This window comes from Rhineura floridana, chromosome 4, assembly GCF_030035675.1.
Source record: "Rhineura floridana isolate rRhiFlo1 chromosome 4, rRhiFlo1.hap2, whole genome shotgun sequence".
Lineage (NCBI taxonomy): Eukaryota > Metazoa > Chordata > Lepidosauria > Squamata > Rhineuridae > Rhineura > Rhineura floridana.
In genome coordinates, this window is record NC_084483.1 from 42,770,499 (window position 1) to 42,914,677 (window position 144,179).

Consider the following 144,179-nt stretch of genomic DNA (forward strand, 5'->3'; position numbering starts at 1 on the left):
TCTTGTGTATCACTTCAATCAAAAAGGGCCAGTGAACATAATCAAATGCTTTATAAATATCTTAACTTGAAAATACCAATGGACATTTATTATTTTTCCTATAATGAATTAAATTTAAAATACGTCTAATTGGGTCTACAGTTTATCTTCAGGGAACAAAACCTGTTTAATCTGGATGAATTAATTTTTTTATAACTGATTTTAATCTACATGCAATAATCGAAGTAAAAATGTTATAATCAGTATTTAATAATGCCCCCCCTCTAGGATGCACACCTTAATGTGGTGAGGGGGGTTGAGAGTGTTGAAGAAGCTGAGAGCAATGCCATCAGGAGTCTAGACCAAGAGACTAGACTCTTAGCAGGGGCACCCAAGGTGGAATGGTCAAAGCTGGGACACCAGACTAAGATGCATCCAAACTCAGAGGAAGACAATGGTAAACTACCTCTGAATACCTCTTAACATGAAAACCCTATGAACAGAGTATCCAAAATGTCCAGAGTTGTACGATGTAAACATTAAGAACAAGGAATGTGAGAAGCATGAACCAGGGAAAGTTAGAAATTGTCAAGCAAGAAATGGAATGCATCAACATTACAATAATTGGCGTGAGTGAATTAAAATTGATGGGAATAGGACATTTTCAATCAGGCAACTACAAAATATTTTATGCAGGAAATGAGAAATTAAGAAGAAACAGGGTTGCTTTAATAGAAGTGATGTAGCAAAAGCAATTAGGAGCTATAACGCAAGGTCTGAGAGAGTAATATCAATACTATTAAACAGGAAACCTATTAACCTAACCATCATCCAACTCTATGTTCCAACGGCAAACACAGAAGAAGAGGAATTGGAAAGATTTTACGCAGAAGTACAGGAAGAAATTGATCACACGCCAAAACAAGATGTGCTGATAATCATGAGGGACTGGAATGCAGAAGCAGGGAACAGAGAAGAACTAGGAATTGTGGGGAAATGGGGCTTAGGAGTCAGGAATGAAGCAGGAGAAAGACTTATTGAATTATGTGAGCCAATAATTTGTTTCTTGCAAACACATTTTTTGAGCAACCGAAAAGATGACTGTACATGTGGACATCACCAAATGGTCAATATAGGAATCAAATTGATTATATAATTGATAGCAGAAGATGGAGACTTTCCATACTTTCTGTGAAAACAGGGCCAGGAGCAGACTGCGGTACAGATCATGAACTGGTAATATCGAAAATCAGAGTAAAGCTAAAGAACCACAAAGCAATCATAATGCCAAAATACAATTTAAACAACATCCCAGAAAAAAATAAAGATCAAATAAGGAACAGATTTGAGGCTTTAAACTTAGTTGATAGAGAACCAGAAAAACTATGGACTGAAGTGAGAGACATTATCAGGGAAGAATGCAAAAAGACAATACCTCTAGTTAAAAAGAGAGAAAGACCTCAATGGAAGACTGAAGAAACTCTTCAAATAGTTAAATAGAGAAGGAAAGCAAAAGCAAAAGGAGATAGAAGCACGGTCAGAACCCTAAATGCAACAAGACAGCGACTAGTACACAGAGACAAGGAGAACGATTACAATAGTTATTGTATAGAAATAGAAGAGGACAGCAAAAAGGGTAGAACAAGGGCCCTATTCCAAAAGATTAGAGAAATTAAAGGGAAATTTAAACCAAGAGTAGGGTTGTTGAATAATCAACAGGGGAACACACTGACTGACCAAGATGAAATAAAAGGAAGATGGAAGCAATACACTGAAGAACTCTATAAAGGAGATGCAAGGATGACAGATTAATTCATGGAGGAACCGTATGATGAAGAACCAGAAATGTTAGAATGTGAGGTGAAACCTGCTCTTAAAGTGCTTGGAAGAAACAACTCACCAGGAACAGATGGCATACCAACAAAGTTGTTAGAAGCTACTGACCTTTGACAAAAAATTGTCAATAAATATGGAAAGAAAACAATGGCCCACAGACTGGATGAGTTCAATATACATCCCAATTCCAAAGAAAGGGGATCCCAGGGAATGCAGTAATTATCGAACTATTGCCTTAATATCCCCTGCAAGAAAGTAATGCTCAAGATTCTACAACAAAGGCTCTTACCATATACGGAGCGAGAAATGCCAGATATCCAAGCTGGATTTAGAACGTTGGATAATGGAAAGGACCTAGGAATTTCAGAAGAAAATCACCCTGTGCTTTATAGATTACAGCAAAGCCTTTGACTATGTAGATCATGAAAAACTATGGAATGCATAGGGCTATTATCAATTTAACATTGCAGAATGTGAAAAATTCATGCTGGCTATAGCATAAAGCCACTCTTGCGGCTGTATAATTTTAAAGATGTTTTAATTTCCAAATTATTAATTTTGTTTAACAGTATTCTTCATGCAGATCCTTTGCCTCAAACATTGTCCACTTCCAGATTTGCAGTTATCCCCAAATCATTCAGAGATCCTTCCTTAGTTGATTCATATAGACCTATAGCATTATTAAATTGTTGTTGTTTTTATATGCCTTCAAGTCAATTCTGATTTATGGCGACCCTATGAATCAGTGACCTCTGTTATAAACCACCCTCTTCAGATCTTGTAAGTTCAGGTGTGTGGCTTCCATTATGGAATCAATCCATCTCTTGTTTGGCCTTCCTCTTTTTCTATTCCCTTTTGTCTTTCCCAGCATTATTGTCTTTTCTAATGAATCATGTCTTGTATGATAACCTCAGTTTCATCATTTAAGCTTCCAGTGATAGTTCTGGTTTAATTTGTTCTAACATCCAATTATTTGTCTTTTTTGCAGTCCATGGTATGCGCAAAGCTCTCCTCCAACACCACATATCAAATGAGTTGATTTTTCTCTTATCTGCTTTTTTCACTGTCCAATGTTTACATCCATACATAGAGATCGGAAATACTATGGTCTGAATGATCCTGACTTTAGTGTTCAGTGATACATCTTTGCATTTGAGGACCTTTTCTAGTTCTCTCACAGCTGCCCTCCCCAGTCCTAGCCTTCTTCTGATTTCTTCATTTTCTTTTGCTTCTGTGAATATGTGAAGTACAGCAACACTTTGCAGTACTAAAAAAAACCTCCAAAAACAATTGTGGAATAATGGCACTGACTTTTCTGCAAAATAGTTTCCAATGGACATGAGGAGTGTCCCAGTCTGCACAAGATAAAACAGTGGGAGGTGAGATATATTCTAGCAAAATTCTAGGTGTGCCCTGTTTTTAATTGACCATGCCCATCTTTCCTTAAGTGGAGTGGTTTAAGCACAGCACACTGAAAACATGCATCTTGGGCAGGCCAAGTTTGTTTTTCCCAACAGCTAGGGTCATTGCTGAAGCAGCAACATAATGTAATCAGTCTGATTTTACATCAAACTGCGATTTCAGATTCAATTGTTAATGCACCCAAAACAGAAATAGAACATAACCTCCATTTTGAAACACAAAAGGCTGTCTTCACCATCATATGACATTGAACAATAAAAACACTTTGAAAGTAATAAAAATAAAATTGACACAGATTTCTAGGATGAATAAGGAGAGAAATATAATGTTCTAGGTTTTATTCTCTGTAGAAACAATAGTAACACTGAAAAGAAGCAAAGTAAGAAGAACACCAACATACAAAAATGTAATTCTCCATATTTGGAGATGGCAGGTGTTGCCACCACTCACCATATGCTCAGAGGCACATGTTACCAAATTCTTCCAAGCTACACAGGAAGTGAATTGGACTGTGAAAGACCAACCCAAATGGTGTTTGCATTCTGACCTATTTGTAGGGCAGTACAATATCTCAGAGAGGAGGTCAGGTGTCCTGCTCCCCTGGTGCATTCACTATAGCTGCCCAATTTCCCTGCTTTTTAAAGTTTGAGAGAAATATATGTTGGCTATATTCTTAAACCGCAAGGTTTTTTTGCCTATTAGTGAATATTTATAGAATTCATCAGTAAAGCCATCTATGCCAGGAGATTTATTGGATTTCATTGAATTAATAACTGATTTAATTTCCTCTGAAGTGATATCCCCAAAATTTCTTCTTTCTCTTTCTCCTCCAGCTGTTCAAAACACAAGCCATCTATATATTTGGTTATCCTATCTTGTGGTACTTGATGTTCCTGATATAAATCCTTTTAAAAAGATGCAAATGCATTCCCTATATCTTCTGGTGTCCAAGCCCTAGAGCCATCCAACTTCTACACAGTGAATACCCTAGAAATTCTACATTTCTGTTTGAGTCTGCTTGCCAAAAGTCTGCAACCTTTACTACCATGTTCAAAATAATTTTGTTTTGTATACAACATATTGACCAAGATTTTATTTCTGGCAAGAAGATCCAGTTCTTTCATTTTAGTTCCACTTTTTGGAGACTCCTGGGTGAACCAGTTTCTTCATATATTTTCAGTAAAGTCTCCAAGGTTTCCATTTGTATGCTATCATGCCACCTAATATTGTCAAGTTCTTTAATGGAAATTCCCCTAATTACCGCCTTCTTTGCTTCCCACTGAATACCAACTGGCATTCCTGGAGTGTTGTTCTCCTGAAAATAGTCAATCAAAGCTTCCTTCAGTGTGTCCTTACAGGGTGATGAAGTGAGCAGCCAAAGATGCAGCCGCTAAATAGGGGTAGCATGCACATGCTGTTTCATCTCAATCACTGCTGTTACAGGAGTGTGGTCTGTTATTCTAATTTACCCTATTGAGGTGTCTACAGTTGGAGAAAGAAGTGTGTCTGATAAAAGGAACCCATCCAGGCGTGAATGTTTATGATAGACCAAAGAAAAAAAGGTGAACCTGTGGTCATTAGGATATATTTCTGACCACACCACTTTAAACTATGGTAACGCAGTAAATCAAAAAAATATATTTTAACCACATTGGACATAGAATATTTTTTATCTTCCCGGAAGATTTGTGTAGTTTTAGAATTCTGATTTGATTTATCTGCATCCACTCCCTTCATATTAATATTGAAGTCACCTCCCATAACTAGCTGACCAAGTTGCAACTTAGGAAGTTTTCTAAAAATTATTTTGAAAAACTTTATCTGCCCTTTATTTGGGGCATACACTGTACCCAAAGTCAAATGTTCTTTGCCCTCAAACAATCCTGCTATAAAAAGAAAACGTTCCTCTGGGTCCCTCCAAACCTTCTGAAGCATAAAAGGAAAACTGTGCTTAAAAATTATGGCAACTCCCTGTCTTTTTGATGTACGAGCAGCCAGTTGATCACCAAAGTGTCCATGTTTTAACAATGCCTCCTTCGGTTTTGGATTATGAATTTCTTGTAAAAAAAAAAAGTACTAAAAAGTGTAAAAAGGACATGTATACATCAGATCTGCAGCATTAAATATACTAAAGTTTCTGCTTCAGAGTTCGTGCGTGTGTGTGTGTGTGTGTGTAGTGCCTAGGGTTACACATACCCATTTCCCTCCTCTACATAGTAACAGCTTTGCCTGAACTAAACTATCTCTGACAAGTGTTTAGCCAGCCTTTCCTTAAAACCTTCAGAGAAAGAAATTTCACAGCTTGGGCAAATTGTGGCATTGCCTAATTCTTATTAGCATTTATTTCCTTCACACCCTTAAGATGTGTCCACACAGCATATTCACATGATGCTAGTACTGTGCATTAGCAGAGCAGGGTAAGAACCAGCCCTAATAGTAACTGGACTTTGCTCACATTTTTCCATACAAAATCAGGTCCAGTCTTGTCATGAAGCAGTGTGAAGGTGGGAGGAGGCAGATGAAGGGAGACATTTTCTTGTCTCCTTTTTGTGTACAGGCTTTTTTCAATGATGAGTTTCATTCATGAAGTGAAGAGTGTCATCTTTCCCACCTATTCACGTTTCTTTTTTCTTTCTTTTCTTTTTTGCTTCACGTGCAAACATGTCTAAAGGACTGCACTACCCATGTTACACTACAGCAGAGCTTGGAAAAGTTACTTTTTTGAACTACAACTCCCAGCAGCCCCAGCCAGCATGGCTACTGGATTGGGCTGATGGGAGTTGTAGTTCAAAAAAGTAACTTTTCCAAGCTCTGCACTACAGTCCTTCTGGTCATCAGGATAGCTGAAATGGTTCACTGGAAAGGTCACTCTAGCCTTGATATGTGTGTTGGAATCTTTAACAGGTCCTCAGAAGATCTCAAGTGCCAGCGGGAGGATGTGTTCCCTGAGATAATTGGGATTTAGGCTGTTTAGGGGTTTAAAGGTCAAAAGTAGCCTCTTAAATTAGGTCCAGAAATTAGTGGACAATAAATATAGTTGTCTTCTGATTGCCAATGCATAAGGATATCGGCTTGAGCATGTCAAAACAGGTGTGTAATAACATTCTGCACCAACAGAAGTATTCAAAACCTCTACAAGAGCAGCCTCACATAGAATGCATTACAGTATCTAGGGTCATTTTATAAAAATCAAGTCATGCTTAGTCGTTTTACCTCTCTCTCTCTCTCTCTCTCTCTCTCTCTCTCTTTTCTACTTGTAACTTCTATTTCCATGGTTCAAACTGCCCTTGTGATGCAAGGGTATGTGAAAATAATCATGCTGGTGAAATGTTTGTGCTTAATCTGCAAGGCTATTTTGCAGACACATCATTTGAACATCACTGACAGGATCATCAAAATTGTTAAAGCACTTCCCCAAAATTGGAAATCTGAAATCTGGCTCACACATAGTCCAAGAAACCCCGATTAGGCAGTTCTGAAAACATGACATTTTTATGTCTACAAGCACATAAATGTACAACAGTTTTTAGCTCATAATAACAGCTGGCACTCCAACATAAAGCAAGTCAAGCCATACATGGGGTTGAATGTTAGGCTGTGGGAGTTCCAAAACAGCCTAGGATTGGGGGAAAATAAATTTGCAGTGGCAGGCAGGAATGCAGATCTGAAAATGGGACAAGCCATGCATGTGATATAATCGAATGGTGTGGCACGTACCCCTTCACTTGCTTTAACAATCTTGGCATTGAAAAAGAGGTAATTCCCAGGGAGAGCCAGGAATATATCTATGTGTGCCGAAAGCAAACTGTATTAGTACAGATGTGCATCTATTCTACAGACTGATGACACAAAACAGGAAAATGTGTTGTTTGAATTAGACATATAGCCCTGATTTTATTGTGTAGATGAGAATGTGTTTTGATATATAATCATATCTAACTGTGTACAATGTGTCAGTTTGCTAACTTGGAAAAACCATCACTAACAAGAATACAAAAATATTTGTCTCCATGTCTGCGAAGTTTCCAGAGAACTGAGCTGGAACCAGAATATCATGGCTATGAGCAACATATCTCTATTGGTACTTTCAAGTTTTGTACAAGATTAAGTGCAGGAGTTGGAATTGAAGCCCAGGAGAGGATTCAATGGCTTGCTGCTTCCTGAAAGGAGACACACTGGACTAAGCACTGCTTCCTTTTCCCTCCTCTCTACTTCCTTTTCCTTGCTCATCACAGTAAATGGTGCCAAGACAGAGGCACTTGCCTAGATCTCAGCAACAACACCACTATGGGTCGCTGCTCTCTTTATCTGGATAGGGTGCTTCTGAATATTTTGTCTTTTGCACCTGAAACATTATTTGCATGCATAAGTACTTTGATGGTTTACCTAAGTGAACCAGAGTGCATCTCTATTATCTCTACCACTTCTTCCCCCTCCCTATCCATTTCATGCAGGTTGGGAAAGGGTCACAGTGTCTGATCCAACTTTCTGTTTACTTTATTAGCAGAAAAGGGAGAGGTTTTATATACACACCATTAGAGCAAATAGAGTTGTTCTGCTGGATCCTGTTTCAGTAGCATTTAGTCACATATTATATTGCTTAGGAGGCACCTTAAAGGAAATATTTTTTCCTGCAGGAAAATAAATGTATATTGTGGAGACAGCATTTTTTTTAAAACAAAAAATCATACAAATCCTTCCTTTGTTCATTATTATAATAATTATTAAACATTTGTAAATGCTTTGAGCACAACGGGCTTTAATAATCCTAGATTTCCACAACGATCATGGGGGGGGGGAGAGAAATACCTACGATTCCATTTTACAGATGGCAAATGAGCCTGGAAATGAATGACTTGATTAAAAGAATCCAAGGAGTCCATATTGTTGCTATTTCATTTCATGAAATATCTGTGATCTTGTGTGAAGTTTTGGCTGTAATGGTAGAGGTGAATAAACTGTTCATGTGAGTTGTTTAACAACAACAATTTTTAAACTGTGTTTTAAATTGTTTTTAAAAGATGTGTTTTTAAATTTGTATATTTGTTTTAATGTTTTTAGTTACTGTAAACCGCCCAGAGAGCTTTGGCTATGGGGTGGTATTTAAGTACAATAAATAAATAAATAAATAAGTCAGCCCCAAGTGACTCTAAGCTAGCTCTTGAACACAAGATTTGCAGTCCACTTCAGCCATTACTAGCTGGGAGTGTTTACACAGAGCAATGGCTGTAATTGTCCAATACAAACTACAACTGTTATGAAATAGGATGAGGACCGGGAAGACCTAGGTTCAAATCCCACTCAGCCCAGGACAACAAACAACAAGCAATAAAACACTACAATTTTTAAAAAATATATTAAAAACATTTTTTTTAAAAAAAAAAAATCAGTATGAGCCGCCAACTATGGGATGCTAGTTTTTCCAGATAAACAGTGCATCTTGTGTCTGTGATGCCAATATGACAAAGCATTGGACTTTAACCCTAGAGATAGTGCTTAATTTTTTTTTAACTAAGCATATGTCTCAGGTCTCAAAGTCCTGTGAGCCCTTGTCTTTCATCTTAGATGTGTGGAGTCAGGATGTGGTTCAGAGACAATGTAAAATATTCTGGTACCTCAGGCAAAACAATGTAAATACATCCCACGGGGATGTGGAAGCACAATTAAATAATCAGCATGTTAAATCTGCTGTCTGAGGATTACTTGATGAGGGAAAGGCACTTTGCACATGCTCAGAATCACTCATCACTGCTTCTTCTTCTTCTTCTTCTTCTTATTATTATTAAGCCACCTTGGGTTTCTATGATGAAAATAAAGGCGGGTATAAATGTAATAAATAAATAAATAAATACTTCACTTGTTTCTGGATTATTGCCATGTGTTATAAACAGCTTCCAGTCGCTGAGCCTTGGCACAAATTAAGCTCTACCTGAATAGGAGTGCTGGTGTTCTGTTTGTGTGTGTGTTTGTATGCTTGTGACAGAGAGCGAGCGAGAGCGCTGTTGCCTTCATGCCCTGTTCGTGGGGTTCTCTTAGAATGAAGCCTTTGATAGCCCACTTCTGAGAACAGGCTAGCGAACAAGAGAGGTCCCTTGATGAGCTCCAGCCAGGACTGTCTTCTTGCGGTCCTGCGATATTAGAACTGGCAAGCAAAAGTTTGTCCTCTGCGCTTGGGTTCACCGTCCCGTGCGGCGACTGAGGGACCAATCCCATGGCTGCTCGTGTTACAACTCCTGCCACAAGAGCCTCTTTCCATCCCACCGGCAGCCAGCAACGAGTGAGAATAGCATCGCTGCTTCTCGCTCCGGAAGATTAGATAATCTTACCACCCATGTTCCCAATCTTCACACCCCGCCCTTTCCCGCCCCATTAAAAAAAAAAAAAAAAAGCACCAGCGGCGAGCAACCAAGCCAAGTCCTGCTGGTAACAATCCTCTCAGCTGGCGGGCAGTGATGCCAGAAAGATGCAGCCCTGGCGGGCACAGACGAGAAATGTGTGAGGAGAAGTTGGAGGTTGGGCGTCCAAAGCAAACGGCGGGAAGAGAGCGGCTCGGGGTAGGGGAAATGAATATTTCAGGCTGAGTTTCTAATTAAAGAAACTTGGGCTGTTGCCCCCCTCCCCCCTTCTCTCTCTCTTCCTCACTCCCCACTCCAGCTGGGACAGGTCTTTTTACGTCGGCGGGGAGGCAGCATAAGAAGGGACTAGGGCGGGGGAGTTGGGAGGGAAGAACTTCAGTGGCAGTGGCGAGCAGACAGGCGGGCGAAGCAGCAAGCGAGAGAAGCGCTGGCGGGGTTACCAAGCGGGACTTGGAGAGCCGGTTGTCCACCCACTTGCACGTCGATACTATCTGGCGGCGGCGGCCTCATGGACACCTTATAACCCTATATAAAGGGTGGCCATGGAGTAGGTGGGGGAGACCAGACGGCGTGAGCGCCCAGGAAAGGAGAGAGCACGGGAGAAACGAGCCGGGGCAGCAGCCGTGCAAAGCAAGGCTCCTCATCTCACCACCGCTGCGGCCAGCATATCTCCAACGAGGAGAAGGGATTCCGCCCGTGCAAAGGGGGACTGAAGCAACTGGAGGCAGGTAATGCTCCCAAGCACATGTGCACAGCCGCGCCGCACTCAAGAAGCAGGCAACAGGGCTAAAGCGTCAGGATTGCTAGATAACTAGAGGAGGAGGAGCTGCGCCTCGCGCGCCTCCCGCCAAATCCAGCCGCTTCAGTCATTCTCAGGACAGGGTCGAGGGAGACGTACGCGCGGTCGGGCACCTCCGGGGGTGTCGCTCAGCTGTTTCCCCCAGGCAAAGCCCGTCGATTAATGTGCCCCGCGATTGAAGCAAAGGGGGGGGAGGAGAGAGACGCACGCTGCCCCTCCACCGGTGTCAGCAGGCCTGACTTCGAGGAGTGCAGAGAAGGGTGTGGCGTCGTCCTCCCGAATGCAAAGGAGACCGTCCCTACTTAATCTCATGCCCTCGGAGGTGGCGCGCCGTTTTATTGAGGAGGGAGAAGGAATATTAGAAACCGAGGGCAGCAGTGCGGCACACCTCAGGGGCAATGCTGTGACTGCGTGGATAAAGGCCGGTGGTGAATGGATTGCCTTCGGAAGAGAAAGGAAGATCCAAGCCAAAGTTAAACACTTTAAAAAAATCATCTCGATAGATGACATCTCAAGTCTTCTACTCCTGAAATCAATGGAGCTGAAAAGTGGAGAACTTTGGCTGGAATGGGCCTTCCAGATGTGGAGGTTGGGGCTGATAGGAGTTGAGGTCCAATACATCTGGAAGGCACCAGGTTGCGGAAGACTGCTCTACCCCAAGGATGGAGAACCTGTGGGCTTCCAGATGATGCTGAACTGCAACTCCCATCATTCCTAGCCATTGGCCAGGCTTGCTGGGGCTGATGGGAGTTGTAGTCCAGCAGCTGGAGCCCCACCGGCTTCCCCCATCCCTGCCCTACACGGAGCATCCTTAGGCACGTGTAATAGTAAGTAACTTCTGTCTTGCTACGATCAAATTGGCAGGCGCTTCCCGGCCGGAAGGGTGGGTTAAGGTAGAGACACCGCCAAGTGCTGCCAGGAAGCTGGCCCTGGCAATCTGCCTGCAGTGGATCTGACAATGCTTCCTCCATATGGTTTCATTCACGGAGAAGACTCCGTGGAGAGGGTTTTAGACCACGGGGTGGGGAACCTGTGGCCTTCCTGATGTTGCTGGACATCAGCTTCCATGCCCGAGCCAGCATTATGAAGGATGATGGGAGTTGTATTCAAGGAGCATCTGGAAGGCCACAAGTTCCCAACCTCTGGACTAGAGCATCTGAGCCAGTTCACGTCACTGCGGATCATATTTCACAGAGAGTAACATACCGGTGTATGCGTATAGCGATGAGGAAAACCTCCCCATATTTCCTCTCTCCCGATCAGAAATCAGGGTCAAGCAAAGGAGTGGTCAAGTTTCTCTCAGATAAAGACAGACCACCAGCTCCTCAAGCGTTGACACCCGCACCCTAGTGACTTACCAGATGCTAAATGGCCGTCACTCTACATCCACCCACAAATGCTATGTAAAGCTTGCAAAACTTTTCCAGGCAAGGAAAGGAGGGGGGGGACTTCACCTGGCGTGTTGCTCTCGTTTTTGTTTTATTTCCTTTTTTGCCTGCCTCGCCATGCGGAAACACAGGCTTCCAAAAGAAAGCAGGGGGGGGGAGGCAGAAAATTCCACAGCACGTTTGCTTTCCTGCATCCAAGCCGCAGGGTTTGTTTTCATATAAACCAATGCCAATCTCTCCGTCTCTACAGGCAGAAGCAAAGAGGCAAACAAGGCTGTGGCATGTCATCATAGGACATAGGCTAAACCGGTCGAGTGTTATGCAGCTGACTTGGGGCGGAGGTATTGGTTTTGGTGGGGATCTTGTCTGTGTGGATCTTCCAGAAGTTGCTGGACTGCAACTCCCATCTCCGCTGACCATTGGCCACGCTGCCTGAGGCTGAAGGAAGTCGGAGCCCAACAACCTCTGGAGGGTCAGAAGTTCCCCACTCCTGGTGTAAGGACTCCGGAGTCAGGTGGAATCAAGTGGAGTCCCAATATGCCCCTTAACCACTAGGTGGCACTGCTTGTTGGATGACTCCAGAAGAAACATTGATTCCCGCTGTTGGGGCTTCCTAGTGTACCATTGGGGGGGGGAGTAAGTACAGCGAAGGGCGCTGCAGTTCAAGTCTCCCATGTGTGCCAGATAAATAGAGGCGAGTTTCTTCGCGTGCGCTCAGTGACTCACAAGCTTTGCTGCTGAAGCCGCGCGGGACGGTCCGGGTTTTTTTCCTGCCACATCTGGCTGGTCTGACACCTTAAAAGCCAGCTCCTCGGCACACTTCTTCTAGCCCTCCAAGAATGGCAATTATTGGCTCAGTAGAGAAGATAGGACTGTGTTTCTTATTTGTTTTCCGTTAAAATTTTATTTAATAATTTATATTTGTGGGACACTATCCCCTCTCTCTCTTTTAAAAGACGTGTGTAAAAATAGCTGATATTCATCTTCTGCCCTTAAAAAAGTTCTGTTCCTCCACTCCGTGGAACTTCCGAATACCGAGAGTAGCGGGTCGGGCTCCGAGTTTGGGGGGAACGGGCGAATGCCGCTGGAAAGTCTAATTGCCTTATTCTTGCTACTAGCTGCTACTTGGCTAAAGAGCAGACAGCTGGACACCTCTGTAGGGCAGCTGAGGAGCTGGGTCTTCTTTTGTACTGGAAGGAGAGGAAGAGAAGGCAGCGGTTAGAAACCTCGGTACTTTAAACCTGAAGGGAGAATATTTTCATTTAACTCGCCTCAGTTTGAGTTGATGTTAGCCTCGCCGTGACCCTTGCCTTGCCTTCTGCCCTCACACCTCCTCCCGATTTCCTCTCTTTCTCCCCCCTCCACTTTTCAGGGAGTAAACTAGGAAGGTGGCTCCATTTTCCTCCGTCCACTCGTTTATCCTCCGAAGTGCAATGTGCTGCAGACTCATAAGGTCTCCCGCGCTGGTGGGGTTGGTGCTGGTGATGCTTTCGGCGGGACATTGCAAAGAGAGATCCAAATCCAGCGCAGGGCTGAAGGAAAGGCAAAACCTCTTAAACTTGATCATGGAGATCATTCAGGAACTGAGAAAGTACCACCTGGAGGACGACGAGGAGAACGGAGTTCAGTACAAGCAAGACTTTCTTTTGGACCGAAGGGAAGTACCCGATTATGGAACGTACTCAGAAGAACAGAGAGTTGGTAAGTCTACTACTAGGTTCCGTTGTCCTAAAGGAGACATTGTTGCCCGTTGTGTTCCGTTTCTTTATCCGTTAAACATCAGTCATCACTCTGCTAGTTTACATTTAAGAAGTCCCGAGTGACCTTACAAATTGCTTCAGTCCTCCTTGCTATACAGTATAGGAGTTCCCTCTACAATCGCTGCGATGGAAAATGCCAGAGACGCTCCACTCGCGTTGAACAAGAAATAGCAGCGATGATCTCACTTGCTAAGCTTTTCTTCAGCATTGGATGGCGCTGGAGAGCAAAACGAATAGATTGAAATCCGAGAAGCATCTCCTGAAGGAGATCACTTTGTAGCAGGCCTGCGTGTTCCATGGGTCCTAATAGTCCTCAACTATTCCTCGAGCCTAGTCAGTTTCAAGTCTGAAATTCCTCCCGGTTTGAAAGACCCTTTCAGAAGTTTCCTTTAAAAACTCTCCCCATAAGTCAAGAGGTTTTTACAATAGGCCACTTGTTCTGTTTTTATCTCCAATGTGCCTTTAGCTCTAAGAACACACAGTTTCAAATACCTGTGGGCTGTTTTCTCTATATATCTCCCATATCGTTTATTAATCTATATGCTTAGCAAACCACGATTTGACGAGCTTACCCTGTTGAAAATGATTGGAATTTTGCTGCCATTGGCTTTTAGAGGTGCAAGAGAGTAGTGCATAGCTTGTCTTTCAAACAATTCTCCTTTCCCATACTATAACAAATTCATCTCTGGCCTCCTTTCAGGTTTTCAGTGCAATTTTTGTGATACAACATAGTCTCTCTCTTCAGCTGTTTTAGGGTAAATGTCCAACATTACTCAGAGTAGATCTATTAATTTATTTCATTTCACTCCATATGACTAACAGTTGGATATCACCTATAATTTGTGCCTGGCAGATTACTTCTGTGCATGCAGACTCTAAATTTGTCTTTGTGCCAACACGAAATTGGGGAGACGGTTGCAACTCTGTGGTTAGATTAGCTGCTTCTGATACAGAAGGTCTCATTCAATCCCTGACATCTCTAGGTAGGGCTGGGAGACACTCCTGTTAGAAACATTGGTGATTCACTGCCGGTCAGTGTAGGCAATACTGAGCTAGATGGACCAGTGATCTGCCTCGCTATAGGGCACTGTCTTATGTTCCTATGAAAATCCATATGACTACTGCCTGTAACTCCTTCAGAGATCTGTCTGGTTTTCTGCTTCTCTAATGTTTAATTTTTCTAGAGTTTAGGATTAAGATTAAGCAACTTTAAATCCCATTGGTTTTAATAGAAAAGTTATGCAGGTGCTTAAGACTACTAACAGACATACCTCTACCTTTATTTTTTTATTTTCCCGTGTGTCTACCTTGTTTATTTGCTGTGGTTGCACACTGTTAAACTTTGAAATCTACTGGGGTAGGGGAGATAGCTTTGTGAGCGACGCAAGAGCCAACCAATTGGAGCTGTGCACAGTCCCACTCTTAAAGGGGAGGAGAGAGCCCATCAGTGCTTTCCAAAACTGGTTTCTGCTCTAAACTAGAACAGGCATCCCATCCCAGTTCTCCAAACAAGACTGTACACATGTAAGGTATGCAGGAAATATGCTTCTTTAGCAGACTCATTGCCAAAATGTAAGCAGCCCCCCCCTAAAATCATTGGGATTTGAAAGTGCTTGCATTGGCTGGGTTTGTGTCTGCTGTGTATTGTGAAATGCTATATAATTTTATTTCCACACCTATGTTTTGGCACCATAAGCATGTTTCTGGTAAAAGTCTCACCAGATAAAATTTCATTTTAAGAACTGCGTATTGCCAAGAACAGAAATCAGGACCAGTTGCAGAGTTTAAAGAATAGCCAATTTTAGTCTTATTTATCTCACTGGAACTGTAAATGCTTAAAATCAGACCATTTAGCTGAATTGATTGTTAGTTACTCTGAAACAGCATTTCTTTGACGTTAGTAGCAAATTCTTTCAGGAATTCAGGTTTAGACATTTAGGCCACAATTCTATATGTACTTTCCTGTGAGTAAGTGCCATTGAATTCAGTGGGACCTCTGAGTATTGCACTGTTATAAATCTGCCTGTGGTAAAAACATTAACAGACTGCGCAACAATGTCCCATGAAAATGGGGATTTGGTCTTATTCTAAATACTAATTAAGATATAAGCCAGTTTCTAGGTTTCATTATACCTTAGCAAGGTCATGAAATGTTAACTAGTATAGATCTATGAAGATGAAACAACAAGGACTTTGCAGACTGAACACTGAGACAGCACCTATGGTCCCATTGAGGACTACAGCACAGAGTAACGTTTTTATTATTGCGTTTACATCCCACATTTCCTCTAAAGAGCTCAAGATGGCATACATGGATCTCCCCCTTCCCTTATTAACCTCAAAATCACCCTGTGGGGTAGGTTAGGCAGAGAGTTGGTGCCTGGCCCAGTGTCAGCCAGTGAGCTACATGGGTGAGTGGGGAACTGAACTGTGGTCTCCCAGGTCCTAATCGAACACCGAAAGCACTACAACACACTGGTATACATCACAGTTGAGTAATCTAATCTAATCTAATCTAATCTAATCTAATCTAATCTAATCTATATATTTATTTATTTATTTATTAAATTTATATACCGCCCGACTAGCAATAGCTGTCTGGGCGGTGAACATAAATATATATATATATCCCTCTCCATAGATGCTAGAGACAACAAGGGCAAAGATTTAGAACCCACCCATGCTGGCACTGAATACACTCCTTTATTGGCCCCCATGTAAGAAATGGCTATAAAGCACAACAGAAAAAAGACAAGGGAAAATTCCGAAATGGTGTAAGCCATTACTGAAAAACACCAAGAGTCCTGACACATCTAGAACTCAGGTTTTTCTTAAAAGAGTAGTTTTTGTTGACAAAGCTATGTTGGTAGATTGCTAGGGAGAGAGCTCTCACTAAGCACTGGCTACGTTATTGCTAGGAGAAAAACCACACATTACACCTCATGCTAAAAGATTCTGAAAGCAAAATTCCACCTGCAAGGGTTGCAGATGTCTGTGTGGATTCATTGTATCTATACTTATTACTGCAAAATGCAGACTCACCCTCCCTATGGATATGGTATGTCTTAATGTCAGTCAGTTTAATAAGCTAATGTCAGCTGGTGTTTCATAAGTTTTATATCCAAATATAAACATGTCTATTAGGAAGTAAGTTCTACTGATCGTAGTAAGATTGCTTAGGATTGCAGTACTTGGCTGTATACAGAACCATGCATAATCTGCATTAAAAGTAGTAATAAATTAATTAAAATTCTACACTCAGGCAATTCAAATCATGCACCAAAATGCTGAATTGTTATACAAATTTCCATAATTTTGCATAATATGAACAATTCAGCTAGTACCAGGAAAGGCAAGGAGCCAAGCAAGATCTTAAAGTCCATGGCAAGCACCAGGCTTGAGTGAGCCATTGACACAGTGCTGCTGATGGACAACCATGGTGCTGGGTATAGATTCCCCATCCGGTGTCACTGACTGGGTCTCTCCAGCACTGATGAATGGCAGTGCTGCTGCCAATCAGCCCACCCTGTGGGCTTACCCAACAGCACCAGCACTCTTCCCATGGGAGCTAAAGTGGCTACTGGTTTCAATTGGTGCCAGGTGATCACCATTTTAAATTTCCCACATTGCAGTACCTCAGAGCATTTTGCATACTCTACACCATTACATTCTGAGGAATTTAAAATGGCGGCTGCCCCGTATTGAGCAGAATCAAGAAAATATCCAACTCTCATAAGCAGCCCACCACTATGCAACCATTTAGGGTACATTGGTTCCAATCAGCTATGGCCTGCCCAATGCAACCTAACTGGTGGTACTTACTGCAGGAGGTGAAGGCAAAGTAAACATCAGCACTACTAGTCTCTGCTAGGGTGTATAGTTGCCCAAGCGTGCTAGATTCTGGTACTTGACCTGCTGAAGTCTTTTCTCCAAATGCTAGAAATCTTTTTCATTGTTATTACTGACTTTCAAAGTTATCTTCACAGTCACAAAATCTAGAAACCTGCCTTTTTAAAAAAGAAAAAAAGCTAAGATACTCAAAGCTGAATTCTACATCGAATACAGTATTAGTATAGATCCATTCTGCACATTACGTAGAATAAGGCTGTAGCATTCTAGAACTTATTGTGCAGGACACAGGTCAGAGTGTTGGTCTGTTCTCTTACATGAAAAGCACTCTGCAGACAACAAACTGACACATCAAGGAATGTCATTTTCTAACTTTCTCCCTGATACACTAATTTTTTTTAATAAAGATGCATTATTTTTTATAGAGGAGCATTAAAAAATGTAACTGCATATGTACACCAGTCTACATCAGCTTTCCCCAACTTGGTGCCATCTAGATGTTTTGGATTACAAGAATGTGTTAAAAGCAGCTTTTAAGATTGGTGAAAATCTGCTTAACCAATGGATTGACCTTGATGTATAACTATTCTGCAGCACTTAACTGGAACACAACAGTTGAGATACACTGGTGAACTTGTTCTAATAAAAATAAACTGCACTGAAACAGGCTTGCCAACTTCTGAAAGGTTTTTCCCAGCAGTCTTGCTGTCATTGAAGGAACTACTTGCTAGAGCTCCCCCTATCAATCTTCTAACGTGCCTGACTGTCCCCTGGGGGACTTTTGAGGGAAACATCTAAGCATTTAATGTGGTGCATGACATAATTAGGTCAAATATTATAAGGTCATTTCAACTGAGCCTGACTATACTTCGAAGTAAATAAAGGTAGATTTCAAGAATGTTTGTACTCACCAGTGAATCAGATGTGGTTGGAAGTGTTCTAGTTTTAAATGCGATAAAGAGATTCCAAGGGAATTCAAAGACCACTAATCCATTCGTTTATGGTAAAATAAATAAAGTAGTTTTTCATGTGCAATCAACACTAATGTAAGTAACAAAAAGCAATAAAAGATGACACTAAATCAAGGAGACAGTGTCAAGCAACTAAAGAGGATTTCAATAAACTAGTTACATTCTCCTCCATTTAATACAAGATGTGGGAAAGCAAACCACAGGAGTAAGAACAAAGTAGTTTATGGGGTATGATTTTCTCCCCTTATAATGCTGTGGTTACATTTCCCGAAAAGACACTTATATTCAGGAAGTTTCTCAGATAGCACTGATGCACATTTGGCTATCCTAGATAAAGTTATACAATTAGTTGTGAGGAACTTTATTGCAGAACCCAGTCAAAAGTCAATCAAAAGATTCCGTTAAGCCACACTCTAGGTTGTCTTTATTATGAGCATCTATACTTCTGAGTAAGTAAGGTTGTGTAGAAGCATGTAATGCAAAACTCTTCCTGAACATGGAACAACAGCTGGTCTCTGAGATGAAAGCAGATTTGCATGTTTCACTGACACTCCCGTTAATCACCACATACCTAACCAGTAGCATCTGTGTTTCCATTGAAACAAAAGTCAATGGGATGTAGCAATTAGAGTGTCAGACTAGGACTAGGGAGAGTCAGGTTCATAGGCTCACTCAACAATGACACTCAGTGGGAAATCTTAGACCAACACTATCTCTAAGCCCAGGCTACCTCATACAGTTGATGTGAGGATAAAACAGAGGGACCACAAGGATAAAATGTACACCACCTTGATATCCTTGTTATAAATGTGGGATATAAATTTAAAAAACAGAAAAGAGTGGTCAAGGGGATAAGGTTCCAAAGTTATTCAAATGTGTACGCTCTTTGATTTTTCAGTCTGCTGCCATGCATATCTCTGAATGCAGATTATTACTCCTGGCTGATAAATTCTGGTTATGTGACAGATTATTATAAGGCTAACTGGTGAATGTGACTCAAATGTTTTGCTAGAGCTCCATGTTGTGTATCACTTTGTATTTGTATGATCTCATCCACATTCACTAGTGATAACATTGATTACAATCATTGTATTTTGGTAAAGGACCCCTAATTAAAATCTGGACATAGAAATTCAGTGGGTGGTCTTGAGCAACCCCTGTATAATAAGGGCCTAACTCACAGATTTGTAAAAAGGAATACTGAAAATATATGTAAAGTTGAATACTTAGGGAAAGCAAGCTATTAAAATTAAATGAAGATATGAGATGTGGGTGAGTGTCAAGCTAAAAAAACCCTAATGCTTCAATAATAAGTTACTAGTTATTTTATTACAACATTCAGTATCCCATGCTTTCAGTTCCAGGGTAGCCTCATGGCAGATAGGGTCCCCTAAATATTAACATTTTTACCTCCAAATATGCATGCTTAGTGAAGTGGTCCAGAACACAGTTCACTGAACACTATGGATACAAAATTTGCACACAATTAAAAACAGTTCTGAAGCAAAAATCAAACTAACTTTTTTTTAGTTGCTGCACACGTATAGCATGAATCGTCTCAAAAGAGGAGAGGTCTTTTCTGAAATAGTGGCTGCCACACAAACTTTTTATATTTGTATTCCTCCTGGACTGCCTTCAAGTCACTCCCGACTCATGGTGACCCTATGAACAGGGTTTTCATGGTAAGTGGTATTCAGAGGGGGTTTACCATTGCCTTCCTCTGAGGCTGAGAGGCAGTGACTGGCCCAAGGTCACCCAGTGAGCTTCATGGCTGTGTGGGGATTCAAACCCTGGTCTCCCAGGTCATAGTCCAACACCTTAACCACTACACTACACTGGGTCTCTATATTTGTATTAAAAGTACTTTAAAAAAACTCCTGCCTGCTTACTTAAGACACCTTTAGCTGATCACAAGTTTTTTAAATCACTCTTCTTTAAAAAAATGTATCTGTTAATTTTAATCTTTGCTTAATTGTTTTAATCAAGTAAGTCACAGTCCTATTATCCACTATTGCAAATGGGGCTTGCCTATGGGCACCATTCATGGTCAAGATAACATTTGAACTAGCAGTCTCATGGCTCACAGTCTTAGCCACAGCACCAGCTCTTACTAGTATCTAGGTCATTATCCTGCCTCTAATAATGGCCCGAGCCAGATAAAATACCCAAGTGCAAGAGCTGCCTAAAAGTGAAATACATTTACTCCTGCAGTAGGCAGAAACTTGACTGCTGTTATGCTAGCCCACTTAATTTCAGTGGCACCTTTCTGAGAATTACAAAAAAGATTAAGCCCAGTCCCATCCATCTTTACTCAAAATCTTACTGATTTCAGTGGGAGTTAAATACTATAAACACTTGCTTAAGTGTATCTTAAATTTCCTAGAATGGGAACTTTTATTCCAATTTTACAAAGGGCAAATAATGAGATTACACTTGGATTTTAAGATCCATGAAAATACCATCGCCCTTTTCAACGAGCTTTAACATTTTATCTTTAATTAAAAACCTCTGGAAACTAAATGTACTGAACATGAATGATGATTCTAGTAGTGTCCTTCATTCTTTTTAACAGAAATAGTTCCTAGAGATCTGAGAATGAAAGACAAGTTTTTAAACCACTTAACAGGTAAGCAGAATTTAATATTCTAATCTGTTACTTTTATCTGTTGTTATCCTCTTTTGATACTAATTCAATTAAACCATTTTTTCTTTTCTTCTCCCCAGGTCATCTTTATTTTGGTCCAAAATGCACTAAACACTTTCATAGACTCTACCACCATACAAGAGACTGCACCATCCCTGCATGTAAGTAATGCTTCCATTCAAGAATAAAGTGCCAGACATTTGATTTAGTTTTTAAGTTATCTCCATTATGCAATTGTTATTCAGTTATGTAAGGAGCTTGCAGAATTACAGTAATTAATCAGACTACTGCTAGGTATAGCAAGACTCAGACATAAATATGGAGGGTTGTATCTAATGCTGCACTAGCAGGTTCCACTAGAGCAATGGGATTTCTATTTCTTCTTCTTCTCCCCCTGTGCACCTCCAAAACCTGCACCAAAACCAGTCCTCCAGAGCTGATAATGAAAGGGGGGGGGAGATGGAAGTGACAGGAGAGGAAGAGGAAGCTTTGTTGTGTGCATAGAAGTCCACTGCACCAGTGGACCTGCAGCACTGGATATGGTCCACAGTATCTATGAGTTTCATCTCATATTTGCTAATCACAAGGCAACATCCAAATACATGTGAGCAGAATTTTGCTCACACAATAGGCCTTCCTCTTCCCCTGGGCCCTACATATCTGCTTTGCTTCCAATACTCCCCCCCCCCCCGAGAAGATGTTGGAGGAGCACAGGGGGCTTCAGAGGAGGAGGAAGAATCCATTCCACCAACAGTGTTCATTTTGTTGACAGATGGACTTTGGATTTCACCCACAGAGTGGCATGTCATGGGAAGATATTTTAGATGCCATTGCTGTGACTCCTCTGAGAGGTCTCATGGTTTTAACTTCTTAAACTGTCACTTAAAATGTAGTTTCTGCAGTCAGCACAAATTTGTACTCCAAACATATGTCAACTCCTTTGCCTTAGGTTTGCAATGGAACTTACAGATACATCAGATAACACACATTAATGATTCAATTCTGCTTTGGCTTTGCAGCATTAGGATATATATATAGTTAAAAAAGCAAAGACAAATGACAAATTGATTTCCAGTAGTACAACTGGCAGGAGTCACAACTAACACTAAAGCCATGCTTATTAAAATGATACATTCCTTCATTCTTCAGAGCAAAATCATAATCTAAGAGCCTAAGAATGTTGATAACTCTTTAACTATTGTGTTGATAGATCATAAATATGAGGCATCACTAGTGGAACAGTTCCCATCCAGCTTGTTAATACATCAAAGGAACAATGAAATGGCAAAAAAATATTTGAAGCAGTTTCATTCAGAGGAACCAAAGCACAAAGTACTGAGTTGGGTCTAGAGTTCCTGTGAATAAAACTCTGCTCTCATAGGACACTCCCACTGAAGGAAAGAGGCAAGGTGATTTTTGTCAATTTGCCTCCTTGCAGTCCTTTGTACCTCTCAAAAATCTCCTTTGGAGGGTTGGGTAGGATGGGAGGTGTTATGGGGGCAGGGCTACAAGGGAAAGGGGTAAAAATTATTTTACCCCTTCCTTCTTGCTTCTGGCAAGAGTCTCCACTAGAACTCAGTCTCCTCTGAACAGAAGAATTACCGTATATTCCGGCGTATAAGACGACTGGGCGTATAAGACGACCCCCAACTTTTCCAGTTAAAATATAGAGTTTGGGATATACTCGCCGTATAAGACTACCCCTGCTTATGACATGCAGGTACTTAGCAGGAAAACTGTCACTTATAAACATAAGGCTGTTTGTCATCAAACATGTAAACATAAAAGCCACCCCTTTGCCTCTCTTCGCCCTGTTCCACGTGCAGGCTTGTCGTAGCTGAAAAGCGTCAACGAGGCGCAATCCCCTCAACTTTTGTCTGGGCCCTTCCATGCACCAGATCAGATCATCTCCGCCGCCAGGTCCTTTAACGAGCTCCCTGCCCCGCTTTGTCCTCTAAGCTATCCCGCCGGCTTTTGTTTTCCCCTCTTCTCCCATCCCCAATCCAACCTCTGCCCAAGCCACACTCGCGCAGCAAAAACCAACAGGGAAGGTCCAAGAGCACATCTTTTCCCCCCGAGAGAAAGCTCTGCTGCAGCTGTCCCGGACGAGGACAAATTGCCGCCATTCATCAAGCCCGGGAGGGCAAGCCCACGAGCATCATCCCCATGACAACTACAAGCAGAGGAAAGAAAGCGCCACTGGCCGAGATCGAGAGAGCAGGCTGCACAGAACAGCCCACATCCCCAAGGCTGGCGCTTCAAGTGGCGAGTTCAATTCTGATCGGCCGCTTTCCTCTTTACTACCGCGAAGACGGAGCGTTTTGTTCCCTGCCCGGATTTGCCGTGACCAAAAGTGACCCAAACTTTGCCCAAGTGTCTCCCCGCCACCTCCATCCCCTGTTGCAGCAGCACCTCATTCATGTCCCCATCCCTGTCGGTTGTAACTGAAGGAGGCTCCTGAGTGCGCGCTTGCTCTCCCTCTCCCTCCACGCCGCGCGTCATTTATGCGAGAGGAGCTGTAGAGGCCTCTTCATACAGCGGCTGGAATGCGAGACGTCAATAGTGATGCCATGGGAGCCTGACGCTACTGACCCCCGCCCCCTGCCCTCCCCGCCAGGTGTCTGTGCGTGTATACACACATATGTGTGTGTGTATACACACCAGCCCTAGCCTGCACATTTGTTTGCGGAAAGGCACGCCGGCAATAGTCCAGCAATGCCCACTCTTGCGAAATAACTACCGTATATTCCGGCGTATAAGATGACTGGGCGTATAAGACAACCCCCAACTTTTGAGAAGATTTTCCTGGGTTAAAAAGTCGTCTTATACGCCGGAATATATGGTAAGTCTAGTTCCAACCCATAGAAGAGACCAGCAAAAAAGAAAGACTTCTTTTGAAATACTACACACATGCACAATTGATGCAACATATGTATTTTGTACATAGGTGTCTATTAAAGTACAGATAGTTGCATACGAAGTTTCCCAAACAGTGGTAGAAAATGTTCCACATTATGGATTGGGAAGCAAAATAAATACTATTATGATGTATGCAGGTGCAAAATGGCACACTGCAGATTATAAATTCTGGAAGTTGATCAATTTTCCAACTGGAAAGTATGTTTCACTCTGTTGCGCAGCACTGGTTGGGCTGCTAATTAGTTTCTTACAATGTCAGTCCTCCCAAATGATAACTGATAGGCTATGTTAGTGTCATATTTCGCAGAGCACTTAATGACGCTTCTTTAAATTCTGTTCCCCCAGTAGTCTTAGCTTGACTTGGCAGCCATTTAAATACCTTGGCTCACATTTTTATTTCAGGTTGTTTTATTTATTCATTCTTGGCAACTGTTCATAAAATTAATACTTGCATGTGCAAGTCAGACTGATGTCATTTGCTGTATTAGAAAAAATGACTAATTCTGCTGCCAATTACAGAATAATTCATTCCCTTACTAGATTAACTTTGTCTCTGTATTATCCAAAGGTCTTAAAAAATCTGGGCTTTACATACATATGAATGTTTGGCATTTAAACCAGGTTGCAGAAGGTCTCAATTCCTAAACCAGTTTTACAAGTATGGATCTTCTGTAAGCTTGGTTGGAGGCTACTTATCAAAGTTCATAGCTTATCTACAAAGCCTAGAAGCCTAGAGGTTTCACACATTAGCCATCTTCAGATAATCACATGAACAAGTCTTTTCCCTGCACATGATATATCTGCATGCAAGCCCCTAACTAACCATAGTTTTCTATTTCACCTGGACCAGGAAACTATAGTTACAAACTCTGGAACAAGCCAGGATAATAAGCCATGGTTTGAAGTTCAGGATATGAAATGAGAAACTGTAGTTAAATGAAGACTTTGATTTGCTTGCTCACACAACAAAGGGAGGAGCAAAGGGGCTGCATTCACAGACCAAAATCTTGGCTTATTAATCTGATACAATTGTCCAAATGTGGGGCTTTCTACCAAGTGTACATTTGATAGAAGGTGGAACCAATCCCAACTCCCTTAGTGTACTTATATGATATACACATTAGCAGATATAAATTGCTGATATTCACATTATATTTTTGTGCACATCACTGAAATGTAATCTGTGATATGGCTCATATAAACAGCAGGAAACCTTCACAAACTGACAGTGAACAGGGTACCAATTTTCTTTCCTTCTAATATTCAGTTTCAGATTATTTCTCCTCTTAGTTTTTTCTAGTTCATTATTAATAGTAAAAGAGAACTCTCATTTTATAGGCTGAATATCAAAAATTTATGCTTACTACCCTATTTACCTAACTTGTCTATGCATGCATGCATGGCAACTCTTTCTGCTGCATGTGGTCACAGTCATGGCAGGTTACATGCCTAGTCAACTGTTTACATGGGCACGCTGGTTCTTTCATGCACACAGTATTTCTTTTACTAAATATTAAAGATGTGTCCCATGTTTTTATGCATTTCCACTCAGAAATAAGTCATAAGAAATATATTCAAGGGTGCTTTCTACCAGGTCAGTCTGCATAGGATTATACATGTTACTGCAAATAAATACCCCTTTTTTAAAAAAGAAAAATCTTTTTTTTTAAAAAAAAATTTATACAGCCAGCTTCCCAAGTATACATTTCAAACTTATAATTTAAAAAATAAATGGTTTCAAAATGAATTGCAATGGGTTTGCAGTTCCCTGTACGAACTGTACATTAACAAATAAAAAAACCCAACAACCTCAAGGTATGCTGGGTTATTTGTTAACTTCTATTTATGATCTTTTCATTATAGACTATAAAAGATGTGCCAGGCTTCTTACTCGGTTGGCAGTAAGTCCAATGTGCATGGAAGGATAAGGTAAATGTTTTGAAAGAACCAATTGCACTTTGCCTGTATATATATATAGAACATCACCACTGTAGATATGATACAATTCATGAACGTTGACACAATAGTTTTTTGGCTAAGGTATTCCCCTTTTAGAGAGAGTGACGCAACACCCTTCATTTGGCAAATTACTGGCCATAAATAAAAGGATACCCCCTACTGGAAAGCAACATAAAGACTCTCAGACATCAAGCGTGAATTATTCATAGCTGTATGCAGTTAGTAGATAGTGAATTTGCTTTTTTAAAACAAAGCACGAGTACCAGCTGATTTTCAGGGGTTGAGTCAGCATCCATTTCTATGTATTGAAACTGGGTCTCTATTTGCAGTTGCAGATTATGCATATTTTAATACAGCTTAAAATATACATGTAGAAACAATTAAAGTATCTATGATTCATTTATAATATAGTCAAATTATGAGCAAACATTACGCACGTTCAGTTGCATGTGTCTTCTAAACTGTACATTAGTATTTCACTGAAATACCACATTACCCACAGTAAGAAGCAGTATCAGGAATCAAAGACAAGATACTCAGTTAATTCCTCTTGGAATCAAACCAGAGGTTAATACCCTTCTTTTCAGTCCATGTGAGAAAACAGAAATATAGCAACTGAATATAACATAACAGGAAAAAAATGTACTTCAGGCTTGAGGCTCAATATTCTTTGCTTTATGTGTTTTTTCTTACTTTTTAAGATAGTCATTTTTAAAAATTGTTGTAGTTAGTCCTTAAAAATGGGAACCACTCGCTTAATTCATTCATAGCAATGAAAGCCACTAGTAGGGAAATCAGTGAATTTCAAAAGAAGTAAAACCTTCATCTAATCCTTGGACCACATAAGGGCTGGGTTCATAAACTATAAAGGGTTTTTCTTGCTTGCCTGAATCACCATCCCGATAAAAACTGATAACCATTTTATAATATGTTAGATTGTGTAGCAAAACCAAGAGAAATTTCATGAAAATTAGAAACTAATTTTGGTGTTTGTGTGTGTTTTGTTTTTTTGCTTCAGATGCTACTACTATCAAGAGAAAAAACTGTAATCAAGAACCAAGAGAAGTGCCTTGGAAACCAACAGGGAAATTGAACTTACCATCTTTGTAACATATTCCATTATGAACAAGAGATTTATTTTTGCAAATTGATACGGGACTACTTCCCATAAATCTTTAAAACATGTGTTTTCTATACTGTCCCACTATTTACAAACACACATTCTTTTTGGTAGTTTTTCTACCATAACAACTTAGAAGGTTTCATACTTTAAAGCTGCCCTATATCAGAAGTGTTGCATTGCCAAAAAAATTCAGTGGGTACCCACTTTCCAAGTAAAAACATGTTTCATTTAGAAACACCATGAAACACTTTCAAGGAAACCTTCCCGTGCAGAAGGTTATCACTTGATCTCTTTCTTGCTTATGCAATTCAAAGTGTTTGGTTACAAATTTTTCATAAATCCGTTATGGTGGGCTCTTATCGAGTGCAAACTGCATGCCATGTGCAAGAGAAAAACATGTTTACATAAAACTTGGATTCTGCATCCACTAAAAAATGCCATCTGTTTTCTGTACAATAGAGGTATAAATATTCCAGCTAAATGTGCAATATGTAAATACTGTAAATAACATACATAATAAAAGTGTTTTGTTTATGACTTGTTCTTCATCACTATTCTTCATACTTCCTAGCTGTAGAACTGAAGATAGGAAAGTATTGCACTAGACCAGATACATTAAATTTCTTTTTAAAAGGGATGGTGGTGATGTCTGATAAGATAGCCCATGTGAAGCTTACCTGAGGACATGTTCCACAAGCATCCTTGCAAACAGTTCTTTGAGAATGGCAACCCACCCACTACTCTATTTGCCAGTGCCACCACCGTTCCCATCCTGTCAGTTATCATGATGTTTAATGTAGATATTTTTCCATCACAAAGTGCTACAGCTTTGAGGCTAATGGAGATAGCAATGTTTAAGCTAAGGATTGTTGTCATGTGCACAGATGGTTCTGCTTCTCCTTCTTCAAGGTGGTAAGGACAGACTCCTACAATTACACATGAAAAACAATGCAAAAGAGTGCACACCTCTGCTTGATCATTTAGCTGGGAAAGTCTGCTGCTCCTCTGAAGCTCAAAAAAAGATGTTCCATATAGTATAACATCCTGCTTCCCATAGTGCCAGTCAGGTATTTTTGGGAAGCCAATTAACAGGGAATGCAGGCAACATCCCTTGCTGAAATTCAGTGTCATACTGCCTTTGAACCTATAAGTTCTTAGTTGTCATGGACAATAGCTGCTATTGCTAGATCTATCCTCTTACGATTTTGCCTAATCCCCTTTAAAAGCTATCTAGGTTAGAGGGCAACATCACATCTTGTGGTAACAAATTCCACAAATTAATATGCATTCTATGAAGTAGTGTTTTCTTTTTATCTGTCCTGAATCTACTGTAAATCAATTTAATTGTGTGACTCCCAAGTTCTGGTGGTGGTGGTGGTGGTGTTGAATTCAAATTAAACAGCACTGATCCCAACAGAAATCTTACTTCCCTTTGTTGTGAACCTGCCTGTTTACTGCTGTACTCTGCAGTTACTGATGGGACCTGTTTTATTCCATGACTGCTAAGCATACTCATGAGCCTTTGGTAAAAGACTTTGCCAAGCCCCTTCTGGAAGTTAAACTGTGGGAGTCCATAGTTTAGGAGTATGATTGTACTCCTAAAGAATTATAAGCTATTGGTGAGACACAACTTCCCTTTGCTGAAGCCAAGATCACTCTTGATTACTTGTACATTCAAGTCACAAGCCTGACAGTTAATTAGTATGGCTGTAAATTTATGGAAATAAAATCTGGCATATTTATTTAAACAAAAATAGTTTCCTAGGGTATCCTTGCGCAGTACTTTTGTATACATCTTATTAAAACAAACTACCGCAATTTACTTCTGAATTTTCTATAACATTTAAAAAGTCAATAGCTATGGACTTTTGCATGTAACAAAATTTAACTCTTGATGCATTTCAAATCCAACAGGGTTATTACTTGAGAGAAATGGAAAGATAAAAAATGGATCTAATTTCTAAGACGAATATTCCTGCTTTCCAGAAAGTTTGCCCTCATCCTGACTAAAAGTGTATTATTGTTAGCTAGTAGCACCATTAAGCCCTTTCCCCCCTCTCATGCTAGTCCTTAACTGGCCATACTGCAACACGCCAGTCCATCAGTGTCAACAGGAAGTTCATCCATGCTGCTCAGAGATTCACCAGCCTCACTCCTTTCAAGGGTCCTAACATGTACACACAGTGCAGAATACTTGCATAAATGCTGTTTATAACTATGCTCAGCCAGAGGGATTATTATGACAACTTCATATTTTCTTGTCCGCAGCTTGCATTTATTAATTCTGCTAAGTAGAAGATACAGATCTTGGCAAGCATTTTTATAATAGACTGTCTTATCTTTTAAACAACCAGCCACGCAGTATTACACTGCATGGTTTGACACAAATCAGTAGGCTAGGAATAGCTCACACACTCATTATTTACAAACAGACATTTATTCATGTCAACATCCTTCAGCATATGCTATATGTCATGCTGAGCTATTTATTACTCAGAGGACACTTTTTGTGTTCAACAGTATTCTTTACTAGAAAGCAATAATGGACATTTATAGTACATTATGGACTTTGCTGCTTGCTTCTGTGTAGAAGCTTTTCTTTGGCTCAGTTTTGAAGCAGAAATAATGAAACGCTCTTTCGAGGAAGGGGAGGGGAGGAGACAAGCTAAGTAATGTTAACTAGGAGACATGCATCATCTTAATGCCCAGACACTTTAAAAAACAGGCTTGGATCAAGGGTAGTTAAACTATGGCATTTGCTCCCACAAAAGGCAGTGACGGCCACCAACTTGGATGGCTTTAAAAGAGGATTAGACAAATCCATGGAGGATAATGCTATCAATGGTTACTAGCCATGATGGCTATGCTCTGCCTCCATGGTCAGAGGCGTTATGTTTCTGAAAACCAGATGCTGAAAACTGCAGGAGGGGAGAGCGCTCTTGCACTCAGGTCCTGCTTGCAGCCTTCTTATAGGAATCTAGTTGGCTAGAGTGAGACTAGGATATTGGCCTGATCCAGCAGGCTCTTTTTATGTTCTTATGTTATGCTAATATCTTATCAAAACCATATTTTATCTAGCTCTTCTAAGCCAAGTTGTATCAATGAAGGCTAAGGAGTGGCACGCCATAGAAAGATTCTACTCATACGTTCTACGCCATGAGAAACTGAACTTCAAAGGGGTGACAAGAAGGACACAGTCCTGACAGACAGCTTATTTAAAAGAAAAAAGGCTGGAGAAGAGTATTAAAAACACTCTACAACCAATCTAGGAAGAAAAGCTCTGAAGAGTATCAATAACTGGTGAAGCTATTTTAACTCATTTGGATGTGAACCAGCAACAAGGATGGGAAAGAACAGCATAGAAGCTCATAAAGGTTTCTGCATTGAGAATATTCAGGAAAGGCATCACAGCAATAAGAGAGAGCAGGATGCAGGCACAAACATATAAAAAATAAAAAGTGGTCAGTGTGGGTGTTACGACATGTGGGTGAAAACGACATAAAAACATTTCACAGGGTTATCCAGATTCTATTCTTTTCTAAGTAAGAGAATGTCCATGAAGCACAAGTCACGGGTTCTTAGTGAGGCAACTCCTATCCTTTAACTCTTCTCTTCAGACATTTTGAGCTATAGCCAGGGTTGTGTATTCTCATAATAATAAAAAAGCAACACTGAAGTTCTGCGCCATGGAAACTAACATTTTGTAGTTTGCATATGCTATGCAACTTAAGCATATTTAAGTAATTTACTCTGCTTCTATTAGTACCGGACACAAGCAAGCCACATACCCCTCCAAGACTTCATAAGACAGTGCTCATCTTCTTTCCATTAGGGCTAGATTTTTGATTTAATAAAGAGAAAAGAAAAGAAGAGACAAATATTCTAGGAAACTGAACTATGTACCAAAATGCCACATTTTGAACCTTTTCTGTGATGCATCCTTGTGAAATTCACACAAGAAATGTATACGGCTGAAAGTCTCCCTCTATAACTTTTGTATTGTAAACAATACTGAATGAAAAATGACACCAACTCATCAGCTTTCAGTCCTTAATCAAGTGGCAAAACATCCAAAACCTATGGAGGGAAAATGTAGTTTTAAGACAGATGTTTAGCACTAAAAAGTTCCATGTTTAAACCATAGAAACAGAAAACAGACATGGGTGTGCTATATTTAGAGCATGTATACAGGAATTCTTTTATATACTATGCAGAGTGTACTAGGAATCACACACATTTATTCTGTTAGCATTGGACTTTCCCCCCCTTACATGGAAGCCTGATCAAGATCAATACTAATGTAAAACGTACTATTTCTTAAGTGGGGTATATACAGTTTCAGTGCAAATCATGAAATTAAGGATGTTCAAATGGATCTATTTTAGAGGCACCACAATTTAATATCAATTCAGATTCTGGATTAATATTTTTACAGAACAGCTAAATATTATTTGCTTTTATCAACACTTGCTTCTGTTAATGAGGTTTCTCCAAAAATGCTTTACAGCATCTATGGCACTGTTGATAAACAGTTTCAAAATCTTCATCGTTCCCCTAAGGCAAAAAGCAGAGACAAAATATAAAAAACACCAATTTAAGTTAAACAGATTTGTGAATTATAGACTACAATGTTGATTTTGAGCTGGAAAGGACTAATAGTCTAGGATACTTACATAGTATGGATCTTCAATAATAAGCTGTTTCTGTGGATCATAGCTCCCAAGCAGCTCAATCTGAGCTTTGCAGTTTTTAACTTGATTGCTTTTTCTTTTCAGATCTCTACAATACAAAGGATTAGACAACTTTTTATCATTAAGTGTGTTTTTTTTGTTTTCATTTGATATCACGATGTCTTTAGCGTTTGCAGTATATACAGGAAACAAAAATCACTGTCTATAAAGGAAAACACACACCTTTGACAAAGTCATATGCTCTCGCTAATACATATGTATAAAAAATATGTATAAAAATAATCAAATCTAGTTAATATCACATAAATATGTATCAGGATACTTGCAATAAGGCTACATGGCTTTTGTCAGTGAAAAGAATTCACAATGTGTTTTCTTCAATCCAATTATATTGTTTATCTTTAGCTGTTACATACAAGATCTATCTGAAATATTTATTTATTATTAGAAGATTCAGGAAAGAACACTTGCATGCCTTCAGTGAACAATACCGCCTTGGATTATGATACTTTTTAATGTTTCAGTTTGCTTAAAACGCAACATATGACATCCAATTGCATCTGTCTGTCAGTAGAACAGATTCCCACACACTCAACAGGGCTTCCCCTTGCTCTCCTCCCTCCTGGAGCCCCATTTGCCATGATAGTCTGCTCTGAAAGGTTGGGAGATCCTTTGGAGCAGCTTTTAGGTAAGGCTGCAGGGGTAAGAAGAAGCCCAGTTATAGAAGTGGACTTCTGTTCCTGTGACACTGGCTCTGAGAAACGTTGCTGAACTGCTGGATAATACGCAGGCTCTCGGAAAGGCGATTGTGGCCACTTTGCTGCTCCTCCGGTCCTGCTGCTGTGTTACTGTGAGCAAAGCCATGATTTGGATTAGCATGTTGTCCAAATCATGACTTGTTGTTTGTCTTGCTCCAGACAAACCACAAACGGTAACAAAGGTTGTTCTTGGTTTACATTTCATGGTTTGTCTGGAGTGAGAAAAGCCACACACCTTGGTTTAGATGACATGCAAGAAAAACGATGGCTTAGCTCTCCATAACACAGCAGACTGGGGGAGGAACAACGTGGCTGTGATCTCTCTAGGATACCACTCGCTAAAGCTAAGCTATGATTTGGCCTAGCGTTGTGTGCAAATGGAGTCTGAGTCAGACAGCTGTCCTATCAACTTCAGTAGCAACTATGATGATAGGCTGTGGCAATCCAGGGTTTCAAACAGGGGACATTCTCAAAACTACATAGAGATGGTCTTTGATGTCTGTATACTAATGCCCAGAGTATGAGAAACAAACAGGACGAACCTGAACTCTTAATACAGGAGGGTAAATATTACTTAATAGGTATAACTGAAACTTGGTGGGATGACTCCCGTGACTGGAATACAGCAATTGAAGGATATAACTTGTTCAAAAAGAATAGAAAGGGAGGAGTTGCGCTGTATGTTAAAAACAAATGGCTTTAAAAGAAGATTAGACAAATTCATGGAGGACAGGGCTATCAATGGCTACTAGCCATGATGGCTGTGCTCTGCCACCCTAGTCAGAGGCAGTATGCTTCTGAAAACCAGTTGCCGGAAGCGTCAGGAGGGGAGAGTGTTCTTGCACTCAGGTCCTGCTTGCGGGCTTCCCCCAGGCACCTGGTTGGCCACTGTGAGAACAGGATGCTGGACTAGATGGGCCACTGGCCTGATCCAGCAGGCTCTTCTTATGTTCTTATCCCTGCACAGAAATACAGGAGGATAAGCTTTGTAGCTCTTCCGAGAGTATCTGGATTAAAATAAATGGGGCAAGGAATAAAAAGAACATGGTGAATGGAGTCTACTACTGACCACCCAAACAAGCAAAAGACGAGGATGAAACTTTTGAAAAGCAAATTGCCAATGTTTTGAGGAGGCATGATGTAGTAATAATGGGGGACTTCAATTACCCCGATATCTGTTGGGAGTCAAATTCTGCTAAACACAGCCTCTCCAAAAAATTCCTGACTTGTGTAGGAGATAACCTTTTCCTACAGAAAGTGGAGGCAGCAACTAGAGGATCAGCTATCCTTGACTTGATTCTAATCAATAGAGATGACTTGGTGGATAAAGTGGCAGTTACGGGAACTCTGGGGTAAAGTGACCATCCTACACTTGAGTTCTTGATTTTAAAGGGAGCAAAAGCTGTGAGCAGCCATTCTGGGCTTCAGGAGAGCAGATTTTAATAAACACAGAACAATGGTAAGTAAGGTTCCATGGCAAGTTACCCTAATAAGAAAAGGAGTCCAAGATGGGTGGGAGTTTCTAAAACTGGAAATTCTAAAGGCAAAATGGCAAACATTTCCATCAAGGAAAAAAGGGGGAAGACAGCAGAACAAGGCAATGTGGCTTCACAAAAAGCTTAGAGATTACCTGAAAACAAAAAAGGACACATACAGGAAGTGGAAGAAATGCCAGACCACAAGGAAGAGTACAGGCAGGTAGCACAGAATTGCAGGGATGGTGTCGGGGATGCTAAAGTTGAGAATGAGCTGAGGTTAGCAAGAGATGCCAAAAACAACAAAAATGCTTCAGGTACATCTATAGTCAAAAACAGAAGAGAAACGGTGGTACAACTACTCAGTGAGGATGGCAAAATGATAACAGATGACAAAGAAAAGACAGAAGTGCTCAATTCCTACTTTGGCTCAGTCTTCTCCCATAACAAGGTCTATGACCCTCCTGGCAAACATGAAGTTGAAGGGACAGTTTGAAATTGATAGATGAATGCCTAACTACTTTGAACGAGTTCAACTCTGCAAGGCCCGATGAACTGCATCCTACAATATTGAAGGAACTGGCTGAAGAACTCTCAGAAACACTGTCTATTATCTTGCAAAATTGTGGAGGATGGGTGCACTGCCAGATGACTGGAGAAGGGCTAATGTTGTCTCTGTCTTCAAAAAGGGCAAAAAAGAGGAACAGGCCAGTTAGCCAGACATCAATCCCTGGGAAAATTCTGAAGGAGATTATAAAACAGTTACTTTGTAAGCATCTTGAAAATAATGCAGTGATTCCTACAAGCCAACATGGATTTATCAAGAACAAATCCTGCCAGACTAATCTTATCTCATTTTTTGATGAGGTAACCTCCCTTGTAGACTGTGGGAATGCTGTGGACACAATATATCTTGACTTCAGCAAAGCTTTTGACAAAGTGTCCCATGACATTCTGATTAGCAAACTGGCTGAATGTGGGCTGGATGGAACAACTATTAGGTGGACCCACAGTTAGCTACAGAATCATACTCAAAGAATGCTCATCAGTGGTTCCTTCTCAAACTGGGGGGAGGTAATGAACGGGGTACCACAGGGCTCGGTCCTGGGCCCAGAGCTCTTCAATATTTTTATTAATGACTTGGATGACGAGGTGCAGGGAATGCTTATCAAATTTGAAGATGATACAAAATTGGGAGGGATGGCTAATACCTTGGAAGTCAGAAACAAAATTCACAGTGATCTTGATAGGCTGAAGCACTGGGCTGAAAACAACAGAATGAAATTTAACAGGGATAAGTGCAAAGTTTTACACCTAGGAAAAAGAAACCAAATACACAGTTATAAGATGGGGGATACTTGGCTCAGCAATACTACATGGGAAAAGGATCTTGGGACTGTTGTTGATCACAAGATGAATATGAGCCAACAGTGTGATGCACCTGCTATTTTAGGCTGCATTAACAGAAGTATAGTTTCCAAATCACGTGAAGTATTAGTTCCCCTCTATTCGGCAATGGTTAGGTCTCTTCTTGAGTACTGTGTCCAGTTCTTTAAGAAGCACTTCAAGAAGGATGCAGACAAATTGGAACTGGTTTAGAGGAGGGCAAAAAGGATGATCGGGGACTCGAAACAAAGCCCTATGAGGAGAGACTGAAAGAACTGAGCATGTTTAGCATTGAGAAGACTGATGGAAGATATGATTGCACTCTTCAAGTGCTTGAAAGGCTGTCACACAGAGGAGGGCCAGGATCTCTTCTCGATCATCCCAGAGTGCAGTACAAGGAATATCGGACTAAAATTGCAGGAAGCCAGGTTTCAACTGAACATCAGGAAAAACTTCCTATTAGAGTGGTGGAACAATGGAACCAATTACCCAGGGAGGTGGTGGGTCTCCAATGCTGGAAGCCTTCAAGAGGCAGCTGGACAGCCACCTATCGGGTATGCTTTAAGTTGGATTTCTGCATTGAGCAAGGGGGTTGACTCGATGGCCTTAAAGGTCCCTTCCAACTCTACAATTCTATGAAATTGAATTTGGGGCCTTCTGCATGCAGATCAGATGCTCTGCCATTGAGCTTCAGCCCTCTCCCCCAATGCTGGCCAATCCAGCTATGCAGAGATAATGTTACCCAATCCCTGGTGAAGCAATAACATTTTAAATTGGAGTATTGTTAAGTATGCCTCCAGTTTGCTTGTAGGGAAAATGACAGTATTTTCATGTTTTATGAAAAAGATATTCCATACTATAAACCAGTAGCTCAGAACCCACCCACCCCAGACCACTTGAAAATTGCTGAGGGTCTTGGCCGACCGCTTAATGATTTTCCTCCCTGTTGTAGCAATTGTAATGCACTGTGCTAGATGCTACATAATTGTCTTTTATTGTTTGTTTTATTTTCTATATTGCCTTGCAAAAGTAATCAGACCCCTGACCAATGCTCTCATATCACTAAATTACAAATGGTACATTGTAATTTTGTTCTGTATGGTATTTTATTTTGAAACACTGAAACTCAAAATCAGTTATTGTAAGGTGACATTGCTTTTAAGTTGGGAAATGTTCCCAGAATCCTGGGAAGTGTAGTTTGTGAAGGGTGCTGAGAGGAGACTCCTATTCCCTGACAGAACTCCAGTTGCCAGAGTGATTTAACAGTCAGCCACTCTGATTGAAGCTCTGTGAGGGGAATACAGCGTCTCATAGCAACTCTCAGCACCCTTCACTAACTACACTTCCCAGGATTCTTTGGGAGAAGCCATGACTGTCTAAAGTGAAATAAAGGCCTGGTGTGGATGTGGCCACTGACAGCTTTGGTTTAAATTTGAGTGGGAGACTACATGTGCCTGCTATAGAATGAAAAGGTGGGGAAAACACTGAAAAACAATGATACTGTTCGCAATGTTTTCGTTTTGGAAAGGGGTTTTCCTCTGCCCAGTGCCTGCCCACCCACCCAATCTCCTCTCCTCCCCTCCCCCAGGTCAGTTTCACTTATCCTAAGTATGGTTGCAAGGTTGTAAATCCCACTGAACTCAAAGAGCATGCAAATGATCCAACCTGCCCTCCCCTTCTCCTCCCTCTCATCACCTCCCTTTTGCCCCTTCCCTCCCCCTTCCTTCGCCCCTCCCCTTCCAATCTCCTCCTTCCACTCCCCTCTTCCCTCCCCATGGTCAGTTTTATTTATCCTAACCATGATGGCATGGGAGTAAATCCCATTGAACTCAATAAGCATGCAAATGATCAGACCTGCCTTTCCCCTCCTTCCCCTCTCCTCTCCCTTCCTCCTCCCCTCCCCTTTCTTCCTCCTTCCCTGCCCATTCCATCCCTCCTCCCCTCCCCATGGTACTTTTACTTATCCTAAGCAGGATTGCACAGGAGTAAATCCCACTGAATTCAATAAACAAATGATCAATCCATTCTTAGCAAACTTGCACAGGATCTCATTTCTTACCTCTTGAATTAAAAAGCAGAGGAATTCACTAATAGGCAAAAAAAAAAACCCTTGCAGTTTAAGAATGTACAGATAGCCAACAGATACTTCTATTAAATTTTAGAAAGCAGGGAAATTGGGCAGCTATAAATTTGTAGAGCAGTCCAATATGTCAGAGAGGAGGTCAGGTCTCCTGCTCCCATGGTGCATTCACAACAGCTGCCAAATTTCCCTGCTTTTTAAAGTTTGATAGAAATATCTGTTGGCTGTAGGTACGTTCTTAAATTGCAAGGTTTTTTTGCCTATTAGTGAATACAGCTATAATGCAGGAAGTTCCCTGACTATCCTTGTTTTAGAAGAAGAGTGTTGTAGGGAGACCCTTCAAGGGCTTAGCTTCTATTATGAGGCACTATATGCAATAAATCACATGAGGCTGGAATTGTAAGAAACATCATCATCTATAAGCAAAAAACATTTTTTTACAACTTACTGTAGGTTGCTTTCATCCATACAAAGCATATAATCAAATGTCAGGAAATCATCTTTTGTAACCTAAAATTCAACAAATATGTTTACACATTGTTAGTAGAGATCCATAATATCTGCCTAATACAACAATTCCTCTAATGCCAAACAATAGATATCTGTAATAATTGTTTAGTGGCCAAGAGGTCCATCTTAGAAAAGTAAAACTGGAGAAAGAAGAAAGTGTTTTAGCAGACATCCAGGAAGATGAGAAATGCCTCCAAGAAATGTGGAAAAATGTTTATTTATAATTACTGGATATATTTATTTAAATTTAAAGAGACAGAAACTGTCTTGCTTTACTGCCTATCTACAGTGAATGTCAACGCTTTAACTTTTTCTCCACTTAGATGTTTCTTCATTTAAGGAACTAACTAGAAATGTGAGATGCATGTGAAGTTTTGATTTTTACTTGAGTGTAGTCATGGGAGAGTCCATATTTTTGACTAGAACAGCTGGTACTTTTCCCTCTCAAAACTGAGGAAGATTTGGTTTCAAATTGATGGGGCAGTGGGAAAGATATACAAAGTGCATGTATATTTTCTGCAGGTTAGAAAGCATAACTGGAAGGGCAAAGCACTCAATTTTGATAGCAAAAATCTGTTCCATGGCCATTTATTCAGAGAACATTTGTACAAGTCATTGTTCAGATTATCTCTCATACTAAACACTATCCAGATATTGTGAGATAAAGCCAGAAGGATTATGGCATAAAAGTATTTTTTAGGATGTGCTCACTTGTCATTGGTTTATCCTCTGAATTATGTTAATGGAAATATTCAGAGAAGATTTTGATATATTAAAAAAAACAAGTGTGTGTTGTATCTTTTTATTAAATATTTTAAAGATTGAGAAAAATCAAAATGTCAAAAGAGATGGAAGACAAAACAAAAGGTAGATAGTATTGTTTAAGTGCTGAAATGATCAAACCTATTTGAGTTCGGTCAGCTTTATATGAAGTGGGCTAGAGGGAGCTTAAGGTCAAAAATGGGCATCAATGTAGCTAAAGAAACATCATTAAAAAGATTGTTGGGTTTCTTTGTAAATAGAATAAAACTAAAGCATGACTTCACTAAGGCAAAACAAAAGTCAGAACAGGTGACATATCCTTTGTCTAACAGAAATGCTGCAGTTTTGAACCCATCTAAAGAAGGTCAGGCCTTATAGGAATTTTGATAAATTATGCATTTATTTTTTTACAACTGAAACATTTAAATCAATTATCATTTAGCATCCCTCATATCCTACAGTTGTCTACTGGAGCAGAGCTGTAGCTGTTGTTTAAGCTCTGAACTAGGAACAGTTTTCATAGTGGAGGGAGCATGCCAGTGGCATCACTCATGGGTCTCTATTGGGACTGGTGCAATTTAACTGGTGCCAGGGATGAAAACCCAAACCAGCAATTACGCCAAATTCTTTAGCACAGTGGAAAGCCAGAGTATGACCCAAATGTCGGAGGAACGAGCAATAAAAACAAGCAATATTCATTATAAGTGTGAAGTGATTCACCGCGACAGCACAAAAATCCGAAGTCATCTGAGTCAGGGTACAGCACTAACAGGTACTGGAACATGGTTTCATCCAACTCCTTACAAAGATGCTGTTGAAGTTTCCATTGCTCTAACCACTATGACATATTTTATTTTAACATTTAATACTTTGTCAATCTACACACCGACACATAGCTGTTACCGAGACTGGGAAATAATTACAGCACAACACACTCCAAGGTTTCTGGAAAACAACAGACTCCTTCTACCTGTCGTGCTTTATGGGCCATCTGAATGCCATGATTTCTTAGACAGCTTAAAGCCCTTGCATCTGGGGAGCGTCCCACATTCCAGTCAGAAACAGCACCGCTGTCTATTATCCACTGCAAACAACAAGAGCATACGCATACATACATTTAAAGCAATATGGGTACAGTACCTGCCTGGCAATATGATTCATGGCAATGCCATGCTTCCTCATGCAATCCTGGCCCCGATAATCTGGAGGATTTCCTATTTCATATGTAGATGTGGCTGCACTGTCTATCCTCCACTACAGAAAAACAAGTCAAAATATTTATAATCGTACTAACAGAAATATGACTTCAGTGACTAAAACAAAGCTTACCTGGTTTTCAATGTTTTCCTCAGCTACAAGTTTTCTAAAAACAGCTTCAGCTATGGGAGAGCGGCAAATATTTCCTGTGGAAAGAAAGATTCCATCCAGTGAGCCTGAAATATTTTCTCACATACATGTTGCTCTTATGGTGAAACATTTCAAATGGCCACAGAACCTGTGTAGGTAGATGTGAAGAAGGGGGGGGGCAAGCCTTGGCCTTCTTTGGCTTCAGCCAGAGGGAAGGAGTTGCTTGTATCTTCGGCCTTCTCTTCTGATGGAGAGAGCCACAGAGCTCCTTGGTTCCCCCTTCTGTGCAATTTTTCAGCCATGCTCACTTCCTGCCCTCCTCATCTTGCTTGTGAGAAGCCCATTATCAGTCACAAGTAGTGGCCGAGTTCTGACAAAGGTGGACTGTTACAAGTCAGTACATATCAATGGACTGCCTTCAAGTCGATTCTGACTTATGGCAACCCTATGAATAGGGTTTTCATGGTAAGTGGTATTCAGAGGGGGTTTATTATTGCCTTCCTCTGAGGCTGAGAGGCAGTGACCAGCCCAAGCAATGTACTAGAGGCTTTATTGGTTTCCAGTAGCATTTCTGACAATGCCAAGTGACTGATGGATTGATTTATGACATAAGACAAGTTGAATCCTAGTTTCACAAAAGACAATTTCACCAACACATCCTACTGTAACTACCAACACCCAAAGCCCAAGCATTTTCCAGTTTTTAAAACTAATTCCTAACCACCTAGTGAAATCACAGCCTATGAACTGCTAAGATTTCTACTGTCTCAGAATCACCTGTTTTGACTCAGGCTACAAGTACATTTGTACTACCGCAAGAAAACCAAACTGCTCTTCTAAGTCCACACTAGTAAAATACAGCTGGGCCTCAACAAGGAGTTGCAAGTAATTACATGGGAGAGGTATAAACTCCTTCCTGACCCATCTCCTCTCCCTACAAATTAGCCTGAATTCTTATAGTTGGGCATTACTTGGGAGTAAGTCCAACTGTATTTAATATGACTTATTTCTGTGTAGATTTGTAGACCAAATTCTTCCAAGCTACACAGGAAGTGGACTGGACTGTGAAAAACCAACCCAAATTGTCTTTGCATTTTGACCAATTTGTAGGGCAGTACAATATCTCAGAGAGGAGGTCAGGTCTCCTGCTCCCCTGGTGCATTCACTATAGCTGCCCAATTTCCCTGCTTTTTAGAGTTTGAAAGAAATATGTGTGGGCTATAGGTACATTCTTAAACCGCAAGGTTTTTTGACTATTAGTGAATATAACAACTGTCTGCTGGGATCATAATATAAGAGCCCAGCTGAATCAGACCAAGAGTCTATCTAGTACAGCATCTTGCTTCAACACAGCGGCCAACCAAAGGTTTCCAAAAAGTCCATAAGCAGTATGGTAACATCCCTCCCCTGTATGCACCCCCCCCAGCTACTAGTATTCAGAAGTATACTAACTGTGATCCAAACCCCAATCTGTTGGAAGGGGTTTGGATGAGATGGACGTGTATTTTGCCTAGCCCTGCCAGATTCAGCCAGCGGGGATATTCCTGCCAGTTAGGAATGCCCCATCCAAATGGCAGGCAGATGCTGCAGTCAGCAGTAGTCAGCAGAATCTCCCAAAATTTAGTGTTTTGGAGGTGGGGCTGGGCCACACAGGATCCACTGGATTCTGAGCTGCCCCTGCTGCTATCACATGATGGCAACAAGTCCGATCTGGGACTCTTCACTGCACCAGTCAGGTTGCTGGTGCATCAAACAGGCATTCCTCATGCCTGTCCTTGCAAGCATGAGCAGCAGAGCTTTGGATGTGATGGTGGTGACTGCACCACTCCATCAGTTCCCACTACTGCCAGCCAGGGGTTTGGATTCAGCTAGATGGAGCTTTCAGGTTCAGCCATGGCTAAAGCCAGTGATGGACAAATCTTCCGTTAATGTGTCTAATTTCCTTTTAAGGTTAACCAAGTCCACTGGCCAAAACTACATACTGTGGCAGAAAATCCTGCAAATTAATTATAATTTGTGAGAATGAGTAATTTCTTCTGTCTATATTCAGTCTACTGCCAACCAATGTAATTGGGTAACCTCCACTTCCTAGTGATGAGAGACCAAATCTACTTTCTCCACACCAAACTGACTGACCTCAGTATAATCCTAGTTCAGCATTCTTTCCAACAGCAACCAGACAGATACCACTGGGTGCTCAAAAGTAGGATTTCTAATTTTCAAGTGTAGACAGAGAAAAATTGTTTTGCCATAATGTGTTAAGAGATGTCACTAGCATTCTCAGCTACAGCACCACCAGAACCACATTTAATCAAGCTGCAAATGTCTTATAAAGTGGTATCTTATTCCTGCTGAATATGTTGGGAAAGGAATTAAATGCATCGGGCAAAATCTAATGAATTACTATTATGCATTCCCATTGTAATGCATGGGAGTTTCCAGACTGTACAACAATGGACTGGGCCCATGCTTAGATGTAGCTCTTGGATTTTTATCAATTGATACATTTTTCAAGATAAGAGTTATTTCATGGGTTTTCCCCCCAAAAAAGGGATTCAGGCTGGGCGGAGAAGCAGCATTCCAATAAACAGGCTGTGGCTTCTCTTAAATTCCAGTCCTGCTTTCATTTTGCAGGGCAGTTTCAGAGCTGGCTGTCAGAGGAATGTTCATCTATTTCTTCCAGGGTTCATTTTGGCTATATTCCAGGAGTGGCCAACCTGGGGCACCCTGGCTGAATACTCCCCCACAACAATTTCTGGTGACGCCTGAAGGCCCCCCTACACACACACACAGTTTGGCTTTTTAAAAAAGTATTATTATTAAAATATTTTTGCCCAGCAGGCAACACCGTTGAGCCCCAGCACTACACTGGTGAGAACAGAGATATGAAGGCCTGGATAAAAAACAGAAAAATTGAACAAAACAAACATGTTTTCCCCAATTTTTTCTGAGTAGCCATTCTCCCTCTGGCGCGGCACCATTTTTACGGATGAAGGAAACAGAAAGAAGCACTCCTTCCTGTTTTTTCTCTAACAATGACACCACACCAGAGGGAGAATCTTTTGTAAAGATGAAGAGATGCTTCATTTTTGCTCCCCAGGGCAGTGCTGGGACAGCAGCAGACCCTCCGATCCCACTGCTGCTCTAGGGAGCAACAGGAATATTAAAGCAAACAATGAGCCAGCTGGTCTTATGCTTCAAGCCTATGCATTTTGGAGTAAACCCTATAACTCAGTGTTACTTCAGAGTAAACATGCACAGGACAAGCTGCACGTACAAGGGCTAAAGAGACAAGTGAATGCAGCCGTATGAACTATTCAGGAGTCATTAACCTGCCACATCTAAAACAGGAGAAAGGGACAGGACCACCAAAATGTGTTAGCATACACACTCCGCCATCAATGGGAAAAAGGGCTCCTACATCAGCCACCGCCACGCTCACGCAGAGGAAGAAGCTCTCTGCACAGACTGGATGCGGGTGTCTGTGTCCAATCCTGGCATGCAATGATGTGGGGGAACAGGAACTTAGAAAGCCGCCTAATACTGAGTCAGACTATTGGCCCATCCAGCTCAGTATTGTCTACACTGACTGGCAGCAGCTCTCCAGGATCCCAGACTGGGTATATTCCCAGCCCTAGCTGGAGATGCCAGCGATTGAACTTGGGACCTCCGGCATGCAAAGCAAATGCTCTCCCACTGAGCTATGGCCCTTCCTCAAAGGCATGTTCAATGAAGAAGAGAGGCTGCGCAGTGCAAACAGGAACTGAGCAGGAAGGCCAAACAATCTCTTGTGCATTGTAAGGGGATATTTACCAAGACTTCTTGTAGGTGCCATAGGAGGTAGTAACAAGCACACTGGTGCCCAGGGATGCCACGTTGGCAACCCCTGAACTATATCGTCTCAGACTGCAGTCTCAAGAATGTATACTTGGAAGCAAATTCCACCAAAATCAGTGACTTTGACCTTCCGTAAGAATGTGTGTAGATTAAGGAGAATAATAATTAAAGGCCGGACAATTATTATTTTAGAAAGCCATCTCATCACACTGTGGATCTCTATAAAACTTCCTATCAGAACATACTCCATATTAGCCCATAAGCTGCTAAATTCTTGTATGTTGCAGAAGATACTGGTATGTGATAGCAGTACTGAAGCTTGCTTGACCTTGTTGTCATGCTGTGTGAATCACGACTCTTGCTTAACTAACCCAATACTTCCCTGCAGTTGTAGATCAGTAATGGTGTGTGCCTGCCATTACTGATAACGTTTTCATGGAACACCTGAAAAGCTTCTGCCGAATAGCACAGTTCCTCAAATGAATTTGAAAACTAGGACAGCGTATAGCCTTCTTTTCTGTTCAGAGATTTTGCCTAGGGATTGGAATCCTTTCCTGAAGCAGGACAGTTCCACTTTCCTTACTGTTGTTAGTCTTTCCCCATTTCTCCTTCACATGTACTGTGCACCCTTTATTGTTAACAACACAACAGACTGATTCAGAGACATGTAACTCTTCAAGTATTAAATGGCTTATAGTTGGCTATGTAAAGAATATCCGCTACTCCTATTACAAACTGAAAGCAGAGGATAAGTGATATTTGACCAGTTTTATATTTTGAAACCAATGTAAAGGGAAGCCATGTGTGAAAGTGAGCACATACCCTATAATCTTTCACAGATGAAAAAGAAAAATGCTTCTGCAACCAGGGCTGTGGAGTCAGTACGCCAAACCTTCGACTCCGACTCCGACTCCTCTGTTTTCCCACTGTCCGACTCTGACTCCAACTCCTCTATTTTTCTACTGTCTGACTCCGACTCCACCCAAAATTGCTTCTTGTCAATCAAAATTTATTTAGAAGTCAGAGTCGGTACATTTCTACCGACTCCGACTCCACCCAAAATTGCTCCCGACTCCGACTCCATGACTCCAACTCCACAGCCCTGTCTGCAACCCCCATCCCATCTGCAAACCAAGAATCACAACCCAAGTCAAGCCACTGTATGCTGCATTCATTTTACTCTGTAGTAATCTATCTTGCATGGGATTCAGAAGTAGAGTGTGTTATAAATTGACCACAACAGTTTACTTTTAGAATGTTTAGTTTCAGTAGCAGTAATGTAGTGGCAAATGCTGAAGTACAGGGTCCCTTCATGAGAGTCAAGCCACACCCCATTACAGTCACGTTCCCTTTTCCATTTTCCCTCGTCTCCCTTGCTCTCCTTGTCGTCTTGCGAGTACACTCTTCATTACAACAGATGTCCCTACGAGCCAATCAGCATGAAAGAGAAGCTGTTTGTTAGCTACTGAGAGGAGTCTTCTCAGTGCTGACTCACCTTCTTTCACTCTGATTGGCTCCAATCAGCACAAAACGGCAAAGACTCTTTCATGCTGATTGGCTCATATATAGGCACCTGGCTGAGACCATGCTCCCCACAAAGTACCAGGTCTATCACCCCCGCGACCCTGGATGAGTACACCCACTCAGTAGACTTGGTTGTACTTGTTAAAGAGCAGTTGCAACTCAAACACACTGATCAACGTTTACCACCTGGATAGGTGACTATGAGGAAAATGACAGGAAGCAGATCGCTGATGGTTTGTGTCCAGGTGCAGAGAATGAGAGAGAACGGAATGCCGGAGAGACAGAGAGAATGTATGCACACTTGCACACATGTTGGATGCACTAAAATGAATCCTTTTCAAATTGCATAATTTTTTATTGGGTGGCTCCCCCACCTCAAATCGCTGTAAGGTCACATTTGTCTCCATTGACTGAACCATAAAAAGCATGGATCAGGTGCTTGCCAATACTGCTATGGAGTAAAAGCATAGATCTGAGCCATGGAATCCTTATGGATCCTCAGAATTTTTACAAGCCACCTCCATGTCCACAGCTGTGTCCTGTTATTTGTTGGTGGTTTTGTTATCCTATGTAAAAATCATGAAGAGGATCTGTTCCTTGGTACATTTTTGTATCTAAGGGAGGTGAAAATGGCTCCCTCCCCGCTGTCCTTCCGTCAGCAGGTGAAGAATTTTCTGTTCTGACAGACTTTTGGGAACTGACTGCAAGAGCTATTAAATAGGGTGATGTTTCTACTGATTTGTATTTTGTGGGGCTTTTTATCACTATGTTTTAAATGGTTTTAATTTTATAGTTAAACTACATTTTAATTATAACTTCTGTATGTTTTATTTATATGTTTTTTAACTATTTGTTTTAATTTTGTATGCCACCTTGAGTCCTAGTTCTGGGGAAAAGGTGGGATATAAATGAATAAAATAATAGCTTTTAATTTGATGGGGAATTCTTGGGAACCCCCTGTAAAACCATACAAATTCAAGAGGATCCATTTTAATTCTACTGCAACTGAGTTCTGCCCAGACCCAATGGAAAAGCAAACTTTGTTTATGTGTGTGAATGTTTATTTGGTGGTAGGGAGAAGAGAAGCAACTAGAGGGAATGGTGCCCAGGGCACTCTCCATGGGTCCAAAAGGGCTAGCAACCCCTAGGGGGCATACAAGGAGGTGGCCGTTTCAAGTCTTGTTCTGATCCTCAACAAGTACCATGACTTAACTGAAAAGAGGTGAGGAGAGAAGATATTTTTTAAGCAACTAAAACTTTAATTGCAAATCACAATGATTAATTAGGAAGTAGTGGGGAAGGGGGAATACTAAGCATTTCTATCTCACTGGCCTACCAAAGTGAGCAAAAGCTTTCCAAAGGCTTCTCTGCAGTCAGAAACAGTAATTCAGAACAGACCTCCAAGGATCTTTATTGGGGACAGTGCTTTTTCACTGGTTTGTAAATGATCTAAAGCTGTCTTCTGGTGCAACCTGGTGCCCTCCAGATATTTTGCACTACAAAACTCATCAGTCCCAAGCATCACATGGACACAAAATGCTGAGCTGGTTGAGGCTGATTGGAGACGAGTCCAAAATATCTAGAGGGTACCAGGTTGGGGAAGGCTGCTCTAGAGTTAGGGGTGAACAGTGAGGTGGCCAAGTTTTCTGAGGACACCAAATTATTCAGGGTGATAAAAGGGATCACAAGAAGCTCCAAAAAGGTTGACCCAAACTAGATGAAAGGGCATTAAAATGGCAAATGCAGTCCAGTCTAAGCAAGCATAAAGTAGTGCACACTAGTGCAATGTACTAACTTCACTTATACACTAATTGGGCCTGAACTGGCAGGATCTCATCAAGAAATAGATTTCTGGGTCAACCCAGCATGGGCCAGCTGTGAAAACAGCAAATCCCATGTTCGAGATCATTAGGAAAGTGATCAAAAATAAAACTACCAATATTACACCTTTCTACAAATCTATGGTGCATGTACAGTTCTGGTCACTCCCCCAAAAGTATATATAAGGCTGGAAAAGGTGCAGAAAGGAGCAACCAAAAGGATCAAGAGGCTGGAGCAACTCCCCTATGAGCAAATTACAAAGTTTGGGGCTTTTCCGTTTAGAAAAGAGGCAAGCAAGTGGAACATGAAAAAGGTATATAAAAGTATACATGTGGGAAAAGTGGACAGTGAAGTTTTTCTCCCCCATATTAGTACTTGCAATAATCCAATAAAGCTGAATGGGGGAAGACTTTGCCACTTCTCCGCACAGCACATACCACAATGGCCACCAACTTGGCCAGCTTTTAAAGGGAATTAAACAAACTGATAAGGCTACTCATCATAATAGCTATATTTATTCCTGCACTGCCAGAAATCACGAGTGGGGAGAGTGCTCTTGCACTCAGGTTCTGCTTGCGGGCATTCCATAGGCATCAGGTTAGCCACTATGAGAACAGGATGCTGGACCATATGAACCTTCAGTCTGATGCAGCAGGGCTTGTCTTATGCTCTCAGCAACATATTATCTCTCTCTACTGATGTATACTTGCCAGATAAACAGTTTCCTCCCTTTCGAACCTCGTCACTTGGGGGAAGGCGCCGCTAAACAAAACTCATCAGATAACGCTCGCCCTGTTCCCGTTACTAGTGCCACCGAGGAAGGTGGAGGACATCATCCAGGAATATTCCAAAATTATTAACAACAGCGTGGGAAATAGCGGTTTAAATAATGGATGTTATGTAATTAAAAAAGTAGCAGTCTCCCTCTACCACCATAGAGAGAGCAGCCATCGGCTACCCTTTTTAATCCATCAACTCCTGTTCCCCTTTCTTCCCCCCACCTTCCATCTCCACTCACCCAGACACACAAATAAAACGGATCTGACTTCACCGGCCGCCATCATCGCTTCAAAACAAAAAACAAAAAACAATAAAACACGAGCAAGAAGGATCAACCGACGAAGCGAAAGGAAGTTCAGCACCCCTCGCTCTCAAACTGTCGCGAAATTGCTTTCGTCGCTTTACGGCAGCAAAAGTCCGTCTATGTATAATGCCTGTCTAGAAAGGGTGTTTTATTTAGTTTTTAATATGAAGGGTAAGAAATAAAGTTGCACGAATGCAAAAAAAAAATTGCCGTTCAGGAGATGATGCTAACACATTTTTCTCCTCGCACATTTTTCTTTCGTGAATTCATCCCCTTTTTTAAAAGAAATCAGGCATATGGGTAACCGACTATTTCGCTACCAAGTGCACCTGCTCCAGGTGAACACCCACCTCTCCGAGGAGGGGGGGTGTCTTTAGAATGGAACGCAGTAATAATTTCTTGCTCGCTCACTCACTTCCAGCGGTGGGAGAGGCTTTTCCAGCGAGGGCTTTAGTGTGGGTGTATCTTAGCGTCCTGGAAGCAGTAAGTATACTGGTCTTAGTTAAGGTGTTGGACTACGACCTGGGAGACCAGGGTTCAAATCTCCACATAGCCATGAAGCTCACTGAGTGACCTTGGGCCAGTCACTGCCTCTCAGCCTCATGAAAACCCTATTCATAGGGTCGCCATAAGTCGGAATCGACTTGAAGGCAGTACATTTACATTTTTAATCTGAGGGGAAGGAATTTGGGGGTGAGAAAAAAATTGGAAATTTTGAAGAAGTGTATTAGGGTGTGTGTCAGGATGTCTTTCTCAAGCACTGCTTACCTAATTCTTTCAAGTCTAGTTCTCAATTCTATGTTTAGAAAAAGGGGCTTGCAAATCTTAAAAAAAATCTTAGTCTGAAACAACCCTACTGATTGATTAATAAACCTGACCTAGTAAGTGACTTTTAGAATTATGGACTTGTGGTCCAGTTCTCTGAGAGTTTGTTTATTTTATGTTTACTTTAGTTAGATTACTAAATGAAAATAGGTGCAAACCAGCCAAGAGTAGTTTTAATCCCCTGTTTTAGTTTTATTCTTATTAACATAATTTGTACTATGCTTCATAATTTTCTTGCTATTTTAATGATGATAAAATATGCTATGCTGTTTTCAATTGAACCCAAGGGAGCTTAAGCGTGCCTAACTTTGGTTGAATTATTCCCCAACATTTTATGTGATAGGAAACAGGAAACTAATAAGAAACAAATGGTTCCAATAGGCATGGCCATCTAATGAAACAGTACATTTGATGGACTGTCATAATAATAGCAGTTAGAGTTTAGATAGGGCATGTTTTCAGGAGTTCACATAGATTTCTAAAAATCTTTACAGCAGTTCTGTAAACTAGGCTGGTACAGTAGGGCCCCCGCTGCACATCGATTTGCTTTACAGCGATTTGCTAATGCAGCAGTCTCAATTAGACGCAATGAGACTAAAGCCCCACTCATACGGCGCTTGTTCCACTTTACAACGGTTTTTGCTTTACAGCAGGGGTCTGGAACGTAACCCACCGTATGAGTGGGGCCCTACTGTATAATTATCCCCAAATTACAGACGAGGAGCTAAACCTGAGAGAACAATGGCTTGCTGAAGGCTACCTGATGAGTCTGTGGCTAAAATGAGGCTTGAACTGAGGACTTCTTGGCACATGGCATTAACAATTAATGCCCCCATAATTCTTAACTGGAAAAATATTCAGAAGGTGACATGGAATTATTAGCATGTTTATCCTGATCTTCAGTTAAAACAGGTTCCCAGAGGGTCTTACAAATTTCAGTTAAAAGATAATCCCTGCTCCCAGACTCTCAAGCAGGCAGACTTTAGGAAGCTAGTGTAATTTATGCTGAGGTAAACTATGCTGCTGTAATTTACCCCTATTCCAAACTCTGTTCAGGAGCAGGGTTACTTTCAGGTGAAGTGGACTGAGCCTGGCAGAAGGAAGACAAACCTTTAAAAGCCTTTAAAATAGAGGATAACTTGCTTGCACCAACCTTTTTGCAGTGTAAGCTCTGCAGGGTTGCTAGGTCACATGGCCAAGCTGAACAGTGTTTAGGGTAGAGCTAAGTCTTTCCCTTCCCTGTGCAACTACAGCCCCTTTTGGGGGACTTATGCTGGCCTTGCTTGACTCAGCTGGCTTTGGCTGAACGGGTATGAAGTACTTACGTCAGTATATCTCCAGCAGACCCAGGATGAGGGACTTCAAGGGTGTAGTCCTGGCCTAGTCCAGGCTCAGTCAGAGATCTGCCTATTCCAAACCCTGTTCATCCCGGTGGATCTTGGGTTTGGATTGCTCCCTAAGAGACAGAACACGAAAGGAAGAAGGGAATGAATAATGTTCATTCCATTGTGTAAACTGAAATGCATGTATTCATATTGTAATGCAAATAAGTGGTGGTTGTATGTGTGTGTTTTAAATCTTGGCAACACTTGCATCAATTGTCCTGCCAAAGTATAAAGTGTATGGCAGCTGTTATGCAGCCTGCAAGGCTAAGAGAGCTACTCTGATATGACATTTGTCATGTTCTTGCTTGCTGAGTGTAGGATCGAGTGTAGGATCATAGATAACTTAATTTCTTGCTAAAATGCCTTGGATCTATTTACAGAAAATGTTCTCTTTGAGTTGGTATTATGCCAATCTCTGTTCTGAGGCCCTTGTTTCACTTCTCCTTCCTTCCCATTTGCTGCCAGCAGAGGAAAAATACTGCCTGGGCTTTTTAAATGGAAGCCAGCTGTTCTAAAAACTTAATGTGGTTTGGGTACCAATTTTGTTTCTGCCATGGCAATTCCCTGAGGGGTGGGTCTGGAGGACAGTGGTGGACTTGTGAAGTCCGGAGAGCCGGATGACACTAAATACCACCAGAAATCAGACTAAGATCCCCAAGTTCCTCATTGCCCCTGTAGATCAAGTCAGGTTTGCAGGTGAACAACCTGGTTTTTTTACTTGATGCTCATGTGATGTAGTTAGGAATACATTTTCTCTTTTGCTGCATCCCTTTCTGTCAGATGCAGGGCTTGTTATCACCATTCATGCTTTAGTAATCTGTTTGGATTACTGCTGCATGAGGCTGCCCTTGAAGATGGTTCAGAAGCTGCAGGGTGTAGAATTCTGTGGCTTCTTTTTTGTGGCGTAGGCTGCAAAGAGCATCTTATTATTATTCTTGCTTAACTGCAGTGACTGCCAATTTGCTCTTGGGCCCAATTCCTGGTGCTAGTTTTAAGCTTTGAGGCACAGCTTGGGAACCCGTGGACCTCCTGATGATGATGGACTATAACCGGCCTGGCCAATAGTCTAGGTCCTTTGTTACCTGTAAGCCCTTCTTCCACATGTTCTTCCTCAGCTGTTGTGGTTGATTGGGAAGGCTCTGCTTCTGTTCCATTCTTATGCTTCCAAGAGAGCTGTCTGGCTACTTCCATCCTGTTGTTTTCTATTAAAAGTTTTTATTGAATTTATTGTGTAGGTACAGTCACAGTGCAATTTTAATCCTGTTTCTTTCTGTGCCTATCTCTCTTCCCTGGGTCTACGATATGTAACAGAATTGCAAACTGCACCCATTAGAGTACACATAGATGACAAAAGCATTGCTAACGCAAACAAACGAAGCGAGAGAACGGGAAAAGGAGAAAATGAAAGAGGGAGAAGGTGGATGGTGAGCCAGCTGTTGTAATCCAAGCCTGGCCCTAGGATAAATAGCACCTTTGGCAAGGAATGCCTTCAGCAGTACACACCCACCCTTGTGGTCTGCATTGCAAGGCCACCCAGTTTATGGGGCCTGGTGCAGGTGTGATGTTGGGGGCCCTGCCGCTGCCCCATTCAAAGCTGGGTACAAAGCTGTGGGCCACATGCGAGGATTATTGCATGCATAGTCTACATGTAAGAATTCTTGCTGGCAGCTCCCCCCTTGCCTGGGGATCAAGCAGAATGATAGATGTGCTTCATTTTTTTTTCTTTCATGGGGATAAGGGAACAGGGATCAGGTTGTGCTTCTCCTGAGTACCTCCTCCAATTCCAAACCCGTTCTAGATAGATTCTTTCTGCTTCATAGGCTCAGTCTCACAAGTCTTCTGGTTCTGGCCTGCTGCTGGCCTTCACAGCTCATTCAGGAAGAATTCCTCCCTGAAGGCCTGCCCTAACACCACTCCTATGCCCTTCCCTGTGTTAACTGCCACAGAAGATTACTCTCCAGTGGCACCTTCCCTGGAAATCTTAGGTGGCGTTCACTCACTCCTTGAATTCTTTCCACAGTGCATCTGGAGTTATGTCTGTGACAAGAACAGACTACCTACTCTGCCACAGAATCATTCCTTTAGGCCCTCCCTGTTTGTTCTCTCCTTATAACAAACTCTGTGACTGGGGCTACTTGGCCTGAGGCAATCATAAGACTGCCTGAGCAATCTTCTCTGTTGCTGCCCAAACATAAAAAAATTTCCTTACCATGACTGGTGTAGACTCTTAAGTTGGGTTGCAGGCCTAGCTAATAAGCATGCCTCTCCCTTCCAGCCTCCCAAGGATACAGATTGTTGGACTACAGCCTGGGAAACCAGGGTTCGAATCCCCACACAGCCATGAAGGTCACTGGGTGACCTTGGGCCAGTCACTGCCTCTCAGCCTCAGAGGAAGGCAATGGTAAACCCCCTCTGAATACCGTTTACCATGAAAACCCTATTTAAAAATGAAATAAATAAATAAATAAAAGGGTCACCATAAGTCAGGATTGACTTGAAGGCAGGCTATTTCCATTTAAGCCTCAAATTAACTTCTATTCTGTTTCATACACAACTGTTTGAAGTAACATATTTACTTCATCAGTGGCTGGGGAGAAGTCCCATTATGTCACAATTACATTTTGAGATTCATTGTCATCTTACACTCTCAATATACCATTTCTTTTTATGAAAGCTTTAAACAAAATACCAAGAATTCTCTTGAGCAATGTGGCAGGGTCAGGGCAGAAGCCTTTGTGGGGACAAATTGCCCAGTTGTCTCCCTTCCCCCACGGCTCTCGTGCAGCTTTGCAGTGTTACCAAGTTGTATGCATTGTGCAGAGTTGCAAAACGTAGCAGTGTAACAGACCCTGCTCCTCCCATGCTTTGAAAAGGGCCCAAAGCAAGCTACCTCTTATTTCATCTCAAGTGTTAACTATGAATTGTTTTCCTCTGAGAAATTTTAATGTTTGATTGGTGCTGGTTTACAGATTGTTGTCCAGCTTCATTTGAGTATACTATTATTTTAAAAATAATCTTTATAAATAACTTTTAATTTAATAACTTGTAATGCTGTCCTGGCAACTGCGGAGGAGGCTGCTCTCTGAGACCCAATCCCAGTTTTGCTTTCCATAGGAAAACATTCACAGAGGGTTCAGGGCAGGGAATCACATCAATATAAGCAGAGGGGGAAAGACATGGTGGAGTGATGGTATTGCTTTGGCTGCAGCAGGAGGAACTAACCTCTGCCTCTCAAGGTATGGTTGGACTACAGCTCCTTTCACCATTGGCCATGCTGGCTGAGGTTGATGGTGAAATAGTATATGTTCTTTCTGTTGCCCTTGGAGGAGGGATTACCTCCATCTCTGTTGTTTGTCTTTGCACCTATTTGATTACTAAAATGTTTTGATTTTATGGCTACTTTCCAGTTTTGTATCTTGTTGTTTTGAGAGGCAAGATCAAGTAAGAACTAAGAAAACTGGAAGTACCAGCATGGTGTTATACAAACTGTTATTAAAGAAACATGATTGGGATGTTAGCAAACAACCTATTTGTTTGGACAGTTACAGTTTAGCGCCTTCACATCAGAAATGCATGAGTGCCAAGATTTCTAGAATTAAGCTTGGTAACGACCGAGCTTACAGAAAGTCTGATTTAAAAAAAAGTTGTTCACCTTGTGGAATCACTGTGCTTGCTTTGCTTTATAATATTCAATGGTGATTTGGAGGGTAGATATGAGCTAATTCCTTTAGCCAGGTTTTTCTCCCATTCAGTCAGCAGTTGCTAGGGGTCGGGGAGCACTAGTGATGTGTTGAAGGACAGAGCTCTACATGTGTAATAAGGTAGACTTCTGCCTTCAAGTGTGGTGAAGGACACTATCCAATCTCCATTGCTGAAGTAAGATGGAATTGGTGGGGGGGGGGGCATCTTGTTCTTTGCCCCAGGCAGCAAAATGTCTTGGGTTGGCCCTGCCTTCATTCTGATGTCGTCTTCTAGAAGGTAAAGGTGATTGAATTGTCTTAGACATCTTCAGCCTTGAAGTTGTTCCACTTGCATCTGAATACATAGGAAGATGCCTTGTACCAAGTCAGGCTGTTTGGGTCCTTCCTTCCTTCATTCCTTCATTCATTTATTGCATTTGTATACCGCCCCATAGCTGAAGCTCTCTGGGCGGTTTACAACAATTAAAAACATTAAAAACAAATATGCACATTTAAAAACACATTTTTAAAAAGCAATTTAAAAACACATGCTAAAATGCCTGGGAGAAGAGGAAAGTCTTGACCTGTTGCCAAAAAGATAACAGTGTTGGTGTCAGGCGCACCTCATCAGGGAGATCATTCCATAATTTGGGGGCCACCACTGAGCAGGCCCTCTCCCTTGTTTCCATCCTCCCAGCTTCCCTCCAAGTAGGCACCCGGAGGAGGGCCTTTGATGTTGAGCGTAGTGTACGGGTGGGTTCGTGTCGGGAGAGGCATTCCATCAGGAATTGTGGTCCCAAGCCGTGTAAGGCTTTATAGGTTAGAAATCATGCTCGGAAACATACAGGCAGCCAATGCAAGCGGGCCAGAATCGGTTTTATATGTTCAAACCGTCTGGTCCCTATTACCAATCTGTCTGCTGCATTTTGCACTAGCTGCAGTTTCCGAACCGTCTTCAAAGGCAGCCCCACGTAGAGCACATTGCAGTAATCTAACTTGGAGGTTACCAGAGCATGGACAGCTGAAGCCAGGTTATCCCTGTCCACATAGGGGCATAGCTGGGCCACCAACCGAAGTTGGTAGAAGGCACTCCGTGCCACCGAGGCTACCTGAGCCTCAAGTCACAGAGATGGTTCTAGGAGAAACCCCCAAGCTACAAACCTGCTCCTTCAGGGGGAGTGCAACACCATCCTTTTTGTTTGTATGCCGCCTTTCCACAAAAAATGTGCTCAAAGTGGTTCACAACAAAGTAAACAGCATTTACGAAAACAATTCATAATAACAAAAATAAAACAGCAGTAATAAAATGGTAACATAACCACAGGTATCACAGCAAACACAAAAACCCTTTCAACGCTCTAAGTATAACATTACATCTGTTAGCAGGCAACATTACACTTCTTGGCAACATAGCAAAAATAAAAGGAAATTAGACAATTTCAACTTTGCTCCTAGAAACACCCCACCCATGATGTTACTCACCATCAGGCTCAGCCTTGTCTACACTGGCTGGCAGTGGTTCCCCAGGGTTTCAGACAGGTGTCTTTTCCTCAGCCTTACCTGGAGGTGCTGGGGATTGAAGCTGGGACTTTCTGCATGCAAAGTAAATGCTTTATGACTAAGCTGGACCTATAATTGTAACTGTCCTCTGTTGCACAGATTTAGACAGGTGGCTGTTACAAAAAAAGAGTTGTGCTTCTGTGAAAGCCTGAATGACATGATTCTCTAGCATTGCTTTTTGTTTAATTCAGTTTTGCTCCCCAAAAATATTGCAGATATCTACTATCTGTGTCTCTGCAGCCTCGTAAAAAGGGGTAAATTCACACATAAATGATCATTCTCCTCTTCTGCTCAGCTGTTGTCATATTATTTTACTCTTTTAATATATTTTAGCTGTCATTCAGCAAGATTATCCTGCTTAGGAGGAGGATGGGAAGTTTAGTCTGTGTATGTTTAGAGGCTCATTTCAAGCAGTTTGAAATATAAAAGTTATTTGCCGTGAGATTCATAAAATCCTCCTGATAATGTTTTGTCATTAGGCTGCAATCCTTTACCTACTTACCTGGGAATAAGCCCCACTGAACTTAATAGGGTTTTTTTCTGAATAGAGAGAAGTAGGATTGTGCTGGTAATTAGGTTTCCTACAAATTTCCCTGAAAGAGATTCAGTGTTGTATTTTATTATAGCTTCTATACTGTTGGTGAATTTCATATCTAGGCTTAACATTTTGGGCACTCAGTGACTAGGCAAAGCTATTCTCAGAACAAAATTTAAAACAACGTTTAAAAACTGAATAAAATTGTGCCTTTTGTGTACCTTATGTTGTATCTTAAAATGGCATGTTTACTCAGTACTATGACTGTGATAGTACTGAGTAAACACAGTACTATGACTGAACTGAACCCATAATGTACAGTCAACTTTTGAACATACCATCTTGATAGCTTTAAAAAAGGTCCTCGTTGATATCAAATGTTTTGCAACTCAGGCTTATTGCACTGGCACAGGGGTCACCAGCCTTTTGAATGTTGAGGTATTGCTATGGGTGCGAGTCACAAAATGGCTGCAATGGGGGTGTGGCATAACAACAAAATAGCTGTCACGGGGGTGTGGCATAACACAAAATTAAAGAGTGTACAGTCATTGTTGGTCCTCCCCACCTTCATCTCCCCAGACAAATAATCCTGTAAACTCTGTTTTTACCCTCAGAGCTACAAACTCCCAGCACCCTTAACAAACCACAGTTGCCATGATTCTTTGGTGGAACTAGCATGCTTTAAATGTGTGTTGGATGTACTTTAAATGTATGGTGTGGACTTGGCCTTTGCTACAGCCCCCTAATTCTCATGCTCTAGTTACTAAAACTAAGCCTAAGTGCATGCAACTGAATAACAGCACATTTTCCCCTGTTCTCATCTCCCCTGCGTATCTTGTTAGACTGTAAGGTCCTCCAAGACAGATTTTTGTCCTCTTGCATCCTGTAAGCATCATGCATAGCAATTGCACTGCATAAATGAATGTTTCTGCAACATTTCCTTTCATAAAAGTATTTCAAGGCATTGCACCACCAAGCTATGCACATATTTACTTTTACTCAGATACTTTTAACACATCTATAATATTGATGTTATCACTCTTATAACTCAGTCAGACATGACAGCCTGCATTAACTTAACTTAATATTTCAATGATATTTTCAGATGGAATGTGTACTGCTACTTTGGCTACTAATGATGTATTTTGTGGTTGGTAGGCATTGCAGATTAAATTTTTATTCCTTTTTTTAAAAAAGTTACATCAGCTGTGAAGCAGAGCTATTTGCACATTATTTTACCAGGACCAAAAATATTGTGCGTGTTTTACTTGGGCCATTGAATATTAAAGTGAAAGCTAATTTATTCAGTCCAGCTGAAAATGTAATGAAAGATGAGCATCTTCTTTCGGGAGATACTCAGCCAACACAGCACTGTTAGTCAGAATGCTAATTATGGACTGACAGCTTCTCTTAGAAACCTACACATTTCCCTGCTCTGTGGTATGTTTGACTCATGTAAGGTTCCATAACATCGTTCTTGAATTAAATCAATCAATTGTAAGCTAGTGAGTCTTCGGCTATGGGGCGGTATACAAGTTTAATAAATAAATAAATTGCTGGAGCATAAACTATTTTTATATTTCCTGCGATGTCTCTTTCTTGCTCTCTTGATCATTGGTAAGAATGGAATTACAACAATACTTTATTTAGCTTGACACACTTCAGTTGCTGGTGAAACAATGTGTCATTTGCTCATAGGGTCACTACTCAAAAATAGTAAATTGTACTGTGGAATGATCCTCAGAGTCATTCCATTATGCTGATGATGGAGGAAATTGTTCTAGTATCATACGGTGTTACTAAGTAAGACATTTGTGCCAGATTTTTATGGTTGAAACATAAGCTGGTTCAAACAAATGCTACAGGCTCTTAGAACTAACAGATGTTTCTTACTCCTTTTGAAATATTCAGGTTTTGGTTATAATATCCTCCTTTTTACCCCTCTTCAGTGAATAATCCTATACCCTCCAATTTGAAGTCGGAAGCAAAAAAGGCAGCTAAGATTTTGAGAGAATTTACAGAAATAACATCTAGAAGTGGTCCTGACAAGATCATACCTGGTTAGTAAAATGGAGCTTTTGTTTTTGTTAATCAAAGCCTCTATTTGTTTGTCCTTCCTTGAGCTAAGCTTCCTTTAGTCTTGACTTCCTTTGTGAGTTCATCTGATGGAAGGCATGGACTCAGTATTTGTAACATGAAATGGATTATATGATTATTTAAAAAAATACTTGATATTTTTTGTGATCCCAGCTTTCTATAAACTGTATCCAGGAGAGCACCTGGTATCACACTCTAGGAAACAGCAGTGCTCCATGACCTACTCAGCTACTTCATTCACAATGTCCTACTTTTTAACTGACTCGTAAGAGTCTAGTTAAATGGTAGTCTTAAGAAACAGATATTCCTTTCTTGCCCCATCTGTCTTTAGTAATGAACATCACACACAAAGGGGCAAGCTTCAGAACTAAGTTTCCCATTGTTCAGCCCCAAATTTGCAAGTGATGCTAAGAACTGGTCCCCAGATCTCATTGATCAAGAGTATCATAGCAAAATTTTGCTTCAAAGTGTTATGTCTTTGGTAATAGCATTTATTTAAAAAACAATCTCCCCCTACACACACAATTGTTGTTCTTTTGTCTCCATAATATGTAACTTTAATTTTACTGTTTACAGCCCATGTAATTGCCAAAGCAAAAGGCCTTGCCATCTTGTCTGTTATCAAGGCTGGATTTTTGGTAACTGCTCGAGGAGGCAGTGGAATTGTATTGGCTCGCCTGCCTAATGGAAGTAAGTTTGTCCTTTTCTCATTTTAAAACAATCAACCAAAACCTTTGAGGGTATGCTCCTATGTGCACAAAGGTGTGTGCAGAGTATTTCAAGCTTTAGTAGGGCCTGCATGTTGATCGGGATAAAACGGTGATTATAAATTGGGCATATCTACCAACTTATCCTCCCACCTGAACATGGGGGATGTCCACCACATTATTGACCCAGAGTAAAATATCAGGCCCCATCACAAGTTTCGATGCGTAAAGTGTGTGTTTGTGTTCGTATGTTTGATTATATGAGTAAGTATGTATGTGTAATATAAAAGTAAAAAAATACGGTGGGTGCTGGGCAGAGGAAGTAGAATCATTCCATCAGGGTTCAGTTGTACAAAAACATCTCATGGGTTTTTTAAATTAAAAATTGTGTCAGTGAAAGTAACAGTGGACTAAAAGTACAGAACTGTGTTATTTCTCTGGACCAGTCTTTCCCAACCTTGTGCCCTCCAGATATTGTTGGAATCTTAACTTCCATCTGTTTCAGCCCTTGGCCAATTTTCAGTGATGACGAGTATTGGATGTCTTTCCTCTTTCAATAAGCCTTTTAAGTAGGGACCTTATTCCAGTCTGTGTCTGTGTTGGAATTACTGTTTAAGATATTTTAAGCTGGTTTTTTTAAAAAAAAAAATTAGATGTAGAGTGTGTTTAGTGTTTTTGTTTGCTGCTGTGGGCTCCTTCTGGGAGGAAAATGTAAATGTACTGCCTTCAAGTCAATTCCGACTTATGGCGACCCTATGAATAAGGTTTTCATGAGTCTGAGAGGCAGTGACTGGCTCAAGGTCATCCAGTGCGCTTCATGGCTATGTGGGAATTCGAACCCTGGTCTCCCAGGTCGTAGTCCAACACCTTAACCGCTACACCACACTGGCTCTCTTCTGGGAAGAAGGGCAGGGTATAAATTTAATAAATAATAAAATAGTCCAACATCTGAATGGCACCAGGTTGAGGAATGCTTCTCTGGATGATAAACACCTTGACACCCATTAATACACCTCTCTTAGTAACAAGATAAGAAACCTGAAGTTCCCCTCCCTCTGGTGGTACTTTTCTGTGAAGGACCTAATTGAAAACAAAGTCCTAAATATGAGACAGAGTTGTCTTACCGGTGCAGCCGCATGTTTCAAAAGCTATCTGAGTGTTCTTTTGCTGGCAGGCACTAATAGCTAGCTTCCGTAATTCCTGAAGAATAGTTTGCAAAGAAATGTTCCCTTTGTCTTGAATTTGTACTTGATGTGAAATTGGGGACAAACTGCCATATAAAACAGCTCGCTATATGCTGTTTTGAAAGCATCTTGAATTACATCATGGGAACACTTCTGTAGGCAAGAGTTCTGTTCATTTAGCTCTCGTGATTAAAGTCTGTTTACTCCTGTGGCCCTTCAAATGCTAGGCTTCAGCTCCCATCAGCCCCAGACAGCGTGGGCAATGGTGAGGGATGATGGTCGTTGTAGTCTAACAACATCTAGGGGGCTACAGGTTCCCTCTCCGTTTAATAGATTCATAGTGGCATACTTGGAACAGGCTTGAGAACATAGGAAGAGCTTGCTGGATCAGGCCAGTGGCCCATCTAAGCCCATCCAGCAGCCTGTTCTCACAGTGACCAACCCTAAATGGTCTTCTATAAGGCAGAGGTGCGGAGCAAGGCCAGCGCCAAAGGGCAGCTGGGTTGGGCCCTGCCCAGGGCCCCTGAAGGGCCCCTCGTATGGGTTGGAGAGTAGCACTCCCTGCCGTGATCGAGCTTCTAGGCCGTCCACCTGTTCGCTCGCTCCACCTCTCTCTCTCTCTCTTGTCTTCTGCTGCTGTGTGTGCTACACATGCAGGGCTGCCCACAACTAAGATGACGGCGGAGGCTTCTTTAAGGGGCTGATGTCCCTGTCGCCATCTTGGTTGATGGCAGGCATGTGTGCATGCATGTAGTGTACTGCACCACTCATGTGTGCCATCAACCAAAATGACGGTGGGGGCATTAGCCCCATAGAGAAATCTCCACTGCCATCTTGGTTGATGGCACGCATGCGCACGCAGTGCACACAGCAGTAAGAGACCGGAGAGAGATAGGTAGAACAGGCAGGAGTCATGCACCCAGGCAGGCTGGTGCCCAAGGGCCCAGTAATGCCTGGTGCAGGCCCTGGTGCAGTGCTTCTGTCTAAAAACCTGACACATTTTATAACATAGAGCATTTATTTAATATTTGGATGGGTGAGACATTAGTGTCTTCTCCCTTCTGTGAAGATATCAGTGTTACAGACAATATGGCAATTAGCGGTTGGCAGAGGCTATTAAATGGGGAATTACCTTACTAATGTATGGAGGGTTTGAAAGGGATTTACACTCTGTTAAAATTTGCAAGCAATAGTAGTTATCTTTCTGTACTGACTTCCCTTACTTGAGCTGTCTTTGACTTGTGAAAACATCAACTGTCCAGATTTTGTAGTTTCTACAGCTGTACATCAGATTTGATATTGGGCACAGACTAAAACATTTGGAAGAACTCATTTCCTTTTTTTTTTTTTTAAGCATGCATTTATTTGTGGCCTACTGAAATCTCAAAAGGCAAGTGGGAACTGCAACTGGAAATCCAATGTTCAGGTCCTGGAGTTTCATTGTCCTATGTAGTTGTTTACCCCCACCTCATAGCCAGCACAAACAAAATAAACTGTAAAATTATGCATATTGGAGCAAAAAATCTGAATTTCACATATACGCTCATGGGGTCTGAACTGGCGGTGATCGACCAGGAGAGAGACCTCGGGGTTGTAGTGGACAGCACGATGAAAAAGTCGACCCAGTGTGCGGCAGCTGTGAAAAAGGCAAATTCCATGCTAGCGATAATTAGGAAAGGTATTGAAAATAAAACAGCCGATATCATAATGCCGTTGTATAAATCTATGGTGCGGCCGCATTTGGAATACTGTGTACAGTTCTGGTCGCCTCATCTCAAAAAGGATATTATAGAGTTGGAAAAGGTTCAGAAGAGGGCAACCAGAATGATCAAGGGGATGGAGCGACTCCCTTACGAGGAAAGGTTGCAGCATTTGGGGCTTTTTAGTTTAGAGAAAAGGCGGGTCAGAGGAGACATGATAGAAGTGTATAAAATTATGCATGGCATTGAGAAAGTGGATAGAGAAAAGTTCTTCTCCCGCTCTCATAATACTAGAACTCGTGGACATTCAAAGAAGCTGAATGTTGGAAGATTCAGGACAGACAAAAGGAAGTACTTCTTTACTCAGCGCATAGTTAAACTATGGAATTTGCTCCCACAAGATACAGTAATGGCCACCAGCTTGGATGGCTTTAAAAGAAGATTAGACAAATTCATGGAGGACAGGGCTATCAATGGCTACTAGCGGTGATGGCTGTGCTCTGCCACCCTAGTCAGAGGCAGCATGCTTCTGAAAACCAGTTGCCGGAAGCCTCAGGAGGGGAGAGTGTTCTTGCACTCGGGTCCTGCTTGCGGGCTTCCCCCAGGCACCTGGTTGGCCACTGTGAGAACAGGATGCTGGACTAGATGGGCCACTGGCCTGATCCAGCAGGCTCTTCTTATGTTCTTATAAACTGTGCAAAAGAGGTGCATTTGTTTAGCTTCTACAATTTATAAATGTTGCAGAAGCCAGATTTTTTTGACACAGAATATGGTCACTTTGGCACACACATTTGTATTGTGCTTTTCAAAACAACCTTCATGTTGTTATACATTTTGCATGAAGAAGCAGTCTTTCATAGTTTGCAATCAATATTGGAATAAAATTTTAAGTGCTAAATAAATGTCAACTATATGAATATAGTTAATATCGACACTTTTCTTCTTTTAAAGCTCTTTTTCTTTGCAAATATAGTTTGCAAAATGGCACAATTTGTAACTGAAAAAGTTTAATATAGTGGCTACCTCTTATCACGTTACGCTACCATATCTCTTAATAGTGCTAAAGTAAGTAGTCCGCATGGTCACAATGTGTTTACGTTTGTTTTTAGACTGGTCAGCTCCATCTGCCATAGGGATAGCTGGCCTTGGTGGTGGATTTGAAATCGGAATTGAGGTAAGCTCAAGCTGCAACATTTCATTGCTTGATTTTTTAAAAATGATTGACTAAAAAGATGCCCCCAATTAATTGGTCAGTGGTTTTAAATATTTGGTGATATATGTTGTAAAACTGTAGAAGAAAGCAATGTAGGGATGGTTCTCTTCTAACGTAATGCCTGATGCAATACATGTATTGTATACATCATCTAATGACAAAGAAAATATGTCTTCTATCTTCAGACCTATTTTTTCCTCATAAGCAAACTTATGCAGAAATGATTAAGTACTGACTAAAACTTACATAATTAAATAAGATGTCTTTATTTGGGTGACAGCATTCATGTTGTGTGTGCGTTCACCATTATGATGCTTAATCAGTAGGTTGTGGGATGAATGATGACCTTAAGAGGCTCTATTGTAATCGGGGATGGGAAACCTGTGTTCCTCCCGATGTTGCTGGACTCCAGCTCCCATCAGCTTCGGTTAGCGTAACTAATGCTTAGGCATGATGGGGGAGTTGTAATCCAACAACATATGGAGGATCACAGGTTCCCTGACCTTGTGATATGGTGGTGTGAATCCTTACCTCCTATCCTGAGTCTTTAAAGTGTCAATGTTAATAATGGGGGGGGGAACTTGCTGGCTATCATGCAAATTCATTTGCCAAATCAAAGCACAGCTATAATGCTTTTCCTTGAGAATTTCTTCCAAAGAGGAAACTTGAACAAGAAACATGCCGTTTATGGAAAACAAAGTAAGTCAAGAGCTGCCTGCTCATGATGAAGGATGGCTGGCATGGCTATAGAATCTCCTGAGATGGTGCCAGAGACCGTTGTGTAACCCAGATCTCTTCTGTACATGCTTGTCACCTGCTAACTGTCCAAACAAGTAAAAAACGAAAGCATTGTCTCTGTTAGCCAATTAACTGGGGGGGGGGAGGCCCTGGTGAGGTTAGTGCAGCTATTCCCTACCTGCAGCTCCTCTGCCATCTCTTGTTATGCAGCCTGTCACTGTCACATCCTTCACCTTGGAAGGTAGTGGGAACTAGCTGCCATGTTAGAGGGCCACCACAGAAGCCAAGCTCGCAAGCCAGCTTTCTTCATTCCAGCCTACTTGCACTAAGTTAAGGAACACTGCCCGTGCTGGACAGCAGACAGAATTTGGTGTAAACAAATGTCACTTGAGTCTCCCATCATACCCCACCAAAGACTGTCTCCATGACACTCTCAAACATACAGACACATTGTCGTGAGCCAGGCAGATGGGAGGAGGCTGGTCGAAGGCGAGTCAGAAGATCAGGACTTGGACTGGGAGCCCAGGGTGCGGGAAGATGGCGGGGTGAACTTGCAGGATGCCCCAACCCCCATCTCAGATGGCACAGTTCCCCCCACTCCCGACTTCCCTGCAGAATTACAGCCTAGCTCATTGGACACTCTCCAGCGGGACTTGCCCCCGCTGCCCAGCTTTCCACGCACAAACTGACTGTTAGAAGCCCCCCTCTGTCAGAGGGGGAGCTGGGGATCAAACCACCTTCACCCTGTGCTCGGAGGCTCCAGAGGCAGGAAGTTCAACAGTCGGAGCTGAAGAGGAGCCTTCGTGTGTGCACGCGATCCAAGCCTACTTAAGACGACTTGGGGGGGGACCCACTTGCTGAGTCAAAGTCTTAGTGCCGCATTAGCATGCTTACTCAGTGTTCGCTTAGGGCCAAAGTTCCTAGCAAACATAGTTAGGTTAATGAGGCCCACAGCTTTTGATGTGTCTATAACTTTAATAAGATAAAAACCCTCTGCGACTGAGTCCTTTGATGACAGGCAGGACACACATAAATGTTGATTGGTTTTAATCTTTTTAGCTTGTAGCTGTTTAAATCTTTTCAAGTGTGCTTTTAATTACTTGTTTTTCACTGTTTTAATGGTGATCTTTTAAAAAAAAAATTGTAAACCATTTAGAGGTTTTTACATTCAAGTGGTATAAACAGTTTTGTTAAATTAAATAAATAAATAAATAAAAATACATGCAGTTGTTGCCAGGATTCTGACATCTCTTATTAGCGGCTCTGTAACTCCCACCTGTGGTGTATATTGCCAATGCTCCTTCCCAAATAGTCTGAAATAACTGGACTTCAGGAACACTGTGGGAAGAGTTTTCTCAGTGTAATATTCTCCTTCCCCTACCCCATCCCCAAAGGTTTTTATATCTTGATTGTCTTTCTTTCCGTATAGCAAGTCAGCCTGGTTGCTTCCCTTCACTCAAACAAATGCTACATTTCTGAGGCATTGTTTGGAAACTGTGCACTTAATTCTATTCTGGTTGTGCTGATGCAAGTAAAGGTGACAAAGGGATGTGTTCAGAATGAACATCTGTATTCCAGTTCTTAATTACACTGTTTACATTTTCACTTATTCTGAGATGACGGCTACTTAACTTGCTTCACTCTCTTGTATGATCAAAGGGTTTATTGAGCTAAATGAGGGAAAGAGCACATAAAGACTTGCACATAGTCACTAAATCAGGAGTGTTTAACCCCAGTTTGGGGTCCTGAAGTGGACCCACAAGCAAACTTTTCGAGACCGCACCAATTTTCTTTGTGGCAGCAGAAAAAAGAGGAGAGAAGTGTACACACAGTGCTGGGGTGGACCAAGACCAGCACCCTGGAAGGAATGCAAATCTCTCCCTTCCGTTTGAGCAGAGAGGGCACAATAACTCGCTCCTCATTTGTTGATCTGTATGAATAGCTTGGAGGGTGTATCAAGTGTGCATTTGACATTGTGGGGTGACCACACCCACTCCTGGCATGTGAACCCCAGAGAGTGGGCCAAGGTTGAATGTGGCCCTTGGGCCAAAAAAAGGTAGCTGTCCCTGCTCTAAATGGAGTGTGGGCTGCCATGTCTTCTTCAACACTTCCTCTGTGCTGACTACTCTTTTCAGTTTCCCCCCGGTATCTTGCATGTTTTTGTTCAGAGCTTTATCTTGTTTTAAAGTTTAACACTGACTTCACACAGTCTTCTTAATTCTGGGGAAAAAAAACTGATTCAAGGAGGAGGGTGGATGGGACTTCGTCACTGACAAAAGGGCCAGCCAATCAGCACCTAACGCTTCAATACTGAGATGTTTTCACTATGTGCCTCTAGAATTAGCTAGTTCTTTTTACAGTTTTGTAATTTTTTAAGTGCCACCTGTTCTTTGAACAATCAAAGAAAAAAATAGCAGTATTCAGTTCCTGGGTTGTTCCCATTAGCAGGATAATAATTCACTAGTAGTACTAGATTTATTTCTTCAGCTTGTTCTCAGGAAAGAAGTATTTTGGTAGTACCTGCTTCTGTTATTCTGCTTTTAGGCAAATGAAACTATTTGAATAACTGTGTACTTTCCTTCTAGAAATAGATTGAAATTCAATTTTTTTCTTTTAATTTTTTCTTCTTCTCTGTATACGCCTCCTCCCCCCCTCCCCCCCGCTCCAGGTATCAGATCTTGTGGTAATACTGAACCATGAAAGAGCAGTAGAAGCTTTTGCAAAAGGTGGCAATCTTACTTTGGGAGGAAACTTTACAGTCGCAATTGGGCCTTTAGGGAGGTGAGTGTCACTGAAATGCTAAAGCAGGTGTTGGGAATCTTGGGTCCTCCAAATGTCGTTGAACTATAACTCTCATCATCCCTGCTCATTGGCCAGGCTTGCCAGGGTTGATGGCCGTTGTAGTTCAGAACATCTGGTGGGCCAAAGGTTCCCCACGCCTGTTGTGATAAAGGATCGGAACTGCTGAATACTGTGTTGCTGCTCTTTCTATGAGAGTAGAATTAAGGCAAAGCATGTAATAGAATTCTCCAGGGACTTGTACCAGTTCACAGTGCCTTGAGGAGTCTACTAACTGAATGTTTCCTCATATCAAAACCAGTTGCTGCAGAAAGTGTTGGGTGGGAGGATTTTAGCATGGCTTTCTCCAGGACAGTTAACACAGAAGGTCAGCGTGTCAGGAACAGTACTAGTGCTCATGTACAGTGCCATTTTTTATAAGGCAGCTGCGACAAAGCAGCCTTTGGGCCAGATCCCCTAGGCTGATGTTGTCCGTCCACTTGTGTGGCTAATGTATTCGTTCTCTATCCTTTCTCTCCTTTTAGCTCCAAGAAATGAGGATTTGAAGTTATACATGGACATGATTTCCCTGGGATTTAGAAACGCAATGAGCAGTCACTAGACAACAGTTTATTCTTTAGGTCTTTCTTCCCTGGTTACCAAGCAAGGAGAGGGGTCATTCTTTTTTACAAGGGTTGTTTTATGTGGATTGTGATATTTTACGCCATCCCTGAAGATCCTAATAAAACTCCTGGCATGCAAGTAACTTGCAATGTAAGGTTTCTTTGGTGCATTTAGCGTACACTATAGGTTGAACAAAACTTGACCTTAGGCAGAAGGTCTCTCTTAAAAATAACAGTGTCAGTAGACAGAGAGCTACTTACAACTGAACAGGTTTTTATTTTTTGCACAATTGGGTTTTCAGTTGTGTATTCTTATGATAAGCCAACTACTCTGGCTGCATATAACTACTAAGGGAGCTCATTGACAAGTTACTGCACTGTTCCACCAGCTTAATTCATAAAGGGGGAAATGTGGAAATTATCACAACCTGAAAGCTGATTGTAATGCTTTTCCCTCTCCCTTAGAAATCTAGAAGGTGATGTAGCCTTGAGAAGCTCTGCTGCTGTCTATACTTACTGCAAATCTAGAGGGCTATTTGCAGGCGTGTCTTTAGAAGGAAGTTGCTTAATTGAAAGGAAAGAAACTAACAGCAAGTAAGTCATTGGACAATTCAGAATGATCCACCAGAATATTGTTAAGAGAGAGAGAGAGAGAGGTAGTGTGTGTGTGTGTGTTCTCGTTATAAATGCTTGAAGGTTCTGCTTAAGTGCATTCTTTTACCATTTTGTGTGCCAGCTAGGACAGAGTATGGATAATGCTACTTTATTTTAAGGAAATGAGAACCATTCACTCTCTTTCTCCTTTATACTGATAGCAACTCAATCCTCCAAATGCCTATCCTTATGTAGCTGAAACAGCAATACCTATGCACAAGAGGGAGGTATTGGCATGCTTGGGGAAATTCCATGGTTTGCAAAAGTACAAAAATACTGATGGGAAAAACCCTAAGGTGGGTTGCTTTTTTTGGGCGGGGGTCCCCACTTTCCCAATGAGAACTATGCATATTCATTAGGTACAGAATGCTGACCCGACAGTTGGAGGGAGGAAAAGAAAGAACAGAGGGTAGGGAATATGGAATGCCATATCCTGGAAGAGGGCATAGATGCCTGATTGTAACCCAGAACAGGAGCACTCTACAGCGCAACACTTTTTACTAGGTCCCCCTTATCTTGCATACTGTGCAGCTATGCAGATTTCTTCATTAGCAAGCTATGAAGAGAATCAAATGTACATTGTTTTCAAGGCATAGAAATGTGTTGATATGTAGGTCACAGGTGGGCAACCTGAAGGCCACCTGCGACTTTTTACTTCAGTGCATCTCTTGCCCCTTGCTGCCCTTGCCACAGCTGATGAATAAAACATTTCTTCAGGCAGGCACACATTTCTGTGCACCTGTCACCCAGACAGAGAGAGTGGGGGCCAGAGTGGCCCTTCAGAATACCCCTCAAGGCCCACTCTGTGGTTTCGCCTCTGGCCTAGCACCTGGTGGAGAAACAGAAGAGTGCACAGATCAGCCACACAGTGTGGCAGCTGGAACACTTGGCTGTTGATCTCTATTCATGTTCTCCTTGTGGCAACAAGGTATGCGATCACTGTTGCAACAAAAGGAAGATGTCAGGTGAATTTTTTGTTTATGTACTTTAAGTGCATGGATAGGGTTGTGGATTAGCAGAGATTTATGTACTTATTTTTAAATTTATATCGCACCTTTTCTCCAAGGAGCTGGTTCATACACGCTTCTACGTTTTATCCTCGCAACAACCCTGTGAGGTAGCTTAGACTGAAACACTGTGTCTGGTCCAAGCACCCAGTGAACTTTACAGCTGAGTGGAGATGTGAACCCTGGTCTCCCAGGTCCGAGTCCAACACTTTAACCACTGCACCATGTTGGCTTGCATTGTGCAGAGCACAGGAAAATCCACCAGAGTAATGAGAAGAAGGCAGGGGGGGCACAAAAAATAACCTTGGAGTATAAAATAATTGTGGTGATAGCAGAGATATAGAGCAAAGAATAGAGTGTGTGGTTATGTGTACATATGGATGGGGGTGTGAGAAAGGGAGAAATGATGGATGAATGTAGTACGTGTGTGTCTGTGGGAAAGAGAACTAATGGATTATGGGGCACGCAGAGAGGAAAAAGGAGTGCCCTGCCCACTTTTGGCTTTGGCCTCACTTACTGCCAGTAGGTGGCACTCATCTTCATGCAAGTTGTCTGCCCCTCGTGAGAGTACTGCATGAAAACTCTGTTCTCCACCTTGTGGGCTAACATGAAATATTTTCTTTTCTAGGTTCTACTGTCAGGATATTCGAGCTAGTGCCATTTTGTATGGTGATATACCTCCTCCTCTTCAAGCGCAGGACCTTTATGATATCCTTGAGTCTTTTACCCTGCAGTACGAAACTCAGGAGGGGAGAAGCTATGCTTGGACGGCAGTAACAAGGGAACCCAAAAAGGTGTGGAGCATACTCATGCAAACCTGTTTAGCTCTATTTCTAAAGAGTCAAGGACACCCTTGCCCTCTGTCAATGATGCCATGGCATAGGCCTTGACCAATGATTTGTAGCGTTATAACCAGAAAGATAAGGAAAAGGAAGTCTCTGCAAGTAACAATGCCTGCTCACTCTGTCTTGTTCATAGCCACTGCACCCTGTTTTATTGGCTGGATTGCTTCTGGTCTACTCAGTTTCATTCACCAAGAGAAAAAATGAAAAGGAGAAGCATTAATGAAAGGATGGGATAGGCTATGTTCATCCATCATGATGAAACCATTGTTCATCAAGATGAGCATAAGCCTTTCCTCTCCTTCCCTCACTAGGCCAAGACAACAACTTTGGAAACTTTTCCTTAATGGCAGTCATGGTTTTAGTACTTAATTATCATCAGTTTCAAAGCAAACCTACTTCAAGCTATGGTTTCTGAAGCTGGGTTGCTCAGACCAACTATAGTTAGTGTTTGTTGTTATGTGCCTCCAAGTCGACTACGACTTATGACGACCCTATAAATCAGCGACCTCCAATAGCATCTGTCGTGAACCACCCTCTTCAGATCTTGTACGTTCAGGTCTGTGGCTTCCTTCATGGAATCAATCCATCTCTTGTTTGGCCTTCCTCTTTTTCTATTCCCTTCTGTTTTTCCCAGCATTATTATCTTTTCTAATGAATCATGTCTTCTCATTATGTGTCCAAACTATGATAACCTCAGTTTTATCATTTTACCTTCTAGTGATAGTTCTGGTTTAATTTGTTCCAACACCCAATTATTTGTCTTTTTCGCGGTCCATGGTATCCGCAAAGCTCTCCTCCAACACCACATTTCAAATGAGTTGATTTTTCTCTTATCCGCTTTTTTCACTGTCCAACTTTCACATCCATACATAGAGATCAGAAATACCATGGTCTGAATGATCCTGACTTTAGTGTTCAGTGATACATCTTTGCATTTGAGGACCTTTTCTAGTTCTCTCATAGCTGCCCTCCCAAGTCCTAGCCTTCTTCTGATTTCTTGACTATTGTCTCCATTTTGGTTAATGACTGTGCCAAGGTATTGATAATCCTTGACAAGTTCAATGTCCTCATTGTCAACTTTAAAGTTACATAAATCTTCTGTTGTCATTACTTTAGTCTTTTTGATGTTCAGCTGTAGTCCTGCTTTTGTGCTTTCCTCTTTAACTTTCATCAGCATTCGTTTCAAATCATTACTGGTTTCTGCTAGTAGTATGGTATCATCTACATATCTTAAATTATTGATATTTCTCCCTCCAGTTTTCACACCTCCTTCATCTTGGTCCAATCCTGCTTTCTGTATGATATGTTCTGCGCAGGGCTGTGGAGTCGGTACGCCAGACCTTCGACTCCAACTCCTCTATTTTTCTACTGTCCGACTCCGACTCCTTCATAAATGGCAAATGTATATTAACTAGTAATAACAAATTTACTGTAGTAAAATGGTAGCACAAGGCATTTCATCACCACCACGTGGATCCAGAGCTTGGAAAAGTTACTTTTTTGAACTACAACTCCCACGAGCCCAATCCCTGGGACTGATGGGAGTTGTAGTTCAAAAAAGTAACTTTTCCAAGGTCTGGATCCACGTGGTGGTGATGAAATGGCTTGTGCTACCATTTTACTACTGTAAATTTGTTATTACTAGTTAATATACATTTGCCATTTATGAAGGAGTCGGAATCGGTACATTTCTACTGACTCCGACTCCACCCAAAATTGCTCCCGACTCCGACTCCACAGCCCTGGTTTTGCGTATAGATTAAATAAATAGGGTGATAAAATACACCCCTGTCTCACACCCTTTCCAATAGGGAACCAATCAGTTTCTCCATATTCTGTCCTTACAGTAGCCTCTTGTGCAGAGTATAGGTTGCGCATCAGGACAATCAGATGCTGTCGCACCCCCATTCTTTTAAAGCATCCCATAGTTTTTCATGATCTACACAATCAAAGCCTTTGCTGTAATCTATAAAGCACAGGGTGATTTTCTTCTGAAATTCCTTGGTCCGTTCCATTATCCAACATATATTTGCGATATGATCTCTGGTGCCTCTTCCCTTTCTAAATCCAGCTTGGACATCTGGCATTTCTTGCTCCATATATGGTAAGAGCCTTTGTTGTAGAATATTGAGCCTTACTTTACTTGCATGGGATATTAAGTCAATAGTTTGATAATTACTGCATTCCCTGGGATCCCCTTTCTTTGGAATTGGGATGTATATGGAACACTTCAAGTCTGTGGGCCATTGTTTAGTTTTACATATTTCTTGACAGATTTTTGTCAATTTGGACACATTCAGTCTCAGTAGCTTGTAGCAACTCTATTGGTATGCCATCTGTTCCTGGTGATTTGTTTCTTCCAAGTATTTTAAGAGCAGCTTTCATCTCACATTCTAACATTTCTGGTTCTTCATCATACGGTTCCTCCATGAATGAATCTGTCATCCTGGCATCTCTTTTATAGAGTTCTTCAGTGTATTGCTTCCATCTTCCTTTTATTTCATCTTGGTCAGTCAGTGTGTTCCCCTGTGGATTATTCAACATCCCTACTCTTGGTTTATATTTCCCTTTCATTTCTCTAATCTTTTGGAATAGGGCTCTTGTTCTTCCCTTTTTGTTGTCCTCTTCTGTTTCTACAAAATAACTATTGTAATAGTTCTCTTTGTCCCTATGTACTAGTCGCTGTATTGTGGCATTTAGGGTTCTGACTGTGTTTCTATCTCCTTTTGCTTTTGCTTTCCTTCTCTCTTTAACCATTTGAAGTTTCTTCAGTCATCCATTGAGGTCTTTCTCTCTTTTTAACTAGAGGTATTGTCTTTTTGCATTCTTCCCTGATTACATCTCTGACTTCAATCCATAGTTCTTCTGGTTCTCTGTCAATTAAGTTTAAAGCCTCAAACCTGTTCCTTATTTGGTCTTTATATGCTTCTGGGATGTTATTTGAATTGTATTTCAGCATTATGATTGCTTTGTTAGTGTAAATTGTGTTTTTCCCCTGTTCAGATAATGTAGGAAGCCATGGGATTCTTGGTCACATGGGAGGGCAAAAAGGAAGCAGGAAGCCTGCAGCTCTTGCATGTCACAAGAAAACATGGAATTTCACAAAGGTGGGGAACCTTTTTTGGCCAAAGGGGCACATTCCATCATGGAGAGGCTTCCAGGAGGCATATGCCATTGGTGGCTGTGACCAGAGACAAGAGGTGGGCAGAGTGCTGGATATGACTCTTACAATTGTACAGTAGGTTACATTCCAGCTGTGCACAAGGTATTGGTTTCTTTATCTATCCACCCACACATCTCTCCCTCCAGATAAGCTAGAGGATTTATTTATTATTTTATTTATATCCCAGCCTTCCTCCCAGCAGCAGCCCAGGGCAGCAATTATCACAGTTCAAGAATGCATTCCAGCCAGGCACAAGCATTTGAGGAGTGATTAACAGTAATTATGGCACTGTGTTGTATGGCTTGATACATAATTGCTTCAGTAGACTTAGAAGTTTATGATACTTTTTTTAATTATGTCACAGCTTTTGTGTTCCTGCACTATGACTGAAGATAAAAAATTCTTGTCGAATCTCTCCCCCTCTCTCATAGGTCAACGAGCCTTTCTCAAAGCGACAGTTATGCAGGACTCCAGCAAACTCTGCAACAGAAGGTATTGTATAACTAGCAGTGTCCTCTTTTTATAATTAAAAAAAATTACCATAATTTTATATGCCTTAAATTCTAATTTCCTCCATTATAAAGTAAATTTATCATGAAGGGGGGGGATTTTTTTTTACATATATTCACAAGCCCTATAAAGCAAGCATTTTACCTTGTTCTCTGGATGTTACCTTGGTGCATCACCTGTATCTATGAAAACTAAGAAGTGCATGCAGAGCTCTTCTGCCCACTATGGCTTCCCCATTTACTTCAGGGAAGGGAGGTGTTGGGCTACATAGCTGTATACAAAGGTGGGGGGGAGGGAGAGGGAGAGACTGCAACAGTGATGGCACAATCCTATGCATGTCTTTTCAGAAGTAAGTGTCATTAATCACACTAATACTTATATCCATGTAAGTGGGGATATTACTGTAGCCGTACTTGATCAGCTTGGATTCCTCCACTGAGCAGAGAATTGGACTCAATGGCCTTATAGTCCCCTTCCAAGTTGACTCTTCCATGATTCTATGAAATAACTCAATGTCTTTTTTTCATTGTTTTCAAAATGCTGCCATCAATTTTAATTAGGTCTCAATTGAAATGACTTTAATACAAATATTTGCAAAAACCTGCAGATGGTAAGCATAATCTTCGGAGAGGCATTCTCCTTTCTTTTGCATATACTCTCTGCTTTGATATGTGTATGATTGTCTTAAACACAGAAGTGTCCTTTTAACTACTATTATATTTGTGCAGATTTATTAAATTAATACAGTAAGTGTTGTATCCAACAAAGCAACTACACTTGCAGAATGACTCCCCTTGCCCCAAATTTGCTCTGGGGATTCCCCCAACTTGTTGGAGCAGATTTGAGGGTGGGGTGGTAGAATTCCACTGTGGAAACCGAAGTCATTGAAGTGTTGGATACTACCCTAAGGCTACAGTCGTAAGTGCAATGTCTTGGGAGTAAATTTTATGTTGAACAGTGCAATCAAGTACATGCCTAGTCAGAAGAAAGTCCCATTAAATTCAGTGTGACTTACTCACAGGTAATTGTGGGTAGCATTATGACAAAGATTTAATTGTGGTATCACTAACATGTTACCCTGCTGCTGAAAGAATTGATCCATTTTTAAACTTTTTTAAAAAACAACAATGTTTTAACCTTTTTAAAGATGTCTTGAAAGCTTTTTAAAAATGTTTTTAAAGATGTTTTGTTTTAATGTGTTTTTAGTGCTTTTGTTTGCCGCCCTGGGCTCCTGCTGGGAGGAGGGGCGGGATATAAATAAAATTAATAAATAAATAGAACTCTCTCGCTTTGTGCAGATAGTTCAGGGCCCAATATGCCCAACTCATCAGAAAAGCAAACCTGCTGAGCTCTTTCTTCTACTGCTTTCTGAACTCCTCCCCCCTTCTCCATGGCTTCCCTTGCTCTGCTTAATTTTTACTGTCAATTCTGGAGTAGCAATTATAGCTTCATGATACCAAACTGAGACTATTAAAGAAGATTAAATGGGCATATTAATTAATAAAATATGTTCTGAATTCTTCTACAGCTGTAAGAAAACCAAACAGACTTTACCCTGAGCTTCCCAGTTACTCTGCCGCCATGGGTGAGTTATTATTTATTATTGCTTGCATTTATATCCCACCCTTCCTCTGAAAGGATCCCAGGGTGGCAAACTACAATCAGTAGAACAATAAAAATACATTAAAAAAAAAAAAAAAACGTACACAATTGCAACACAGATGGGTGCTATAATGTTTATAACATTGTCATTCATCAAAATCAAAGCATCATTTGAGAATTCTGGAAATCATTTGAAAGGACTGAATCTTGACATCAAAATCAGGCCATTACTGCACACGTAGTCATTCTAACCTACAACTGTAAGTGCACACAAGTTTCCATCTCTGTATTGTGGTTAAGATACTTAGGGGGAAAGCTATTTACCATGTCCCTAACATGGTTGAATAAAACACGCAGCATTTAGTTTTAGGAGGCTCAATCCAAGGACCAGGCTAATTGAATGTTGCATGCATCCACTGTTATTGTTGGCAAAGAGCTAGCGTCCAAAGGAGATTGATTGATTTTACTGAGTTCCATTACATCATGGATCAAGCCACATAGAATTAAGAAACCACAGAACTTCTTAGGAAGATGCTTGAATGCAATTCCAGGCGGTCTACAGCTAGTTTTTTAAAAAATGTGTTAAAGCTGGGAAATCTCACAATGGATATGCCTCATTGTGTTTGCCCCAAGAACTTTAAAATTCAAAGTGACTGTTTGTCCAATTTCACCAACCAAGATCCTCTTATCATTTCCATTCAGAACAGTGCCATATAATTCCTTAAAGTGTAAATCTGACCATTAAATGATTATTTACAAACCACAGTATTTTTTTACCATTTTATTCTTACAACCAGGCTTAGCATCTTTGTTGCACTCTATACATTTTGCATATTTTCCTTTATCTACCTATAGAAGGAATGTCTTTAAAATATTCTCATATAATATCTTACAATCAACAAACATGAATGCTATGAATGCTTCCCTGGCAGTAAGCCAATTCATTTAATTCAATGGGACTTAACTATGCAATCTTATGCACATGTACTTGGAAGCAAGTAAGAGAATAAAGGAACTTGCACACTGGACAACTTTGTCTTTTGTTCCCTTCTTCATTCTGCCTTGGCCTGGCTCCACCTTCACAAAAACAAAACAAAATGTCCTTGACTGACGGATTGAAGGAAGCTCTGAAAGTTGCTGCACAACCTAGTGCAGTTTTATTTTCATCAGGTGAAAATGAAATGTCTGTCAGTTGGGTACAGTGTAAATATTCATATTTTGAGAAATGGTGAACTTGATTCTTCATTTAGATAGAGAAGCCTCCTTTAACTCAATGTGCATGGGAGAGGCATTGATACTGTTTAGAGACTTCCTGTACAGTTAACATGGTTTTATATGTATATATTGTTCAGATTATTTAATACTAAACTAGTTACTATTCAAGAAAAACTTCATATTTACACTTTTAAAAGTATCTTTAAAAATAATAATTGATTGTAATCCACCATGTTGAGTTCTCTGTTTACATGCCCTGCCTCTTCTGAATTAAGGCCTACTGAGGCTATCTTGGCCAAAGGCCCCCAATCCTGGAGCAGCATTATACTGTGCCCTGCTGTTCTAGTAGTAGTCTGGAGGCAGAGATTCTTCTGTACCTTCTGGTTCTTTGTTTTACAGCCCAAAGTCCAACCTCTCATTGATTTATTAAAATGTTGTTGTTATGTGCCTTCAAGTTGATTATAACTTATGGCGACCCCATGAATCTCTGACCTCCAGTCGCATCTGTCATAAACCACCCTGTTCAGATCTTGTAAGTTCAGGTCTGTGGCTTCCTTTATGGAATCGATCTATCTCTTGTTTGGCCGTCCCTGACATTACATATGAGGCACTACAGATGTGTGTTGAAACCTGAATAACTCAAGGTTTTAGTGCAACTTAGAGGGCTTTGCCATTGTAAAAAATCATAGCTTGGCTACTTGCTACACTTGCCACATGAAAAGTGGCTAGGGTCTGACTGTTGAGAACCTGACTGCCTAAGAAAGCTGGCATTTAGTAGACTGGATGCTAGCTAATAATGGAATGACTCCTTAGTTGTTGGAACAACTGGTTGTACTTTACTAAAGAGCTTTATAAGAATAACAAGCATTTTTTGTGTGTGTTTGTGTTCATTTTATAGTGCATCCAGAGTTTGGATGAATTATCCCATTAATATTAACACTGTAAGGGTGATGAGAAGTATTATCCCCATTTTTAAAGATGCGAGTGATGAATGGCTGGGGGGCGGGCTGGTTTCTGCATCTAGATGTTACAGATACACAATTCGATTTGACAGTGCAATGGTAATTTGTTTTAAACTGTTTTTAATGTATTTTAAATTGTTCTGTCCTGCTCTGGGACTTTAGGGTGAAGGGCAGGTAATCAAATTATTGTTATTATTCTGCAGCATTTGCCCTAAAGCCATTTAGACTGCCATGACATATGGATTTACTAGGATAGGATGTACATCCCTCTGAATACAGTGGGGCTTACTTATGAGTAAGCATGCATAGGATCGCATGCATAACATGGTATATCTAGGATGAAAATTCTGACAGGGATTTTTTTTCTTGAAGAGATGAGAAGAGATTATTAGAGGGAAAGATAATACTACTTGGTAGCAAAGTGAATATTCTAGTACATTATAGTATAGTAGAATAAGGATTTCTTCAGTAATAGAAATAAAGCTGAACATTCATGTGAACAGATGTATATGTAATGGCTGGCTGTTCAAGACTAATTCAAGAGTTGGGCTGCAATCCAATACACACTTTCCTGGGAGTAAGTCCAATTGAACCCAATGGAGCTTACTTCTGAGTAGACATGTGTTGGATTGTAGCCTTAGAGTATTTTTCTTTTAAGTAGGAGAGAGGTCTTCTTACAATGGCAATAAAACCCTATATACTGGGTTGCAATATGTAATAGTTTCTCAAGGACAACTTTTAGCAGCTTATAAACTGTAAAAGCAGCAAGCCAGATCAGGGTGAACAAACGGACATTTGTATCAGAAGATCCTTAAGTAGAGGGATAATGTGTTTGTATATGTTCGTAAGCCACGGTGATGTATGTAACTTTAGTAAATATTAAACAGTTAATTCTCTTCCTCCTTTTAAAGAGGTTTATGACAACATACTCTATTTTTGTGGTTCGGTTTCTTCAGTCAAGCTTGTAGCTTACATTCAACTAAAATAAACCTCCATCTAGTAGCTTCTCCCCCTCTGTTGTTATAAACTGTCCTAATGCTTATCATAAAGCAGGAAATCCCAGGAAATAATTTCTAGTTTTGAAATTGCTCTGCTATTATAATATTATTTCTGGCACTTACGTGCCGTCATTTTAAATCAAGCATCTTTTTTTGGCTTATGCTGTCATGAAATAAGAAAAAATATGCACTATGTTGAATTCTGATTGTACTGGGGGGGGACCTTGAAAATCCACCCTGCTGCTAAGCCAGCTGATTACAAAGGCACATAGAGATTGAGGTCAGTGCATGCTAGGACTAGAAAATTGAGGTCTTTGTTTTATGTGTGTTTTGGGTCAATGCCATTCTGTTAAAAACGTACTGAGTAATAGGCAGCCACTAAGAATGTCTATCTTTTTAGTATCCTTAACTTGGCAACAGTGCAGTTTTCTTAGAGAAAACAAATAATATTTAGTGTACAATGGTGGTTTTCAGTGGTAATTAAAGGGTACCATAAAAAAGACTTCTCCATCCAGTAGCAACTTAGAGCAAGAAACCGAAGAGCCATATAATATCTTTTTTTTTAAAGAATTGTAACAATAATCAATCTTAAACAAATCCTATTCTATTCAGTTTCTCCAGACTATTGTAGGCCACATAATTTTAAAATAGAGCATGTTGGAGGAATAAAGAGAACTGGGTTTTACAGAGCCACAGGCATAGCCAAACATATTCTGCAACAGTGGAAAGCCACCAGATTTCCTGATGTGGATCACTGGTTGATAGACTAGAGATGTGAAGGCCCGAGGAAAAATGGGAGGGGAAATGGGGGGAGCGGAAAAAATGGGGAAAAGCTGTTTTTTAATTTTTCCAGTTTTTTTTTCTGGGTCTTCTCGCATCTCTATAAAAAACCTCTTTTTGCAAAACCTCTTGGAGCTCATGAACAAGTAGCTGATATTAAAAAAAAATAGGGGTGGAAGATGAATTTCAAAGTATTTGGCAGACTTTCTTAGAACTCTATGCAGACTGAGTAGAAGACAGATTTCTCCACTTTCATTGCCCTCTCCTCTGTATTACCAACACAATGGGTGATACCAAACTATCTCTTTCCATTGGTGCAAAGATTTCTGCTTGTGCAATGGAATTTCCCTCTCTTCCTCCCTCCCTCATTCCCTTAAAACTGTTGTGGGGATTCCCCCAACCCTGCAGAGCAGATTTGGGGGAGGGTGCAAGGTGCTGGAGGGGAAGGGGGAGTTCTGATGTGCAAACAGAAATCCTTGGAATGATTTAGCGGGATTTTGCCCTCTATGTGGGTTTTCTTTTGCTAAATTTTATTTTTCCAAGTCAAAAATTAACATATTAGCATAATCAGTATATGCAGAAATGATAACCGTGTGTGTTATGTGCCTTCAAGCCGATTATGACTTATGGCAACCCTATGAATCGGCAACCTCCAATAGCATCTGTCATGAACCACCCTGTTCAGGTCTGTGGCTTCCTTTATGGAATCAATCCATCTCTTGTTTGGTCTTCCTCTTTTTCTACTCCCTTCTGTTTTTCCCAGCATTATTATCTTTTCTAGTGAATCATGTCTTCTCATTACGTGTCCAAGTATGATAACCTCAGTTTCATCATTTTAGCTTCTACTGATAGTTATGGTTTAATTTGTTCTAACACCCAATTATTTGTCATTTCTGCAGTCCATGGTATCCACAAAGTTCTCCTCCAACACCACATTTCAGATGAGCTGATTTTTCCCTTGTCCACTTTTTTCACTGTCCAGCTTTCACATCCATACATAGAGATCAGGAATACCATGCTCTGAATGATCCTGACTTTAGTGTTCAATGATACATCTTTGCATTTGAGGATCTTTTCTAGTTCTCTCATAGCTGCCCTCCCCAGTCCTAGAAATGGATCATAGAAAGATGCATTATACCAAATCAGACCACTGACTTTCACCGTTGCATCCAAGTTTGGGACTATGTTGTTGCAGCCATATTTTAAGCAGGCATCTTCTGTGCATCCTTTTGGTCCTTTAAGGTAACTTCACCCATACAAGCGAAGGCACTGTGCAAACAGTGTAACCACAGCTATTTTTGGTAATGCATCCTTAAATAATGCACCATTGAAAAGCAGACTCAAAGTAGATGCAGTGTCACCTTTTTATGTGGTAGAGCACACTGTGTTGAAAATTGGAGTCCAAAATAACACTCGCATCCCAATCACTGTCACCTCCCTTAACATGTCAGTTTTCTTCTTCTGCCTTTCCGAGAAACAGCCCTAATTTTATTTCCAAACTCAATTCTTGTTTGGATTTTAACAGAGTGCTGGATAGTCAGCTGTTCAAAAGGAACTTTAGAAATCTGGAATAGTTGGTCCATAGCATTTTGTTGCAGGCTATCAAAGAACAAATATCCTGTGGGAGATGATCTGATCATTATGTTACCACCACACTCCCCCTGGTCCTCTGGCAGGAGGAGCGTGATTAGAGATTATGACAGATCGGTTATGGCAGAAGCTATAAGACTTTTCAAGTACAAACAGCAAAAATAAAAATGATACTTTTGTATATGAATTGGATTAATAGCCATGGAGATGTCAGGTCACTGTTGCTGGCTGTTTAAATCTCTCCCAACATCTGTTCCATGAGAGTGTAAAAGAAAAGAAATGTGGTCTGAAGCTTTGTCTATGTTATGGGTTTACTATAGGTCACTTCTCAATGGAAATGGGCCTAATCAGCCTCTGCACTGCGGCATGCCAAACTGAAAATGTCAACAGTGTGCATAGGAGCCACTGGGCACTATTTCCCTGAGTCATGTTGCCTTGCTGGGAGGAGAAGCAAAATATTCCTACCAGATGTTAACAAGTAATAGAATACACACAAGAGCTTGACTCTCATAATCATTTGTTCATAAATAAATAAATGACAATTTATTTGGCTGAGGTGGCCCATAGTGTGGAACAGGCTATGTAAAAATTCAGGCACATCTCCTTAATAAAACAACCGAATGGTAAGTGGCAATGTTGATATTGTGAGACTCTTAATTCTTAATGTCCCTTTTCCCAGTTGGTTAGTTAGAATTTTGCTTCTTTTGATCCGTGCAGTTCTGTACCTTCTCTGCAACGCTTCTCTGAGTCATATTCAGTCTCACCCTAAGACTTCTTCAGAGCTACCTTAAAAAGAGCAATCTGTAAGAGTGGCAGGCAAGCAAATTATCTGATGTAGAAGAAGTGGGATCTGATGGGAGAGTTGTGATGATGCCCAGGGAACAGCATTGCTTTGTAAGTGCAGGACTTTCTTAGCATTCAGCAATAGCTGGAAAAGCCTGAAAATGAGCACCACGCATGATAAAACAGAAGTCAAACAAACACCCCCTTCCTTGTGTTATCTTATGAAGGGATCTTAATGAGCACCTGTGGGGCAAGTGCAGCTGGTTCATCCCCTATACATGTATATAGAAATGGTTGAGGAGTAGCTGCCATATGACATCAGGGCCAGGGCTACTGGCAGAGCCCTGCAGCCCCTTGTCTTCATGGAGACCCCTTCACATGATTAACTGCCTATACCTCAGCCCTCCTCTACACCCAGATAATCTCAAGAGCCAGTTTGATGTAGTTGGTTAGGTTGGCAGACTAATACTGGGGAGATCCAGGGTCGAATCCCGACTTGGGCATGGAGCTTAGGTCACTAGTCCCTATGAGGAAAGAGAGCCATGTAAGTTGTCCTTTGGAACTGGAATGTAAATGTATTGGGATGTAAATGTAATATACTGCTGTAGGAAAATTAAATCTGGGACTATCAGCATTTACCTTCATTGTACCAGATTCTCTGGGTTGACTCCAGACTAAGCTAGTTCTCCTTAATGGCCCCATTGAAGTTAACAGAACATGTCAGGGATGACTTGCAGTGTATGGCTTACACTGCTATGGTATGGGTTAGGAATGCAGCCTACATTACTTGCATTTATAGTGGAAACCATGGCTGAAATCCTAGCCCCACTTATCTGGGAGTAAGCCCTGCTGAATTCAGTACAGTAAGGCCCCGCTTACCGGCGCTTCGCTTACCGGCGTTCCGCTAATGCGGCGGCTTTCATTTTCCATTTTAAAGCCGATTTTTGCTCTTTTGCGACGTTTTCGCATCGTTTTCACGCGATGGCCCATTATAGTCTATGGATTCTGCTTGACGGCGATTTCCGCTTTACAGCGGGGGCCTGGTCCCTAACCCGCCATATAAGCGGGACCCTACTGTAGCACTTTTTTCTGAGTAGACATGGTTAAGATTGTGCTATTAGTCTGGATCCAACCCAATCCAACGAAGTGCACAAGACAGCTCACAATCCAACAATAATTCAGGAAATGCCATTTTAAAGTCCCCTCCCCTGCCTCACAGCTCTTCATCTAACACAACAAGCTGTTCCTCCTGGGATTTCCACTCCTACAAAACCAAATTACAAGAACCCTAATGTTGGAAGGGTTGGCCATTCTTGAGCTAGCACCTAGGCTAGTCTCCCAAGATAAAAATAGATGTGTTGAAGGTCTGTTTCCCCCACCACCAAACATCTTATCCTATTCTAAATGGCTATAGCATAACAAAAACAGAAGCCAAGAATGGCATCAAATTCTTGGTCTGTGAGTTGCCTAATAACAGATCATCAGGACTCAATGGGATTTTATTACTTAAATGTAGCACTGTAGCACCATCTTGTGTGGGCTGAGTATTTCCTAGTTTATCTTTTTGAAATATGAATAAAGATTGTTACAACATAACCACTTATGTAGCAATTCTATGACCTTTTGTTCCAGAAACCTATCTTAAAATATTCTAAAAGCAAACAAATTATTCCCATAGATTTTCAGATGATAATGCTGTGAACATCTTTTTTAAGACCTATGGCTTTGTAAACCATGAGACTTCCCCCTCCCCCCCAAAAAAATGTTAATTTTCTTGAGTATAAACAAATGCCACACAAACCCATTTGCAGGTTGCTGACTCTGGTTTTGAATGGAAGTCATACAATACTTAGGCTAATCTAACCACCACCACCCCATTTTGCTGGTATTTTATTTAGCTTAAAGTCAACTGTCTGTGAGGGCTCAGATGAGTGACAACAGTTAAATATCTGCTCCGCTGTGAAAACCTTACAACTTGACTTGTACATTAAATAAAAATAATTTGGTTCTCATTGGGCTTATAGATAGTTCAGACCCTTCAAGCACAGTCTAGATTTCAACTTTTTAGCAGCTCAAGTTTTTAACTGTTTAGCTCCTTTTGGCTTCAGCCCAAGTAGGAACAGCCGAAATCATTTTCCTCTGTAAACTCTAATGTTTCCATTTACTATTTAGCCTTTACAGCATGACATCCTTACAGCAAGATACGAAGCATCTTGATTTTGTTCATAGCAAACATGTTGAGATCCAAATATTGCCAGATCTTGAGAATGCAAGAAAACCCTTGCAGTGTTGGCTCAGACAGAAGTTATCTTGTCCAGCATCCTATTCCAGCAGTTTGCAGCCAAGCACTTCTGGAGACGCCCACAAACACAGCATGAGGCAAACAGGCCTCCTCCATCCTGTAACTGTTGTTCAGATAGGCAGCTGTTGTTCAGGTAGAACACCAATCTAAAACATTATGTAGTGTTCGTGGTCTCTGATTTCTCTCCCCTCCCCCATTCCTTTTAACACTGCATTTGTATATTGCTTTATGCAAAGCATATTGGAATTTTGGGGAAATCTTGCATGTGTACCTCTGACCAACATAATAAAATCAGTGCAGATCCCTCCTGCTCATCTTACTCCATGCCCCATCTCCTTTTTCTCCCTCCCCCAGTTGCTCTGTCTCCAGCATATTGCAAACTGTGTAGACCTTTCTTTGTACAGTGAAGTTGGGGAAAAAAGGCATTCAGTACAATTTTGCATAAAACTGCTTGACTCTCAGTAGCATGTGGTCTCCATTCTTAAGTTCCCTTTGGGATGATTCGTGTGTACTTGGTGGTTGTTCACTTGTTACATAGGCAGGTTAGACTTCAGCACTCTGTGAAATTTACCATTCGTGATAAAGTATGAAGCTCGAGTCCTGAACTGGATTTTCTTTCTCTCTTTAGGAAACTCGAAGACCAATCCTGCAGTCGTTACAGCAATATACGCATTTGAAGGACAGCAGCCAGGCGACTTGACTTTCAGTGCTGGAGACAAAATCAAGGTCACAGTGAAAACAGATTCACAGTTTGATTGGTGGGAGGGAAGCTTACAAGGCAGGACTGGCATTTTTCCCGCTAATTATGTCGACATGAACTAAAGCACATTAACTGACCTTTTCCTTTTGTCTAAACACTTTATTTTAAATATGCAAAAGATTATTAATAATTTGTATTTGGCTTGATCCAGTAGAGTTTTGGCCAATGCAAAGCAATCCCATAGGGAGCTCTGTTTTCCTGACCTTACCTCGCCCACCCGCAGCAAGTATACGGGTGTACATGCAGGCAGCCCATGAGGGCATTGCTGAGAATGGGAGGATTGTATGTGCCACCTAAACCACCAATTTGTGAACCCTGGAAGGCCTAGGCTGTTGATGTGAGAGATGCACATGGGGTTTTGTTCCTTTCAGTGCTCCCCTGTGCTGTCTTGCACTCAGGTTCTGTTGAGACTTGTTAGGCTACTCAGTGTGAGGTCCTATGCCCTTGGTCTACTGGATCAAGACCTATATTTTTACAGATTGTTTTTTAATTAAAATAATACTTTCAGAATTTTTTGTGTTTAATATTTTTCATATAACTTAATTGGTATTATGGAAACTAATCAGAATGAGCCGCAGCAGAGATGCTAAATTTAATGTCATATGTCTTTGTACATAATATTTTCCACTAATGATGTCTAATAAAATCTATAAAATGTTTGTCTTGCAAATTGGATTTCTTCTATATTGTCTTAAAATCACTGAATGTTTACAATGTGTGCAGTGTTTACAAATACATTACCTTTTTTATTTTGTCTTACTGCTGTTTGTTTGTTTTTTCTTGTATCTGGCTTGCTCCAGAAGTGTCATGGTGAGTAAAAAATGAGCAGGTTTATTTTATCATGTGTGATGAACTGGCCCTGCAGTTAGCAGTTCCTTAGCAAACTGGACATCCAGGCACCTAGCCTTCATGAAAATAGCTGGCTTCTTGATCTCCAGGGGTTTGATGCTCCTCTGGAAGCCATAGCACACAGCTGAAAATCCATGAGTGAAGGTGTTCTGGTAAAGTCATAATGTGCCTCCTATTTTCCCCTCTCTCTCTTACTGTCCAAAGATGACCTTAACCAATAATGAGAAAAATCTATGAGGAAAAGTGTGTCCATTATGCCACATACAAAAGACATAAATAATTAAACTTAGCTTTTTCTGTCCAGAGAACTGACCACCCTTTGTATTTGACTAATGCTAATTTGTTCCGTTCAATGTGGTTCCTTTCGGTCTCCTCTGGTATATCTGGTATATTTTCAGTTTGCCATTTTGAAACAAGTGTTAATCATACTTTATTTTTGCTAAGAAATTCTCAGAGGAGGATGCTAGGAATTCTACATTCTTTTTAGTATGTATGTTCAGAATCAATCTGTCAATTGTAGTTTATTTTGCCATTCATTGTTTCAGTTTTTCCTTAAAAATATGATGGCAACCAAAGTTTTAACTTTTTCTTGGTAAAGCTGTAACATCTGAGTAAATCCTATCTGTAGGGCTGGTTGTCTGGTTCTGTGTATTGCCATGCAGCATATTATCACACTGATGTATGTTAGCTGCAAAGAATTTGTACAAGGGTTAAGACATTACAAATAGTTGTCTTAAGCTGCCTGATGAAGGTTTTATTTAACACTAGCTGAGCAAAGAGGCTAGTCAATGGCAGGAGGAATATTCAGGGGGGGAAACTGCTGTATGTGTTGTATAATATACATTTGCACATGTTATCATTGGATAGATAAGGAATTTTTCTTTTTATGCATCTCCCCATGTATATGACTGGATCCCACTCACTAACTGACAGTTATATTGAAATTTTATATATTTATTACATACATAAGAACATAAGAAGAAGAGCCTGCTGGATCAGGCCAGTGGCCCATCTAGTCCAGCATCCTGTTCTCACAGTGGCCAACCAGGTGCCTGGGGGAAGCCCGCAAGCAGGACCCAAGTGCAAGAACACTCTCCCCTCCTGAGGCTTCCAGCAACTGGTTTTCAGAAGCATGCTGCCTCTGACTAGGGTGGCAGAGCACAGCCATCACAGCTAGTAGCCATTGATAGCCCTGTCCTCCATGAATTTGTCTAATCTTCTTTTAAAGCCATCCAAGCTGGTGGCCATTACTGCATCTTGTGGGAGCAAATTCCATAGTTTAACTATGCGCTGAGTAAAGAAGTACTTCCTTTTGTCTGTCCTGAATCTTCCAACATTCAGCTTCGTTGAATGTCCACGAGTTCTAGTATTATGAGCGAGGGAGAAGAACTTTTCTCTATCCACTTTCTCAATGCCATGCATAATTTTATACACTTCTATCATGTCTCCTCTGACCCGCCTTTTCTCTAAACTAAAAAGCCCCAAATGCTGCAACCTTTCCTCGTAAAGGAGTCGCTCCATCCCCTTGATCATTCTGGTTGCCCTCTTCTGAACCTTTTCCAACTCTATAATATCCTTTCTGAGATGAGGCGACCAGAACTGTACACAGTATTCCAAATGCGGCCGCACCATAGATTTATACAACGGCATTATGATATCGGCTGTTTTATTTTCAATACCTTTCCTAATTATTGCTAGCATGGAATTTGCCTTTTTCACAGCTGCCGCACACTGGGTCGACATTTTCATCGTGCTGTACACCACAACCCCGAGGTCTCTCTTCTGGTCGGTCACCGCCAGTTCAGACCCCATGAGTGTATATGTGAAATTCAGATTTTTTGCTCCAATATGCATAATTTTACACTTGTTTATATTGAATTGCATTTGCCATTTTTCCGCCCATTCACTCAGTTTGGAGAGATCTTTTTGGAGCTCTTCGCAATCCCTTTTTGTTTTAACAACCCTGAACAATTTAGTGTCGTCAGCAAACTTGGCCACTTCACTGCTCACTCCTAATTCCAGGTCATTAATGAACAAGTTGAAAAGTACAGGTCCCAATACCGATCCTTGAGGGACTCCACTTTCTACAGCCCTCCATTGGGAGAACTGTCAGTTTATTCCTACTCTCTGCTTTCTGCTTCTTAACCAATTCCTTATCCACAAGAGGACATATTCCTCCAATACACTCAAGGTGGCGTATATGGTGTCCCCCTCCCCATTTGATCCTTGCAACATCCCCATGAGGTAGGTTAGGCTGAGAGACACTAGCTGGCCCAAGGTCACCCTATTAGTTTCATGGTTGAGTGAGGATTCAAACCCTGGTCTCTCAGGTCACAATCCAACACCCTAACCATTACACCACTCTGGCTCTCTAAAATTGTTAAGAGTACATTCCAATAAACTAGAGCCCCAAAATTTTGTTTCACAACGTAATTACTAGGAAAATGGGTCTCTTATATACGTCTCCCTCATAATAGGGCATCCAAAATTTATCCCCCAAATGGTTAAGCTATCCAAAGCCACTAGGGAAGCTGAAATTCATCACACGATGAGCCCAATTAGAATTATTAGAAAAATTTGTAATTGGAAACTTTTAGACAGTGAAACATACGAATTTTTGTAACTTCCATAATAGGGGTGAGCAAATGAAGCTGTGCATGAGACAGAATGTTATGTTGTGGGAATTTGGTTCTATTCAATGCTGGATTTTGAGGAAAGAGTAGATCTGCTAGCATCCCATAGATACGTATATTCCTGTAGAATGAAGCCTAGAGCCGGCGTGTTATGGTGATTAGTGTGTTGGACTAGGAGCTGGGAGACCAGGGTTGGAATCCCCCCTCAGCCTTGGGCCAGTCTCTGCCTCTCAGCCTAACCTACCTCACAGGGGTGTAGTGAGGATACAATGGAGAGGGGAAGAACCATGTACACTACCTTGAGCTCCTTGGAGAAAAGGTGGAATATAAATGCAGTAAATAAATAAATGTTTTTACATTATTTATTAAAGCATTTTAATCTTGGTCTTCAGCCAGAAAAGAGACCCAGAGCAACTTACAAATGTCTTTAATGTCCCTGCACACAGGCTTAACCATCTAAAAGACACAACATGAAAGAAAAGGGGGATTGAAAGGAAGGAGGAAAAAAGCAAACTCAGGCAGTTTCTTCTTAAAGGATTCTTGTAGTGACCAGCAGCAACTGGAAATTTCAAGTAGAAGAAGAGCCAAGAGTTGCTGGTTTTTCCACAGAGCTGATGGAAAGACTAGCCCCATGTCTCTGTTGGTGCCAAGGAACCTTTTGGGACTGCAATTTTAGGGGGTATATACTTTCAAGGAGGGGAAAATGGATATTTGATTACTTGCGGCAGCTGCTCCATGTGGGGTGAGGGAATGTACTGTAGGCAACAAAAGGTTGTGTGTACTTGTCCAGTCCTGAATATTTGTGTTGCATGTCTGCATGTGTGGGTCTGAGTCTGCTTGCTTTTCTACGTGTGTGTATGTACATAAATATGAGCGAGCAAAGTGGCAGATTTTTTTGTCTTCTACAAAGAGCATATTGTGAAAAGTTAGGAGAAGTTCGAAGTTGGTGCTGTAGTATTTAAAGTACAGTCTTAAAGTCTCTGCTTTGAAAATGGCCCCTAATGCCCCACCTTGGGGCAAATCTTTTGGTAAATGTTGGGTTTTCTGGACAATATAAGTGATTTATTGGAAATACAATAATACAAAATTGTGTTTTGAAGGCGGGGGGAATAACGTACCATTTTTCTGTTGCCAATTATACTTGTGTCATCCTTATCCATTGTCATTGTAATGATAACCAGCTGGAGTTTACCATTTTTTATTTTGTAAGTTTGGTCAACTAGTTCTTCATCCAGAACATTTGCCGCCCTGAGCTTCTGCTGGGAGGAAGGGCAGGATATAAATCTAATAATAATAACTAGAACCTGTTCTAGTTATGGGGTGATAATGCTTGGTTCAGGATGATCCTCCTGTAAAACAAAACAAAACTGGATGCATGCACTTCATCAGATTATTCTCTTAATATAGAATGAAATATAGTCCATAGCCCATTTCATCTGTTTTTTGTTTTTGTTTGTATCTTGTGTTACATGTAGCCTGATTTCTTTAGCACATCCTTTGTGTATTGGTGCACCTATTCTGTCTCCTTTATTCTTGATTTTTAAAACTAACTCCCCCACTGAATTACAACCCAAGCCATCATTTTTTACTTTAATTGGTTGCTCACCATCCATCAGGCTCTGACAAACATGCATATAAAGCTTGACAAAAGTGTTGTGGGTCACTTAGTTAAGTGTTGTGGGTCATCTACTTTGTATATGTGTGCTTAATTAACTTCAAATCTGGGCCAGCAAATATCCCATGTATTACAATTAGAAGAGTTTGCCTTGGGCTATAAACAGGATGCCATGGATCCACTAACCTTAGGGGACCTTTTGAAGTCTTTCTGTTGGCTTCATTATGTCGGGCTAACATCAAATAATGTGCCTTCATGCATCTAAATCAATGGTGTTTCCATTCGCTTTAATAGTAACAGGATCTTTCTCATGAGGTATGCCCATGTAACTGACCCCTTGTCAAATTTAGCTGGGTGTTTAAATTTCTCACATTCTGAACACTTCATCTTTGCCAGCACATTTCAGCTCCATAATAACCCCATGTTCATTTCCCAGCATTTTGTATTTCTGATCTAATTCTTTGCCTTGTACTTGGCTGACAACTTGTAGCTTTCCAGTTAGAAGTCATCGTTTTGATGTTGTTTGTAGCTCGGACTGATTACTGGTATCCTTGACCCCTTTTAAAATAAGGCCTGAGATCTGTTCATTTTTGAATGAGAGGTATATCATACTCTTTCCTCGCCCCCAGCCTGTCTTCCATCTTCCTTTCTCTGCCCCAAACTCTAACCAAATATAAGCACATCTAAATCCCATTGATTTCAATTATTTATTGCATTTATATCCTACTTTTCTTACAAGAAGCAGAAGGTGGCATACATGCATCTCCCCCCTCTCCTATTCTATCTTCACAGCTCTGTGAGGTAAGCGAGGCTTGGAGATAACGACTGGCCCAAGATCACCAAGTGAGCTTCATGGCTGAACTGGCAACTTTTAACCTAAGATTCCCCATTCCTAGTTTGACACCCTAACCATTCTACTGCACTGGCTTTCTTAAAGAGGCCTAGGCACAGGCTAAAATGTGCTTCACTTTAGCTGGATTGTGCCTCTTGGGGGGGGGGGGTTGGTGGTCGTTTAGTTGTTACACATTTTATCACATCAGAGGTTTGCTGTGAAAAGGGCATCTGGAAAGTTTATACTTCAGTGCGTGCCTTGCTTTCTCAACCAAGTATTTCTTTTGAACAAGTGTGGTATATAAGTGACTGATGTTGCAATCCAAAATGTGTTGTCCTTTATCTGCAGCCGCAGAGGCAGCATTGAAAATAATATTTAAGTAAGCAAGACTGTCTTCTGAAGGATCTTCATCATCATCATTCTATTTGTATGCTGCCTTTCCGCAAAAGATTATGCTCAAAGTGGCTTACAACAAGAGAACAGCAATACATTTCAAAATTAGTAACTGCAAGAACAATTTCATAAATATAACAAACCAACAAAATAACAGCAGACAAAAATGTTTTAATGCTATAAATGTAATAACATTACATCTCCTGGCATTAGCAAAAATAATTTCACTTTGGTTCTAGAAGCACCCTTCCTATGATGTTGCTCGCAGTCCCGCTGCTGCAGCAACTGCTTACAAGGCTTCCCAAGGTGGTGGAGTAGTTGGATACACCCCACCCATGATAAAACATGCTTTCTTTCATCTGCCTGAATTTTTACAGCTGGTATTGTTTGCACATCACGGTAAGTTGCACCCGATTTGCTCCTCCACAGTCCTTTTAGTGGAGACACCATGGGTATATTTGATTGTAATAGGAAGTAGCTGGTTGTATTCATGCACATGCTGGAATGAAATCATGCCTTGAAGGACATAACTCTTTCCTTCCCTCTGTCCAATGTGGCACATTCTTCCTGAGCAAAGCAGCTCCTTAACTGCGAAGTCCTTACTTACTTTTAAGGACCCGACTTCATGGTAGAACCTCACCAGCCATGGAGGTTGTGCAGCAAAGTACTATTCCAGTCCCTCAGTTTCTGCCTGAAGGAGAAAGAGGCTTCTGTGAGTAAGCAAACTGGGTTGGATCCAGATTAGCTGCCCGCTCCTATACATGTTTACTCAGAAGCAAATCCCTCTGTATTTACTGGGGTGCATTCCACAAAACGGAGCTCAGGAGGAGACTTCCACATGACTTCTTTAGTGCCATTGATTTCAAGGGGATTAAAGTGTCAGTAACTTAGTCCAGTTACAGCCCAAGCCGTTTTGCTGCTTTAAGCAAAGAACAGGATAGTGCCTCCCTCCATTCCATGTATAAAAGCTGCACACACAGGCAATGGGACAGTGTCCTCCGCAGCCCTTGAGAGCACCAGTCTAGCTTTAGGACTCAGTTAGGCAGTGCGGCTCTGCCCTCCAGCCCCTTGCACACTCTTTCCACTCACCCAACATCTGCAGCCCGAGTCGAGGTAGTTGCCTCACGGTATCTAATGGGAGAGCTGGCCATGTTTGGGTCCAACCGGTTGGCCGCACCTTCTCTAGTGTGTATGAAGTAAAGACACCATTCTCATGGCAACTACTGGCATGTCCAGTTTTATAGGTGATGTGCTGGGGAAAGGGATACTTCCACACCTTTAAGCTGCATTGATTTTAAAATATTTCTATTCCACCTTCTAAGACAAAGCCCTTTTGTAAGATGGCTTACAAAACAAATTGCAAACAATAAATACACAACAATCCAATATAAAACAGCAGGAATTAGAACAAATTAGCTACCCTAATATGAATCAGGAGGGTGAAGGGGTGTTTAGCTGTGTGCACTGCAGTCCCTACTGATCCTAGGCTCAGCATTCTGCAGACGCACATAAGCAAAAACTCCCTTTCCCTCTCTGTACAGCAGAGGCCAAAAGGAGCCAGATGGTACACCTGATCCCTGAAATAAGAGCCAGGTAGTACCCCTTGAATTAATACAAATGTAAGCTACATCTTTAAAAGCTACCAGCACTCATGCATATGCTGTCCTACCAGCACCACCCCCATCATGCAAAAGATGATTCCATTAATGGGCTCTCGGGCCTCTTAAGTGAACAAAATGTTTAATGTGAGCCTCAAGAGTGTGATATTAATAGCTCTTGCTTGACAACATGACATATACACATTATTGATTACACTCCCAGCACATTGCACTAACTGTAATATAGCATTCAAGGAGCATGTGCAGGCAAGCCAGATGCAAAACTGTAACGCTATCTAAACAGAGTTGACTTTGAAAGTAAATAATCCAGCCGGGTGGTCCTCAAAATTGTCAGCAGTCGTTATTTCCTGCAACATAAACAGGGTCGTCAAACAGGATTTTTTGTCACAATGCTAAAAATCTCATTCTTCACCCAAGACCTCTAGGCTGTTTCTTCTCAGGAAGAAGAGATTCTGTCATTTAAGAGAGGATGAAAGTTGCTTCCCGCTGTACTGCAACATTCTATCCGCAGAAACCTGATTGCTGGGGAAGAATAATGGCAGGTTAACTTTGACTGCAAGCAGGAATGAAATAAGCCATTTGGATAGCAAAAGCTTTTTGCAAGTTACAAGCTGGTGATTTTTTATTCTAGTAAGTAATTTATTTTGTCACCAATATCAAGAGTCAGTGTCCTGGATTGTGAGGGCCAGGCACAACATTTTGCACGTGTAAGGAAGCTTTAAATTTCAGAGAAGCCCTTCCTTCCAGACCACCTCATGTTGCCACTCCTGAATAACCACTTTTTCTCAAGCATCTTACCCAGTAAGGGGAAAGGTGTGCGGCTGCCTGATGCTGTTGCAGCCCTCAAGGTCCAAAGGAGGTTTCTTTCTGGAGCAGTCTCCCTCTCTATCATGGTGGCATTGATAACCTCCTAGACAATCACCCTGTCCTGCTAGATACTGTAAGCAAAGAGGGCCAAAGGTCAGTCAAGGGAAAACAGCCCACATAACTCCAAGCACCTTGTCCTTATTCACAGGCTGCAACAACTCAAAATTCATTCAATGACCCAGGACCAGCCAATCCCCTGGATGCATCAAACTGAAGTACTAGTGGCACCTAGTAGATGTGAGCAACTTTATCCTTCAAATACTAAGCAAGTGCTTTAACACTGGCAATATGGAGCAGCATCCTCCACTGCACCCAAGGGCAGCAGACTGTATGGCACTCACAGCTCTCTTCTTCACTGTCTTGTGGCTGCTCTCCGTCCCCAGCAGCTGCTCTCAGAGGGGGATGCCTCACTCTGCCAAATGGTGGAGCTGGCCATGACCGTGGTGGTGGTGGAAGCAAGCTGGTGTAACCTAAAAAGGGAAACCTGTGTTGTGTTGTGTTTTGCAGACTAATCCTAAGCACGTTTACTTCCAGGTACATAGGAAAACAAGTAGCTGCACTGTACTAGGTCAAGCCCTTGGTCTATCTAGCTCAGGGTTGTCCATACTGGCTGGATGCAGCCTGCCAGGGCTTCAAACAAAGGTCTTTCCCAGCCCTGCCTGGAGACCCCAGGGATTGAACCTTTTTGCATAAACCTTTTGCATGCAAAGCATGCAGTCTGCCACTGCACTACGGTAACTGCGCATAGCAGCCTTTCCCAACCAGTGTGCCTCCAGATGTTGTTGGACCACAACTCCCATCTTCCTGACCATTGGCAATGCTGGCTGAGGCTGATGGGAGTTGTGGTCCAACAGCATCTGGAGGCACACTGGTTGGGAAAGGCTGGTGCATAGGATTAAAGTTATAAGCTGGTTTGCATAATTAAAATGAAACTAATACATTAAGCCAGGTAAAGATCTGTTCATTTGGCTAGAACATCAGTTCCCAATCATTTTTTTCTTGCAGACCACCTGAAAATTGCGGAAGTTCTTGGCAGACCACTTAATGATCATTCTGCCTGTTGTAGCAGTTGTAATGCACTGGGCTAGATGCTGTGTGACATTTAATTGCATTTTTACGGACACACCATGGACCATAGTTTGGGAATCCCTGGACTAGAGAAGTGGCAGTTGCCAAGGGTTGAGCTGAGGACATTCATACGGATGTGTCCTATTTGGGCATGGCCACATCTGTCAATCATGTGATATCATTATGACATCACATTATTGGCAGGCGGGGGACTACTTTGCCATGTAACTTATATGTGAACGATCTGTTAACCATTACAGTAACTTTTTTTAAGGGCTTGTCAATGGCTTGTTAAATTGTACTGCTGTCAAGGAAAGTTGAAATACCTTTGGCCTCTTATGGCATTTTGTGTATATACAGCCTCTCTGTGTGCTTTTACATTAAAATATGATGCCCAGTTTAGGAGCTGCAAAAGGGCAGAGAGGCTACTGTAAAAACTGGAGTCCCTGAAAGGCCTTTATCACATAGCTGCAAGCCTCAATTTCACAGAATAACACAGCAGCACTACATTCCCACAAAAAGAGAATTACTATTTCTTGCAAACGCCAGCTGTCCAGAACACCCATCACTCTCAAAGCAATCCCTTGGCCCTGTTTTATTTTCATAATTAAATGTATGTTAAAAAAAAAATGAGAACGTGGGAACAGAAAATGTTTTTTCAAGCAGGAATGGTGGGAATCCAAGCAACGGGAAACTTTGGTGCAACAATACTAAATTCTACAAAGGCCCAATTGTTTATATCTTGCATTTTATTTATAGGGACACCCACTGCGGGGGCACTTAGGTGCCATGTGCTAAACAAATTAACAAAAATAAACATCTTTCCAAAATAGAGCCCTTCAAGTCCACTGAGGTCACTGGCCAAGGCTAGAAATTTCCCGAGGCTTTCATGCTAATCTAGGCCAAAATAGTGAATAGTTAACAAGGTTAGATGGAGTTGATGTGTCAATCTGGATTTGATTTGTCTGCACAACTGCATTATATTGAGTCTATCATGCAGATGATCTAATCGACCTGCCGGGCTAACCCTCACCTCTTCTCCGTTAAAAATGAAGTGTTCCATGCACTTACCTAGTTTGAAAGATGTAGGCTGTTTCCACAATACTGGAAGATGCACAGGGCTCGAAAGGGGTTTCATTAGTGGTGAGGGTTGGGAGATTCCCAGCAAGGTTCACATGCTTGCTCCTGGATCAATTCAGGGTTGAGGCTTCAATCCTCTACACCAAGGATAAGAAACCTGAAGCCCTTCTGCTCATGTTGGGCTACAACTTCCATCATCCCTGACTATTGGCCATGTGAGCTGGAGCTGATGGGAGCCTAACAATATCCAGAGGACCACAGGTTCCCTATGCCTGAGCTAAAAGACCCTTTTCATCAGGCATAGGGAACTTGTGGTCTTCTGGTGATAAAAGACATTTCCTTTGAGTATACATTCTCTTCTCTTTAAAACCATGATAAATTTGTCAAAATCAGAGGGTCCCTGAAGAGGTGTAGCGTCTGAGCTGGGGCTATGTAACTTTCAACAACGAAAGGCTGTGTTCTGTAGGATTATTTAATAGTTTGAGTGTCCTTTATTTTAAGTAATCATTGCGACTATAATGTAATAAAATGTAATAAGTGGACTTCATTCTGTTGGAAGCCAATAAGTTTTAGTCAGGAGCTGTGCCAGATTTCCATGCTCCTCTGAAATGTAGTTCATATATCACTGGAATTAAATAGAAAACTGATTTCTAAAACTAGGTTTTCCTTCACTAAGTTCCACAGAAAAGAGAAGCCCAATTTACCAAGAAAAATGTACACAAACACAGGATCAACCAGGGTGAAATACTGTTTGCTTTTAGGTTCTTGGGAAGCACTTGGTACTATATTAATTACAACCTTATGAGCATTTAGATAGTCCAGTTTACAGTCTATATTGGCATTTCAGTAATCTTAAAATAGCTCCAGAGCTTTGCAGATACCATGGACTGCGAAAAAGACTAATTGGGTGTTAGAACAAATTAAACCAGAACTATCACTAGAAGCTAAAATGATGAAACTGAGGTTATCATACTTTGGACACATCAGGAGAAGACATGATTCATTAGAAAAGATAATAATGCTTGGAAAAACAGAAGGAAGTAGAAAAAGAGGAAGGCCAAGCAAGAGATGGATTGATCCCATAAAGGAAGCCACAGACCTGAACTTACAAGGTCTGAACAGGGTGATTCATGACAGATGCTCTTGGAGGTCACTGATTCATAGGGTCACCATAAGTCGTAGTTGACTTGGAGGCACATAAGAACAACAACAAAAAATAGTTCCATGCGCAAGACCTTGTTTCCAAGCTGCCTTTTGTTTCTCATTTGTTCTTACTATTCTCTCTCTCCTCTCCCCCCTCCAGCCCAGTGCTAATAAGAAACTTGATCCATTGTAAATATGTTGAATTTGAGAAGAAGTTCATATTCCTTACATTCAAGATGTAATCTATTGACCTTTTAAAATTCATATTTTTTTTCATGTTACAATGTAGCAGGATCTACTCTGGAAAGGGGCAAGACATTTGGAATTAAATGAATTCCAGTTTGGCTGGAGTTCAACAACACGTAATGTTCTAATGGTTTTGTGAGAGACTTGTTATCAGACCCTCTAAACTGTGAATTGTCGGTGGTGGGGATTGCTCATGGGCAGGAAAATTTTCCCATGATAAAGTGGGACCACTTCAGCTCCATATCCTTTTCTCCTTAATAAAACAATTATGTCTGGTTTTGTTTTTATCTACTGCAGCTCCATGGAGAGTACTGAGCTGCTGTAACAAAACTAATAAGGAAGCATTTGACAGGAAGTTCTTGTCAGTGCAACACATTTGCCGAAATATGCTATAAAAGTTGCCTTATACCTTTCATGGCTAAGCTGCCATTCATCATTGCATTTGACAGGCAGGTCTTAGACGTTCCATCCCCCTTGTAGAGCAAATACGTCTCTGGGTTGCATAGCTGAACTCAAAACAGTCTATTGTGTTAAATCATGTGCAGCCATTTTTTTCTCTAGCCCCAAACCCACCCCTAGGAGTATAGTCGTCCAGGGTCTCGGGGGGTCTTAGACCCTTTATTTTTTTAGGATCAAGGTCCAGCAGGGTCCCTGTGTCTCCAGCATCTTGTGAGCCAATCAGCATGAAAGGGGAGTTTCTTAGCTACTGAGAAGAATCTTCTAACATGCTTCCTTGACCTTTCCTGTTGATTGGAGCCAATCAGAGTGAAAGGAGATGAGTCAGCCACTGCGAAGAGTCTTCTCGGTAGCTAACACTCTTCCCTTTCATGCTTATTGGCTCCTAAAGATGTCTATTGTGGGAGAAGGCATATTAACAAGGATCTCATTCTCAACCCTGCAGCAAAAAGGGGGAGGGGCATGGCAATGACTAACATGAAGGGACCCCACACTTCTGAATTTGCCACTATACTACTGCCCACCCTGCTTGCTTTCCTTTCTCCCATTCTCATCTTGGAGATAGTTTATATAGCTCTTAACCACGGTAACATGCCAGTCAGAGCACTGGTTCCTCTAGCTTAGTACTGTCTAGCATTGAGTCTCCAGGATTTCAGGTGGTCTTCTGTCCCATCCTTATTTGGAGATGCTGCTCACTGAACCTGAGACCTTTTGCATGCAAAGAATATGCTCTAGCATTCAGCTATAGGTCCTCCCCAATTTGCCTGATCTCCATGGAGAGTAGTGCCCTCCCCGATCAAATTGTTCTCCATGTGACAGTCAAATATAGGTTCAGCAAACCAAGATGCCCTTATGGAAGCAAACTTCTGAATGTGTAACTAATGTAATGCTCACTAAAGCCTACTGGACCAGCTTGAAATAACTTTTGACGCGGTTGAGGTACACATTTCTATCTGAGGTCAATAGTTGTCCAAGTCTGAAGCAGGATGCAAAGTATGGTAATCATTTTATCATGTATCCCTAAATCTTTGTATTAAGTGCAATTAGAAAGAGCTGTGTTTTACTTATTTATTTTTCAAAAGGAATAGGAAGAAATTCTGGTTGTGGCATATTTCATGAATTGTTTATGCAAGCACTTGCGGAAGATTTCATTCCACATCAGTTAGAGCTGTGATTTCCATTTTTGAGACTTAAATGTCTGTCCTAAATATTCAGGGTAGGTTGTGTTGCATGAAACATGAAAAGAACATGAAAACGCAGCATAGAAATCTTAAAACAAAAGCTCCATTAAATGCATTAAAGCTGATGTCCTCATTAAAGCTGGAATCTATTGCCAACTTATCTAGGAGTAAGCACCATTAAATATATTGGAACTTGCTTCTGAACATGGATGGGATTGCACTGGCAAACATATTCAAGTTGGGGGTTTTAAAGCCAGCCCAAATGGAAAGAGCACATGACTTTCAAAAGCTGTTTAGGTTTGGCTTCTATTGATCCTGAATGCAAATTAGTCATAGAGCAACTAGGTATCTGATTTGCAGATTCTTTACTTGATTTCTGTATACTTGATCAGTGGCGCTAGACTAATTCCATTGGAAAACATTAGGTGATGGACAGTTTTAGTCACACTTGGAAAAGACCCACTGAAATCACTGCTCATAAGTTACTTATATCCATTGATTTCAATGGGTCTCCTCTGAATATGGCTAATGTTGGATACCCCCTAGTGCATTTGAGTCAGTGTGAAGCAAAAACAAAAGTTCTGTCTGTTGTGTTAGATCTTTAATGTCCCATTCACACATGCAAGTCACCATTTGACAGTACAGTCATCAAGTGATAAAGAGGCATGGGTGAACCAGCTCCCATTAAGAGGTGCCGTTAAGAGGTGAATTCCCTGTTTGATATTAAAGATCATGGACAGAAATAGAATCTGTATCTCTTCCTAGAACACTGTCTAGGGAAATGTATATTTCTTTATCTGTTAGGTTTAAAAGCAAAGCAAAGCAAAACCAGGAGTTTGTAATCTGAATCAAAGGTAAGATGGCTTGATTTTTTTTAAGGAACAAAACTTAAAATAGCAACAGTAACAGAGAATTGCAGACTAGGAGGTACTCAGAATGGCGAGCTAGTGTGGTGCAGTCATTAAGAACATAGAAAGGGGAGGGAAGTGATAGGAATCTGGGAAGCTGCCTTACACCGAATCAAACCATTGGTCTATCTAGCTCAGTATTGTCTGCACTGACTGACAGCGGCTCTCTAGGGCTTCAGAGAGGCAATCTCTCCTAGCCCTACCTGGAGAAGCTGGGGGCTGCATGCCGAGTAGATGCTCTACCACTGAGCTATAGCCCTTCCCCAAAGGGTGAGCAGGGTTCAAATCCCTACATAGCCATGAAGCTCCCTGGGTGACCTTGGGCCAGTCACCATCTCTCACCTCACAGAGTTGCTGTGAAGATAAAACAAGAAGGAAAACCATGTACGCTACCTTGAGCTGCTTGGAAAAAAAGTGGGGGCCACTGAAATGGAATACATAATAAGCAAACAAATGAAAGTTATTATATTAGTAAGATCCTCCGTGGCGCAGAGTGGTAAGTGGCGGTAACGCAGCCGAAGGTCTGCTCACGGCCCGAGTTCGATTCCAACGGAAGGAGGAAGTTGACTCTACGGTAAAAGGGGTCGAGATCCACTCAGCCTTCCATCCATCTGTGGTTGGTAAAATGAGTACCCGGCATATGCTGGGGGTAAAGAAAGGCCGGGGAAGGAACTGGCAATCCCACCCCATATATACGGTCTGCCTAGTAAACGTCGCAAGACGTCACCCTAAGAGTCGGAAATGACTCGCACTACAAGTGTGGGGACACCTTTATCTTTTTAATATATTTATTATTTATTAGTATATTACAAATGTTAAAAACAGATACAAAAATAACCTAGAATACTCACAATTCTACGCATAAGAAGTGCAATTAAAAAAAGAATAAGTAAAAGAAATAAGCAGAAAGGAAGAGAAGAGTCTAGATGGTGTTTCCCAACCTTTGGGTCTCCAGATGTAGCTGGCTTACATCAGACCCAGCCAGCATAATGGCCAGGAATTATGGGAACTGTAATCTAGCAACATCTGGGGACCCCAAGATTGGGAACGGTTGGTAGAATTGAAGAAGAGCTCAAGACTGGGCACAAGTCTAGTCCTTGCCCTCATGCTTGGAGAAGCATTGGTGGAAACAGTCCACAGAAACAACAATCTATATCAGGCAGCTCAGTACTATGGTATCTGCCTAATCAGTTCCCGCCCTCACTGACGCCTGGTTCCTCTTTGTACCCTGCACTCAGAAGCATTAGAATAGCAAGCACTCTGTGCTGTTCGAGAAAAGCTTTTTCTTTTGCCTTAAAATGAAATGACTGGATTATGACAGCCCCGGCTAATATTGTTTAGTAGGACAGGACTTTATCGCCAATATGATTTTCTGCTGGTAAAGTGGACCCTTTTTTTTGTACTTTCTATATATTTTTTAAAGGCTCAGCCTTAATTTTTTTTAAAAAAAAAATCCAAACATAATTTATAAAGGGCAATAGTCACTTGTGTTGTTGCAGTTATAAAGTCTTTCCATGTTTACATAGCCAACCTGAATTTTCGGAATCTTGTAGATCAGCTCTGTGGATCTGATCCAGGCAGAAACTTGGCCTCCAACTTCTTAATGCAGGAGACACTTGTTATTAAACTTGATAAAAATAGGGTTTGTAAGTTAACACTAGAGGAATGCTATAAACAAATAAATAACAGAAGGCCTATGCAGTTGGTTTACCCTACCCTAACTGAAATGACCGGGTTTGTACAGGCATTTAGTCCATATTGGGTCAGATTCCATATCCATCTGGAAAACATATCTATGTTTTCCAGAAGGTGTTCTGAAAAAGGCTATGACTGCAGTTCAAAGGCTCTTATGGTGCTTGGAGACTTGGTATGAGGACCAAGATTTATTAAAAGAGTATACCAGTAGAAATATGACTGGGAACAACAGCAATTCTTTTATGATGGAAGTGACCTCACACACCATTAGCATGCAAATAAAAAAGAATGCTGCAACAGTGCACTCTGAAGCTCACTAGAAGAATACTTAATGTAATGGCATCACATCACACATCTGCTTTCTTTCTTTTCTTTATCTCCCGCCCTTCCTCCCAGCAGGAGCCGTAGATCAGGGATGGGGAATGGCCCTCCGGCTGTTACTGGACTATAAATCCCATGATCTCTGACCGTTGGCCATGCAGGCTGCTGCTGATGGGAGCTGGAGTCTGACAATGGTTGGAAGGTCACAGATATTCCATCCTTGATCTAGATCAGCCTTTCCCAACCTTGGGGTCCCCAGATGTTGCTGAACTGCAATCATTCCTGACCATTGGCTATGCTGACTGGGGCTGATGGGAGTTGTAGTCCAACAATGTTTGGGGCTGCCTTTGAAGACGGTTCAAAAACTCCAGCTTGTGCAAAATGCAGCGGCCAGATTGGTAACAGGGACCAGACGGTTCAAACATATAAAACCGATTCTGGCCCGTTTGCATTGGCTGCCTATATGTTTCCGAGCTCGATTCAAGGTGCTGGTTTTAACCTGTAAAGCCTTACACGGCTTGGGACCACAATACCTGATGGAATGCCTCTCCCGACACGAACCCACCTGTACACTATGCTCAGCATCAAAGGCCCTCCTCTGGGTGCCTAACTCTGCAGGAAGCTCGGAGTCTGGCAACAAGACAACAACAAGGCCTTCTCAGTGATGGCCCCCAAATTATGGAATGATCTCCCTGACAAGGTGTGCCTGGCGCCAACACTGTTATCTTTTCGGCGCCAGGTCAAGACTTTCCTCTTCTCCCAGGCACTTTAGCATGTGATTTTAAATTGCTTTTTAAAAATGTGTTTTTAAATTTGTATATTTGTTTTTAATGTTTTTAATTGTTGTAAACCGCCCAGAGAGCTTTGGCTATGGGGTGGTATACAAATGCAACAAACAAACAAACATCTGAAGAACCAAAGGCTGATCTAGATAGTATTGGGAGATGCAAGAAAGAAACATGGATGAGATAATGTCTAGCTTGGTCCACAGACTCACTTTTTAGATGTCTCAGTCTTCTCTGCTCCTGATTATGGACAATCTGGAAGGAAAATACAGAATAGGGCCACCCCAAATCAATAGCTACATCAAATAGCTTCACACATAGCTGTGGGGGGACCATTGTTCAGGGGTAGAGCACATGCTTTGCATGAAGGAGGTCCCTGGCCTCTCCTGGTAGGAAATATTCCTATCTGAAGCAAAGCCACTGCTGGTCAAGGTAGACAACACAGAGGGACCAATGATCTGATCCAGTACAAGGCAGCTACATGCATACCAACAAGAACCCATTGTGTGCCCCACAATCCCCCATCTCCTGTTTGTCTAAATAACCATCTCTGGGAAGAAAACATTTCCCATTTCTGCATCCAACTCTAGTTTCTCTTTGTTTTGTGTAGTGGTGGTGTTAAAAATGGGCAAGCATGTCCTCAATAAAACTATTGGTTGCTGGGGTTCCCCTCCCCTCAGAACAAACCAGCCAACCCTGCCATTCTAGTCTACCTCCCAATGAAGCAACTCCTGCTACTCTCCAAATGACTTGCAAATTGCTCCAAATGGTTATATGTAAAGGAAAGGCTGCTGTCTGGTGTAGGCAGTTTGCTGTTTCCCGCTCCCTTAAGGCTGGTCTATGCTACTTACTCAGTAAGTCACTGCCAAGTTTAAACTGACTTAGGCTGAAGCAGACATTGTAGTATCTTAAAGACCTGGGAAATCAGCACCATGGGAAATTGTGTCTATTGCACTCCAAAAAAACCACCAACTATTCATACTAAAATGTAACATAAATAAATGTGCAGGACAAACTTCCTGCTATAGCCTCTAAGTTGCCATGCGTACAGAAACTGCCTCTCTTTAATCATATAAGTACATAGAAAACACCATTTGTAGTTTTCTGCTATGGTTTGTTTTTAGCTGACATGATCCTCTGCACACTTACACAGAAGTGAGCTCATCCAAATAAACAGGCTTTACTTTTGAGTAAAAGCCCTTAGAATAAAAGCATAAATAGGTGTCAACTCTGTGAATTATGAGTGGAAAGGTCAGAATGGAAAACTATTGGAACAGAGTTGTAAACACGGTACCAGAAAGCTAAACAAAGACAGAGATGTTTTATGTTTCAGCCTTTACTTTTGAAGTAGTGCAGGGAGGGCGATGGAGCATCTTATCATTGATGTATGAGATCTTTGCATACTGAAGTGTTAGAATTTTTCTTTTTTTTTTTTTACTGGTAATGGGTTCAGTATACACTAGATTTCATCATTAGACGTATTTTATAAACTGTCAAGAGTATCAACAGTCTGGTAAGTAGCATTCTGCACAGTATGCCTGCTGGTTCTTCAGGTGCAGTTCTGTATACACCAACCAGGTTCTGTATAGTGGAGTTTGGGAGTAAGCTGTAAGGTTTTAAAATAATTCTGATTAAAGTATGCCCATTGCATCATGGAATATGATCCACAGAATGCAACCTATGGCTTTAAAACACTCCGCTGCAGAATTGTAATGTACCTTGTGTTTAAAAAGTTTTTTAATTGGCCATACAGAAAACGAAAAGCATATATGCTGGTGGGGGCTGACTGGTAAGCCTGAAAACCAACTTAAGGGCTCACACGTGTTGCCCAAAAGCCCATCATCATAAATTGCAAAACAAGCATGCAAATGGAGTGAATGCTGATGCATGTTGGTCTTCCTCACCCCGTCTCCCATGCTAACCCACTACCGCCTCCACTGCAACTTCCAGCTGGGGAAAGTTACCAGAGCATCCTGCAGCTGGGTGCCTGACTCAGGAGGAGGCTGTGCCATTTCCCTCTCTGGCCTCTGGCCTCAGCTTCCCTGGGCTGGAGCTTGAAACAGAGGTGGGAATGGGACTGGATGAGCAGAGATGGACTCCCACTTCTGGTTGTGCCATTGTGAAAGCAGCTTTGCAGCACGGCTGAAAAACAAACTTTAGTGTCTCTTTATTTATTAAGGCAGTCCCGCTTAAATCCAGAAGAGTGCACGTGCACATCCTTGTATAAGGCATTGCACTTCCATATCTACATACAGCAGCATTCATACACATTTGCAGCGCATACTGCATTTGTTCTCTTTTGGAGAACAACCGTGTGCATTCATAGTTCTGCCCTGGCTGGAGCAAGTCAGCAGGGCTCTGGATGCTCCACTGTGGATCTCCCCCAGCCAGGAAATTAGGATTGCCCTTCCCAGTTTATTATTCCTAACCTATGGCCTAGGATTGAAACATTTGGCTGTACGGAGTAAAATACACAACATTATTTCAGAATGCAGTATCACATGATAGTCCCTAGATGTCACTAAATACTGTGGCTGGCTTCAAGATGGACTTATCACAGTTTGCCTTCAAATAGTTCTCATTCCTTTCCTGCTTATCAGAAAAGCTGCTCTTGTTTCCCTCTAATTAATATATATATATATTATTTTTAATAAACATATCATACAATCCTGAAATTGCTAATAGTAATTTCTCGGTAGGTCATGCAACAGCCTGGCACTGGATAGGCAGTTGGAGCAGAGTGGTACCTGAAGCCATTTTTCACCAACAATGTGATCTTTAGAAACAGGCTAGCAACTAATGAAATCCTCAGTCACAGACAACGATAACAATGTAACTAGGGTAACAATGTGTGAGGGGGAGTTCTCCTTTCATTGGTGTAGGAGACTGGCATGAATCCTAAAACCATTCCAGAAACCAAGATTAGACTAACTCATGGAGGATAACAGTATCAAAGGCTACTAGCTATGATGGCTATGCTCTGCCTTCACAGTCAGAGGCAGGACGCTTCCGAATGCCAGTTGCTGGAAACCGCTGGAGGGGGGAGTGCTCTTGTGCTCAGGTCCTGCCTGCGGGCTTTCCTTAGACATCTGGTTGGCCACTGTGAGAACACGATGCTGCACTAGATGGGCTACTGGCCTGATCCAGCAGCCTCTTCTTATGTTCTGAAACCTAATCTTCAAAAGAGAACACTCTTTTTTTGCCAGGTGCCTTACAGTGCAAATCTAGTTCCACATTACTGTCATTTCCAGAATTTTAAAGTTTACAGGGTGCAGTCTTTCTGAAAGACAGTTTATGTTGACTCAGAAGTAAGTTCAGTTGTCTTACTCCCATATAATGATATGCAGTATTGCTGCTCTGCAATCTTATACAGTAGGGCCCCGCTTTTCAGCATTCCGCTAATACAGTGGTTTTCAGTTAGAGTAAGGCCCCACTCATACGGCGCTTGTTCTGCTTTTACAGCATTTTTCGGGCATCGGGCACCATTTTATTGATGGAATTCAGCTTTTCAGTGGGTTTCGCTTTTCAGCGGGGGTCTGGAACATAACCTGCCGTATGAGTGTGGCCCTACTGTATACATTTACCTGGGAGTACATCCCATTGAACTCAATAGAAGTAATTCTGATTAGATATGCATGGGGTTGCACTGTTAGTATACACCAGAGAAGTTGTTAGAACCCAGGTGTAAGCAAGGACACGTTATTAATTTCTTTGATTTCTTACCCGCCCTTCATCATAAACTCCCTGAGCAGGTTACAGCAATATAAAACTACAATACTAAGAACAGTATAAAGCAAATTTCAGTCACAAAAATAGGGTGGTCCTAAAAATATAAGGCTTAGGTGTCAAAGGTTAGGGTAAAGGGGTACATCTTCAGCATACAGTACAGAACTTGTATTCTAGCAGACCCTTTGAGGATAATCTCCCTACACTCACAAGGCTGGTTCACCACGGTGCTGCAGAGTCCCAGTCTTTGACTGCAGGGAAATCTTAGGGGCCAGCAACTTGCCTAGGATATGGAGCAGGTAGTCCGCTCCTTGCTCTTCCCCTGCTCCTGATCCCTTGCTGCCTGTTTCTGCAAAGGAATGCAAGCTGCATGGGGGAGAGAGAGAGAGAGGCTGTGCACCTGCAGAATGTGAGATAGCACAGAGGTCTCCATGGTGGCTATTTATCGGGCAGTGGAGGGTGGGTGCTTGCTGGGATGGTTAACAATTTCCCTATGTTTATAATCCCCCCAATTTCCTGACAAGGATCAGACATCATTTACACACAAGGATTAAATATAAAAAATGAATTAGAAACTTAAGGCTAGGACCCCTCCAGAAGTCTTTTGTATTAAGCATTCATGCTCTCAGGGTGATCATATGCAATCCTATATTGTCAATGCTATTTGCATCTGCAAAAGTTTTAGGGTGGACATACTGCTTCATTCCCAACCAGCTCATATCCTGTAACTTCCTGCTGAAATCCCATAACATTTCATGCTATGCTGGGGTATTTTTGCCCTACTTTTGTTGTGATTCAGCCCTCCAGGCAGCAACAATGTGGTAGCATCACAGAACTAATAAAGCAGAATGCAATCACCACTAATGCAAGAACATGAGGCAGAAGGCACCTGCAACCTCAGTGTTGAGGGGCTTAGAGAGTGTTGTCCGACTAAATGTAGAGGCTGGAGAGATTTCATATAAGGGGATCATTATCATCTACCTACTTTATAAATGGAGTTTATGCTGTACAGATGAGCAAATAAGCAGCAGGACAAGCTATCCCATTGGCTTCTTTACCCAATAAGTTACATTCTTTATAGGATAAGAGCCAAACTAGATGTTATTACAATTATGTGGGTGCCACTGAAATGGTTGCTGCTGTTCTCTCTCACACACACACCATAATATGTGGTAGAATTGACCTCTTGTCGTGAAGCCACAACATTCTAGAACACTGTGTACAATCATACATGGTGGCATTCAACACCTGTGCAGCTCTGCCCCCAATCTGTACTCCACAGTTTTGAGGAGCTTAGACCACGCGCTTACTTTTAAATTCATCACATGCAGTTATTCAGACAAAAATCTGTACCTGTGCACAGACTCCTTGTATAGTGTAACGGGCGACTAGGCCTTCTGTGTGATGCCAGTGATGGAGAGGGAGTGGTGAAATGCAGACCAACGTGCCTTGATGTCTGCTAAATGTTGCCTGAAGGGTGGAAAAGTGGAAGCTTGACAGCCATTTTCTGTGACTGCAGTATGTTTGCTGTAATATTGTACTGGAACCAGAGTTCCTGTGAGCAGAAATGCATTCACGGAATGCTCCCCCTGGAGGAAGTGGGTAGGTGATTTTTGCCAGTTCCTCCTTCCCTTTGTAGCCTCCTGAGAATCTGCTCCAGAAGAACCTTCCAGAACAACGTGGGTGGCAGAATATGGGGCTTAGATGGAATGGGGAATCAGAAAAAATCACCTCCCCACTTTCTCCAGTGGGACTCATATCAACTGGATCTCAGTCCTTTCTGTGAATGAAAGGAGCCAATCTGTTCTTGGAAGGGACACTCTAGATCCAACCCACTGAATTTACCCTAAGATTCCCTCCTGCATTCTGTTAATAAAAGATGTACGGTTGTATCCAATACGGCGCATGCAGAGTTCCGCTCATGCAACAGGTTGTCTTCTTTATCTTCTCTCCCTGTGTGCCCCCAAAATCTGCTCCAGAGGGTCTTCCAAAATGCTGGAGCAGATTTTGAGGGTGCACAGAAGGCTTTAGGGGAGAGGAGAGAAGGGGAATGCTCCATTGCACAAACAGAAGTCTGCTGTGCTAGCAGAACAGCACCACTGGATCCGATCCTTAGATTTTACATTTAAAGTCATTTATGCATATGGAAGGTAAATATCAATAATCCTGTTTGTCATCTTACGTATATGTTTCCATGTCCACTCCCACCCCTGGAAGTTATTGCTGTCAGACAAGAGAGAAATGGTGTATAATATGACGTGAGTAACCCACATATTGTACCTTATGAAGATTTTCGAGAGCTAGTTCTGAATATGTTTTAGTCCTCCAATGAAAGGCCTGACATTTTAAAGGCATCTCCAAATTATCATATCTTATTGTGTATTTTATCAGAAATTGAGCTTGCTCCCTTAAAGTGCATGTTGATTATATAGTGATAGATGCTCCAGGTGCTTCTAAATGCTGCTGTGTAAATCCACCTGGCCAGCTGGGCCACAAACACAATCTTCTGGAGAGGAAGAATGTCCTGGAAATGCCACCTACTGCATTGGTCTGACAGCTATCTGCCTGTCAGCTATTTGTTTGCCTTTTTAAAAAAATGCCTCCAAACGTTAACAGCTCTTCTCTCCAGATGACCGTGGTAGGATTTCAAGTAAGCGACAAAAGATGATATGTTTTGTGTCTCTAGAAAGCACAGTATAGTAAAAAAATAAATAAAAACCCAGCGAGGATTTCTAAGTAGTTTACTGGAGACTTTGTCAAGCCATGACTTGGTTTCCTCTGGCAAAACACACACACACACACAGGATGAGGTCACCTTGTAACTTGGGCTGTGGAAAACTGTGTATGACTGTGTTCAGCGATGCCTGAAAATACGACGTTTCACTTCAGACTTGGGCTAGAGCTACACATGCAACAGAATGATTACAAGGGCCAAAGCAGACATGACAGGAGCCTGGATAAATTCAGTCTGCCAATCTTATGGGATGGAGATGAGAGACTGAAAGTGCAGCAGCAAGGGGGGCGGGAAGGGGGAGCTGTGAGGTTCCTCTCTCCCTGTAACTGCTTCATCCCAGGCTGTTCCCTTTCTCCAAGTGGGGCTCCAAAGGCAGAAATCTACAGCAGCAATGACAAGAGGCTTTCTCAGGATAGAAAGCCGGTTCCAGTGCATCTCCACCTCTCTCGTCTGAAAATGGGGGCACACAACAACGCTAGTCAAATCCCGCCCCTTTTGACAGTAAAAACTGGTGGGAGCAGCTTGAGTCATTTCTTTTTTAAATTCAGCTTCAGAGAGTTTCACAACTGATCAGCAGATCACCCTGTTCCCCCTCCAGGTGTGGCTAATGGAAAAGCTTTGCTGTAGGTGACGAGTGTGTTCACAGCCTGAGAAACCTGACTGTGCTTTCGAGAGCAAAAAGGGGGAAAATCCTTTCAGTGGCTATGAGCCATGATGGCTCCGTCTTCCCTCCAGTGTCGGAGGCAGTGTCCTTCTGAATACCAGTTCCTGGGAATCTTCAGCAGTGGAGAGAGTGCTGTTGCGCTGATGTCTTGCTTGTGGGCTTCCCATAGGCATCTGGTTGGCCACTGTGAGAACAGGACGCTGGATGAGATAGGCCACTGGCCTGACGCAGCAGGGCTGTTCTTATGTTGAAACACCAAACACAGCAGATGATCTCTTTTTTTCGTATTTGAAAGCCAACTGCTCTCTCTCATCTGACAGCACATGATGCCTTTTCAATTGCTTCCCCCCTCCCCCCCACTTGAAATCAATTTGGCAGGACAATAATGTAGTCTACTGTGGCCATGTCTAGCTTGAGTCAAAGTCTAGAGGCAATAGCATGGACTGTATTACTTCAGACATCAAATGGAGAAATACCTATTTTGGATAGTGCCCCACATAAAAATTCCCTGCTAATAGCAAACTAGCAGTATATGAGAGAAAGAACTTAAGAAGGACCCTGCTTGATCAGGCCAAAGGCCACAGCCTGTTTCCCACAGTGGCCAACCAGTTACTTATGGGACATGAGCCCACAAGCAGGACATGAGCTCAGGGGCAACTACCCCCAGACACTGTTATTTAGAGGCAAGGTGCCTCTGATTCTGGAGGTAGCTCATAGCCACAATGGCTGGCAAACATTCATAGCTGTATCCACCATGAATATGATTACCTGCCCACAAAAACCATCTAAGTTAGTGGCCATCCAAACTCTTTTCTCTGTGCTAGTTTTCTACTTGCTAAGAGCTGTGGATTTGTTAAAAAAAAAAGACCATTTAAAAGTGTACCCCCCCCACCTGCAGTGAAGTGGTGCAGTCCATTCTACCACTTCAAGACCCTGCCATCACATTCTGCTGGATGTGCAGATATAGCCATGGGCTGCAATCCTACTTTCAATGGGGCTTAGTTGTGAGTTGGCAAGTAAAGGATTCTCCATTTCCATCCATACTCCCAGTCTGTTTCCGGGCTCAGTTTTTAAAACCATTAAGAGCTTGGGACCAGGTTAACTACCTGAATATTAACAGCCTCTTTGGATGTGACCTGCTGAATGAAGTAAGACTGGTAACCACCAGAGAGATGGCCTTTTCAGAGGTGGCACCCCAGTTATGGAGCAGCCTTCCCAGGGATGTACACTTGGCACCATCTTTGTTATCTTTTCAGCACCAGGTGAAAACCTTTCTGTTCACCCAGGCCTTTTAAATAACTTACGTAGTTTGGGCTTCTCAGTTTTTAAATCTGTGTTTTAACTTTGGGGGTTAAGTTAAACTTTCACTTTTGCTATATCTATCTTGGTTTTGATTTTATGGTTTATTCTGTATTTGATTTGTTTTAAAATGTATTTATTGTAAGCCACCCAAAGAACTTTATGTTATGGGGTGGAATACAAATCCCATAAATAAAATATAAATAAATAAGATTGCACTGTTAGTGACACTTAACTTTTTTTAAAAAGCATTTCTGTATTAATTTATCACAGCATTACTAAACCTTTGAATTAACTTGTAAACAGAGTTTGATTTGACATGTTTGTGATCCAGCTTCACAAACACATTTGTCTGGCTCTTTTTTTCAGTAGAAACACACACACACATCTCCAGCTTTATTATAGTACTGTTGGCATGATGTGAAATCACTGTTAGCCTCCAGCTATGTACCTGTTAATTTGAAGGTCTACCAACTGTACTGGAGTGTTGCCCAAAACATAAAGAACCCATGGATATAGCAGCACTGGGAGATCATGAAATAAAAACCAGGCTGCTCGGATATACGTTTTGCAGGGTGAGTGACATAAAAAGTTCCACCCATTCAATCATTCCTCCTTAAGAACAAAGTGGATGCACTATACTATACTAAATAGGCAGCAGGATGAAATTTAGGAGGAAGGAAGTAACTGAACATCCAAAATCCATGAAGGACAGACAAGTGGTATTTCATTGCTATTCCCAAAAGGCATTGGTTTGCTTAGAATGCTCTGAACTGCAGCCAAGGCTAACAAGACAGGCTTCAGGAGATCCAAAGATTTCTGGCTGCCTTAAAAGAGGCAGATCAAACTATGGTTTCAAGTTGTATGTAGAGGAAGAAGAAATGTCATTTTGTCTTCTGCCTTGTACACTCCCATGTCACACTCATACCGTGCAATCCTATTATGCAGAAGTCAGAGGGAAGAGACAGAGCACAGTAGCAGAGCCATTGTTTTTCATGCAGAAAGTCCCAGGTTCAATTTCTGGCATCTCCAGGAAGAGCTGGGAAAGATCTCAGCCTGAAACCCCAGAGAGCCGTTGCCAATCGGTGTAAATATTGAGCTAGATGGACCATTGCTCTGACTCGGTATAAGGCAGCCTCCTATATCCCACAGTGTTCAGTGGGACATTCCTAAGCAAGTGGATGTGCACAGATGCAGATAATGGGTTGTAGCCACCAGCTGTGGCTCTGCGCTACCAGTACTTCTGCTAGCATAAGATGGAACACCCAATAACCACTGAACACTCCCCCATGCTTCCTGAAAAGCTGCTCTTGTGGGATTGGGGGATCTGCAGTCTGGGGACTAAATGCGCCCCTCCAGGCCAGGCCTAATTGGCCCTTTGTCACCCCCTCTCTTCAGGCCACACTGCTCAGCAGTCCAACTCCATGCCCTCCTTGAGTGTCTTTCCCTGGATACAACCTATCTCTGAACTCTGACAATGCCTCTTGATTGCCTGGATGGAGGATAGAGAGGGATGTGCGAGTGTGCGCAGAAGGTGGTTTCTTGAAGAAAGGTGACATTTGCAGCCATTGCTTTGCCCACTTTTGCCTCTGACCCCATCACTGGCACATGGTCCCCGGAAGGAGACCAAGACAGGAATGCATCCTCGGTCTGAGAAAGATCCACCGCCTCTGGCTTAGGGAATGGAGAGCTGCAGTTGGTAAGGGGATTGGTGAGAACTGGGTGCCATGCCTCGGTGAAGTGCTTTCTGCTAGGGCAAAGTCACAAAGGGATACAAGTTGTTGATCTTGCACCTGCCTGATTGGCAACACCACATGTGAAATGTTGCCTCACAGCTCTTCACTGCAGCAACTTCCATGAAGATCCAATGCAGAATATGTAATCAGTAGACCCAAGGATTTGTGGCTTAAAAAAAACAAAACCTTATCTGGGCACACAAATGGGAGATAGTAAAAATTCAACAGAGGAGCAAAATGTGACTTCTAAGACAAAACAAAATGGCTTCAAAGTATCTTTCTGTTTAGGCTTGAGGGATAACGTTGATCAGCTCTGGCAGTCCTTTTCTGTTTTCTTTTTGAAAGAACACCAACATTTCAGGAGATGTAGTGGCCATACCTGTCTTTTGACGACATGGAACTTTGTCTCTTAAAAATGAAACTTAGCTTACAAGGTATTTCACCATACAAGCAAGTATGGCATGTTGCTTCTGTATTAATTGATTTAAGTCTCTTCATTTGGATTAGACTTAGGGGTGGAATACAGAGAACTGGGCAATCTCACGCCTGCAAGACAGCAGAGAAATGATAGTTCAAGGCAACTCCTTTTCGCTACTTAATGTCTATCTTCTTACATATCTTCCCAATATTGAAGAAATGTAGATTGGCCCAAAATGAAAGACTGTTCCTCCTTTCTTTTTTTGGAACTGGCATCATTTTAACTATGTTAAAATGTCAATCTACATTCTGCCTAGGAAACTGCATTGGCAATGAGATCTTTTAGAGCTAACTTTAGCCACTTTCTGCAGAGATATTTATGGGCAGATAACAAGGAAATGTTTTCCCTCTGAGGTGGAGACATAAGAACATAAGAAGAGCCTGCTGGATCAGGCCAGTGGCCCATCTAGTCCAGCATCCTGTTCTCACAGTGGCCAACCAGGTGCCTGGGGGAAGCCCACAAGCAGGACCCGAGTGCAAGAACACTCTCCCCTCCTGAGGCTTCCGGCAACTGGTTTTCAGAAGCATGCTGCCTCTGACTAGGGTGGCAGAGCACAGCCATCATGGCTAGTAGCCATTGATAGCCCTGTCCTCCATGAATTTGTCTAATCTTCTTTTAAAGCCATCCAAGCTGGTGGCCATTACTGCATCTTGTGGGAGCAAATTCCATAGTTTAACTATGCACTGAGTAAAGAAGTACTTCCTTTTGTCTGTCCTGAATCTTCCAACATTCAGCTTCTTTGAATGTCCACGAGTTCTAGTATTATGAGAGAGGGAGAAGAACTTTTCTCTATCCACTTTCTCAATGCCATGCATAATTTTATACACTTCTATCATGTCTCCTCTGACCCGCCTTTTCTCTAAACTAAAAAGCCCCAAATGCTGCAACCTTTCCTCGTAAGGGAGTCGCTCCATCCCCTTGATCATTCTGGTTGCCCTCTTCTGAACCTTTTCCAACTCTATAATATCCTTTCTGAGATGAGGCGACCAGAACTGTACACAGTATTCCAAATGCGGTCGCACCATAGATTTATACAACGGCATTATGATATCGGCTGTTTTATTTTCAATACCTTTCCTAATTATCGCTAGCATGGAATTTGCCTTTTTCACAGCTGCCGCACACTGGGTCGACATTTTCATCGTGCTGTCCACTACAACCCCGAGGTATCTCTCCTGGTCGGTCACCGCCAGTTCAGATCCCATGAGCGTATATGTGAAATTAAGATTTTTTGCTCCAATATGCATAATTTTACACTTGTTTATATTGAATTGCATTTGCCATTTTTCTGCCCATTTACTCAGTTTGGAGAGGTCTTTTTGGAGCTCTTCGCAATCCCTTTTTGTTTTAACAACCCTGAACAATTTAGTGTCGTCAGCAAACTTGGCCACTTCACTGCTCACTCCTAATTCTAGGTCATTAATGAACAAGTTGAAAAGTACAGGTCCCAATACCGATCCTTGAGGGACTCCACTTTCTACAGCCCTCCATTGGGAGAACTGTCCGTTTATTCCTACTCTCTGCTTTCTGCTTCTTAACCAATTCCTTATCCACAAGAGGACCTCTCCTCTTATTCCATGACTGCTAAGCTTCCTCAGAAGCCTTTGGTGAGGTACCTTGTCAAACGCTTTTTGAAAGTCTAAGTACACTATGTCCACTGGATCACCTCTATCTATATGCTTGTTGACACTCTCAAAGAATTCTAATAGGTTACTGAGACAGGACTTTGTTAATTAGCTTTTATTTGTGTTACAGACAGCACTTTGTCAAGCATGGCTAATACTTGGAGCTCAACAGATTAAACTCACTATGGTAATGATGAAGAGGAACTAAGTGCATTTAATTTCCTTCTGAGAATCTATGCTCGCTTCACGCAGCTATATAATAATCACCTGAATCGAGATGAAAACACATGTGGGTGAACATGAAACAGTTTCCAAAAACAAAGGCTAAATCACCATAGCCCTGCTATGCGCCTGGTCAATATCATTTCAGAAGCCATAGCAATCATTCACCTGTGCTACCACCTGCTAGCAATAGCTTTGCCTAGGTTTTGCATTTCATTCGTATTGGTTGACTATCAGTGAGAGAAAAATTAATGAGCTGGATCCAGAGAAATGTGTATGGAAGGGGGCTGCCAGAAGCTAACTTCCCTGCCTCCTCCTCCCCCTGTCAAACCCTGCAGCCCCTTAGGCTGGGAACTCTGCTGAACAGGGTGGGCTAGGGTGTGAGGGCTGAGGGGGAAGGGGAGGATCTCCAGCTACTAAGTGGAGGCAAATTCTATCCACTTGTGTCTGGATCCAACCCAGGGCCAGCCTAAGACATTTTACTGCTTGAGACTAAGGACTAAATGGCACACACCCCCATTGCACCTAAAGGCAGCAGGCAAGTTGTGGTGGACACATGAGTCTGATCTCCAACAGGGGGATGGCCATAGGGGACTGTGGCCACTGCAATTGTCTCACTCTTCCTGATGGTAGGGCGAGCCCTGATCCAATCCTACACATGCAAGTTCCTGCATCGTGTGTCCATAGGGATGTGAGGGTCTGTCGGTTTCAGTTCTCTCTGTTTCTCATTTTTCTGGTCTTAAATTCAGTTCTCCATATTTCTGAAGCAATTTGTGGATTTGTTTTTTTAAAAAATCCTAATGAAAATTCATCAGCGTTTGAGTGCAAATTTATCCTAATAACCACATTTTTGTTGGTCACATTGTCACCAATAACCACATTTTTGCAAGCAATTTTCCCTAACCTAATGTATTTGTGTATATTATTTTCACTAATATATGATTTTATATGCACATTTCCCCCCAATATATGCATTTTATATACATTGCTTGGCTGGAGAACTGCACTGCAAAATTCAGAAAAGTGCAACTTTCAAAAGATGATTGTGCTTTGGTTTGCATATTATTTTGGAAAGTGCAAATTTGGTAAGTTTGCCTTTAAATGCAAACTGAATACAATTTCTCCCCATCCCTATATGTCAAGTTCCTGCCGCTTCTCTGATTTTATAAAAACGAGTTGCCCTGATCTGCAAATAGCCCAAGGCAGGAATGAGGAATCTGTGGCCCTCCAGATGGCGCTTGACTCCAATTCCCATCAGCCTGAGCCAACACGGCTAATGGTCAGGGATGATGGGAGTTGTAGTCCAGCAACCTCTGGAAGATCACAGGCCAAGAGCTGGTTCACATGAATATTCATTAATTTAAACCAAAACATTGAATGGAGCCTGGAAACAGAGGAGAAACACGTGTAGATCACAGAGATTTGGGGTATTGTATACTATTTTTGGTTCTATTTCATCCTCTGATGGTGTTTTTTTTTATTAATGTCATTCAAACATTTCACAAAATGTTGGTCTTGTTCTCATATTGATATTACTTTCTTGTAATATTAACCATCATGCCTGATACAGATGTTACTGAAACACAGTGAGCTGTTCCATAAATGATTTCTTGCTGCCTGTTCAAGGTCTACTACCTCTTTTCCATTGTGGTTATATTGTAACCAAAGTGGACCACTACATCATCAATCTTTGTGTGCATCAGGTCTAGAAAGAATCCTGTTGTGCAAATCACATCTAGAAAACGTTAACAAACTGTAATCAATTATTATTTTCCCCAAAGACTAGCCAAATTTGTTTTCAATGGCAGTTTTAGAATTGCTGTTGTACATATTGGGTTCATTGTTTTTCATAGGCCTGTCTCACAATTTGTATGTCATGTTTAAACCTGGTGTTTTATTTTTTTAAAAGAAAAACAAAAGCATAAACAAAAAACCCTTTGACATAACAATACAAATACTATATGAGGAATGAACTGGAGTTTTATAAAAGGCAAAATGGAGAGGACTGCAGCTTGCTCAGACCAGTCCGCATGTAACTGATAGATTTGATGGCTGCAGTTTGTACAGAGATTATTCCTCTGCATGATCTGAAATCTAAAATTTCAGCTCGTGCTGAGACGAAGGGCAGGATAGAAATCTCAAATCTGCCATTCTTGGGCAAGGCGGTTGAGCAAGTGGTGGCGCAGCAGTTGCAAGCGCACTTGGAGGAAGTGGATTATCTGGATCCATTTCAATCAGGCTTCATGCCTGGACATGGGACTGAAACGGCCTTGGTGGATGATATGAGGAGGGCACTGGATAGTGATGAATGCACTTTCCTTGTCCTCCTTGATCTCTCAGCGGCTTTTGATACTGTTGACCACGGTATCCTTCTGAACCGTCTGGAGAGGTTAGGTATAAGGGGCACTGTATTGCAGTGGTTCCGTTCCTTCCTCTCTGGTAGGTACCAGAGAGTGGCATTGGGGGATGAGGTTTCGGATCCTTGGCCTCTCACTTGTGGGGTGCCACAGGGTTCTTTCCTCTCCCCGATGCTGTTCAACATCTATATAAAGCCGCTGGGGGCTATCATCAGAGGATTTGGGCTGCCGTGTCACCAGTATGCACTCTACCTCTCATTCAAGTCCTCACCAAGGTTGGCTGTAGAAACCCTGTCCAAGTGGCTGGAGAGTGGCTGGATGGGAAGAAATAAACTGAGGCTGAACCCTGACAAAACCCAGGTACTGTTCGTGGGAGACAAGGGAAGGTTGGGGGATGTTGACCTGGTGCTCAATGGGGTACAATTGCCCCTGAAAGACCAGGTCCGCAGCCTGGGGGTCATTCTCGACTCCCAGCTGTCCATGGAGGCTCAGGTCTTGACTGTGAGCCGGGTGGTGCTGTATCAACTCCATCTGATACGGAGGCTGCACCCCTACCTTCCCAACCATCTGCTCCCATTGGTGGTACATGCCCTCGACTCCTCTCGCCTAGACTACTGTAATGTGCTCTACGTGGGGTTACCCTTGAAAACGGTCCGGAAGCTGCAACTGGTACAGAATGCGGCGGCTCACCTGATCAAAGGCAGCAGCTGGTAAGATCACATCACTCCAGTGCTGAAGAAGTTGCACTGGTTGCCCGTTATTTTCCGGGCCCAATTCAAGGTGTTTGTTTTGACCTTTAAAACCCTATATGGTCTCAGCCCAGTTTATCTGAAAGAGCGCCTCCAGATTCATCAAGGATGCCGCTCAACAAGATCAGCCTCAAAAGGCCTCCTCTCTATCCCACCAGTTAAAACAGCTAGACTGGTGAGGACTAGGGAGAGGGCTTTTTCTATTGTGGCTCCCACCCTGTGGAATTCCCTCCCAAACGATCTCTGTCATGCCCCCACTATGATGAGCTTCTGCCGGGCCTTGAAGACCTGGCTCTTCAGACAGGCTTTTGGGGTGGGTTAGGTTTATTACTACTGTTGAGATTTTAATGTTTTAATGTATTTGTATGTTTTTATTCTGTACGTTGCCCAGAGTGGCTGGACAACCAGCCAGATGGGCGACTAATAAATCTAATAAATAAATAAATAAATAAATAAAATAAACAAAATTAGAAAAACACCATGATTGAGGGCTGATTGCAGTTGGCTACATGCAATCTGATCTTATGCATACTGATGCAGAAATAAGTTCAACTGAGATCAGTGGAACTTACTGCAAAGTTAAGATTACAGAACTAAATTAGTCAGCCTGTCTCCTTCTCTGCTTGTGCAAGAATACTAAAGCAATACAGCCAAAAACATATTGCAAAATAAAGGCCATTTATGTGAGTGTGTATGGCAAACTATAAATGCACAAGAATTGCAGAATGGGTACGATGTAACTTGGGAACACCCTGAAAGGTCATGCAGAAGATAAATCCACATTTACTTTGAACAACTGTTTATATACCAGATTCACAGCCATTTATTTCACACCACAAGATGAATGAGTGGATGAAGCAAGTGACAGAAAAGGGTAGGTGGGAAATGTAAGTCCACTATCCCATACCTGCCATCATGTGTTGCATATAAGTGAGTCATTTTGTTGATGGATGGAGGTGTGATTGTTATCTTAAACATAAACCTTACCTTGGACCTAACATAGTAAAATTGTTCATGTTTAAATCCTAAAGCACAAACAGGAAATGTGCTTGAACAAGAAACATCTGGCAGCTGCACACGATTGATTTAGAAATGGCAGCAACTCATCTTAGCTTCTGGAAAGGATATATAAATAAATGGACTCCTTTGTCAGGTTTAAAATAGACAGACATAGTGCAGAATGATAGTAGTAACCACTGTAATAATGGAAGAGAATTCAAGTTGTTATACTGTAGTTGGAAGACAAGCATTCAACACGTCTGAAGGAGAACAATGAACTAGGTTTGATGATGCTGGCAAGAATTACCTCCCATGTGTTGGTAGCCTGGACAATGTAATGGCAGTCTTAAAGAGAACCTCTTTCTGATATGAGGCAACTAGTCGTGTTGTTTTGTATGCATAAGAGGAAGGGAAGAAGGAAGGTGCAGTCTTTCGGAAAGAAAGCTCTCAGGTCAAGCTTTTAAAACTCTTTATTGTCAGCAAACACTGAGGCTATGCAAGACATCATCTAATACATTTGGGAGAGAATCAGGTTCCATACACACAGACACAATTTGTCTTCGAAGTCACACAGATTTTCATGACTCATTGGATGAAAGCAAATTAACAAATCAAACTTTCTATATCAAAGCTCTTGTTTCCATTGATTAATAGCTGATTGAGCCCAGAGTGAGATACAGCTGTGGAGCAAAGCTCTGCAGTGGAAGTGTTGAAGATTAACATATTTTGTGCTCTCATCCTAAACATCTGTACTGTTATACCTGTCTGTGTCACACTGCCAGGAACACCACGACAAAGCTGTTGAAATATCATGATTTTTCATACTTACATGGATTAAAAACACTCAAATGCTTACACAGCTAGGCTTTAGGAAACAACAGCTATTTATTTACTTAATTACAGCACAATCAGGCATGTCTGCTGAGAAGTAAGTCTTATTGGGTTTAATGGGGCTTACTTTTCAGAAAATATGCATAGGATTGCACTGTTCCTTACTAAAATATTTATATCCCAATTTTTTCAGTTCACAACCAGATGCTCAAGGAGACATTTATTTTCACCAACCCCATAGCATGAGCCAATATAGCCTCTAAAAACAGATGCCTTGTTTGCAACAGCAAGGATTTTGTTACAAGAGCAACCCCTAATAAATCACTTCCAGAGCATATTGAGTTGTCTCTCACTGAGCACTCAAAATCAACAAAAAGTGTTTTGCCCTGATCCACACAATGCTAGCCATGATTAGGACACAGATGTTGTGAGTCTTAAATCAGTCACAATCTAAATTGTTCCATTGCTTTCAGTAAGTCTTAAGCATTGCAAAATTTCTTTGACTGTGGCCTATATGCCCATGCCATTGCCACTTACCATCTTTACCATATTGTATATGTATGCATGTATATTTTTAATTTGCTTTATTTTATTTGTACTTCTTTCATTATCTCATTTGTTTCTCTTTACCCCTGTGCTGCTTTTTTAACTGTTTCAGTAGCCATCCACATACAACCATACCAAAACAGAATCATAAAATTGGAAAGGATTTTGGAGATTATCTAGTCTAACCCCTTCTTCATTGCTGGATCTGCAATACAGGATGCAAATACAGCATCCATGACAGAGGGGCATCAAATTTCTATTTAAATACCTCCAGTATAAGAGAGTTCACTACCTATTGATGCAGTTCGGTAGGGATCATAAAATGTTGGGGACCTTACTTATGATCCCTCCGTGAGTCTATAACCTAATGAAGCATCATAACCACTAACCATAGGGAGCCAATCTGCACATGCAAAAAGGAATTTAATTTACATTTTGGTGGTACAGTTTTATACACTGCATTTATTATATTATTTGACATAATGAGTGAGGCTCAAGCTAGAGGCTTCATCACTTAACTGAGAAAAGTCAGATGGCTCTATTACATTTTCTTTAATGGAAAGCCACTAATGATTAAGGATTGATGTTATTTCCCTCATTTTACATGAACTCTTTTGCTTCCAGCTTGCACATCAGTTTTTCATTACCATTCTCATAATGGATCATATGAATGACTTCCACTCCAATGTCACACGATCAAACAAGCTACAAATCACAGGATTTTTGGATATACTGCAAGCTCAACTATCTCCACATCTCTCAACTCATCTCTGAGAATACCTTAAAATGTTTGTTCCACCCAAATATAACATGCAGGGTGATTGCCTGGGGCCCCATATGAACTGTTCCCACTTTTTTTTTAAAAAAAAGGTGGAATTTGGCTTATATGTCTTGTTTAATCTTTGTACAAAAACATTTGCCCATAAAACTTGGGGGCAGAGAGAGAGTCCTGATTCCTTATAGGCCAGTCTTATGGCCCTGATGCTGTAGATCAGGGATAGGAAACCTCAGGCCTGGGATCCTGCAGGCCTCTCTATTTAGCCCATGGAACTCTCCTTAGGCTATTCCTCCTCCTCAGCCCGCAACTCTGCCCTGCAGCTCCTCAAGTGCTTTCACTTGGCTAGAATGCGTCCTTCAGCTGCAACAATGTCTTTTGCTTGCCTGAACGGAGAAAGGAGACATGATGACTTTTGCACGGCTAGAATGTAGCCTACTGTACAAAGGTATGAGTTATACGCATTGCTCTACAGACATTTTTCCTCTCCGATCCAACCTACCACTTGCCACAGCTTGGAAAAGTTACTTTTTTGAACTAGAACTCCCATCAGCCTCAGCCAGCATGGCCACTGGATTGGGCTGATGGGAGTTGTAGTTCAAAAAAATAACTTTTCCAAGCTCTGCCACTTGCATGTGGGCTCCGGCAAGTTGCTCACTGGGGAATGTAGCCCTTGGACTGAAAAAGCTCCCTACCCCTGCTGAAGATCATGCGATCTAGTGCTAGGATCCCAGATTCAGATAAGGGCACAACAGGTGCACTTGCATTCTCACTCAAGGATCTGAGTCCAGCCTCACTGAGGCAGCTGGAGCCTAGCATAGGCCTTTCCTGCTGGCCAGATGGCTCAGCTCCAGTTGACAGAGAGTGAATCAGACTGAAGTGGAAGTGGCACCAGTCCACCGCTTGTGCCGCTGCAGCTAAAACTAATTCCTAGCATCCGTCCCCCCAGCCTTCTCCAATCCAGATTGTAAAGTGTCTTCCAAGCAGCTGGCTGGTTGCAACATTTGGTGATTTTTCACAGTGTCTATAATCATCTCCCTTTCCGGAGCTCTGTAGAGCATGCAAACTCTTGACCTGTATTCTGCCTCTTCATTTTCGTTAGTTCTGGAATTCATCAATAATGCAAAACCCAATTGCTTTGTATTACTGGTTTAATTTCATCCTGATGGTATTTGTTTTTACTCCTATACAATTTTATATTGTAAAGCTAGCTAATGAAATACCAGACAGCTACTAGCTTCCCTCCAACCACCTGTCTATGTTGCTTTAAATTCATAGTTTGTACTGATGTTTTTTTGGGGGGAGGGGGAAATCATGAAGCCTTAAGCAAAACCAGTATGAACAATGGGCATTTTGCTTGATCGGAGTCAAAAGATTGGGCTTTATTCAGTTAAGTTCCAAGGATTCTCAGTTTATGCTCCCAAAAGGGGTGCAGGGATTCCTAATAATAACTGTTCACATACGAGTATAAATCATTATTATTATGTAAACCTATGAACACTGAGGCATCAGTGATATAATACAATGCAGTTTCAAAATGCTAACTTTGCAAAGTGCAGGGGTAATTATCCTATGAAACATTCAGGATTAGAACATGAACTGGAATGGTTTGTGAACTATAGGGGTCACCAGTGATATTTCTTCTTCCCTGACCTTTCCTTTTATAAGAAAGCCCTGGTTAAAATATAAAGATTGGGCACTACTGTAATATCCAGCTTAGACACAAAACTGACTCTGTATTTTTTTTTTTTTGTGGGGAGGGGTTGTTTTCCTTTTAACATTAGCAGCAAAGGGCCTTGCCCGGTGCTACGCTTTAAGACATGGGTGCTCACCCTTGTGTCTTAAACAGCATGCTAACACCATTTCCATGCCCATTTATTTCCCACCAAAGTGTTCTCATTCTCCCAAATGATTTCTGCTGTGTTGCCACGTGATCTGCCTTGGCAACTGACATACCCATGCCAGGTCTTTCTAAAGGGAACATCGGAAGGTGCTCAGAAACAAAGAGGCAAGAAAAGGAGGTAGAACAAAATGGAAGAGATTGATTTTGACTTTAGTGGATGTGAGGTGGGGCAGAGCTGTCCTCCCAACACCATTATCACTGCTGCTTACCTAGGCGGGGCTAAGGCAGGAAGAAGGTGAGGTTGGGGCAGGAGTGACGTGTTCACGGTAGCACTCCTGCTGGCGGAAGCGTGCAGCCCCAACCTCTCCGTTGCCTTGCCCCAACCCGTCCAGGTAAGCAGCAGTGATGCAGGTGTTGGGAGGGTAGCTCTGCAACTCCTTCCCCCTCACACAAGGATTTTGAAATTAGTGTACGGGTTAGGCTTGCTGTTTATGCTATTCATTTATGCAGCCCCCAACACGTTCTGAAGCAGCCCTGTTCTTCAATCCTATCAGAGTTCCTTCCTTCCTGTTTCTTTCTTCCTTGTTTTTCCCGGCTTTCAGAAGTGTCCCCCCACCCCACCTGTCTGAGAACTAATTGGTGGGGTGGTCTTTATTCCAGAATAGTTAATATAGTTTGTTCTTTGCCTCTGATTCTGCCCATCATCAGTTCTCACATGCTGCTCCCAACAGATTGATCCTGAGGGAATGTGGCCCCCAACAGAAAAAAAAAAGTTGCTCACGCCTCTACAGGCAGAAGGAGGTGGAGCGATGCTGCAGGAGGTCTGCCCTCTCTGACTGGCCAACAGCAGTGGATGCATCTAACATAGCAGCTTAACCATTCAACAGCACAACTCAGCACACTCAGGTCTCCTCTGTTAAAGTAAGACAAAGAAAAAGGAACAAACAGGAAATGAGGTCAGCAACCCTAAGAATATCAGTGTACACCTGAAGGAAGGTAAGCACAAGTTAGGTCAGGAAGACAGTCAGGAAAGCTTGGAGGTCCCCCTCACTGTCTACTTTAACCCAGGCAAACCCACCAACATTTTCGACATTTCTGGGGATACAGGAAGCATCCTGTTGTGCAAATGGTTCTGCTTCTGTTTCTTTGGATGCAAACCAATGTGATGGTTCAAAGCCAATTCCCAACTCACTCTTGCAGTCCCTCGGTACCATGCTGAAATCATGGTAGCTCAGCCTTAAGGGCAAAAAGGATTACTAACAAGGCCACAGTTTGGTAGGAAAGAAGCTGCAGCTCAGAGGCAATACACATGGTTTCATACACATGCGTTCCATGCAGAAAGTCCCAGGGTCAGTAACTGGCATCTCCAAGTGGGGCTGAAAAAGAGGGGCCTGAAATCCTGGAGAGCCACTCCCAGGCGGTGTAGGTAATGCTAGACGGATCAATGGCCTGACTCAGTATAAGGCAGCTTCCTGCACACGTGGCAAAATGATAACACCCTCAGCATAATGAATACATTGCAGAAATAGTGAAAGCTATTCCATCAAGAAAATGTGCAGGCTCACCGGGTGTCAATCTTATTACTACTGTTCTTCATAAGTATATATGTTGAGGTGAGAGGAAAACAAGCATAGCCATAAAAAGCTGGTGAAATCTAGTTCTGAGTGCATTGTGGACGATTAAAGACACTTTACATGATTCTTCATTATTTCAATATTGCTGGTGGAACTATGCCATATTGCATGAAAATATACATGAGAAAAATCATGGATCCAGGGTGGTTGTGCTGTTTTTAATATATACATGAAAATGGATGTTGATATTCTCCCAACGGATACCAGCTTCCTTGGTATGTGGCAATATGCCGGGGAAACCACTAGATGTAGTTATAGAGTCAGGTTGTCAGCACTGCAAGCTGAAGTGATACCTTTAAGAGAAATCTTCCCACAAATGCCCAGAGAAAGGAAGGCTATCTCTTATTCAGTTGGCATTGCTGAACTGTATTCACAGCCCATTTCAAGGTTGTCCCAACCACAGCATTTATAATGTTGCTGACAAGAAGCTAGCTTATTAAACCATGCATTTTTAAAATCCATTCAGCCTGTTTATCATTTCACTTAGAAATTCCCACTGCTCCACCAATCATTTCCCTGCCCTGTGCCAAGAATTTGCATCAGCTAAACAAGGTTTCCTACAGTTTTCTCATAGCACAGTGGGGAGGAGAGCCTGGCTGGGAGTCCAGAGTCTGCAAGTTCAAATCCTGGCTCGTGTCTCCTGGGTGTCAAGGGCCAGCTAAAGATCACCCCCACAGCAAGTGGCTCAGGGGTTACGTGCCCTGCCACCTGTGCAACTGGTCAAGCTGCAGAGTTCCAAGGCACCCAGTTGCCCCCCAGCTGGCAGTTGCGGACAAGGAAGGGGCTGGCTTGTGCAGCTGTGGCAAGCTGAGCAGGCCCTAGCCAGCTGGGGAGGACTAGCCTCAGAGGGAGGCAATGGTAACCCCCCTCTGAATACCGCTTACCATGAAAACCCTATTCATAGGGTAGCCATAAGTCAGGATCGACTTGAAGGCAGTCCATTTCCATTTTCTCATCCTCCACGTCTGTAATTTTGTCCCCCAACCCTGCCCCTAACAACAACATTCTGTTGAAGGAAATAGTACACCCATTTATTGTTCCAGCAAACTCACAGGGACAGGACACAGTGCACACAGGGAATTACATGCTTCCTTACCCTGGAAGTCTTTCCCAAGGCTTGCGGTTGCCAGAGGTCAGACCAATTTGTGAGTATCAGTCCATCAGGCAAGGACTGAGCTCTAGCATATTCTTTCCTATTAGGCTGCCAGGTTCCCCATTCACTCTTCCATAAAGGTAAAGGTGTTCCCGCACTTATAGTGCGAGTCATTTCCAACTCTTACGGTGACGTCTTGTGACGTTTACTAGGCAGACCGTATATATGGGGTGGGATTGCCAGTTCCTTCCCCGGTCTTTCTTTGCCCCCAGCGTATGCCGGGTACTCATTTTACCGACCACGGATGGATGGAAGGCTGAGTGGACCTCGACCCCTTTTACCGGAGATTCAACTTCCTCCTTCTGTTGGAATCGGATTCCGGCCGTGAGCAGAGCTTCGGCTGCATTACTGCCGCTTACCACTCTGTGCCATGGAGGATCTTTCACTCTTCCATAGGCACTAAAATATACCACATCACTAACCTAACACCAGAGCTTGGCAAAGTTACTTTTTTGAACTACAACTCCCAATCCAGTGGCCATGCTGGCTGGGGCTGATGGGAATTGTAGTTCAAACAAGTAACATTTCCAAGCTCTGCCTAACACCTTTTGCGCAGGAGCTTTGTGTTCTCATCAGAGCCCAATGCTAACTGCTGGAGATAACAGAGAATCCAAGGCCACCTTCATGCATGTGTTTTGGAAAGCCCAAATTATTAGAGGATCTGTGGTTGAAAAAAGGAGACATTTTAAGTATTAATTTATATCTATGCACCTATCAATTAAGGGATCAATGAATGGTTAGAAAATCAAAGCAAATGTTTCTTCAAGTTTGGAAAGCATCCAATTCTGTGTTTGTGTGTGACAGAGAGAGAGCAAGACACAGAGATAACGACTGAATTATGGGTAAATGAAGGAAAGAGAGGAAGAGAAGAAATTATTTTATTTATTTAGGCATTTCAACCCCATCCAATTATCTGTGTCCTCTGGGCAGTTCACATATTAAAATCAATACAATACAAACAGAACCAATCATAATATAAAAGCAATCAATATTTTACATCAGCACCAGCACAAAATTCACAAAAAAACAGCATGAAACCATTCAGCAGCATAAAATCAGTAAAACAGCACTAAAATCCAATAAGGGGAAATAATGGATGATGGATGAATGAAGGGGAAAGGAGGTGTTAGGGTATGAGAGAGAGAGAGGAGGGGGGAGAGGGAGAAGGAAAGAGAAGGAATGACTATGTATAGATGATAGATGAATGACGGAGAGAGAGAAAGAAATGGGGGGAGAGAAAAGAGATGTCCCCACACCAAAAGTATTTGGGGGGCCCTGACCACTTTCCACTGAGGGAATGAGAATCTTAATCTCGAAAAGGGTGTCTTCCCCAGATTTAGGATAAATTACATATCAAGTATCAATTTCTGCTAAGGGCTCATACGGCTTGTAGATTCCCCGTGATCCTCTAGCAAGAAACAGCACCATTTTAAGATGGGCCCAGCTCAAATGAGTCCAGAGTTTTCCAAGCTGACATTCTCATTACTAATTTCCCTCCTGAAGTTCTTTTTAGGAGATCCCCCTTCTGAAAGTCTTACATCCTCCCTAGCCTGCTGTTTGTTTGTAATCTTTAGCCAACACTGCCTACAACTTACCTTTGTCAGACTTGAAACACTTAAAAGCTCAAACAAACAAAAATCAGGTTTCCAAATTCTTCACTGGATTTAACAGGGATTTTTTTTTTCATCTGCACATGGGGAAAAAAAGATGGCTGGGACAAGGAACAAAGAAGAAGATGATAGGTCTTTATCACGTTGGTAGCATTGTCAACAGTAGTTCACCTGAAGTTATAAACACATTTTAGTCCCGTTAATTTCCATCATAGAGTTAAGCCCATTGACTGGAACATGGCAACATTCATCTGTTCTTGTATACTAATGTGAATGTGCTCACTATAGTAGCATTTATAAAGAAAGGAAAAGTAATAGCTGTGCTCTTCAGGATGCTGAAACATTTACAAGAAACTGTGAAGTATGCTGTGAACCGAGAAACATGAACAAATCTCCCTGTGGGGACAGCTTTCTAGCAGAAATTCAACCCAAAGTGAATGGTCATGAAGGGTTTTCCTAGAGCCTGATATTCAAACTAGAAATCTTTTGCTTGCTGAAAAACACCCACATCCATTCTGTTTACTCTAGTCCACCCCCACAACTGCTCCAGGGGGAAGAGCCGTAGCTCTGTGGTCGAGCATCTACTTTGCATGCAGAAGGGTCCAGGTTCAATCCCCGGCATCTCCAGGTAGGGCTGGGAATGTCCCGTCTGAAACCCGGGAGAGCCCCTGCCGGACAGCGCAGACACTACTGAGCGAGATGGGCCCATGATCTGACTCAGCATAAGGCACTCCTCCCTACGCTCCTCATGGCATTAGCCCAGATCACCTTTTCCAGGTCTCCGTCTTATACTTTGAGAACAGGAAGCCAGCCAAAAGCAAATGCATCTGCTAAGGCGTAAAGTCTGAAAGAGAACTGACAAAGGCACATATGGGCAGCGCCCGTAGGCAGTCTGGTACTTAAAAGCAAGGAAGCTATTCAGAGATTAACCTTAATGAATCCAGCTGTTATTCTTTCAAAGAGCAACCAGCAGACCTTATAAGATCAGACTACACAAACGGAGGGGGGGGGGATGAAAAGCATTCCGCCAAATGTAAATAACTTCCAACAGGCATATTGTGGCACCTTCAATCAAAACTGAATGGCGCCCTCCTTTAGAAAAAAGAGCCTTTGTTTTAGTTACAGTTAAAAGGCACACACATGATTGAGATCACCAGCCGCCTACAGCTAGTACAGCCTGCTTGGTCTGGTGAATTTAGCTATAGATTCAGGCTTCACCCAGGTGTTGTCAACCGGTGGGATTATTTATCTAGGATATAAACCATCCCTAGCAGGACTCTAAACTAGGGATGGATGAAATCTGTACATTTTGGTTTCTCCCGGTGTCTGATTTTTCCAAACCTGAATTCAGATCTCCACACTAGTTTGCAATTTTTAAAGACCTTTTGACAATTCATCAGCATTCTAGTGTGAATTTCCCCTAATAGACACACTTTTGCAAAGGGTATTTTCTCTAATGTTGATAATTCCCCTAATATAATGCATGCCTGTATGTTATTTTCATGAATATATGCTTTTTGTGCACACTTTACCATAGTATATGCATTTTTTTACACATTCCATGGCTGGAGAACTGAATTTGCAAATTTGGAGAAGGGCAAAATTCTGATGGATGGCTGCTTTTTGGCTCACATAGAGTTTCAGAAAGTGTGAATTAAATGGCAGGGGAGGGCAGGAGGGGGAGGGCTAGTGACCTGTGGGGGGAAGGAGGGGTGCTGGTGGTGACCCATGGGAGGAGGGATTGGGGGAGGTAGCACTGGTGATCTATGGGGGGAAGGGATGGGAGTGCTGGTGACCCATGGGTGGGAGGGAAATGGGAGCTCTGGCAACCCATGGGGAGAGGTGAAAAACTGGTGATCTGTGGGGGGAGGGGAGCACTGGCAACCCATGGAGATGAGGAGTGCTCGTGATCCGTGTACAGGGGGAGGGAGGGCGAGTGCTGGTGACCCATCGGGGGTGCGCTGGCGGCAGCAGGTGGGGTTGGTGAGCAAAGCGAGCATGGACAGAGCCTCTATTATTATTATTATTATTATTTCTTAATTATTAAATTTATATCCTGCTTTTCCTCCCAAAGCAGCCGAGGGGGGCTAACACACAAGCGGTAAAACAATTAAAAATGATTCCCATACAGATGCAGACTGGGATAAGGTCCCTGCTTGAAAGGCTTGTTGAAAGAGGAAGTTCTTCAGTAGGCATGGAAAAGACAACAGAGATTGTGCCTGTCTAATATTTAACAGCAGGGAATTCCAAATGGTAGATTCCATGACACTATAGGCCTGATTCCTATGTTGTGTGGAATGGATCCCCTGATAAGATGTTATCTGTCAGTGGCCCTCACCTTCAGAGATCAGTGATCGATTGGGTGGCAAGGGGTGAGACAACTTTCAGGAATCTGCGCACCAAACTGCTGTTAAAGGCAGGAAAAGCATATTTTAAAAATGGGAAAACCTTGTGACACTTAGCGCGGAGTGCAATGGGACTGCCTTGCTGTGAGTTGTAGACTTTCCCAGCCTTTGGGGAGTCACTTGTGTCAATGGCCACTTCCCCTCATCACAACAGAAAATGCAAACGGCATCTCCTTGCTGAGTTCTCTCTGCAACATGTCGGGCTATGCAATGCTACAACAGTAGCAAATAATAGATCATTCCAAGGCCCCTCCTACTCTCTTTTCTTACTGTTTTTTATAGTTTAAACTGGACTAAGACTAAACAGCCCTTCAAAAAGAGGGTTGTCCTCTGTAAAATGGGACATGTAGCCAACCGAGCAAACAATTATATGGGTAAGTGAAATGGACAATATGATAATGTCACAACATGGAGGATGTGATACTAGACTTTGCAGGGGGGGGGGGATAAGAACATGACATTACATTTCTGAGTCAGACCCATTTCTCCCCTATCCCTGAAATACTCAAAAGAGGACAAATAGGACTCTTCTTTATAAATTCAAATATATTATTTCATGATAAGCTTCTCATCCTTTCAACATGCCCTAAGGCACCCTCTTTACCACAACTCTTTCCAAATCCAAACAGTTAAGACATCTCAAAAGCTTGTTTTATTTCACTCATGGGACACCAGGTTATTGCTCACAATATGCCAGGCAAGTCTGTCCAGCTCAGTGATAGTTTATCAGCTTTCACTATTGACAGAGCAAAGCATCCAAGTCTTCCCCCCCCCCAAAAAAAGCTATATATGATCCCTGTTGCCTGAGGTTCTCATAAATTTAGCAGGCTGTAGAGGTGGGAACTGGTGCAGTAGGTGATGTAACTAATTGAATTATGATAGTGTTCTGAAGGGCAAAAAGGCCGGTTTCAACATGGTCAGCAGGATATATGCAGAGGAGCAAAAGTAACTAGTTTGGAACAAACTCTTCTCCCAGGCATTTTAGCATGTGTTTTTAAATAGTTTTTTTTTAAGTATTTTTAAATTTGTATATTTGTTTTTAATTGTTGTAAACTGCCCAGAGAGCTTCGGCTATGGTAAAAAAGGTGTCCCCGCACTTGTAGTGCGAGTCGTTTCCGATTCTTAGGGTGACATCTTGCGACGTTTACTAGGCAGACCGTATATATGGGGTGGGATTGCCAGTTCCTTTCCCGGTCTTTCTTTACCCCCCAGCATATGCCGGGTACTCATTTTACAGACCACGGATGGATGGAAGGCTGAGTGGACCTCGACCCCTTTTACCGGAGATTCGACTTCCTCCTTCCGTTGGAATCGAACTCCAGCCGTGAGCAGAGCTTTGGCTGCGTTACCGCCGCTTGGTATACAAATGTAAATAATAACAACAACAACAACAACAATAATAATAATAGATCAAAACAAAGGTTGAAGATCATGCAGTCTAGGGTTATGGCCAGGAACTCCTACAAAAAATAGCTGTCACAAAGGTGGCACAAAAGGTTTTGTGGGATGCATAAATCTGAATGGATTTACTCCCTTTATATCATGAGCAGCGATAGTAGAGCTAGCCTGCCACTGCTGTTAATGGTCTTACCATGCAATGGTATTTGGTGCAAACCAGCATGTGACCTGCATCCAGACTGCCAAGGCACAGGAAGTGGCCAGCCAGCCCCTGCAGTTTTATCCCACAATCTGAGATAAAGCACTCTGCCTGCACTTTAGAAAGCAATCTGTACTGGGGAAAGGCTATAGCTCAGTGTTAGGCCATAGAAGGTCTCAGGTTCAATCCCTAGAAACTCCAGGTAGGGCTGGAGTCAATGTAGATGATACTGAAGTATACGGACCTATGGTGGAACTCAATATATGGCAGCTTTTTTTGAACAGGCAGAGTACCTTATGTCCAAATTGGGAGATAAAATTCCTGTACTTCAGAGAGAAGAATCTTTTATCTCTGATCTTAGTGGGAAACACTACAGCGCTAAGCACAGAGATAAAGCTGTCTGCCTCCTCTTTAAGATTAAAAGAAAGCATTTCTCCCCACCTCTATTCCAGCGCTGGGGTAGGTGTGGATGGAAATGCTGCCTTTTAACCTTAAAGAGCAGGCAAGCAGCTCTATCTCTGAGCTTAGTGCTGTGGTGCTTAGTGCTAAGATCGGGACATATTAGAGCAGGCAGAGGGATCTTTTTATCTCTGATCTTGGTACTAAGCACCACAGTACTGAGATCCAAGCTACAGCCAGTATGTTCTTTAAGAGTAAAAGACAGCATTTCCACCCACCCCGGTGCTGGACTGAGGAGAAATGCTGCCTTTTAATTTGCACAGAATGAGCGGTGTAGAGTAAAAGGCAGCATTTCCAGCTGCCTCCACCCCTAGCACTGGACTGGAGAGGGCTGGAATTGCTGATTGTGTATGTATATGTGTGTTGGTATGTGAGAGCATATATATGAATGTTTTACTGCATGTTTGTGTATATGCATCTGGAAGTTACCCACCAGGTATGGTAGAGCCAGTTGCTTAGCCACAGGTAAACTCTTGCATTGTAAAAGAAAGAGGATTATGGCTGGAATACTAAAGACACTAACTAGTAGGTATCTCCTATTGAACTGAGGGAGATTTAATTCTAAGTAGATGTGCATAGGATTCCACTGGTGTTCACAGTACATGCTCCATATGAAATGGAAGTTGTGTCGCATGGCATTATACGGCAGGAGCAAAAAGTTATTTGGTGCAGTTGACTCACATGAAGACTGTCTTCACAGTGTGGTTTTTTTTTGTAAACAACTAATAATTTGCTGATAGTTTGACAAAATGTTTCGTGAAATTGTAATTTCCTGAGAAAATATATTCTGGAGTTATTGAGGCATTTGGGTTTACAGCTGGGGATAACACGCACACCATTCCAGTTGAGGATGAGAGCCAGTTGCTAGTGCTTGACATTCCGAGCCACCAATCACCATATGCTCAGAGGCACATGTTACCAAATTCTTCCAAGCTACACAGTTAGTAGATTGGACTGTGGAAGACCAACCCAAATTGTGTTTGCATTTTGACAAATTTGTAGAGTAGTACAATATCTCAGAGAGGAGGTCAGGTCTCCTGCTTTCCTGGTGCATTCACTATAGCTGCCCAATTTCTCTGTTTTTTAAAGTTTGAGAGAAATATCTGTTGGCTATAGGTACATTCTTAAACTGCAAGGGTTTTTTTGCCTATTAGTGAATAGATTCTTAGCCACCCTGGAAGTTTTTAAACTGAAGGACAGGGTATCATATAATATATAATATATGATACCCTGTCCTTCAGTTTAAAAACTTCCAGGGTGGCTAAGAATCTATTCACTAATAGGCAAAATAAATAATGATAAATGATAAGAGCAGCTGATCCCAAATGATTATATAATACAGGCATACTCCGCTTTAACGTTCGCAATGGGACCAGAGAGTATACTTTAAGTGAAAATCTACTTTAAGTGAAGCAATTGTCTTCACTTGTACTGCATGCAATCACCACTAGATGGCAGCGGCGTCATGCCAATAAAATGTACGTTATTGCGAAGTGCACGAAAGTTAAGCGGGGTATGGGGATGTATGGAGCATGTACGTTATAGCGAGGCAACGTTAAGTGAAGCAACGTTAAGCGGGGTATGCCTGTATTGTCACAGTTCTCTTCCTGATTCTGTCTTCCTCTTCTTCCTCCAATTCACCTGGCTGTGGTAAAATGCATGCTGGGTGAGTAAAGAGTTAATCATGGTAGGAGGGGTCAGCTGCCTTCTAGAGGCAGGAAGGAAAGAAAAGCCTGCTTGTTTGTGTCATCAATAAGATGGCTGACTGTTGTTAGAGGCTCTAGGCCGTAAGTGGAGAATCTATGGTGTTGTTGGATTCCAGGCCCCATAAGGCCCAGTCAGTATGGACATTGCTAAGGGATGATGGGAGCTGGAGTTCAACAACATCAGGAGAGCTACAGGTTCCCCGCCTCTGCTGTAGGCCTCAGTTGTGTTTCATATTAAAATTAAAATCTAAGTTCTATTAATAAGTAGATGTGTCTGTTCTTACTGGGAGTCTGAGGCCACCTCTGACTCTTTGTTACAGCAGGTTCCACAAATCGTTCATTGTTATCTTTGCTTGTTGAGCTTTAACGAATACATTACTTAAGTTTAATCTTCTGCTCCTTTTCTCTACCTGACAAAAATGGAAAATGGTAAGTATTTATTAGAATATGGCTGTAAATTACTAAGATTTAGAGCACGGGTGGGGAGCTTTGGTCCCTCCAGATGTTGTTGAACTACAACTCCCATCATCCCTGGCCACTGGCCATGCTTGTTGGGGCTGATGGGACTTGTAGTTGAGCAACATCTAGAGGGCCAAAGGTTCCCCACACCTGACTTAAAGGCTAGCTGCATGTTACAAGCTAGTGCAGGTAAAAGAGCAGTGTTGCTATTGTTTACATAGAAAAGCAGCTTTGAGAAGGGAAAATTTAGAGCAAGAAAATGGCAGGAGGGACAGAAGTGATGCGTAGCACACCTTTGACCCTTTCTCTGCTCCAAATTGCCCCCTAATAGCTCTCCCCAGTGGGATTCAACCAAAATGGGCATCCACAGCTTCCCAGCATTTGAGAATCGCTTTAGCATCTCATGTTGATTACATATTTTTGGCATCACTCAGGGGGATTCAAATGAATGGCACACTACACATGCACATACATTGGAATTCATGTGATGCTGTTGTTTGTAACTGAACATTTCTATAGTGCACATTAAAATACATCCTTTAGAATACCTTATATAATACACCATATGGAATAGTACCAAAAATTGCACTAAGATGTTGCAGCAATTTGGAGCCAAATCATATGATAGTTAATCAATTGCACATTAATTTAAAAAACCGGCCTTTGCCAAATGTCCTGACTTTGTCAGGAGAGCTTGGAAAATCACCATCACATCCTGAATCAAAAACATCCCTCTCTGAACAGGAGAATATATACTGAGCTGTTCAGATAAACAAAACACTGTAGGCTGCCATTCTAAACACACTTTAGGGCTTGGGTTCCCAAACTGTAGTCCGTAGGCCACCAGTGATCCACAAGATTCATTCAGGTGGTAAAATACCATATAAAAAGAGAAGAAGCAATACAAACCATAATCATAAAAAATCATACAGCACCTAGCATTACTACTGCTGCAAAAGTCGAAAAAATCATTATGTGGTCCACCAAGTGGTCTGTGGGGAAAAAGGTTTTGGGACCACTGTACTAGGGAGAAAGCTCCCATTGCACCCAGTGGGGCTGACATCTGCAGAGAATCTAGATATATATAGGATTGTTCTGCATGACCAGATTCTGTAGAAATACAGACTTGGGTAATATCCACCCCATATGTCACAATCAAGGTTGGACTGGGAAACGTTTGTTCTCAAAAACCTAGCTGTCAAAAAATTATATGTACTTTAGCAATAGAAAGAACTGGCCCAACCCTCAAAAAAGAAAGAAGCATGTAGGCACAATGCTAATCCCTTCAGGGGTGCACGGCACAATGGCTGCCAGAACACACAGCTCTTGTCAAGGAACACATGGAGCTGCTCAAAGGCACATGCATGCATGTGCGTGCCCACGCACACACACACACATCCTTCCTGATTACTTTGAACTTTGTTTTTGCAAGAAGACAGCTCACCTCATAGAAAAGAACCATCCCTTTCCCAATGATGTCCAGCTCTTAACTGATCTTCCAGTTGCACTGGGAATTCCTTTCAGAGAAGAAAAGAAAAGTGTGGTGATTATTTACAGTATCTGAGTCTTAAGAGGGCAAAAGAGACTCCACATTTATTAAGGATTCTTTGTGATGTCAATTTCCCATGATCACACTTTGGGCCTTGTATGCTGAAACAGAAGCACAAGGATCCAGTAAGGTGGACAACTGAAAATTCTCCATCAATTTTTGAACTATTCACTATCATTTTATGTGAAGAGATTCAAAATTCAAAATGATCAAAGGGGAGTGGAATCGTCAGTAAAATTCTCATGGATGGGGAGGGACACTTACCCAACTTTTGATGTGGCTGAGGAATGTTTGTGAGTGACCTTTCTTTCATTTTGCAAATCATCTCACTAATAGTCTGCACTCTGCAGCCTCCCCAGTTGCCCATACGTCAGTTAAAGCCCAGGGGGAGACTTCATGAAGCAACTCCTTGCTTTTTTTTTTTTCAGATCAGGAAGTGTGAGCAGCTGGGGAAGCTGCTGAGTGCTGCAGAAATGCTTACTGGGGAAAAATCACATCCCCCATCCATGGCCTCCTCACAATGATAAAGAAATCTCAAAAGCCCATGCCCACCAAAATGTTAAAGAAATTGTCAAGCGCCCTGAGAATGCAGCAGAAAAATGAAAGCAGAGGAAAGAAACTTTTAAGAAACTTGGGAACAGATTTTGGCACAGCACTAAAAAAAAAAAACCCCAAACACCATGAGATCCTCGCCACAGGGAGCTGCCACATTACAAATAGTATGGTCTTGAGACCCTTCAAAATGGAGCTGAGCTGAACATTAAGATAATTTCTTTTTTGACCATTCATAGGGTCCTCAAAAGACAAGGGGAGGGAAAACATTTTCTCTGACATTTTTGGAAAATTAATCTTGCAAGGTATCCAATGATTTGTCCGCAGCTTCCTGCTGCCCACAATTCCTGAAATGCTCTGGGAGTGACGCCATGTCACATTTACACTGCTTTCCACTGGAGGCTGATCCCTTAGGGCAAGTGGGACACCACCCCACCAAGCTCAGTCTGCCTTCAGCCAGCTGCCACCTGCCTACCTCATTACTTACAGCCAGTCTAGGGGGTGGCACTAGCTGTCAGCTTCCTCCTCCTTTAGTCTCAGTGCTGCCCTAGTAGAACTCACCAGGGAGGAGGATGGGGACAAAACCAGAATGAGTTGGCTCGGCCTACCGTTTGGACTCCTTGCTTTCTACCCTAACAGTCCCAATGTGCACCAGCCACCGCTGCTGTTTTCATGGCATCTGGGGGAAGCATAGCCAGGGGAAAGCAGCGCAAGGCTCTCCCCCACTGGCTGCATTTCCTGTGATGCTTTGGGAGTGGCACAACATCATTTGGGAATGTCATTCCCAAGGCATTCCAGAAGGGTGGGTGATGGGAAACTGCAGAAGGAGCATCATGCCTCTGTGAGTGGTTCAAAATGCAAGAAGGAAACTCAAATAACCCAGAGTCATTTCAAAAGGTTAAGTGAAGTAGGTGGTAACCTCCCCCCTGAAAATGTCAAAGAAATCCCCCCCAAACCACAAGCAATTGGCATGCAAGTCTGAAAAGGGTTTTAAACTGTGTTTGATTTAACATGCTTAGAAATGGCCACCAACTTGGATGGTTTTTAAAAAGGATTAGATAAATTTATGGAGGACAGAGCTATGCCAATGATGGTTATGCTCTGCCTCCATAGTCAGAGACGATATGCTTCTGAACATCACTTGCTGGAAACCACAGGAGGGGAGAGTGCTCTTTGCACTCAGGTCCTGCTTGGGGACTTCCTATAGGCATCTGATTGGCTACTGTGAGAACAAGATGGTGGACTAGATGGGCCACTGGCCTGACTCAGCAGGCTCCTCTTATGTTCCTGTGTTCTTAGAAGCTCCCCCCACAATTGAAAACCCTGATAAGCCACTCATGGGGAGGTTTCTAAGTGTGTTAAACTCAATATGCTTAAAAACCTGCTCCAGATCATTACACTAATTATGTAAAGAGCTGAACAGCAGCCCAGAAACATTGGGGGCAGGGCTTGCACACATGTCCTTCCCCTGTCCCCAGTTTAATCCTCCACATGTTCAGGCAAATGCCTGAACACAACTTAGGTGTATGGCTTTTCCCAAGGCTCTAGTTGATGGATCTAAGGGTTGGTTTGTTTGTTTTAAATTAAACCTACAAGCCTGAAGTGTGCACACTCCTGATCCACACAGAAAATAATAGTGCAGTCTGATGCCTTTCTACTAAATCCCACCAAGTTCAATGGGACATTTACTCCCAGGGAAGTGTGTTTAGGATTACCACTGAAATGTCAGCAGCAGTGAAGCTAGCTCTGATTAGTTAATGAGGAAAGTGCACTCTGAACATGCCCAAAGGCTAAGGTTGGGGAGAAATTTAATTCAGTTCACATGTAAAGGTAAATCTACCTAATTTTCACTTTCTGAAACAATATTAAAACCAAAACATAGCTATCCTATGAAATTTACTCCTCTCCCAAATTTGCAATGCAATTTTCCATTTTGGCACATTCCAAAATGTCCATAAAAATGCATATATTAGCAAAAATAACATGCAAATGTGGTCTATTACGGGAAATTGCTTTGCAAAAATGTGTATATTATTTATTTATTACACTTATTATGCAAAATTGCATACAAAAATGTGTAAGGCAAAATTGCATACAGCCATGTATAATACAAGAAATTCACACTAAAATACTGCTAAATTTTCATAATGACTTTTTTTAAAAAAATCTGAACTGAACTGGAAAAATGAGAAACAGAGAAATCAAAAATTTACAGATTTGCCCATCCCTACCAAAGGCACTTTTCAATATCATTACATCAGTGTTGAATGTTCTAGTTCTGATGTTTAGCATTAAAAAAAGGTTCTGGGCTTGTTAGATGCTTTTGGAGTATTATAGGTTATTTTTCACAGCTTTGCTATTTGTTTCATGTCACATTAAAGGTGAATATTGACTAATTATTTTTATACAGACTTGCTATCTCCATACTTAAGTGCTCTAGACTTAGCAAAAGTTCACAGGAGGACCAGGAGAAGCCAAGCCATTTCTGTCATCTCACCAAAGTGTCTCCAGAACGAATGAAGTGAGAATTCACAAGGTTATGACAACTCTTGTGAACAATTTTCAGCCAAACGTTTGCTGTACAAGCTTGTCACCTACCACTATCCATCAAAAGGACTTAAACCAAGTCTCACTGAAGAGAGAGACAGAGAGAGAGGGTTGTGGTGATGGAAATACATTGCAAGACAGCTTGACATAACTTAATAGCGGAACAGCTAATTGGAAAGATTAAATATCTTTGAGTAAGATTTGAGCTGGAGATACAGGGTTAAATCTAAGTAATCCTCAGAGTGGGCCTATTGAAATCAATGGATGTAATTTACTTATCCATTGATTTCAGTGGGTCTACTCTGAGACTGACTTAACTGGATACAACACAGAGCTCTTAAAGAGATTTTTCATAATGATATTAAGGAGTTTATATATCTCCAGGAGTTCTACTGCAAAGCAGGACATAATTTTAACAAATAAATACTCAGGGTTGCATCCAGATAAGGGGTTTATGTGTTATTTTTCCTGATTATAATGCTAGCATTTCTGTCCTGATTTCTAATGTTCCTTTCACACTACAGTGCCTGTTGTGTTATGGGACTATGGTTTTTTCATCAATAAACCGCTATGTCACCCAAGTGGGCATGGTGTGACACAACAACAGTGGATATCATCAGACGTGTCACTCCTTCCACCCTTTATGCGCGCACACACTTCTATATGCCAGAATACCACCCCAAATTTTGTTACATGAGCAGTGGTGGCGTGATCCCAAGAAAACTGCAGGGAAAATAAAATGCCCAACTCCCAGTATTTTCTGGGTTAACAGGGTTGTAAACGGATTTTTTCTGGAAGCAATTAACACAGAAATGAGCGCTAAACCTCCACTTGGTTCCACTAAATTTCCAGAAGTGGCTTTTATCTCTTGTGAAGGATTACATAAGATGCAAAAAGTAACAGGTAAGGAAATGTCATGAAAACAGAATGAAGTGCTGACTGAATGCAGCCATAGTCATACATAGGAAAGACCCACTGAAATCAATGGACTTATGTTAGTCATCATCATTCACGCCTCATAGATTTAAATGGGCCTACTCGAAGCATGACTAAATCTGGATCCAAGCCTCAGTTCACATGCTATCTCCGATTCAGTAATTCTGAAATCCCTGGCATATGAATACAATATTAAAACAAAAAAGACCACCATATAACTGAGTACTGAAAAATAAATCCCTCATACATAGTAAAATCAATAACAAGAAAAATATTAGTCAAATTGTTAGCCACACAATTAACATGTATTTGACACTCCATTTTTGCTTAAAATGATGGCAAAGTGAATGCAAAACCTACATTGGGTTGTATTCACCAAAGTCTTGCAAGTAGGTGCCTGTGCAATGGGACTTCCTCTCCTTCTCCTCTTCCCATGTGTCCCCTGCATCCCCCAGTCTGCCTCCCAACCCTCTGGAGCACAGTTGGGGTGTGTGTGCAGGGAGGCAGGGGAAAGAGTGGTAAAGGAAGGCCCATTGCACTGGCCGAAGTCCTTGCACTAACAGGACGACTTTGGCGAGTACCACCCATTGGCTAGAATGCATACATTTTATAAATGGCTATTTTCTGTGCTCTACCTCACATCACTTACGTTCCCATGTGGCACAAATAGCACAAGAGAGGCTCAAAAGCACTTTGGGTGGTCATGATGAGTAAGATACCTAATTCGCTACATGCCAGTTTCCTTACTTTTAGCTGTAATCTGAGATTTATCCCTCCCACCTTAGCATGGAACCCAAATTATGCTTGAGGAGAAGTAAGGGGTAGGTCATCCCAACAGAAGTAAAATAGTAATCATGCCCATTTAATGGCAGCAAGTGTTTACCCAGAGGTGGAGAACCCTTTCCAGGCAAAGGTGCTGTAACCTTCTGCATTCACTGACTCTCCCTGCATATAGCATCCAAGCTCTTTTGGACCCTGCTGGTGGTGGTGGTGGTGGTGGGGATACATTAAAAGAAACCTGGGGACAGGGCACTTGCAGGGTTGAATAGGTGGATTGGACATCAATATAGGAAGCTGCCCTGTACAGAGTCAGACCAGTGGCTCTTCTAGCTCAGTATTATCTACACCGCCCAGCAATGGCTCTCTAGGAGATCAGACAGGAGACATTCCCAGTCCTACCTGGAGATGCCAGGGATTGAACCTGGGACCTTCTGCATGGAAAGCAGATGCTCTGCCACTGTGCCATGGCCCTTCCCCAAAGTATCCCTCTCACCTCCTAGTTCACCCCAGTATAAGAACATAAGAAGAATCCGCTGGATCAGGCCAATGGCCTATCTAAATCCATCATCCTGTTCTCACAGTGGCCAACCAGTTGCCCATGGGAAACTCGTAAGCAGGACTTGAGTGCAAAAAGCCCTCTCCCCTCCTGTGGTTTCCAGCAGCTGGAATTTGGGAGCATACTGTGATGTTCCTATATTAATGTATATATGGTAAGTGTTGTTGTTTTAGAAGATACATGGTAAGTGGAGTGAAAGAGGAGGGGGAGTGAATGGGCAGTAGAATGTGAGATGATTGGCTGAGTGTTTAAAATGGCTGAATGTATAAAAGGAAGAGTGAGAGTGGAATCGGGGGGGAGAAGAGAACTGAGTGGGTTGGTTGGTGGGGTTTAGAGAGTTGTTTACCAGGAGGGAGGTGGAGTTCGGATTAGTATTGAGTAAAACCATATGCTTATGTGCCTTAAGAAGAAATCTTGTTAATCTTGTTAGCTTTGTTATCTGTAATAAATACTTAATTTGGTTTACCAAAGGCCTGATCCTTGGCTGGGGTTTCACAGACCAGAAGGGAGGGTAAGGTAATGACCAAGGCTGAAGGGGAACTGTAACAAATGGTGGCAGCGGTGAAGAGAATAACAATACCAGTATTCAGAGTCTCTGGGAATACTAGTATTAGGACGTGACTGGTGGTTGCCTAGCAGGGGGATCTGTTGAGATCTGTGCTAGAGCGGGGAGAGAAAAAAATAAAATAAAGGACAGTCCGGACTGGTGGAGTCCCTGGTGGTGCCTAGAGACAGGCAGTAACCACGAGCAGGTAGGAACCTGACAGGGAGAGCCAGGGAAGGACGCCTCACATGTGGTGTCAGTAGCGGTGGGATACGAACAACAGAGAATCCCTACCAGTGGTGTGGCAAACAGAAATAACAAAACAAGATTTCTTGTGAGAGTGACTGGCAAAGAGTGTGTGGCAAAGAGTGAGTGAACTCAAACACCATGGCTGAATACATAAAAATGAAAAGAGAGGAGCTGGTGGAGAAGTGCATAACATTCAATTTACCTCACGAGGGTAAAGGGGTAGATGAATTGAGGGTAGCACTTATAGGATTTGCAACTGCCCAGCAAAAACAACCTGTCAGGGAAGAGACCCCAGAAGGATATTTAAGCAATCCCGCTTATATAGAGTACTTGAGATAGAAGTTAAGATGGGAGGCTGAGGAAAAAGACAAGCAGAGGGAGTTGGAAGCTGAGAGATTGAAGATGGAAGCTGAGAGATTGAGGATGGAAGCTGAGGAAAAAGACAAGCAGAGGGAGTTGGAAGCTGAGAGATTGAGGATGGAAGGTGCAGAGAAGGAAAAACAGAGGGAGTTGGAAATTGAGAGAATGAGATTGGGGTTTGAGGAGAGGGAGAAGCAACGAGCATTGGATGCTGAATTACAAGTAGAAAAGTTAAAATTTGATAGAGAGAAATTTCACTCTGAGGAGACAAGGAAAGAGAGAGATGGAGCAAAAATAAAAATTACTCCAAAGGACTTTGCTGTCTATGAGCCTGGTCAAGATCCTCAAATTTACCTCAGCACCTTTGAAAAAGCAGCTCAGTTGTGGGGGCTACCTGAAGATAAATACATGCAGTATTTATCAAACCTGATTAAAGGGGAATTGGCTGAGGTATACCAATATTTCCCCTCAGACAGGCCCGTCACCTATGCTGAATTCAAAGAAGCAGTGTTTAAAAGATTCAGACTGGGGCCTGATTATTTTAGAAAGCTTTTCAGAAACTGCCAGATACAGACAGGGAGGTCTTTTGTGGAACTGGGAGCAAAGTTGATGGATATATTTGGAAAGTGGATGAGTAGTGCCAAAGCTCAGTCAGTGGAAGAGGTGAAAAGCCTCATGACATTGGATCAATTATACCATCAGTTACCACCAGAAATAAGGCTCCTGGTCAAAGACCGTTCCCCTACATCAGTGCAGGAGGCTGCAGAGATGGCGGATCACTTCGCCTCCAATAGAACTGGCTGGGTGGGGAAAACATCAAGAGAGTTTAAACCCAGACCATATAGTGCTGGCAGAAGGGATGTGGTACCACAGAGAGTGAGTCCTCCATTAAAATCTGAAGGGCACAGGACACCCCAGAGTGGATCTGTGTACCCTAAAAGTGAGGAGAAATTATGCTACAAATGTGGTAGACCGGGGCACCTACGTTTTCAATGTGAGGTTGCCAACCCCATTAGTAATCCTGCTCAGGCAAGGGCAGTGTAAACAGAGCCCAAGGCTTTAGAAACAGCGAAAAAGGTTCAGTTCTGCCAGATAAACTGGACAGAAGTAACAGACCTTGATTCAAGTCTGAGAGAGGAAGTGAGTGTACAAGGGGCAAATTATTGGGCATTGCTTGATACTGGTGCCGCTCAGACATTACTGAGGCCAGATTTAATAAAATCTGAGGTAATATTACCTCAGGAAACTGTGACTATCCAAGGAGTGAGGGGTCAACCAGAAAGTTTGCCTGTGGCCCTAGTGGATATGACTTGGAGAGGCCAAGAGGGCCAATATAAAGTAGGCATTAATGCCCAGCAACAAGAAACAGAAATACAGGGAAGGGATGTAATGGGCGCCCAAGGAAAGATCTATGTAGTGACCAGACAGCAAATTGGCAGAGAAAAAGAACCCATATTAAGGGGGGCTGAAACAAACAGGGTGGAATCTGTTAACCAGCCTCAGGTCACCATAGCAACCACTAGCAGGCCTGCTGAAGAAGACAAACTGTATCAAGTGGTCTCTGGGGAAGAAGCAGATCAATTCAGGGAAGAGCTGCATAAAGATATAAGTTTGAAGCAGATAAAGGAACAAGCCCTGACCCAACAGATTCCTTTCACTGACAAACTGAGGAATCAAGTTGTGTGTGAGAATGGGATTTTATATAGACTGTGGATGCCTGCTGAGAGAAAGGATGAATGTGAACCAGTGAAGCAATTGATAGTAACTAGCAAATACAGAACCAGATTGCTAGAGGTAGCCCACGATGTCCCATGTGCAGGACATCTGGGAATAAAAAAGACCAAGAGGAGATTGGCTGCACATTATTATTGGCCAAATATCTCCAAGGATGTAAAACAACATTGTCTATCTTGTGGAATATGCCAAAAGGTGGGAAAGAGTGGAGTAAAGACCAAGGCACCCTTAAAGCCCCTTCCTATAATTGGACAACTCTTTTATAGAGTGGGAATAGATTTGGTGGGCCCTTTTTCCAAACCCACAAGGCATGGCAAGAAATATCTAGTGGTGGTGGTGGATTTTGCCACCAGGTACCCAGACGCAGAAGCACTGAGATCTGTAGAAGCCCCTGTAGTGGCAGAGGCTTTATTAAAAATCTTTATGAGGCTGGGTTTCCCTCATGAAGTGCTGACGGATCAAGGCAGTGTATTCATGGGAGAAGTGATGCAATGTATGTGGAAATGTTGTGGTCTAAAACATCTAAAGACCACTACTTACCATCCCGCCACTAATGGGTTAACAGAGAGATTCAATGGCGTTTTGAAGGGCATGATCA

At 41.9% G+C, this 144,179-nt stretch overlaps 3 protein-coding genes across 7 annotated transcripts; 2 read left to right on the forward strand and 1 right to left on the reverse strand.

The window, feature by feature from the left end:
- Positions 1 to 9,999: 9,999 nt before the first annotated feature.
- Positions 10,000 to 27,097, forward strand: ALKAL2 (ALK and LTK ligand 2). Of its 2 annotated transcripts, XM_061622872.1 has the most exons (6): positions 10,000 to 10,321; positions 13,153 to 13,481; positions 20,933 to 20,986; positions 21,085 to 21,165; positions 25,787 to 25,852; positions 26,901 to 27,097. In XM_061622872.1, the coding sequence occupies exons 2-5, from the start codon at positions 13,214 to 13,216 to the stop codon at positions 25,849 to 25,851; spliced, it is 468 nt and encodes a 155-aa protein (XP_061478856.1). In that variant the 5' UTR covers positions 10,000 to 10,321; positions 13,153 to 13,213; the 3' UTR covers position 25,852; positions 26,901 to 27,097. The 2 variants fall into 2 exon arrangements, with proteins under 2 accessions (XP_061478856.1, XP_061478855.1); XM_061622871.1 differs by lacking the exon at positions 25,787 to 25,852.
- On the reverse strand, positions 12,683 to 48,490 carry ACP1 (acid phosphatase 1). Of its 3 annotated transcripts, none has more exons than XM_061622876.1 (6): positions 48,215 to 48,490; positions 39,997 to 40,070; positions 39,808 to 39,921; positions 37,844 to 37,905; positions 31,679 to 31,784; positions 12,683 to 12,970 (listed from the first exon to the last, which is right to left on the reverse strand). In XM_061622876.1, exons 1-6 carry the CDS (start codon positions 48,258 to 48,260, stop codon positions 12,902 to 12,904), a joined length of 471 nt encoding a protein of 156 aa, XP_061478860.1. In that variant the 5' UTR covers positions 48,261 to 48,490; the 3' UTR covers positions 12,683 to 12,901. The 3 variants fall into 3 exon arrangements, with proteins under 3 accessions (XP_061478860.1, XP_061478859.1, XP_061478858.1); XM_061622875.1 differs by lacking the exons at positions 12,683 to 12,970; positions 39,808 to 39,921 and adding exons at positions 31,224 to 31,559; positions 39,638 to 39,751; XM_061622874.1 differs by lacking the exon at positions 12,683 to 12,970 and adding an exon at positions 31,224 to 31,559 and having other exon boundaries at positions 48,215 to 48,474.
- An 82-nt stretch (positions 48,491 to 48,572) lies between these two features.
- Positions 48,573 to 85,135, forward strand: SH3YL1 (SH3 and SYLF domain containing 1). Of its 2 annotated transcripts, XM_061622869.1 has the most exons (10): positions 48,576 to 48,763; positions 58,215 to 58,325; positions 58,939 to 59,052; positions 63,063 to 63,127; positions 66,573 to 66,685; positions 67,771 to 67,899; positions 69,595 to 69,760; positions 73,406 to 73,466; positions 75,013 to 75,069; positions 84,345 to 85,135. In XM_061622869.1, coding segments are annotated over exons 1-10 (1,011 nt in total). In that variant the 5' UTR covers positions 48,576 to 48,762; the 3' UTR covers positions 84,539 to 85,135. The 2 variants fall into 2 exon arrangements, with proteins under 2 accessions (XP_061478854.1, XP_061478853.1); XM_061622870.1 differs by lacking the exon at positions 75,013 to 75,069 and having other exon boundaries at positions 48,573 to 48,763.
- The last annotated feature ends 59,044 nt before the right edge of the window (positions 85,136 to 144,179 follow it).

What these genes read in the sequence shown, in the direction of transcription:
- ALKAL2 (XM_061622871.1), top strand. Translation starts at nt 13,214, where the DNA reads ATGTGCTGCAGACTCATAAGGTCTCCCGCGCTGGTGGGGTTGGTGCTG. An exon ending in GTTTTTAAACCACTTAACAG is followed by an intron (nt 20,987 to 21,084) that starts GTAAGCAGAATT and finishes TCTTCTCCCCAG; the next exon opens with GTCATCTTTATTTTGGTCCA. An exon ending in AGACTGCACCATCCCTGCAT is followed by an intron (nt 21,166 to 26,900) that starts GTAAGTAATGCT and finishes TTTTTGCTTCAG; the next exon opens with ATGCTACTACTATCAAGAGA.
- ACP1 (XM_061622875.1), bottom strand. Translation starts at nt 48,260, where the DNA reads ATGATGGCGGCCGGTGAAGTCAGATCCGTTTTATTTGTGTGTCTGG. An exon ending in AGGAAAACATTGAAAACCAG is followed by an intron (nt 39,752 to 39,996) that starts GTAAGCTTTGTT and finishes TGTTGTTTGCAG; the next exon opens with TGGATAATAGACAGCGGTGC. An exon ending in TTATTGAAGATCCATACTAT is followed by an intron (nt 31,560 to 31,678) that starts GTAAGTATCCTA and finishes TTTTTGCCTTAG; the next exon opens with GGGAACGATGAAGATTTTGA.
- SH3YL1 (XM_061622869.1), top strand. An exon ending in GATTTGAAATCGGAATTGAG is followed by an intron (nt 63,128 to 66,572) that starts GTAAGCTCAAGC and finishes CCCCCGCTCCAG; the next exon opens with GTATCAGATCTTGTGGTAAT. An exon ending in GCAATTGGGCCTTTAGGGAG is followed by an intron (nt 66,686 to 67,770) that starts GTGAGTGTCACT and finishes CCTCTCCCTTAG; the next exon opens with AAATCTAGAAGGTGATGTAG.